We start from the raw sequence: 114,866 nt of genomic DNA on the forward strand, positions 1-114,866 counted from the left end.
CTATAAATAGTACTGAATATATCCAGATTCAAGTCATGTCATAGATATTAATGTATGATATGCAGCTTATAAATGTTTGGGCTGCCTGCAGAGATGAGCATCTCCCTGTGGTTTGTGTGCTTTGACACTTTCAAGAACCTGGCTTTCTGATCACTGATTACATCAGTGATCTGATTACATCAGTGATTACATCACTGATTACATCAGTTGATCAATGTTTATTGTTAGTCTTTCAACCCAGTGTTAATAGGGTTGAAATTGAATCCATAAAGAAAGAACGGGTAGAGCCAAAAAACACCTTTGGTTACACGCTTGTCCATAAGTGACAGTGGCTTCCTTCTCAGGCTCCTCAGAAGCTGGTGTGCCCTCTGACTCTCACCTCCCTGCACTCCTCCATCTCATCCTATATGCAAGTCTGACTGAGTGAAATCCAGAATTTAAAAAACTCTACATCACTCAGCCCTCTGCTTCCTGAAGTGTGGACACAGGTTGAAAATGTGGGAGTCTTGCTGTCCACTACAAAGGACACTGAATCAAACATTTGTTTAAGGTTTAGTGGGATAGGTTTACTGTACATTTCTGAAATCCTACTAAGTTTAAAATAAGAATTGCCAAGAATATTGAATGAAAAAAAATTGACTTTTAGCAACAGAAACATAATATCTACAAATGTATCTATTTAGATTGTAAGGCCAACAAGGGACAATTGTTGAAAATTAGCAGTAGCTATAAACCTATGTGCGGTACATCAGTTTCATGTCTTGCACTTGAACTATGTTAAACTGCACTGTCCCTTTTAAATAAATAAATTCAAATGATCAAATTAAAAAAAAAATCACTTAAGCTCCCTTGTTGCTATAACATGTGAAATGGCCATCATTTTGAAAAGCAAGCATGTTGCCTGTGTTACGGATTCAAATATTGGGAATGGATACAAGAGGAAAACCAAAAATAACCACACTGGTCCGGCCGGGTCAAGTCAAACGATGATTTAATGAACACACGCGTGGGAGATGGACACCATACAGCAGACAGCATCAGATCTCAAAATGGTGGAGCCTTGATCAAACTCTTATAGCCTCTAATGGCCCCCACCTAATCATAAAAGCCTAAACATTCACATTCTTTCTCACACAGCGCCTAAGCTACGACCTTGGCTCCCTGTTTATCTGCTCCTGGTGAGGTGGGGCAGTATGCTCTGTTCTCTTCTAATCAGACAAATAAGGCGATGACTTTCTGTGAACAATATTTCTTATAACTCAGCAGTATAATGCATCATAAAACAATATCATTCATTCACAATAAATCAACAGTCTAATGTAATGCAAATCAGTTTACCAAATGTAATAGTTATCACCTTCTTCTAGTTCAGGAGCATAATGCAAACTGAAACTACATAATAATTCACAATCTTTAATTAGGGGTCTAACATGGCATAAAATAATATCATAATCCCACAATTCCCCCTGATGAGCTCTTTAGACTTAAAGAGCTCACTTACACCCTGCAATCCAATGTTGCCGGGTTCATTTCTCCTTACTCCTGAGGCCCTTTGTCCCCCTGTTGGGTGAACCATATGTGACATGACCTCTGTGTTTACGCAGTTCAGATGCAAGAAAAACTTTTATTACAACAACAACAGTAGGTACAGATGATACTCCCATCACTCCCCAGTTCTCCCACAGCTTTATTTCGGTGCTACCTTATACCCTCCAAACGTACTCAGACTAGAACCTCTGTCCGAGGAGCTTTTAACCTTTATTTTATTGCTGTAGGCACCAGTGTCTTCCAGTCGGGTGATCCTCTGCTCTCGTTTCCTTCAACCTCAGGGGTTAGACAACCCTTCAGTCGTTGCACAGATCAGGGGATTATTCTGCCCCGATTTCAAACAATGATCTGTGTATTCTGGGATCACAGCTGTGTTCCCCAGGAAAAGGAACAGAAAGGTGTTCTCCTTATGACCAACAGCCTCTCGAACGTCGTTGGTGTGGTGTTCCTGGATTTCCGTCAACCCCTTCGTGGTTATCGCTGTGTTTATTTGATCCATCCTTTTTAGGTGACTAACTGGAGCCCAAAATGCCATGACACTTGAACCCAGTTGATGTTTCAGCAGTCACCGTGTCTGTCTCTGCTGCCAAGGATCCTCGTATATCTGTGACCTCGTCTGGTGTCTGTTCCTTTCTCTGTAAGAGACAGAAAACCAAAACACCTCTCTTCCTAGCTCTAACAATCTAATGTTGCTGTCTACTGATCTTTTGGTGATTCAGAATTGGTTTAGAACATTCAGAATGTCCCAAGGACTTATCCTAATTTAGTGTATGTGTGTGTAAGCGTGTTTGCATTTAGCCTGCTGCACTCAAGGCATTTCCTACACTTTATCAGTCTGGACTATCGCCGAACGAAGCTTATGACCTTCAAAAGACCGAGTGCCAACTCATTATAAGCACATTTGCAAGATATATATAAAAATGATTAAAACCACTCATTCTAATAAAAGACATAAAAAACAAATTAGCCATTTCTAATTCTAACATGTGTCCATTCAATTAAGCTAGAAAATTTAAAAAAAAGGTTAGTGACCTCATATCTTAGAAAGTATCAGACTTTCTCCTATCCAATGTCGTTGCTCCAGTCTTGTTATCCTGTGTTAGGGAATGAAATCAATTTAATTGTCATGTTAGATCTGTTCAACTCCTGGCTCCGCCCAGAGCCTGCGTCTTCACAATTGTCTACAAACAAAACCTGTATTATTATGAACTTCACTTCAACATGAACTTGTTGACTACTTTTGACACCTGTAGATAGAAGATTAACATGGGGTTATAACAATCACTGTAATACAAATGTTAATATGTCAATAGCTTCAATAAATGTTCAATGCAATGTTTGTTATATGATTCTAATGTAACAATAATGCTGATGCTAAAATAACAGTAAAACACACCCTTTTTATCCCTTACTGACCACAGCAGGGGCATCTATGTTTTAATTCAGCCATGAAGCTCACCTGATTCATCACTGAGCCCCACCGGCACTGGCATCTGACAGGGTGGTGCTGCATATTCTTCCTTTAATGTCACTATTTTCAATCTGTTAATTAGAGTGCTTAAACATGAAGTAGACTACATCCACTACAAGTCAATACAACTGTGAATGTGGCCAATTATCAATCTATTACCAATCAATAACAAAAAATAGCTTTTATTTTATGCATGCTTTTAGTCAACCACTCACCCACAGGATCTCCAATCCCAGAAAATTCCTTCTCCTCATTTAATAAGTCTGTCCTCCTTCCATGCCCTGGTAACTGGTCCATCCAGAGCTGTATCATTATGAAATATACATACAACAAGCCAAACCACACCTTGGTCACACCAACCCTTTTCCGCCCTGAAGATGTCCAACGCCATCTTAGTCTGGACTGTCAAAGGTGATTTTAACGCTGATTGTTCCGACAATCCATTTATAACATTTCCTGGTCAGATTAGCCAATCTCTGCACACTGGAATAAACATACTCAACATGATCAACATTTTTCCTGCGTGTTTTTCATCATCTTATTGATTCCAGCGCTCCATCCTTATGTGATTTGCTACATTATGTTTATCTAGAACTCCACTCTGTCTCTAAATGTGTGTAGAATTTTTCATGTTTGGGGTCAAATCTTAAGAATTTGACCATACGTGAAATTAATGGTGTTATTGTAACATGGTAGACCAGTGTGCCTGTGTTAATTCAGCTCCATATTATTGTGTGAAGTTGCACTGGGTTGGGAGTGGTTTTTTGTGTGTGTGTCACATTTTTGGTGAGCCAATGGCTGGAATGGGGTTGGACTAATTAGAGGCAGGTGTACTTGATTGCACTGATACACTGGTCTACTTATAGCCCACACTACAAACACTGCTGTGTCATTTTGTCTCTCTGTGCATGTATGTAATGTGATAATCTGATATGTTTGGGATGGATGGGTTTTGCGCTATGAATTTTATACTGAAGGTGTCATTTTGTCTCTCTGTGCAGGCCAGGGCCTATTATATGCCACAGCCTAAAGGCAGCATAGTTGCACAGGTTGGAGTGATCACTGGCTATATGCTTGCAGGGTGGTGGGTCTCCAAGGACAACTTCTACCCCTGTTAAAGGCAACATGTGGAGTTTGCTTGGCATGTGGCCAGAGCCAGCTATGCCGTGTGGCATAGCTGGCTCTGGCCTTGGGACTGTGTGTTTTTATTTGATTCATGAATGGGACACTGGACTGTTTTATCTTTTATCTCTTGATATTTTTTGTCACTAAATTATCTTTTAGAATTTTATTGACTGTCATCGTTTTGCCCACGACTGAGACGGTTGGTCAGACCTAAAATCTTTCTTTGGGTGTGTTACATTATCACCCCCATCGGGGCTTACCTTTCCCACTTCTGATGATATTCCTCCCTATTCTTTGCAAGTACCCCGTTTTGGTGGCGAGAAACTGTTGGTGTGGTCAAGTGGGCGCTGTAAAAACAAAAGCTCAGGACAGAACAGCTATCAGTCATGTACTTCATACAAAATTAGCATATATTCAATTTCATATTGATCCTCTGAGTGTAATGGTACATTTTAATTTGAATTTATCAAAGCTAAACACAATAATTTTTCTTTATTTTGCTCTTGTTCTTGTGCAGCACCACATCTCAGCACATGCCCCTGTCGGTTCTATGTTACTTTTCTAAATTATTGACTATTTCAATGGAGAACCTAAATGACTTTGACCAACGTTTGTCATTACATATCTCTATTTTGAATGTGACAAGTCTATCATTCCCCTGTTATTCCTATAGGTATCAATAGAGTTTTTTCTTGCTTTTTCTATCAAAATTGATTGACTTTTTACAGTGGCCCGCTATGGTTAATAATAACATGTTCAGTCATGAGTGAAATCAAAGCTTCTCTTCACTTTAGCATTTAACATTCCCAACAATATAATGTGCTGCATTAATCGAAACACAGCTAATAAAACCCAATTTTCTTGATGGAAACATCAGTAGCTCAAAATTAGCAACCAAAGGGTTAAGTCTGCAGTTCACACTCATGTGAAGCTACAGCCTCCCCCCCTAGTCTCTGTCCTCCTACTCCTGCAAAAACAAAACAAAGCGAGACAAAACATCCACCCTTCTTTTACAGGCTGGGTGAATTGTTTGTAGACATGTACTAATCCTAAAGTCGGTACCGTTTTTGTCTCAGTATCAAGTCAGTTAAAACTTTTAGTCGTCAGTCCATCACAGTCCAGTCACATGCATACATTCACACACATTCATACCAGATATTGCTGATAATGGAGTCTCACGCGCAACCTAATCAAGCCTCCATCACCAGCAAGATGACGTCATCATTTTAAAGGAAAACAGTTCCTTGTTTTTTTTTTTTGGACTGGATTGACTCGCTGCAATCCTTTTAGGTTCAGGACTTCTCATGTGATCAATGTCCCATATAAGTGAATTTCTCCAGAGCCCATTATAATCATGGAGAAAAATACTTTGCAACTGTTTTCAGTAAGAATGTTTATAGCGCTTTAAAGTTCAATCTCTCAGGCCTGGATTAAAGAGCTGATTTGTTAAATCAGGAACTCACAAAATACCAAAATATCACCACCGGTGGATCACTCCTCTCAGATGTTCTTATTTCAGTGCACTGTAACAAAAGCAAAGACAAACGTAACCAATAAAATACTCATATAATAACAAATACTGGGGCCCGTTGGAAACATGTCCAAGCATAAAACCATCTTTCTCTCTCTTAGAGAAAGAAAACAATCCAAACCTCACTGATAAAATCAACCTAGTGTTAAGCAAAACCCAAAATCAACCAAAACTTCACCAGAAAGTTTTCCTCCGTCCCAGGACAATATTGTGTTGGCATACAGGTACCGTAACTTCTTTTGCACTGACAAAAAACATGTTGGACTTATTTGATTCAATAGTGGACACTAGTTGCACACAAATGTTTTGCTTTGGTAAAAACTTAAACAACTGAGTTAAATCAACACAACCTTTTCATATTCAGTTAACCTGTGCATTTTGAGTTCATATTACACGATTAAGACATGTTCAGATGGAGTAAGTTGAGCTCCTGGAATATTTTAATCCTTCACAATTCTGTCATTTTATTTCAACACTATTCAATAACTTTTATCCAAATTCTACTTGGTCCCTTAAATACTACATGTTGTCTTCATATTGCCTACGGTTCAACAAAGTCTAAATTCTGATTACCATAAAAATTGAATGGGTCTACAACAACTACCATCCTCCTATCTTTATCCTAATTGCATGAGGGCTGGGAAATACCTCTAAAGTGATAGGTTACGAGGCAGGGTGCACCCCGAACCGGTCACCAGTCTATCACCTAGAAACAAACAACCATTTACACTTACATTCACGGATAATTTAGAATCATCAATTAACCTAGCTCTAATAGCTTCATGACTTTTCACTGTGGCAGGAAACCAGAATACCCAGAGAGAAACCACTGCAAACTAGCCAGACTGTGGACTTGCACCAAGGACCTTCTTACTGTGGAGCAACAGCACTCACCAGCATGCCAACAATGTAGGAAATACAGGGAAGCTATGATTTCCTGTTGAATTTTGTACAGATCTTTAAAGTCTGAGGCAATTGTGTTAAATACACGTGGGATGCTTACGTAAATCCAAGGGCTGGCCCCCTTTTCTTCTTTTCTTTTCTTTTATTTATTTTTTTTTTTTTCAGTGTGTTCCTCCTTCAATTAAATCTCAATCACAAAAATGTGGCGCTCCGAAATAAGGCTCACACCGTTAATTCATAATTTTCACTCTGTACCACTGTTCCTTATCAGGCTGTGCGAAGCACAGTAAACAATTCAGTCGAGGCCTTGAGCCATAAACAGACATCACTCACAGACATTGTTTTCATAACCAAACTGCTCTAGACCCTGTCCCCTAAATCTGCACAAATGCCCTCTGGGTGACATGAAATGCATTTAACCAATTAACAATCAATGGCTTCTTGTTGTTGTAACAGATTCTGTATTTGGACATTTGTGTGCAGCATTTTGCGTATCAGCATAGCATTTGTTAGTAAAGCATTCTTCATTGCAGCAGCGTGTGTGTATCAGTCTTCATTGCACAAACATGTGTATGTGTGTATGTGTGTGTGTGTGGAACACTTCTCAGTGAATTGAATCAGCATTTCAATTTGTGTGCGTGTGTGTGTCATTTCTCAGTCAATCAACGAGTGCACATGTGTTCATATGTGTGTGAGTCAGTGTATGTAAATGTGTGTGTTTGTGTGTGTGTTTGTGTTCATCACTTTCCTGTTCTGGTGTTCTGGGTAAACCACGGCCTGAAGCGCGCTCTGGGGTCCTGCCCTCCCCCTTTTCAGTCCGTTTGGGTCCATTGGTGCTGCTGCCCAAAGTTCTCTCCATACTGGTTCTGGCCCCAATTGAGGCAGTCCTTTTCTCCAGTGTCCTGCATCTTCTCCTTGTCCAGCTCCTCCTTAACTTGACCCTTTTTGCTTCTGTAGGTCCTTCAGGGTTTGCTCCTGCTGTTGGAGCTTCTCGTCAGGTTTGACAACCTCCTGCTCCAGCAAGCTCCGGCCTGATTTTAAGTCCTGTATCTGGGACTCCAAGCCTGACTGATGGGTTCGATTAGCAGCCAGCTCCTCCTGAGCCATGCTCAGTTTCTGCTCTGATGTCTTGAGCTCTCACTGAGGGCAGAAACCTCAGAGTCTTTTCCGTACACGTCAGATTGAAGTTTATTGATGTTTTCCTTGCTTTGCTCCACGGCCTTCTGCAGCTCTGCTGTTCGGCTCTTCTCAGAGGTCAGCTCCTGACCGAGCCCTGACACCTGTGCCTTCAGCTTATGTTCTTCTGCTGCTTTTGTCCAATCTGAGGTGCCTTCTGACCTCAGTTACTCCTCGTGTCTCTGGCACGCCCTTTTTGCTGCCCGATCATCCGTGTTGCTCCGTCACTGTCCTGCACAGTTTTAATGCAGAGTTGTTAAGGTCAGCATTCTTTTGCTCGGCCTCACTTTTCATCCGGGCTTAATAGGCGTCTCGTCACAGCTCTGTCAGCTGAAGCTGTCTGGAAATCTCCCCCGTGTAGTGAAACGGGCCTTGGATTTAACGTTCTCCGTCTCCGCTGCATGAGATCTCTTTCCTGCAGCACTGTTGACATTCTCAGGCTGTTGTTGTGAGTCCAGCTGCTGTAGCATTTGGTCAGGGTCACATCAAAGATGGTAGAAGGGAGAGCCAAGATGGTAGAGGGGAGAGCAGGAGTCCAGGTCAGCCTCGGCTTTCCGGGCCGACAAAGCAGCCTGTAATTAAGCATAAAGAGAAAAAACAAAAACAAAACAAAAACAGACGAACAGGAAAATGATGTTGTTTGAAAATAATGTTGTTTTGGCTATGTTATTAAGAGAGGGGCCAGGCCCTGTGTCAGCCTTCTCCCCCCCTTTTTTTTGTTTTTTCTCACTATATAATCAACTCATAACCCACCAAGTTGACAGGACAACACAAGTACACGTTAAAATTCTTAAGATCATGTTTAATAATTCAAAAAAGGAATTTTATTTCATTCAGTAATCACTTGTATTAATCAATCAGAGGAAAACATGTCACAATTTGACTCTTTTAACCACTAAATTTGTTGTTTCATCACTGGTTTGTGATTTACCAGTGTCTGTCTTTTTGAAGTCAAGTTGTTGTCCTGCAACCCAGAGAGTTTAATTGTTAGTAGTGGATAGACTTTATCATTTAACATCAGGTGTATGTTAAGTTTCGCTGCTTTAAACTTGCTGGAAAATCTTCACATGTTCATGAATGTAAGCTGTTTCTTCATTGCGTGTGTGTGCGTTTGTGGGTTATTTTAACTTTTTCTCCAACAAGGCATTTCTCTAATTGTGTATGTTTTTAATTTTGTTTCCCAAATTTTGATTTCCCACCTTAAATAACAGCATTCCATGTCTTCAGCCAGGAATTAGAGCTTGCTTGTGAGATTCAGGGACACATGGTGCCAAAAACAATTCAGTGAAAAACTTGCCTGAACATTTCCAGTGATGGTAACCGATAACTGGAGGAGAAGATGTCCTTTTAGCTTCTTTTTCGGGTGGGGACAAAGTAAGAGGTCAAGCTGTAAAATTTTGAGCCAGAGCTTGGCATGTGTGTCGTCCCAATTTTATTAATCTATCCTTTTGCTGCTGTACTCAGGTTTCCAAGTTGAGAGAAATCCACCTGTATTAAGAGACTAAAACATTCATTTACTATTTTTCTTAAAACATCCATTTGGTTCATCTGCCTAGATTTTACTCTCTCTCTTGGTGCATAGTTCACACAGTCAGGCAGTTGCCTTTTATGGGCATGCAAGTTTCCGGTCACTTACCCCCAGCAGCTGCGAAGCCGTCTCTCCCATATCAAAACTCAGCCAAACATTAAACATTCACCGTAGTCATTCAAAACTTTATTTGTAATATTATAATCAGCAAAATCAGCGTTTTAATTACAGGCATGTTTCATTGTTTGCAAATCATAATTATAAAACTCAATAACACGCTAAACAGGAAGTCCTCTGTGGGCTTCACAGCAGCCACCTCATTTGCATGTTCACACAAAATAGCTCGCAGCGCTGCAGCGCGCTATCGTCACACACAGCCTCGTTTCACACTCAACTCTCTATTATATTACAAAGACGTCTTATATTTACAATCACTCTCAGGCCTGAAAGTTTTAGCGCCTACACAATTTTGACAAATTTAAGATAACGGGTCCAACCGAAGAAAGTCCAACTTTTTTGTAATCAATTAACCAGTATCAGCCTCTAACTGAGATGAGATGAGATGAGATGAGATAGCCTTTATTTGTCAGTTGCAGGTCTTTTGCCCACAACCGAGATGACAGACCTTGCCGACCGTACATACAATACACAAACATCACATTGGGGAGACAGGTCAGGCTAGGTAGCGAGGAAAAAAACATCGAAATGTGTAACACAGAAGGATAATACAGGAATGCACAGATATCAACACACCATAGCACAATAAACACAGACAAGCAACATGGGAAAGAGTTCCAGTATGTACATCTGATCTGGGACCGCTGCAATCTTTCGACTGCGCCTCCAACTGACCCAATGTCCACATCAGAGGGGAGGTAAGCGTTGGAGGTGGCGTTGGATCCGGGGTAGGGAGGGTGATGCGTCGGTGAGTGCTTATCAGTATCAGTATATGTATGTGTGTGCGTTTCCATAGTTCAGCTGAGACAGTGTCCTTCGCCCTGCCAGGCTAAGTAAACAGTCTTCCAGCCAACCCAGGTGGCCTTGCATGGAATGGGAAGGAACAGACTCAACACAGTCGTTATCAGGGTGTTTTGTTCAGCTCCGGCCTTGTAGCTGGCGCCGAGAGGGTATCCACATGAAGTGATGTTATTTTTTACTTTAGTGCGAACAGCTCATATGAATTTCAAAGCAGTTCTACAGTCCAACACTGGTCTCTTAATCTCCCGTTGGAGAGCCGCGAGCTTCGCCATACTTGCGTTCTGTGATGTTGTCATTTCTTGTGCTCAAGGAGCCGATTTCAGAGAACTCACGGCAGTGTGCCTCCCCGAGATGTCATCCAATTTTGCGCCCAGAGATGTTATTCCGGGCTAGCCCTTCCGAGATGTATCCAGTCTGCAGTCAGAGATCTTATTCTGAGTATTCACAGCAGCCGTAGCCTCTCCAAGATCTTATCCGTGCTGACTCAATGAGCCCATTTTGAGAAACTCACGCCTCTCCCATTGTTCCAATCCCAGCGGGCAGCCTTGTGGGGGTTTGAACAGCCGGTTCCGCTTTCTTAATTCTTCGATAAGTCAGGGCCAAGCCAGCTCCGATCCGCCAGAACCCTGTTACCATGGTTCCAAATAGGTAGATATCTTCAGCACTCAGGCTCACCCAAGCCCAAACTTCTCGTTGAAAGGGGTGTCAATTGCATTCAGAGACCAGTTGATTCAATCCATAATTCCTCTTTTAGGTTTTAGAGAACAGACTGTGAGAGAATGTTCCAGGGAAAATACAAAAAAACCACGAGACTAGACAAGGACATAAGCAGGGAAGATAAGGGAGAGGAGAAAAAGTGCGTCCGCCTCCTCCGAGAGCCAAAGAAAAGCACTGTATCTGGCCTCATCTCTAAAGTCCCTAACTCAATTTAAAGTGTCCAAAAAAGCGCAGATAAGGAGCCTCTAACTCCTAGCTTGTTCCAGGATGCCCTGTACCCCACAGTCAAGCCAACTGAACTAACCCTGTTCGCCGACAGGTCAAGGTCGCGCGTCCGCGGCCAGGAGGGAGCGTAACCTCCGGGCTATGCGCCTCTTAGTGGCCTCTAACCACCGTTCTAACAAAATTTATAATACTTTTAAACAACAGACAACACCCAAAAAACAAGAGTATGACTGAGGCAGATGCAACGTTATGGACAATGGAGCCTCTAACTCTCAACATGGCCAACACAGATGCAATCTTTTAAACCAATGGAGCCTCTAACTCACAAACTGACCAATTCCCTATCAAACTACCTGAGCCTCTAACTCAGTATTATTTTCTTTACCTGAGCCTCTAACTCAGTATTATTTTCCTTTATCTTGAGCCTCTAACTCAGTATTATTTTCCTTTATCTTGAGCCTCTAACTCAGTATTGTAACTTATAAGCTTATTTCAAGTTTCAAAACTCATGAGATTTTTCATCAAAATCAAAACAGGCCTTCACCAGTAATTTCAGTGAGTAGACTTTTAATTTATACAGACCAATTTGGCACAGTTTGGATTTACATTCAACAGGTTGTGCCTCACCTTTAAATGTGCCGGCTTGCCCACTCACGTCAGACCACTGGCTCGTGCCTGCCCGTTCAACCACCTCGGACCGTCCAAACCTCCAAAACTTCCATCCCAATACCACAGGACGAGCCCCCAAAACTGTTACGGATTCAAATATTGGGAATGGATACAAGAGGAAAACCAAAATAACAACACTGGTCCGGCCGGGTCAAGTCAAACGATGATTTAATGAACACACGCGTGGGAGATGGACACCATACACAGACAGCATCAGATCTCAAAATGGTGGAGCCTTGATCAAACTCTTATAGCCTCTAGTGGCCCCCACCTAATCATCAGGGCCTAAACATTCTTTCTCACACAGCGCCTAAGCTACGACCTTGGCTCCCTGTTTATCTGCTCCTGATGAAATGGGGCAGTATGCTCTGTTCTCTTCTAATCAGACAAATGAGACGATGACTTTCTGCAAACAGTATTTCTTATAACTCAGCAGTATAATGCATCATAAAACAATATCATTCATTCACAATAAATCAGCAGTCTAATATAATGCAAATCAGTTTACCAAATGTAATAGTTCTCACCTTCTTCTAATTCAAGAGCATAATACAAACTAAAACTACATAATAATTCACAATCTTTAATTAGGGGTCTAACATGGCATAAAATAATATTATAATCCAACACGTCCTACCCGGACACCGGCCGTCGAAGGATCCTACCGATCCTTCTGAGCATTCTTCCCCTGAATTTGGACACAGCCATTGTCAGGTCATCTGTTAATCTCTCCACAGTAGTCATAGTCTTCCATAGTTGTCATAGGTTTCACAGTTTGGTTATAGTTTTTTCACAGTTTATTCATAGTTTTATGTTGCTAATGTTATCGGCCGCAATGAAGGCTTGCTTTTTGTTAAAACCTGCAACTCCTCTGTCAGCATCTGCTTTTGGGTCCTGTTCCAAAAACACACGGCACACACGGCCGTGACATAGCGGCTTCTGGGTCCAAACTCCTCTTCAGTTCTCAAAGTCAAACTAACCCTGCAGCGTCACTGAGAGTTACAAACTGTCTAAATTGTTTCATCTTTCATAAAATGATCGATGTAGCTGCTCTACCAGGTGTAACAATTAAGTTTAACACTAAGGCATCCATGAAAACAGGAATTATGACGTTTAACAGGCTTAAGTTAGCACAGTATTAGTTTCCATTTAAACATAATATACCATGTTCTGACTGAGGGATTTCTGAAAAATGAAAATGTAAAGCTCTGCTATCACTTCAGACATAAATGAAAACAGAAAACTAAACAGTAGTGACGTTTGTAGGATTACTGAATGTCCTTTGGCCATTAATTCAAAAAAACAGAACTTCTAAACACACGAAAATATTCCCGCTACATTTATGTTCCATTTAAAGTAATCAGACACTAAACCTGAAAATGAAGTCAATCACACATGAATCCAAAGGTTACAAAAATTAAAATGACTCAAAGCAAGATGCACCTTCGGGTCTTATTCTCCTCATGTGGGAATATTAACATAATTTTACATTTAGTTTTAAAGTAGTTTAATAAGAATAAAGCATGTATAAGTCAGCTTAAACTGTTTTGACTGACTTAGAATTGACTCCATGTAACTTTAAAATTTAGAAAAATAAAAGATTTAGAATGATAAAAACGGACAGAAAATATTGCAAGAAATATGGTATGAAACCCTGAATTAATCATCTATTCTTAATTATGGAGTAAGGTGTGCTGCGGTGATTTAGATGGTGATTTGTGGTGATTCTGTTGCACCCAGGTGGCAGCACAAATTTCTTCCTCAGGGTGAAGCTCATTTCAGGCCTCACAGACTCATGTTAAAATGCCCAACACTACAAAAACACTATACTGCAAACTATATATAGTTTTCATAGTTTTAACAATATTAATATCCTGTTCATATCCTGTACATAGCTTCTACACTCACTACAGCCTGTACATACTTATAGTTATATCATATTCATAATATACCTTCACACCGTGTACATTGTAAAATACCTATAATAGATCAATATTCTGTAATATATCTATATTATTGCTAAAGCACTTTCTGGATGGATGCACACTGCATTTCGTTGCCTTGTACTTGTGACATGTGCAATGATAATAAAGTTGAATTCTATTCTATTCTATTCTATTCTAAAAGAATAAACATGTTTACAGCTTTAGGGATTTATAGCCAGTTTAATTTCCCATTGAAAGGCCAGCTGTGAGACAGTCACTGTATACTTGAATAAAAAAGGGCTGAGGAATTTGGAATAATTAAACACCAAAACCAAAATTTAGAATTAAACTATAAAGAAAAACAACACCAGTCATTCCTTTTAAAAAATATATAATTTTTTATAAATGTCTATTATTATATTTCTTTTTGTTTTGAGTCATTAAGTATACAAGTTCATTTGTTGTATATCATACACAGGACCTAACAAAATATCACACGTTTCTACAAATAAAGGGTTGAAAACAATATATACGACAGTGAAATTTTCCTTTTTATTTATTGAATTCATGTCCCAAAAGAAAGTAATTTGCTTATAATAATTGTCACCATATTTCTACTACTCTTATGTAATTTCTTTTGAAATTGTACTTAACATATATCTGTAATTAGTCATAACAAGTTGTGGGTTGGATGCTTGAAAGTCTGAAACCAGAGCATATAGAAGGTGAAGGAGTCTGGTTCCCACTCAGGTGATGTAGACTACTCTGAAAAGTACTACTACTCTGATTTTATTAGACCAGCAGCACCAAAAGTATGATGTCTCCCCAACTTTAAATATAGGACACAGGCACTTCTGCCTATATGTAAACACCAATAAAAACACAATAATATACATTTTAGTAATCACCTCAGTGCCCAAATTCAATGACATGTACACATTAAATGGCATTATTAATCAGTTTTTAAATGTGGAGGAACGGTTTGTAAAACAAATGACCACCACTTAATCATAATTCAGTAGCGTATAATTATGTGGCAGAAAAAAAGACGACCCAGGGTCCCTGACCAGTTATGAATTATATTATTATTGTATGTATATTTGGTATTGCTGTCCTTCTCCCTGTTTGCGGGTGTGTGTGTGTGTGTATATGTGTTTTGGCGAGCGCCGGTTTGCGGGCGCCTTCAGGCCTAGTGGGTGTGGCCCTGCTGGCGGACTGGCCACACCCGAAGCCACACACCTGCTGATCAGGCCTCGTCGGGGGAGCTACTTAGGAGAGTCTTGGAGCTCCCCCACGACGCGGGATCATTGCGTGAGACTCCACGTTAGTCACCCAGTTGAGCTTGGTTAGTGTGTGTGTGTGTGTGTGTGTGTGTGTGTGTGTGTGTGTGTGTGTGTGTGTGTGTGTGTGCGCGCCCGCGGTTGTATGTGTCCTGACGGCTGCTTCTATTGTGTTCCCAGGAGAGGTGTGGAGTGCCAGACAGCAGCAGCACGGGGAGTGCTGAGACACTGGAGCGGAGAGCACAAACACTGGGAGAAGACACGACACGGGAGTCTGGGGAAAGCACGGGGATTTATTGTTGTTTAGTTCCATACACTGTAAATAAATGCACTGTTTAGACACAGAGCACCGCGCCTGGGTCCTCCTTCCCTACACCTCCACGGTCTGCCAGCCAGACTGTGACAAACAATTTCAGAAGCTAGATTTTATAACCACATTTTATATACTATGATATTTTATTTGATTCTTGAGATGAGATCAAAATAGAAATTCATTCATACATACACACTGTAAACCAGGCTCATCAAGTCTATGTGAATCTGGGACTTATTTTTGGTCACAGGCGGGTGACAGGTTTGAGGACGAGCTTCTTGGTGAGAGTGTATCTGGGCTCTGGCATTTGTTTGTATTTGTGGATGAAAAACTCTCTTTTGCTGACCTCCCTGTTCAGTTCAGTTCAGTTCAGTTCATTTTTATTTCAAACATTTCAAACATGATCCTTCACAATCATTACAATATATTATTCCATTATTTGTTTGAAAAGGAGTAGGTAGAAGTATTCACTTATTTGTCCCTACCCCCTCAAGTTTTACCTCTCATTCATAAATTTTCTTAAATTAAAACAAACAACATATGAAACAAAAGTAAAGCAAAACAAAACAAAACATACATAAATCAAAAACAAAAAATTAGCAATCCCCACCAGGGTATAGTTTCTTTCATATGAAAAAAAACAGAAGGTTTATATTTGCAGATGCACAAATTATGGAAAAACAAACAACCAAAACAAAACAAAACAAAACAAAACAAAACAAAAAAAAAAAAAACCCAAAAAAGAACCACAACACCATTACCAGCAACATTACCGTCCTGGGTTAACCCCGTTTTCTTCATTGTTATACTTATTTAAAATCAGGTTTTTATATTTTACTTTAAACTGTTCACACGTGTCAGGACAGTGAGGATATCATCCATCTCCTGACTGCAAGGAAAACATCAGAAACTCACTAAAAAAAGACAACTTGAATTTTTGGAATATTTGAAACATTGACCTTTCTGATGTTTTACATAAGCACATCTTACATCACCAAAAGCAGACCTACATATTACTGTTTTCTTCCAAAGTAGCATTGTATCCTATTTCTCTCACCTTTCTGCTGATCTTGTCAGCTGCTTGCACAGCTCCTGGGTGTAGATACATCCTGTGACTCTGTTTTGAAACGTCACGAAATCCTCCACGGTGGCCATGCCGATCAGAAAGTCTGCTTCTGAAGGCACTGTCTCAAACTCTCTCCCCGGGTCTGCATTTCCTTCCAAGAAGAATTGTGTCTCCCTCCCATCCTCTTCAGGCCCCAAGCTGAAGGGACAGTATCCAGAATTTGCTTCTTCTTTTTTCAAAGCGGTCTTAAACAATAATCATTGGCTGCTTCTTCAATCATTTTTAGTTCAATTCTTTTATCTGATCTGAGGATGTTTTTCCTTTATCTTTAGGCACTTTCTAAAAACACATTTCTTCAAATTTATCGGATGCAAACTGTCAGTCCCTATAAAGATAGTGGACAGAAAACTATCTACAGCAGGTGAACAGTACATGAAATCCATGTCCCTAATAAATATGAAGAAAATCTAGCACCTGAGAGATCTGGCCCTTCAGTTTATCCAGCTACTGCTCACTTAAGTCTCATCAGACAAGGTCTTCGTGGAAGGGTGGCTGTCAACAAGCCATTCTTAAAAGGAAACGGGAAGAATGGGTTGAGGCATGCCAGATAACACAAGACCTGCAATGAAATCAGTCCAGCTCTTATGCAGTGACGGATCCAAATGTAAAACTTTTGGTGTGTGATTCTTATATAATGTTTTTTTCTTCTTTGAGGGCTCAAAGTGCTTTATGCAACCTGTCTCATTCACCTGTGGTTGTCACTGTGTACAGAGGTCAAGAGAGAGGTACAACACTGGTCTATATGATGTAATGCTGTCTGGTTTGAAGCAGCATTTTAACCAGTACCTTATATAACCTATTACACCTCGGCAGCTCCTTTACCTGTAATGTTTATGTTTGGCAGTTGCTCAAATATTAAGAAGTGGTGTAAGAGTGTAAGATTTGATTTTATGATTCTTAGGTGAAAAACACTTTTCTAGAGTTTGGAAAACACCAAATAAAAAATTCCTATTTATATTTAAGAAATGACAAAAATGTACCATTTCATTTGCCACTGTGGATAATTTTTATTCAGTTCATAATTACAAAAATCACATTTATCAAACCAAACACACACACAGTGTAAACTGTAATGTGAATCCGGGAATTGTGTAGACATGCAGTGTTGTATTTGGTCACAGTCGGGTCATACAAATTTGAGGACGAGCTTCTTGGTGAGAGTGTAGTTGGGCTGTGGCATTTGTTTGTGGGATAAATACTCTCCTTTGCTGACCTCCCTGTTCACACGTGTCAGGACAGTGAGGATATCATCCATCTCCTGTCTGGAAGGAACACACGTGAAACAAAAAGGATACATCTTGGATCATTTTAACAAAACACGCAGCTCATGCCAACACCATGTTTGAAAGCACCAAAAGCAGGAAGACAGAAATGTACAGAGATTTGATGCATTTGATTTGTCTTCCCTGATGACTTTTGAGCCTCAGAAAATGGGTGTAATTTTAAAACAGTTAAGACTGTGCTTTTTGTAAAACCCCTTGAATGAAAGCACAAGGTCTGATTGTGTGAAAATGTATTGAGGCGCTCTACAGAGGAAAAACTACTACATTTGTGTCTTTGTCCATAATTCTATGGACCGAACTGTATGTAACAGAAATTACATTAAAAAAAAATCTACTTTGTTGGAAACTACTGCACTATGACCTTCCCATATGAGAGTAGTATGGTCTGCCATAAAGAAACTAATCACTTCAACTCACCTTCTTGCTGCTATTGTCAGCTGCTTGCACAGCTCCTGGATGTAGATAGATCCCGTGACTGTGTTTCGAAATGATCCGAAGTCCTGCAATGTGGCCATGCCGATCAGAAAGTCTGCTAGTTCAGGCACTAGCACTGCCTTATCAGGGACTGAGGCGTCTGGTTGCAGTGCTCCTTTGTTTTGGTTCTCGTCCTCTCTGCTGCAGGGATAGTATCCTTTCTGGTATTCATCACCCTGACTTGCTTCAATGAAGAAGAGTTTGGGCTTCCCTGACAAGGTAGGGACTCTTCCACTTGTAAAGGGGAGCATCAGATCTTTCAGAAACACCTTCTCCCCGTCTGTGCCAAAGACACACCCCTTTTCTCCATGCGAAAGCACGCATACCACCTTAAATCAGAGGCATATTGAATAGATGTGGTGTTAAGAACAAAAAATGCAAAAGGACACAAGTAGTAATACAATGGCAAGCTATGTACAGGATATGAACAGGATATTAATATTGTTAAAACTATGAAAACTATATATAGTTTGCAGTATAGTGTTTTTGTAGTGTTGGGCATTTTAACATGAGTCTGTGAGGCCTGAAATGAGCTTTACCCTGAGGAAGAAATTTGTGCTGCCACCTGGGTGCAACAGAATCACCACAAATCACCATCTAAATCACCGCAGCACACCTTACTCCATAATTAAGAATAGATGATTAATTCAGGGTTTCATACCATATTTCTTGCAATATTTTCTGTCCGTTTTTATCATTCTAAATCTTTTATTTTTCTAAATTTTAAAGTTACATGGAGTCAATTCTAAGTCAGTCAAAACAGTTTAAGCTGACTTATACATGCTTTATTCTTATTAAACTACTTTAAAACTAAATGTAAAATTATGTTAATATTCCCACATGAGGAGAATAAGACCCGAAGGTGCATCTTGCTTTGAGTCATTTTAATTTTTGTAACCTTTGGATTCATGTGTGATTGACTTCATTTTCAGGTTTAGTGTCTGATTACTTTAAATGGAACATAAATGTAGCGGGAATATTTTCGTGTGTTTAGAAGTTCTGTTTTTTTGAATTAATGGCCAAAGGACATTCAGTAATCCTACAAACGTCACTACTGTTTAGTTTTCTGTTTTCATTTATGTCTGAAGTGATAGCAGAGCTTTACATTTTCATTTTTCAGAAATCCCTCAGTCAGAACATGGTATATTATGTTTAAATGGAAACTAATACTGTGCTAACTTAAGCCTGTTAAACATCATAATTCCTGTTTTCATGGATGCCTTAGTGTTAAACTTAATTGTTACACCTGGTAGAGCAGCTACATCGATCATTTTATGAAAGATGAAACAATTTAGACAGTTTGTAACTCTCAGTGACGCTGCAGGGTTAGTTTGACTTTGAGAACTGAAGAGGAGTTTGGACCCAGAAGCCGCTATGTCACGGCCGGGTGTGCCGTGTGTTTTTGGAACAGGACCCAAAAGCAGATGCTGACAGAGGAGTTGCAGGTTTTAACAAAAAGCAAGCCTTCATTGCGGCCGATAACATTAGCAACATAAAACTATGAATAAACTGTGAAAAAACTATAACCAAACTGTGAAACCTATGACAACTATGGAAGACTATGACTACTGTGGAGAGATTAACAGATGACCTGACAATGGCTGTGTCCAAATTCAGGGGAAGAATGCTCAGAAGGATCGGTAGGATCCTTCGACGGCCGGTGTCCGGGTAGGACGTGTTGGATTATAATATTATTTTATGCCATGTTAGACCCCTAATTAAAGATTGTGAATTATTATGTAGTTTTAGTTTGTATTATGCTCTTGAATTAGAAGAAGGTGAGAACTATTACATTTGGTAAACTGATTTGCATTATATTAGACTGCTGATTTATTGTGAATGAATGATATTGTTTTATGATGCATTATACTGCTGAGTTATAAGAAATACTGTTTGCAGAAAGTCATCGTCTCATTTGTCTGATTAGAAGAGAACAGAGCATTCTGCCCCATTTCATCAGGAGCAGATAAACAGGGAGCCAAGGTCGTAGCTTAGGCGCTGTGTGAGAAAGAATGTTTAGGCCCTGATGATTAGGTGGGGGCCACTAGAGGCTATAAGAGTTTGATCAAGGCTCCACCATTTTGAGATCTGATGCTGTCTGTGTATGGTGTCCATCTCCCACGCGTGTGTTCATTAAATCATCGTTTGACTTGACCCGGCCGGACCAGTGTTGTTATTTTGGTTTTCCTCTTGTATCCATTCCCAATATTTGAATCCGTAACAGTTTTGGGGGCTCGTCCTGTGGTATTGGGATGGACGTTTTGGAGGTTTGGACGGTCCGAGGTGGTTGAACGGGCAGGCACGAGCCAGTGGTCTGACGTGAGTGGGCAAGCCGGCACATTTAAAGGTGAGGCACAACCTGTTGAATGTAAATCCAAACTGTGCCAAATTGGTCTGTATAAATTAAAAGTCTACTCACTGAAATTACTGGTGAAGGCCTGTTTTGATTTTGATGAAAAATCTCATGAGTTTTGAAACTTGAAATAAGCTTATAAGTTACAATACTGAGTTAGAGGCTCAAGATAAAGGAAAATAATACTGAGTTAGAGGCTCAAGATAAAGGAAAATAATACTGAGTTAGAGGCTCAGGTAAAGAAAATAATACTGAGTTAGAGGCTCAGGTAGTTTGATAGGGAATTGGTCAGTTTGTGAGTTAGAGGCTCCATTGGTTTAAAAGATTGCATCTGTGTTGGCCATGTTGAGAGTTAGAGGCTCCATTGTCCATAACGTTGCATCTGCCTCAGTCATACTCTTGTTTTTTGGGTGTTGTCTGTTGTTTAAAAGTATTATAAATTTTGTTAGAACGGTGGTTAGAGGCCACTAAGAGGCGCATAGCCCGGAGGTTACGCTCCCTCCTGGCCGCGGACGCGCGACCTTGACCTGTCGGCGAACAGGGTTAGTTCAGTTGGCTTGACTGTGGGGTACAGGGCATCCTGGAACAAGCTAGGAGTTAGAGGCTCCTTATCTGCGCTTTTTTGGACACTTTAAATTGAGTTAGGGACTTTAGAGATGAGGCCAGATACAGTGCTTTTCTTTGGCTCTCGGAGGAGGCGGACGCACTTTTTCTCCTCTCCCTTATCTTCCCTGCTTATGTCCTTGTCTAGTCTCGTGGTTTTTTTGTATTTTCCCTGGAACATTCTCTCACAGTCTGTTCTCTAAAACCTAAAAGAGGAATTATGGATTGAATCAACTGGTCTCTGAATGCAATTGACACCCCTTTCAACGAGAAGTTTGGGCTTGGGTGAGCCTGAGTGCTGAAGATATCTACCTATTTGGAACCATGGTAACAGGGTTCTGGCGGATCGGAGCTGGCTTGGCCCTGACTTATCGAAGAATTAAGAAAGCGGAACCGGCTGTTCAAACCCCCACAAGGCTGCCCGCTGGGATTGGAACGATGGGAGAGGCGTGAGTTTCTCAAAATGGGCTCATTGAGTCAGCACGGATAAGATCTTGGAGAGGCTACGGCTGCTGTGAATACTCAGAATAAGATCTCTGACTGCAGACTGGATACATCTCGGAAGGGCTAGCCCGGAATAACATCTCTGGGCGCAAAATTGGATGACATCTCGGGGAGGCACACTGCCGTGAGTTCTCTGAAATCGGCTCCTTGAGCACAAGAAATGACAACATCACAGAACGCAAGTATGGCGAAGCTCGCGGCTCTCCAACGGGAGATTAAGAGACCAGTGTTGGACTGTAGAACTGCTTTGAAATTCATATGAGCTGTTCGCACTAAAGTAAAAAATAACATCACTTCATGTGGATACCCTCTCGGCGCCAGCTACAAGGCCGGAGCTGAACAAAACACCCTGATAACGACTGTGTTTAGTCTGTTCCTTCCCATTCCCTACAAGGCCACCTGGGTTGGCTGGAAGACTGTTTACTTAGCCTGGCAGGGCGAAGGACACTGTCTCAGCTGAACTATGGAAACGCACACACATACATATACTGATACTGATAAGCACTCACCGACGCATCACCCTCCCTACCCCGGATCCAACGCCACCTCCAACGCTTACCTCCCCTCTGATGTGGACATTGGGTCAGTTGGAGGCGCAGTCGAAAGATTGCAGCGGTCCCAGATCAGATGTACATACTGGAACTCTTTCCCATGTTGCTTGTCTGTGTTTATTGTGCTATGGTGTGTTGATATCTGTGCATTCCTGTATTATCCTTCTGTGTTACACATTTCGATGTTTTTTTCCTCGCTACCTAGCCTGACCTGTCTCCCCAATGTGATGTTTGTGTATTGTATGTACGGTCGGCAAGGTCTGTCATCTCGGTTGTGGGCAAAAGACCTGCAACTGACAAATAAGGGAGATAGCCTTTGTCTCATCTCATCTCATCTCAGTTAGAGGCTGATACTGGTTAATTGATTACAAAAAAGTTGGACTTTCTTCGGTTGGACCCGTTATCTTAAATTTGTCAAAATTGTGTAGGCGCTAAAACTTTCAGGCCTGAGAGTGATTGTAAATATAAGACGTCTTTGTAATATAATAGAGAGTTGAGTGTGAAACGAGGCTGTGTGTGACGATAGCGCGCTGCAGCGCTGCGAGCTATTTTGTGTGAACATGCAAATGAGGTGGCTGCTGTGAAGCCCACAGAGGACTTCCTGTTTAGCGTGTTATTGAGTTTTATAATTATGATTTGCAAACAATGAAACATGCCTGTAATTAAAACGCTGATTTTGCTGATTATAATATTACAAATAAAGTTTTGAATGACTACGGTGAATGTTTAATGTTTGGCTGAGTTTTGATATGGGAGAGACGGCTTCGCAGCTGCTGGGGGTAAGTGACCGGAAACTTGCATGCCCATAAAAGGCAACTGCCTGACTGTGTGAACTATGCACCAAGAGAGAGAGTAAAATCTAGGCAGATGAACCAAATGGATGTTTTAAGAAAAATAGTAAATGAATGTTTTAGTCTCTTAATACAGGTGGATTTCTCTCAACTTGGAAACCTGAGTACAGCAGCAAAAGGATAGATTAATAAAATTGGGACGACACACAGGCCAAGCTCTGGCTCAAAATTTTACAGCTTGACCTCTCACTTTGTCCCCACCCGAAAAAGAAGCTAAAAGGACATCTTCTCCTCCAGTTATCGGTTACCATCACTGGAAATGTTCAGGCAAGTTTTTCACTGAATTGTTTTTGGCACCATGTGTCCCTGAATCTCACAAGCAAGCTCTAATTCCTGGCTGAAGACATGGAATGCTGTTATTTAAGGTGGGAAATCAAAATTTGGGAAACAAAATTAAAAACATACACAATTAGAGAAATGCCTTGTTGGAGAAAAAGTTAAAATAACCCACAAACGCACACACACGCAATGAAGAAACAGCTTACATTCATGAACATGTGAAGATTTTCCAGCAAGTTTAAAGCAGCGAAACTTAACATACACCTGATGTTAAATGATAAAGTTTATCCACTACTAACAATTAAACTCTCTGGGTTGCAGGACAACAACTTGACTTCAAAAAGACAGACACTGGTAAATCACAAAACAGTGATGAAACAACAAATTTAGTGGTTAAAAGAGTCAAATTGTGACATGTTTTCCTCTGATTGATTAATACAAGTGATTACTGAATGAAATAAAATTCCTTTTTTGAATTATTAAACATGATCTTAAGAATTTTAACGTGTACTTGTGTTGTCCTGTCAACTTGGTGGGTTATGAGTTGATTATATAGTGAGAAAAAACAAAAAAAAGGGGGGGAGAAGGCTGACACAGGGCCTGGCCCCTCTCTGAATAACACAGCCAAAACAACATCATTTTCCTGTTCGTCTGTTTTTGTTTTTGTTTTTGTTTTTTCTCTTTATGCTTAATTACAGGCTGCTTTGTCGGCCCGGAAAGCCGAGGCTGACCTGGACTCCTGCTCTCCCCTCTACCATCTTGGCTCTCCCTTCTACCATCTTTGATGTGACCCTGACCAAATGCTACAGCAGCTGGACTCACAACAACAGCCTGAGAATGTCAACAGTGCTGCAGGAAAGAGATCTCATGCAGCGGAGACGGAGAACGTTAAATCCAAGGCCCGTTTCACTACACGGGGGAGATTTCCAGACAGCTTCAGCTGACAGAGCTGTGACGAGACGCCTATTAAGCCCGGATGAAAAGTGAGGCCGAGCAAAAGAATGCTGACCTTAACAACTCTGCATTAAAACTGTGCAGGACAGTGACGGACCAACACGGATGATTGGGCAGCAAAAAGGGCGTGCCAGAGACACTTTGAGTAACTGAGGTCAGAAGGCACCTCAGATTGGACAAAAGCAGCAGAAGAACATAAGCTGAAGGCACAGGTGTCAGGGCTCGGTCAGGAGCTGACCTCTGAGAAGAGCCGAACAGCAGAGCTGCAGAAGGCCGTGGAGCAAAGCAAGGAAAACATCAATAAACTTCAATCTGACGTGTACGGAAAAGACTCTGAGGTTTCTGCCCTCAGTGAGAGCTCAAGACATCAGAGCAGAAACTGAGCATGGCTCAGGAGGAGCTGGCTGCTAATCGAACCCATCAGTCAGGCTTGGAGTCCCAGATACAGGACTTAAAATCAGGCCGGAGCTTGCTGGAGCAGGAGGTTGCCAAACCTGACGAGAAGCTCCAACACAGGAGCAAACCCTGAAGGAGCTACAGAAGCAAAAAGGGTCAAGTTAAGGAGGAGCTGGACAAGGAGAAGATGCAGGACACTGGAGAAAAGGACTGCCTCAATTGGGGCCAGAACCAGTATGGAGAGAACTTTGGGCAGCAGCACCAATGGACCCAAACGGACTGAAAAGGGGGAGGGCAGGACCCCAGAGCGCGCTTCAGGCCGTGGTTTACCCAGAACACCAGAACAGGAAAGTGATGAACACAAACACACACACAAACACACACATTTACATACACTGACTCACACACATATGAACACATATGCACTCGTTGATTGACTGAGAAATGACACACACACACGCACACAAATTGAAATGCTGATTCAATTCACTGAGAAGTGTTCCACACACACACACATACACACATACACATGTTTGTGCAATGAAGAGTGATACACACACGCTGCTGCAATGAAGAATGCTTTACTAACAAATGCTATGCTGATACGCAAAATGCTGCACACAAATGTCCAAATACAGAATCTGTTACAACAACAAGAAGCCATTGATTGTTAATTGGTTAAATGCATTTCATGTCACCCAGAGGGCATTTGTGCAGATTTAGGGGACAGGGTCTAGAGCAGTTTGGTTATGAAAACAATGTCTGTGAGTGATGTCTGTTTATGGCTCAAGGCCTCGACTGAATTGTTTACTGTGCTTCGCACAGCCTGATAAGGAGCAGTGGTACAGAGTGAAAATTATGAATTAACGGTGTGAGCCTTATTTCGGAGCGCCACATTTTTGTGATTGAGATTTAATTGAAGGAGGAACACACTGAAAAAAAAATAAAAGAAATAAAAGAAAAGAAAAAAAGAAAAGGGGGCCAGCCCTTGGATTTACGTAAGCATCCCACGTGTATTTAACACAATTGCCTCAGACTTTAAAGATCTGTACAAAATTCAACAGGAAATCATAGCTTCCCTGTATTTCCTACATTGTTGGCATGCTGGTGAGTGCTGTTGCTCCACAGTAAGAAGGTTCTGGGGTGCAAGTCCACAGTCTGGCTAGTTTGCAGTGGTTTCTGTATGGGTATTCTGGTTTCCTGCCACAGTGAAAAGTCATGAAGCTATTAGAGCTAGGTTAATTGATGATTCTAAATTATCCGTGAATGTAAGTGTAAATGATTGTTTGTTTCTAGGTGATAGACTGGTGACCTGTTCGGGGTGCACCCTGCCTCATAACCTATCACTTTAGAGTTATTTCCCAGCCCTCGTGCAATCAGGATAAAGATAGGAGGATGGTAGTTGTTGTAGACCCATTCAATTTTTATGGTAATCAGAATTTAGACTTTGTTGAACCGTAGGCAATATGAAGAGAACATGTAGTATTTAAGGGACCAAGTAGAATTTGGATAAAAGTTATTGAATAGTGTTGAAATAAAATGACAGAATTGTGAAGGATTAAAATATTCCAGGAGCTCAACTTACTCCATCTGAACATGTTTTAATCGTGTAATATGAACTCAAAATGCATAGGTTAACTGAATATGAAAAGGTTGTGTTGATTTAACTCAGTTGTTTAAGTTTCTACCAAAGCAAAACATTTGTGTGCAACTAGTGTCCACTATTGACTGAAATAAGTCCAACATGTTTTTGTCAGTGCAAAAAGAAGTTACGGTACCTGTATGCTTACACAATATTGTCCTGGGAAGGAGGAAAACTTTCTGGTGAAGTTTTGGTTGATTTTGGGTTTTGCTTAACACTAGGTTGATTTTATAAGTGAGGTTTGGATTGTTTTCTTTCTCTAAGAGAGAGAAAGATGGTTTTATGCTTGGACATGTTTCCAACGGGCCCCAGTATTTGTTATTATATGAGTATTTTATTGGTTACGTTTGTCTTTGCTTTTGTTACAGTGCACTGAAATAAGAACATCTGAGAGGAGTGATCCACCGGTGGTGATATTTTGGTATTTTGTGAGTTCCTGATTTAACAAATCAGCTCTTTAATCCAGGCCTGAGAGATTGAACTTTAAAGCGCTATAAAACATGATTACTAGAAACAGTCGCAAAGTATTTTTCTCCATAATTATAATGGGCTCTGGAGAAATTCACTTATATGGGACATTGATCACATGAGAAGTCCTGAACCTAAAAGGATTGCAGCGAGTCAATCCAGTCCAAAAAAAAAAAACAAGGAACTGTTTTCCTTTAAAATGATGACATCATCTTGCTGGTGATGGAGGCTTGATTAGGTTGCGCGTGAGACTCCATTATCAGCAATATCTGGTATGAATGTGTGTGAATGTATGCATGTGACTGGACTGTGATGGACTGACGACTAAAAGTTTTAACTGACTTGATACTGAGACAAAAACGGTACCGACTTTAGGATTAGTACATGTCTACAAACAATTCACCCAGCCTGTAAAAGAAGGGTGGATGTTTTGTCTCGCTTTGTTTTGTTTTTGCAGGAGTAGGAGGACAGAGACTAGGGGGGGAGGCTGTAGCTTCACATGAGTGTGAACTGCAGACTTAACCCTTTGGTTGCTAATTTTGAGCTACTGATGTTTCCATCAAGAAAATTGGGTTTTATTAGCTGTGTTTCGATTAATGCAGCACATTATATTGTTGGGAATGTTAAATGCTAAAGTGAAGAGAAGCTTTGATTTCACTCATGACTGAACATGTTATTATTAACCATAGCGGGCCACTGTAAAAAGTCAATCAATTTTGATAGAAAAAGCAAGAAAAAACTCTATTGATACAGGGGAATGATAGACTGTCACTTTCAAAATAGAGATATGTAATGACAAACGTTGGTCAAAGTCATTTAGGTTCTCCATTGAAATAGTCAATAATTTAGAAAAGTAACATAGAACCGACAGGGGCATGTGCTGAGATGTGGTGCTGCACAAGAACAAGAGCAAAATAAAGAAAAATTATTGTGTTTAGCTTTGATAAATTCAAATTAAAATGTACCATTACACTCAGAGGATCAATATGAAATTGAATATATGCTAATTTTGTATGAAGTACATGACTGATAGCTGTTCTGTCCTGAGCTTTTGTTTTTACAGCGCCCACTTGACCACACCAACAGTTTCTCGCCACCAAAACGGGGTACTTGCAAAGAATAGGGAGGAATATCATCAGAAGTGGGAAAGGTAAGCCCCGATGGGGGTGATAATGTAACACACCCAAAGAAAGATTTTAGGTCTGACCAACCGTCTCAGTCGTGGGCAAAACGATGACAGTCAATAAAATTCTAAAAGATAATTTAGTGACAAAAAATATCAAGAGATAAAAGATAAAACAGTCCAGTGTCCCATTCATGAATCAAATAAAAACACACAGTCCCAAGGCCAGAGCCAGCTATGCCACACGGCCAGTTGCACTCCACATGTTGCCTTTAACAGGGGTAGAAGTTGTCCTTGGAGACCCACCACCCTGCAAGCATATAGCCAGTGATCACTCCAACCTGTGCAACTATGCTGCCTTTAGGCTGTGGCATATAATAGGCCCTGGCCTGCACAGAGAGACAAAATGACACCTTCAGTATAAAATTCATAGCGCAAAACCCATCCATCCCAAACATATCAGATTATCACATTACATACATGCACAGAGAGACAAAATGACACAGCAGTGTTTGTAGTGTGGGCTATAAGTAGACCAGTGTATCAGTGCAATCAAGTACACCTGCCTCTAATTAGTCCAACCCCATTCCAGCCATTGGCTAACCAAAAATGTGACACACACACAAAAAACCACTCCCAACCCAGTGCAACTTCACACAATAATATGGAGCTGAATTAACACAGGCACACTGGTCTACCATGTTACAATAACACCATTAATTTCACGTATGGTCAAATTCTTAAGATTTGACCCCAAACATGAAAAATTCTACACACATTTAGAGACAGAGTGGAGTTCTAGATAAACATAATGTAGCAAATCACATAAGGATGGAGCGCTGGAATCAATAAGATGATGAAAAACACGCAGGAAAAATGTTGATCATGTTGAGTATGTTTATTCCAGTGTGCAGGGATTGGCTAATCTGACCAGGAAATGTTATAAATGGATTGTCGGAACAATCAGCGTTAAAATCACCTTTGACAGTCCAGACTAAGATGGCGTTGGACATCTTCAGGGCGGAAAAGGGTTGGTGTGACCAAGGTGTGGTTTGGCTTGTTGTATGTATATTTCATAATGATACAGCTCTGGATGGACCAGTTACCAGGGCATGGAAGGAGGACAGACTTATTAAATGAGGAGAAGGAATTTTCTGGGATTGGAGATCCTGTGGGTGAGTGGTTGACTAAAAGCATGCATAAAATAAAAGCTATTTTTTGTTATTGATTGGTAATAGATTGATAATTGGCCACATTCACAGTTGTATTGACTTGTAGTGGATGTAGTCTACTTCATGTTTAAGCACTCTAATTAACAGATTGAAAATAGTGACATTAAAGGAAGAATATGCAGCACCACCCTGTCAGATGCCAGTGCCGGTGGGGCTCAGTGATGAATCAGGTGAGCTTCATGGCTGAATTAAAACATAGATGCCCCTGCTGTGGTCAGTAAGGGATAAAAAGGGTGTGTTTTACTGTTATTTTAGCATCAGCATTATTGTTACATTAGAATCATATAACAAACATTGCATTGAACATTTATTGAAGCTATTGACATATTAACATTTGTATTACAGTGATTGTTATAACCCCATGTTAATCTTCTATCTACAGGTGTCAAAAGTAGTCAACAAGTTCATGTTGAAGTGAAGTTCATAATAATACAGGTTTTGTTTGTAGACAATTGTGAAGACGCAGGCTCTGGGCGGAGCCAGGAGTTGAACAGATCTAACATGACAATTAAATTGATTTCATTCCCTAACACAGGATAACAAGACTGGAGCAACGACATTGGATAGGAGAAAGTCTGATACTTTCTAAGATATGAGGTCACTAACCTTTTTTTTTAATTTTCTAGCTTAATTGAATGGACACATGTTAGAATTAGAAATGGCTAATTTGTTTTTTATGTCTTTTATTAGAATGAGTGGTTTTAATCATTTTTATATATATCTTGCAAATGTGCTTATAATGAGTTGGCACTCGGTCTTTTGAAGGTCATAAGCTTCGTTCGGCGATAGTCCGGACTGATAAAGTGTAGGAAATGCCTTGAGTGCAGCAGGCTAAATGCAAACACGCTTACACACACATACACTAAATTAGGATAAGTCCTTGGGACATTCTGAATGTTCTAAACCAATTCTGAATCACCAAAAGATCAGTAGACAGCAACATTAGATTGTTAGAGCTAGGAAGAGAGGTGTTTTGGTTTTCTGTCTCTTACAGAGAAAGGAACAGACACCAGACGAGGTCACAGATATACGAGGATCCTTGGCAGCAGAGACAGACACGGTGACTGCTGAAACATCAACTGGGTTCAAGTGTCATGGCATTTTGGGCTCCAGTTAGTCACCTAAAAAGGATGGATCAAATAAACACAGCGATAACCACGAAGGGGTTGACGGAAATCCAGGAACACCACACCAACGACGTTCGAGAGGCTGTTGGTCATAAGGAGAACACCTTTCTGTTCCTTTTCCTGGGGAACACAGCTGTGATCCCAGAATACACAGATCATTGTTTGAAATCGGGGCAGAATAATCCCCTGATCTGTGCAACGACTGAAGGGTTGTCTAACCCCTGAGGTTGAAGGAAACGAGAGCAGAGGATCACCCGACTGGAAGACACTGGTGCCTACAGCAATAAAATAAAGGTTAAAAGCTCCTCGGACAGAGGTTCTAGTCTGAGTACGTTTGGAGGGTATAAGGTAGCACCGAAATAAAGCTGTGGGAGAACTGGGGAGTGATGGGAGTATCATCTGTACCTACTGTTGTTGTTGTAATAAAAGTTTTTCTTGCATCTGAACTGCGTAAACACAGAGGTCATGTCACATATGGTTCACCCAACAGGGGGACAAAGGGCCTCAGGAGTAAGGAGAAATGAACCCGGCAACATTGGATTGCAGGGTGTAAGTGAGCTCTTTAAGTCTAAAGAGCTCATCAGGGGGAATTGTGGGATTATGATATTATTTTATGCCATGTTAGACCCCTAATTAAAGATTGTGAATTATTATGTAGTTTCAGTTTGCATTATGCTCCTGAACTAGAAGAAGGTGATAATTATTACATTTGGTAAACTGATTTGCATTACATTAGACTGTTGATTTATTGTGAATGAATGATATTGTTTTATGATGCATTATACTGCTGAGTTATAAGAAATATTGTTCACAGAAAGTCATCGTCTCATTTGTCTGATTAGAAGAGAACAGAGCATACTGCCCCACCTCACCAGGAGCAGATAAACAGGGAGCCAAGGTCGTAGCTTAGGCGCTGTGTGAGAAAGAATGTGAATGTTTAGGCTTTTATGATTAGGTGGGGGCCATTAGAGGCTATAAGAGTTTGATCAAGGCTCCACCATTTTGAGATCTGATGCTGTCTGCTGTATGGTGTCCATCTCCCACGCGTGTGTTCATTAAATCATCGTTTGACTTGACCCGGCCGGACCAGTGTGGTTATTTTTGGTTTTCCTCTTGTATCCATTCCCAATATTTGAATCCGTAACACAGGCAACATGCTTGCTTTTCAAAATGATGGCCATTTCACATGTTATAGCAACAAGGGAGCTTAAGTGATTTTTTTTTTAATTTGATCATTTGAATTTATTTATTTAAAAGGGACAGTGCAGTTTAACATAGTTCAAGTGCAAGACATGAAACTGATGTACCGCACATAGGTTTATAGCTACTGCTAATTTTCAACAATTGTCCCTTGTTGGCCTTACAATCTAAATAGATACATTTGTAGATATTATGTTTCTGTTGCTAAAAGTCAATTTTTTTTCATTCAATATTCTTGGCAATTCTTATTTTAAACTTAGTAGGATTTCAGAAATGTACAGTAAACCTATCCCACTAAACCTTAAACAAATGTTTGATTCAGTGTCCTTTGTAGTGGACAGCAAGACTCCCACATTTTCAACCTGTGTCCACACTTCAGGAAGCAGAGGGCTGAGTGATGTAGAGTTTTTTAAATTCTGGATTTCACTCAGTCAGACTTGCATATAGGATGAGATGGAGGAGTGCAGGGAGGTGAGAGTCAGAGGGCACACCAGCTTCTGAGGAGTCTGAGAAGGAAGCCACTGTCACTTATGGACAAGCGTGTAACCAAAGGTGTTTTTTGGCTCTACCCGTTCTTTCTTTATGGATTCAATTTCAACCCTATTAACACTGGGTTGAAAGACTAACAATAAACATTGATCAACTGATGTAATCAGTGATGTAATCACTGATGTAATCAGATCACTGATGTAATCAGTGATCAGAAAGCCAGGTTCTTGAAAGTGTCAAAGCACACAAACCACAGGGAGATGCTCATCTCTGCAGGCAGCCCAAACATTTATAAGCTGCATATCATACATTAATATCTATGACATGACTTGAATCTGGATATATTCAGTACTATTTATAGCGATTTCAATGCGTATAGACAGATTGTTTAAGACTGTTACTTTCCAGCACTGCCCAGATGACTTCAATGTGTGATCAGACGATAGAAGGCCAGTGCAGATGTTTCCTACAGCACTTACGCAATACCTATTAACCATAATAGGCTTCAGCTGTGGTCTCTTTGCTCCAGCACAGACTACTCAAACACTGGGATGTCCTTCTCTGAACTTCACCTTCCTTTTTTAAATCAAGTATTTATCTTCATCTAACAGTTCAGAGATCCACATGAAAAAAAAAACAAAACAAAATGAGGGACAGAAGAAAATAAACAACATTTTTGAAAAAAGGTTTTGCTGGAACATGTTTCTTTCAACCACATATAGTAGCCATGGTAATCTTTCAGGATTTGTGGAGGGAGAAATCAAGTCAAACAGTTCTGAAGCAAACTGATGTATTCTGAGAGAATTAAAAGACATTATAACAAGTTAAATGTAACATTTTTATTGTTACTATCAGGAGAGTGTTGTGAGATTTGTTGTTTGAAGAAAAAAAGTAACCTTTTTGATTGATTAGGTAATGTTACTAGGTTTAAGAATGTAAAGGCTCAGTTTAGGAAAAGCACCCGTGAAGCTTCACTGCAGCACATGTAAAAACCTCCCAACACAAATAACACCAGTTGTGTTCCCAGTCTGAGATTTATTCTTTGATATTAAACTGCTACATGAATAAAATGCAACACCTCAATGCGAGATTCAGATTTAGAAAAATAAAAGATTTAAAATGATGAGAGAAAGATGGAAAATATAAAGGAAACATTTTAAGAAACATAATAAGTAACTCTGAGTTAATCATGCATCCCTAGTTGCACAGTAAGATGTGCTGTATTTCCATGATGACTTCAGGTGCGCTGAGGTGGCAGCACAAGTTTCTTTCTCAGGGTGAATCTCACTTCAGGCATCTGCTTGTCCAACGAGGAGGTCTCGCTACGTGCTACATCATCGTTCACGTAGTGGAGGATGGAGACGATGTCCTCGCCCCTAAGAGCATTTATAGAGATACAAAAACATGTTGATATCACTGTCAGGGTCAGTGTACACATGTGTTTGGTGATTTTAAAACAATTACCTGGGACAGCGCTCCTTCAGCTGCTCACAAAGAGACTGAATGAACCAGCTTCCATTGACTATATGTCTAAATGAAACATGATCTTCAACAGTGGCCATGGCAACCAGAACATCAGCTTCCTCAGGGATGGTCAATGGTGAAGTATTATCATCAGTCTCCATCAACTGCACTCCACGCTGTTTGTTACTTCCTTGGCAGGCCTGGATCAGGAACACTTTGGGCTTACCAGTGAGGACAGACTGGTCACACCCCCTGAACTTTCGGGTAATTTCTTTAATGGGGAAGGGGTCCCTGTCAGTTTCCAAAACAACACCCTTTTTTCTGTGACTCAGAATAGAGCAGATGAAAGCATCACCGTGCTCAAGAACCTGCTGAGGATCAACAAAGCTGCTGCCATCCCACTCTTTAAAGTTGAACTTCTGCAGCTGAGACATGTCTGCCAGGGAAGCAACAAACGTCAGTGCCTGATCCATCTGATCCTTGGTCAGGTCTTTACACATCAGCACTCTGAAGCCCAGCCAGCTGAACACCTCTGCCAAGCTTTCTGCAAAAAATGTAATTAGAGAAAAATATTTAAGCACCAGATACTAACAAGAAAGAATAAAAAATCTGCCCCTGAAACTTACGGGCGTCTTTATCTGATCCTCTTCTTGGTTTACCATCCAAGAAGTTCTTATTGTTTATGATCACGCAGAGGCCGACGGGCCGGCTAATGATTTGATAAACATCCTAAAGAGTGGACACCAAGATTTTATATGTGTTACTACAGGCTGCGTAACCACAGAATTTCATCTACATATCTGTCTCAAGCGATGTCACAAGTGTAGGAGGCTGTTTCTGCATCAGCATCTCACCTTTGACATATTCCCATCTTGTGGCAGAACATCTGAGGGAAGAACAATAAAACTGAGTTAAACAACCAAACACAACAGGAGACACAGCGTTTCTATACAGTGTTACGTGTGTGTTACCGTGCTGACATGAAGACACTTGGACAGGCTTGGATAAAAGGGGGGTGTAAGTCAGTTGTAAACTCGCCAGCTGAGGGAAAGTTTCTTTAATGGCGCCATCGGTTTGCAGGAGGTTCAGGAAGTCTTTGCATCTTTCTTCTCCTTTATTCATGATCGTATCCACGAGCTCAATGACGTGGGTCTCCACGTTTGCGTTGTTGATGCTTTTAAGATTGTTGTACTCCCGCTGAGTGATCAGCTTATTCTTATAAACTTTGTTGAGAATTAGCTCGCGGTTTCTGGACAGAATATCTTGAATGTCTGTTTTATTGCTCCTCATTGCATCTTTGGCCGACATGCTGAATCTGGAAGGAAAGAGTCAGAGGTGATCCTAAACACTGCTGTCTATGAGAAGGAAGTAGTTTACTACAGCTTACTATCGTAACAATAGCTGCACATTATATTACATAAAACGTAATTCTCTTACGGTCAGTTGGAACTTCTGCTGTCCTTGAAAACGAAACCTCGTTCCTTCTCTCAAATAACATCCAGCACGAAACTATCCCGCGTGTCGCTACCCGATCCGTACCGGAAACCCGATCGGTACCCCGCATGCGCGAAAGGTGTCTACTTCCGGTCGTAGCGTTTTACGATAGTTACGGGTCAGAGTATCGGTTAAGATGTTAAGAATAATAAGTATATCTTAAAATGTTTGCAATAATGAAGCATTTCAGTACAATGTAGACAAAAACGAAAAATAAAAAGATAGTTACGGATCGGGACTCCCCGATCCTTACTGCGCATGTGCAAAGTCGGACCGTACAAATCGGGTCTACCCGATCCGTACCGCGCATGTGCAGATGTTTTCTTCTTCTTCTGTTCGTTTAATGGCAGTGTACTCCCCAGTGTACGAGGATACTGCCACCTTCTGACCGAGCGGATGAACCCTATTGTAAACTGAATTGGCGTCATTACAAACGTGCGTTAAATTTGATTCAGTGATAGTCGAGTGTGTTTATGCTTGTCTGTGTGGAGAGGATTGACTGGAATAGTGATGATGATGTCCGCTATCACTGTCAATTGTCAGTAAACACTTCATCTGGCTGATGAATCTTCACGTGACACATTGCTAAGTCTGTATTATTAACTCTGTAATTAGGCGCCATTCTTCTTATTTTACGGCGCTGTTGTTCAATCGGGGACGCTCTCTGTTGAGGAGATAAGCATGAATTTGTTTGTATACGGATTATCCATTGTTTAAATGTCCCGGGGAGTCGAAAAGGAGGCAGAGCTGTTGAGAAATGCTAGGAGCTAACTGGGCGCTAACCGTATCGTTCAAATATATTGAATGTCGCAATGTTGGCAAAGAGAGGAAGTGACGTAAGATTTGCGCATGCGGGGTACCGATCGGGTTTCCGGTACGGATCGGGTAGTGACACCGCGTTCTGAGAACAAACTCGGAAGTGACTCTCAGATCCTTCAATAGGGCTTTGGAGTAGTTGCGGTAAACGGGGAGTCCGGCAAGATGGCCGTCGGGGCAGGCAACTTCTTTTAAGCCGTCGTGCACTAATCCCGGTGGACCTGTTTAGACCTCTACTTTTGAATACCAAGTAGGTTGCTGTTTTTGCCTATAGTTTTTAAGGACTAGATTCACCTCTTGAAACCTATTGAACGGACCCAATCTGCCGTTAAATGGAGAAGAAGATGACGCGGGAAAAAGCAGAAGCTTCAGCTAAGCCAGCGGTAGCTTCCAAGAGCTCTGCACCCACCGGCCACGAATATGCAATGGAGATTTCAACACCGTCAGCCAAAAGAAAAACTCCACCTACGCCCACCAAAGCACCCACACCCCCTAGCCAGGGTACTGTGTCCCAAAGTGTGGAAACCAACAACTCCATAATAGAAGCCATTAACAAGCTAACAAACAAGATCGATGACTTCGGCGTGCAGCTAAGTAACAACATGATAATGGTGGCTAACATTGCCAAGCTGGCTGAAATGAACGCAGCCGATATAAAAGACTGTAAGGCTAAACTGTCTGGTTTGGAAAAAGACATTCCTGCTCTAAACAAAGAAAACGCTGAGCTGAAAGAGAGAATGTTAGAACTAGAACGATACATGCGTCGCTGGAACTTGAAAATCCAGGGCTGGAAAGAAAAAAATGACGAAGATACTCGCAAAGAAGTTATTGACATCTTGGCTAAGATCGCGCCACATTGGGCTTCTTCACTGGGCGACGCTGTGGACACCGTCCATCGTCTAGGGAAAAAAGAAGCGGGTAGACATCGACAAATAATAGTTCAGTTCACCATGAGGCACTACCGAGACGCTTTCTGGAAACTGACTAAGGATTCCCAGGTGTGCAAGGAGCTAGGCGTCTACTTCAAGCAAGATTTCTGCAAACTAGACCGAGAAGCAAGAGCTGCAGTTTGGCCCAAAATGGAGCGAGCCAGAGCTGAAGGGAAGAACGTCTACTACCGAGGGCATGCCGGTTACATCAACGGAGTTCGGGTGTTCCCTGGGTGACTGTCGAACTATTCCAAATAACCAGTCAGCATATTACTCTTTGAGTACAATGCGTTTTGCTAACAATTCTATTTAGGTCACGTTCTTTAACCAATTCTAAGAATGCCAAAAGTTTTAAATAGGCAGGTGTAATACTTATTGTTTATATTACCTATTTGGTACGTTACTGTAAGGATTTTTCATAGAGGTCGTTTGCACTTTGTGAATTCAGTTTTAAGGGATTAAGTGCTCCCAATTTTATAGAGTTCTACTTCTATCTGGGTACTTGAAGTACAGTCAACCTCTTTTTATTTTGCTTTCTCATTTCCCTTTTATGTCATTCCTTAGTTCCAATGTTAACTGTGTGTCTTTAAAGAGACACACAGAGAGCTTAAGAGACAGTGTTAAAAGAAAATCAATATTTTTGTTCTGTAAAAATGTAAAGGCGAACTGTATACTGCTACAAGAAACACACTCTGTGGAGGCAGATGAAAATTTTTGGTCTAGTCAGTGGGGGGAAAGAATAATTCTTTGTCATGGTACTAACAAATCAGCGGGGGTGGCCTTACTATTTAAAAACTTTGGTAATAAAATTGAAACTCATAGAAAAGACAGTCTGGGCCATTGGCTAATTTGTGTACTCAAAGTGGATAATAGCTTTTTGATCTTATGTAATATTTATGGTTACAACAATGTAGCTCAGAACAAACTTTTATTAACTGAGATTACCAGTCACCTAAAAGAACTATCTCACAAATACTCCACAAACAATCTTATATTAGGTGGAGATTTCAATATGGTTTATGACGAATGGCTTGATAGATCACCCTCTAAATTCCATTCCCATCATATAAATTCATTTTTACACAACTTCTGTCTAAATCTTAACCTAATAGATCCTTGGAGATTAGCAAACCCACTTGTTCAGTCCTTTTCGTGGTTCAAGCCTGATGGTTCGGCGAAATCACGTATCGATTTCTGGCTAATCTCAGACAGTTTAATGCAGAATAGTATAGATGTGGGTGTCTCAGCTGCACCTTTAACCGACCACTGTGTGATAAATCTCAGTGTCACTCCTCAACTTAAAAACTCTCATAATAAAGGTTACTGGAAGTTTAACTCATCCCTGCTTACCAATGAAAATTTTAGTAACGAAATACTTCAACAACTAGAACTTATTTCAGCTAATGAAAATATAAGTTCTTACACAGAAAAGTGGGAATTCTTTAAATTTAAAGTACGTCAAATCTCAATTAAACACAGTAAAATAATAGCTCATCAGAACAAGCAAAAAGAAACTGAAGTTATCAGAGAACTTAATCACATCTGCTCGAAACCCTTTTTTAATGATTATGACAAACAGCGTAGAAGTATTCTACAGTCTTCTTTAGACGATATTTATATTAAAAAGGCTAAAGGAGCATATCTGAGATCCCGAGCCAAGTGGATCGAGGATGGCGAAAAAAGTACAGCATATTTCTGTAGATTAGAAAAGATAAGACAAGAAAGAAACGCCATAAATAGTCTACAAATTGATAGTCAGCTATGCACTGACCCTCATTTAATAGCTAAAGAAATCTTTACCTTTTACAGTAATTTGTACTCCTCTTCATACTCTAGACCATTGGCTGAGGCTTTTTTTCAATCTATCAAACACCTGATTCCAAAAATTGATGAAAATTTTAAAAAGACTTGTGAGGGCAAAATTACCATTGAAGAGTTAGATAAAGCCTTAAGTGCTTTACCCAAAGATAAAGCACCAGGTTGTGATGGTTTGACCAGTAACTTTTACAAACATTTTTGGGTTCATATTAGAACCCTTGTGTTTGGAATGCTTACAGAAATAGTAGAAAATGGTTCTCTCACACACACTATGAAACAAGGGGTAATTACACTCATACCAAAACCTGGGAAAGATCCGACTCTTCTTGATAATTTAAGACCAATTACTCTATTAAATAATGATTATAAACTTTTAACACATATTTTTGCAAACAGGTTAAAATCAGGCATAAATCAAATTATTTCTGACACTCAGTCTGGATTTATAAAAGGCCGCTCAATTCATAATAATATCCGCCTTATTTTGGACTTGATTGACTACAACTACCTAATTGAGAACCAAGGTTTTGTTCTATTTTTAGATTTTTACAAAGCCTTTGACATGATAGAGCATGAATTTATGTTTCAAGCCCTTGATTTGTTCGGTTTTGGAGGTAACTTCATTAATGTAATCAAATTACTGTACAGAGATACTAACAGTTCAGTGTGTCTTCCACGTGGCACCTCACAAAGATTTAGGATTTGCAAAGGAATAAAACAAGGATGTCCAATCTCACCATTGCTGTTTATTGCAGCAACAGAAATGCTTTCCATATTGATTAAAAATGCTGAGTTTGGTAAGATGTCTATCCTGGGTAAAGAGCTCTCTATCAGCCAGTTAGCCGATAATACAACTATTTTCCTAAATAACCTGAAAGAAATCCCCAAAATTCTGCAGATTATTGAAACTTTCTCAAAAGCTTCAGGGTTAAATCTAAATTTAAACAAGTGTGAGATCTTACCCTTAAATGATTGTACTATTTCTAACACTTTTAATATTCCTGTTAAATCCACTGTCAAATATTTGGGTATGTATATAACCAGGAATAAGACTGATTTAGATAACCTTAATATTTGGGAGAAAATCCAAATTTGTAGAACTCAGTTAAATAACTGGGCTCAGAGAGACTTATCGATTCTGGGTAGAATTTTTCTCACCAAAATGGAAAGTATCTCCAGGCTAGTATATCCTGCATATGCGGTAGGAGTGCCTAAATAAGCAATCAAATCTATTAACCAGCTAAACTTTGATTTTATTTGGAAACGCAAAACCCACTATATCAGGCAAGGTAATTTAGTCAAACAATTTGGAGATGGAGGTTTGCAAGCTATTGAATTTGACAGCTTAAATGGCACCCTAAAAATAAATTGGCTTAGGTCATTTTTAAGAAGTCAAAATAGTCTTTGGTTTCACATTCCAAGCAAAATATTCTCTGATCTAGGCGGAATTAATCTTTTACTTAGATGTGATTTTGACATAAAAAAACTCCCCATAAAGCTCTCTTCCTTTCACCAGCAAGTTTTATTATACTGGAAATTAATATACAAACATAACTATAGCCCACACAACACTCCCCTATGGAACTGTCGCTACATAAACATTGGAAACAAATCAATCTTTATAAAAAAATGGTACGATAAGGGCATCTGGTCAGTGATGCATTTGTTAAATGATAGAGGTAAAATTTTATTAGAAGATTTCACCACCAATTATAATCTGCAAATAAATAACAAAGAATTTCAAAAAATTACTAAGGCTATCCCTCAAAACATTCTGTGTACAGCATATAATCTTTTTCAAAACCCTGACTATAGATCCCCTGACCTCCCTGAACTCTTGGTAAATGGGCATAACATTACAGCTAACAGTCTGAAAAACTCCCAAATTAGGGAATTATTTACTAATGTTTTTTTCCCTTATAGATGCAATCCAAATTCCATCTCACATCTGTTCTCCGGTGATCAAAAGAAAGAGATCAGAAAAAATTACCTAAAACTTCCCATTCCTCCCAAAGCTAAGGAGGTCCACTACAAAATACTCTCTGGTATTTACCCTTCCAAAGAATTTCTCAGACGTCGCTTTGGTATTGATAATAATTCTTGCTCTTTTTGTGATGGGGATATTGAATCAACAGAACATTTATTTTATGATTGTATATTCTGTAAAGCCCTGTGGAACGATGTGCACTACTGGCTCTTTCCAAAGATTCCAAACTTACTTGAATTTTCTAAAAATGATATTATTTTTGGTTATCTAAGAAAAGAAAAGAAGCTTGACAATGTTTTAAATGTAATAATTATTATGGGGAAATTCTTCATTCACAAATGTCGTTTTCTGAAAACAAAGCCGTCCTTTTTTACTTTTCACAAAGAACTCTGCCTCTTCCTCTCATCTGTTAAATTTATGGACAAAAAACAAGCTCTGGTTCTGAATCATATGATTATTGAACTAGATCTGCTAGAAAACCCCTAAGGTATAATCTCTTTTTTTTCTTTATTTGTTTTTTGTTTTTGTTTTTTTTTTTTGTTGTTGTTTGTTTGTTTTGATTCTGTTTGGGTTTGGTTTTATTTATTTATTTGTTGTTGTTTGTACTTCCTGTTCATTACCTATCTTCTATATGCTGGAATTCAGCCTGTTCTGATAATATTTCATGTTGGAAAATAGAATCTTTGTAGAGATTGCCATAATTGTTGTGCATTTCTGTGCAAATTAAAAAAAAAAAAAAAAAAAAAAAAAAATAGGGCTTTGGAGTTGACGTCACGCCGCAATGCATTATGGGAGCGCAGCGCCATTTTCGGGGTCTACGAATTAAAACAAACACACTGTTGGAACGACGACTACAAGAAAGATGCTTAAAAGCAGCTCAAAAGAGAATGGACTGTATAGAGACCGATTGCGTCCAGAGGCGAAGCGGCGGTACTTGCAGAAAATAGCGTGCATTGGAAATGTGGACCCGTATGAAACACGGCTGTGGAGTAGAAACCCTGAAGACCAACCGCTATTGACGTAGCCTGACATATTTTCGTACCTTGTCTGTGGAGTCAGCGCGTACAAGTCGTCATTCAAACAAAGGTAAGTCAGCTCGAGTACTGCGTGTGAAATGCGTTTGATTTCCCTGCAAACATTCAGATTAGTGCAGCATAAATTCATTCATGAGGGGAAATTACAGTGAGAACATGTGGAGGCTGTTAGAGGGATAACATAGTGAGTTCAGTGCACTGATGTGACATTGTCCTGAAGGATTTAGTTATTCTTTATGGTTAAAGAAATTGCACTAATTTATTCATATTTATTATAAATAATTCTAATTATACATCTTGCTTCCATATTTGTATCTTGTGTCACTAAAAATACATTTTATTTTAGTTTTATACATTGATTAATGACCTGCAGAATCTCCTTATCATATTAAGGGATTCATAATTGTCACTTTATGCTTTCTCCATCTCTAAAGTGATGACATCCTTGCATTACATACTTTAGGTTCATTTTCTGCAGGCAGGTTTCTGACAGAGAACAGGCAGATTAACACTATAACATGCAGCCTTCTATAGATGGACACATAAAGAAATGAAACATGTATGTGCTAACTTTCTAAAAACTTTGTTACATTTATGATAAAGTAGATTAAACACATTTATGTCAGCCTTGGCTCATAGTTCTTGTCTTTAAATGAACTTTGTGTGTGTTTCAGGTCCTGCACTCTCAAAGACTGAATGAACGAGCATTACAGCCATGGGTCACTGTGAGCATCACAGGGAAGGTTGAAGCCGCCCACTGCACCTGTAAGGCCGGAGTCGTGGAGACCTGCACCCACGTCACTGCTCTTCTGTTTAATGTAGAAGCAACAGTGTTGATCTGTGGCACAGGACTGTTACAGATGAGTGTGTGTGTGTGCGTGCGTGTGTGCGTGTGTGTGCACACCCATGTACAATTGTACATTGTAAATCATGATTAAAAGACATAAAAGCTGCATTTTAAGAAAGAAATTTAAGGAGCGCATTGTATTTACCATGATAATTTATTTGGTGAAGGCAGACCTTTTGTATATGTGTAAAATAAACCACATATCTGCCAACCTCCTGTCTCAGGCTCAGGTGTTCCACTCCCATTGCCCCATTCCCACACACTGATATCTGAGGATGGAGGTTAGTTATTTTATGTCACAAAACAAGTGGAATTGTGTAAGGAAAAAAAAAACTTTCCTTTTTGCTAAGGCATATAGGATTCCCATGATGCATTGAGTATTTCTTCCTCAGTTACATTTCTCACTCACTGTGTGTTAATAGACCTCTGCATTGAATCCTACTTGTTATTAACCTCTGTCTCTCTTCCACAGCATGTCTTTTATCCTGTCTTCCTTCCCTCACCCCAACCGGTCGCAGCAGATAGCCGCCCCTCCCTGAGCCTGGTTCTGCCAGAGGTTTCTTCCTGTTAAAAGGGAGTTTTTCGCTTCAAACTGTGGCCAAAGTGCTTGCTCATAGGGGGTCATAGATTGTTGGGTTTTTCTCTGAATGTATCATTGTAGGGTCAACTTTACAATAGAAAGCGCCTTGAGGCGACTAATGTTGTGATTTGGTGCTATATGAATAAAATTGAATTGAATAGAACAAACAGCAGCCCGATATCAGACAGAGCTGTCATTAAACAGAAGCTATGAACACAGCTTTCTTGAGTGGACAATTGAAGAAGTTTGTTTCAAGTTTTAGATTTAGGTTGCTCTTCATATTGTTTTGATGCCACCACAGAAGACTGTGTTGAAAAGCTTTCAGTAATGAACCGTTTTTCAGTACAAGCTTAAATGCTTCAGAAAGCTTCATTTAGCCAGCAGAAACACAAAGTCCATTGAGCCAAAATGGAAGGAAACACATGGGCAGACAAAAAGTACAACACAACAGAAAGCTAGGACAAACCCAGACTTTATATACAGACAGACGGAGCATTAATAGAGAATGAGTCACATCTGGGGAAAAATAAGAAACAGGTGAAAATAATCAGATAACTAAACAGGGGAAGCAAAAACGCACAAGAGACAGACTAGAAAAATAAAACATTATGGCGACTAAATAAGATATGGATGAAACACGGGGAACGTAAAATAAACTTAACCAAGGAACAGAATACAATCAAACTAGAATTATGAACAGAACACAGACTACAGGTAAAAAGGCCTGATGATGTAGACATAATGAAACCAGCCATACTATAAAAATAAAAATTGCATAATTACAACAGACTAAGGGTCAAAGAAAAACCTAAAAATAACAGAAATTGAGCGCAGGAACAAACAAAAACAAAACACACACACACACATATACACACACATATACACACACACACACCAAAAACAAAATCAGTATATATAGTATATAGTATATAGTAACAAAATAAAAATAAAACAAATGCCGTTGTAACTGAACTAACTCCATAAAGGTTTAGTTTCACTAAACTAAAGAAAACAAGAAAACACCTGCAAATATTTTCTAAAATGTAGTGGTTTTTTTTTTGTTTTTAATTTAAAATATTGTACAACAAGACGAAGCTGCAAACGTGAACGCAATTCTTTTTTCTCAACTGAAGCCTTTAATCGAAAAATCAAATAAACAAATTGGCACTCTCTTTTGGCCAGACACGTGACAGCTCTTCTGCTATCATTTTGTTCACATTTAAAATAAAAATGCAGACATAAGTGTACACATTAGTTTTTGAATGCTAGTGAAAAGGGTTTTCTTTTTGTTTGTACTCTCTTGAGAATAATCTTCTCCTCAAAATGCAACATTTGTACTTGCAAAAATTATTTACGTGCGCTTAGAATAGAGGCACAAAAATAACGTCATAGGTTAAAAATGATCTATAAGTCACTTCTAAATGTTAATGTTTGGTTTATTTCGGTGTTTCATTGGTTCCTGACTAAATCGGTTTGGCTTCATAATTGGACCGTTTAATTTAATATTGAAGCCTTACTCTGAGAGCTGTCAATTTTGAATTTCACCCGTCATATCCCCCCGATGTAAAATCTTCTGTTCTTATTTAAACGGCTGACCATGAATTGAATTTAACATTAAAAATATTTTAATACAAGAGGAAACATTTTCACCGGGAGCAAAAATATTATGTTAATAAGTGGACATCCTGAAGATTGTATTTTAAATATTGTTCAGTTCTCTTCCAAACCCCAGCAGCTGTGTGCTGTAAGTTTTGAGTGTCTATTAAAATGAAAATAAAAGCATTCTAACATCTCACCTGTTTGTCTTTATTCAGGCATACATGTGTACTATGTTTATTAATAGAGAGATTAAGCTTGTGTTTCTGTCATGTAGTGGTTTTGCTTAACCGTATGAAGCTTATTAGACATTATGAAACAGATGATATGTAAAAGCGAATTTTGCCAAAGTGCTTAAGATACTTTTTAATTATTTTTTTCTTAAAAAAAATCTACTGCATCATGTGCATTTTTTTCATTTCATGTGTAATTTCAATTGCAAATATTAATCACAGTTACATTAAGAAGGCAACGCAGTTAAAACTCGTGATGTCATCACGTACACTGCGGTCCTCGGGAAGTCAGGACTCCCGTGTCTGGGGAGAGAATCGAGAAACTGGCATTATTTGTTGTATTTCGTCACTGGGAGCCTCCAAACATAAAAACTTGAGCCTAAACAGAAACACGTGAAAGGCAGTCCTGCTCGTGTATTCATCACCAGGAGATATTAAAGACATGAAAGGCAAAATCGTGTGCCGTAGCCAGGGGTTAAAGTGCGCCCGTGTTTTTATTTATTTATTATTGCAATGGTGGCTGATAATGAAGTCGTCAGCAAAGAACAAGTGACTTTTAACGAACGTAGCACATAAAGATCGTTGAATGTAGTACAGCTTACATGTGTGTTTATCAGTTAGCCATCTTAACTATATTCCTGGACAGCATTATTCTTCGACAGTATTCCACAGTGGTGCAGTTTGGTATGTAGCGCAGTGAGTTTTAAGACTCAGTAATGCAGTGCAACGTTGTTATTGTTAAGTGTGATTCATCAATTAGCTGTCAATCACTTGAATTGACCTCATTTAAATCGATAATAAAATATAAATATTATACATATAAGAATCCCCAAATAATAAATTCGAAACCCAATTGGTTAAGAAAGAACAAGCCCCGCCTTCCCCTGCTATTTACGTGCTCCGATGCAGCCTGACTCCATCCTGACTGATTCTTGATGTTCAGCACACACACACACACACACACACACACACAAACACACACACAGACACACACAGAGAGAGGTACTGTTTAAAGTTTAGTGTTAACCTGAGTCACTGATCATTTACAGCAGGGGTGTCAAACTCAAATACACAGTGGGCCAAAATTCAAAACTGGAACAAAGTCGCGGGCTAACATTAATATTTATTGAAAAAAAAAACTTCCTCCAGATATAAGAATGAATCTTTTCTTATGGACTCAAATAAGTTTTGCTGGAAAACTGAATATGGAACAAGCAAAGCTTAATACTAAACAATATATATATTAGCTGTATAATACCAGTAGGCCGGCTCTAATAGTAATTTGGTATGGCTTCGCGGGCCAAATGTAATTAGGCTGCGGGCCAAATTTAGGCTGCGGGCCAGAGTTTGACACCTATGATTTACAGTATTACAGAGTCTGTCAGTCTTTGCATGATATCCACGTTACTGTAAGTTTCCAGCTGACTCTCAGGTGTGCCAGCAGGAAAGAGGCTCAATAAATTTGCATCCTGAGGTTTGTCATGTGGGATTAAATGAGGCAGACTTTGTACAGACAGCAAGGATTGTATTTTACACTGACCCTAGATCAGTGTATCATACAACCTTAAGTGGGCCTTTTTATTTATTTATCATCAGCAAGGAACAAGTGACTTTTAATGAACGCAGCTCATAAACTTTATGGACAGGATCATACTTCTACTTTTTAATGACACCACCCTCTACTGGTGCAGTTTGATATATAACATTACAGGACACAACAATTATTAGTATTACTTGTGGCTGGAATGACTTCGGGTGTCCATAAGTTATGTTTGCGGTACTTCAGCATCTAGCTAGCCCTACCGACGACCAGCGAGCATAAAGGCAGTGAGGTTTTTTTTTTTTGAAGTGTCAGGTAATTTCAAATGCAACATTTCTATCAGCTCAACAAACATCAGCGAACACACAAACTGTCTGTGTGCAGTTTCTTTTCAGTGTTGCTAGCTAAAGGCCCAGCTGCTGTATTTTACAGAGAGAGAACAGTTTTCAAATGAAACAATGAAACAAATACCGTTTACTTTCTACAGGGCACGGGTCGTGTTATGAAGGGACTAAGTAGGGGTAGGTTTTGATTATTGATTTTCCAAATAAAATCGAGTCTAGATTGAATAACACAATATCGATTCATTCACAAAATTTCGATAACCACCAAACAGCTAAAACAGTAAATGAGAGCAGGCACACGGATTCTGCACAAAGACGTGAGATCAGTGAGATGTCGGCTTTCTCACTCGACAGCACGGACACGCCGTTTCTGACGCGTCGGCGCTTCCGCGCGTTGTGTTTACGCCCTTTTGGCTCTAGATTTTAAAGAAGCGGGTTTTGTCTCTCTCCAACCAAAACTGACCGAACCAGCAGCAAAAGAAGATCCACATTTTGCTTCACATAAACATCGTCCCCTCTTACTTTTGCTGTTTTGCTTCCACCACGATTAAATTACACTTCATGTAGCTGTTGTTTATATGTTAATTCATGGTTTTCTTTAGTTTTCGTTCTACTGCAGAATATTTGTTTGTTATCTGCTATAAAATCCCAGGCCAGGAAAATCTCCTTCATGTTTTTCTGTGTTTTATCCTCAGTTACTTTCACACAAAGGCATCTGCTGTGATGCTTAAACCTCTGATGAAGTCTCACAACTGTCAGCTTTCTTTTTATAGATATGAAAATATGGATATGTACTGATAAATGATCAGAATTATAATATTTATGACTTTCTGAGGCAAAATTTCCCCGATTCAAATCGAATCGATTCTAGAAATCAGTGACGATACCTAGCCCTAGGACTAAGGTGCAAGTACCCCTTACATGCATTTTGCAGGCAATTACACAGTAGCACCCGCAGCTAAGGCACAAGTAGCCTGTAATTATGTGTAATTTCTGTAATAAGTCAGTTTTTTGCAGGATTCTATAAAATAATTACACTGTTAGATCCCAAGTACCCTGTGATTACGTGTAATTTCATGTATACGTGTTGTGCCAAAGGTGACTTGAGTTATTTAGTTGATGATATTTTCCTCTAACCCAGGGGTCTCAAACTAGCCACCCGTATATTGACGTGAAAAAAAATATGATGGAGTTTGGCCCTTGAAGTTTTTTTTGTTAGAGAGGATTTGTTTGTTGTTGTGTGCAATGTTAAAACAAGTTCTTTAAAAAGCAAAAAATAATTAAATTATTTAATGAGCCGCCATGTGTGTGGCCAGAACATTTAAGTTTGAGACACCTGCTCTAACCCATTCACAACTGGCCTAGTTATGGGAAATGAAACTGGTTATAAATACCAAGGCTGTAAACACGTTTATTCCTACTATAGTGTTTGACATTTTAACATTCTGTCTGTGAGGACTGAGTTACATTTGCAATTACCAGCCAAAATGGCAAAACAAGGTTTTGTTCAAAAACAAAAATAAACAAATATCTTCAATGAAATCCTCTGATCACACTTTTCTGCTGTCACACAGAGTCACCTTCTGCTCATCCACTTGAATAAGTGCCTTTTGTTCCAGCCTGTTAAGATCATTTAGGAAACAAGCCTGTATTAACTGGTGATAGTTACAGCTTGACTCATGCAGGTGCCTGCTAGGGAAATGATCTACTTCGTGGTAGGTCTGGATGTGTGCTTTATAGAATGGGGACAAACGTGCAGATGGGGACATGCAGCCTGAGGAAATATATCCCCTTTTACATTTGGGTAGGATGGAGAAAACCAGGGTGACTTCTGAGAGGTTATTAGTTATTCTCTCAAATATTATCTTTGAAAAAGGAAAAAAACAACAAAAACAAACAAAAAAATCCTCATAAACTTGATTGTAGGACAGAGTAGTTATACACTACAGGTCCAGCCTGCTTCCTCTTTGATAGGTACTGATGGTGCACAAAACAGCTATATAAGCAAAATATATTTGTTATCAGTAGTATTATTATTTTGTCTGTCACTTAACATTTTAGACAGAGAAGATCTGAATTATTTGGTTAACGGACTGTTATACATTTCATACAGCTACATTTTGAATGGAAATTACAACCATGTCTGAGTTTTCATTATTACGGCATCAACATTTATGTCTAAACAAATTTTTCCCAACAAGTTGTTGTAATACACATTTTAGGCTAAGTAGTCTTCCACAGGGCAAATTATCATTCAGGCACAATCACGTTTCTTGCGAAATGATCGCTTTGTTTCCAGCCATTATTAATTACTGCAGCAAGTACAGTAGCTTACAGAAGAATGAAAGTATTTGCTTTGAGGAGTTGTATATTCTTTTGCAGAACATAATGCAATGAAGCAGGGCCACTGAATCATCTGTGCGCACACTCTCAAGGACACCAAAAGAGGTAACATGCAATAACTATTACATTTAAAATGAAGACTTTGTAAGTTAATAAAACCTGTGTGCTGCTGTTAGTTACAGTTGTGATATTTAAACTGTGTAAATGTCTGTAATGCAGACTCAGCATGTCTGCCAAAGACATTGTGAGGAGAAATAAAACAGCCATCCAAACGATTCTGTCTGGAGACTACAGGCTGATCCTCAACAAAGTTTATGAGAAGAAGCTGATCGCTGAACAGGAGTACAACAACCTTAAAAGTATCGGCGGAAAAGATGTGGAGGGACACGTTGTTGAGCTCGTGGATAAGATCATGAGTAAAGGAGACGATACCTGCGGAGCTTTTCTGAACCTCCTGCAAACTGATGAAAACATTAAAAGTACTTTCCCTCAACTGAATGACACCCTGTTTGTACCTAAGCCTGACCAAGCTTCTTTACTTCAGCAAGGTAATTACACACACAGAGAAATGTTGTGTCTGAGATCATATTCTAGTTGGATGTGTATCTCTGTTTCTCTCTATGTTCTGTCACAAGACGGCTCCAGTCAAATGGAGGTGAGGTCCTACTTCTGGAAAGGCAGAGCAGCTCAAATAAGTTACAACATTTGTGTCAGAGAGATAATGTGCTGTTTAATCAATTTCCTTCACATAATATTGCAAGCTGTATGACATAGGGTCATCTCAAAGACTGTTGCTACATTCATATAGCCTATGGTACTTAGTGTTTGTATCTATCAGTCCATCCAGGCCTGTGCTGGTGGGAGCAGGTCTGTGATACAAAGCTTGTACTCAACTCTAGAAGACGAGCTGGACTCTACTGAGGTGGCAGCACTTTGCTTCCTGTGTCGTGATGTTGTTAGTAGAAGTCATCTGAAAGGGGTCAGTGCTGCATGTTCTATACTGTTATCCTTCCACTTGTTTTACTGACATGTTTATGGATGCGTCACTTGTAGGACTGACAGTATGATAGATTGCTTAGATATGTTCATATTCACTGATAGACTTTCTAATGACCCCCCCCCACCCCCCCCCCCCCCCACCCCCACCCCACCCCACAGATCACTAATATCAAAGACCTGTTCTCAAGCTTAGAGGAAAAAGGTCTCCTGCAGAACAATTGTTTCCTTTCTCAGCTTCTCTCAACAATTGATCGAGTAGACCTCGTCAGGTCCCTGGGCATAGATAGCAAACGATCAAAGGACACAGATGGGAGTCCTGTTCTGTCACAGTACAGGTGAACGCAGTCCCACATTGACTTTAATATGACAGCATGCATATAGTAATAATTAGTACTTAAATGCTATCAGTTTGAATTACAAAATCTTTTGCCTGTTTGGCTTTCTCTCCACATTTTTATTTTTTCTTCTTTTTTCTCCACTGTTAGGGTGATGCTGTACAAAATATGTGATGCTATGAATAACGACAATATCGCAATCATGAAGTTTCTACTGAGATCAAAGCTGCTGAAAAGCACACTGGATCAATGCAAAGTGAGATAACATTTGCACACCTTTCCAGCTATTTAAAAATCAACTCACCATATCTACATCTACAGGATGTAGTCATTAAGAAACAACTGCATCTGGGCTTCAGATTTTAAATCCTGTGGTGATTTTCTTTTTAACAAAACATTTATTTCTCAATAAATGAACATCAGTACATCACAAGAAGAAAAAAAATTGTCACAGAAACACAGGGCTGAAATATAATTGACCATATATAACAAAACACACTCTTTTCTTAAAGCACCACTGAGAAGAAAAATCAGTTAAATTATTTGTCAATGGATACAATGGAAATTCAGTTTTAACCTCCTAAGACCCGAAATCTTTCATGGCATGAATTTTTAATTTCTCTTTGCTATTTGAGCTGATTGGGAACAGATGAATGTAAAAACAAAGAATTTACAGATTTTTATTTTTTTCCTGATTTTTGTTTCTGAGAAAAGTGAGATCCACATATTGGGACATTTTAAATTTAAAAGAACAGTGGCAGTATAATGTCCTCGTGTGGATATCAGGCCCTTGTAGAACTTGTCGACATCTATATTTAACCAGCTAAATGAAAGTTGTATCAACCCTTTTCCCTGCAATATTATTAATCTTATTTTTTCTTCTTTTATATATAGAAAGTTTTGCTTGACCCACCACAAAATTTAACAGCTTCCATCTTACCAGCCTCTTTTTTGTATAGCTGGCGCCAAACAGAAATGCCAATGAAGACAAAGCCTCTCCACATTTTTCAAAGACGTGTTAACATAATGAACAGTGGTTCATTTCTATGTTTCTCTTGATCATAGACTGGATGTAAAAAATAACATATATAAAAACATATATAAAGCTAACTTCTGGATCTGAAATGTGAAAGCATTTAAGAAGTGCTTTAAACATATTATTCTAAGTGCATCCATCCCTAAATCTAAACTAAAAACTGAAGGTCACAGAGAATTTCAGTCTATGATCTGTGCACCCAGCTGACTTGTTCATTACAGAGCTGAAGATTTGTGTTTTTAAACTGGCATTTGAGCAGCATTTTGCTGTGAAGCAGTTGATAGATTTATAGTGTAGCTGCAGAGCCTCTGTGAACTAAAACCATCTTTGCTGTTAATTCCAGACAGCACTGGAGGTGATTGCTCAGATGGAAAAGAAAGATTTAATATCAGACACAAATGTCAGTGTGTTGCATGAAATACTCCAAGAGATTGATCCTGAGCTGGCAATGATTGTAGAGAACTACGTTCAAGGTATGAGAGACATTTTTCATGTTACCAAAGAAAAACATTTAGATGTAAACAGTGTGTTTCTGTGAACATCATCAAATGATTGTACTCGTTACAGGAGTCCCCCAGCAGCAGCAGATGTTACCTCCTCATGTCAGTATTGACAAGTGTATCTGTCTGTGTGTTTCTGAACATTTAATTCTGTGCATCAGTTTGCTGATCACTGTGATGTTTATTCCCACAGAGGTTTTTTGACACAAATGAATCCCATCTTCCTCTGTCTGTAACTGAAACTCAGTGCAGTTGTAAGTAACTCTGTTCAGAAAAATTTGTAATTATTTTTTAGGAATTCCTACAGTCACTCTGGTTTTTATTATTTTGTCATAATAATACTGGGCATGTAAATGTGTTGTTCTTTTGTCTCTAAGGCAGAGGAGAGATTATTTACACTGATGCACGATCACAGCCCACCTCTCTTCCTGATCAGGTAGTTCGTTCAGACTTTTATGCTTTCATTCATTCTTTTGTCGGAACACTAACATTTATATTAATGTAAAAACATAATAATTCACATTTGCTTTGTTTGTGTCCTGTAGTCAGAATACTACACTTTGACTCATAAGTCTCATGGTTTATGTGTGATCATCAATAATGAGATCTTCACTACTGAAACATGTCTATGTCATCGAAGGGGAACTCAGAAGGATGCAGGTAGAGTTCTTACCTTCAAACCATATCATGACCCGATTTATGTATGACTGTTTTAACTAGAAGCACTGAGACCTGCACCAGTTACTGCACATACAGATCAGATATTCTTTGGTTTTGTAATCTACTGCTATACCTTCATTTGTTTGTTTTCTATGTGGCACAGATGCTCTGAACACAGTGTTCACAAGCTTAGGCTTTAAAGTGCTGATACACAACAACCTGACTGCAGCACAAATACGAAATGAATTAAGAATGTACAGCAAGAAGAATTTTGTGAATGATAATGCCTTGGTAAGTAGATTCATACATCTTTGGAATTGTATCCTCAACCACCATTCTATATTCTTAATTTATTTTATAAATCCCTGGATTTGCATGTCCCAGTGATCCCAGAGGCTATGTTGCCAAGGACTTTTTGTAACCTGGTAAGGTTTTGCATGGCAAATTGGCCCTGGGTGAGGGACCAGACAGAGCAATTCAAAAACCCCTGTAAGCAGAATATCCAGGGCACAGTTTCCCAGCATAGGGTTACCGGGATCTACCCAGGAGCCAGGCCAGGCCTTAGTCTATGTGGGCTGGCTGGGACAGCCCGAAAAAGGGACATGGGCCCACCGTCCTGTAGGCCCAACACCCACAGGAGGTGCCATAGGGGTCAGGTGCATTGTGTGCTGGTTGGCAGCCAGGGGCGGAAACCCTGGTGGACAGACCCTTGGCTACCGAGACTAGCGAATAGGATATGGAATATATTGCGTGAAGTCGAGATGTACCGGCTAGATCAGGCTCTGGAACCAGTCTCCTGGAGAGTTGCTGGACTCTGTCTCAGTCTGGTGTAAACCGATCACCACCTGGTGGTGATTCTGACCAGGTGGTGGGAGAGGAGGCTGGATAGACCTGGCAAGCCTAAACATATACTGAGGGTGCACTGGGAACACCTGGCAGAGGCCACGGTCCGGCTGAGTTTCGACCCATCCCAAGGGAGAATGGGGACATTAAGTCCGAATGGACCACCTCCATTGCTGAAGCTGCTGCACTGAGCTGTAGCTTAAAGGTAGTTAGGGCCTGAACCAGATGTTAAGACACTAGAGGTTAAGAGAACCATCAGTCCAAGACTGATGGTTCTCTTAAAGCTGTAGCGCCCAGATTACTTACAGCTACTTCGGTGCAACTGATATAAGATGCGGTAAGCTGAAGACAGCTTCAACCGTCTGTTTGCTGAAAAATAGTAACGCAACCGCACCGCATTTTTTTGTTAGTAATGGTAACGGCGTTGTAACGATAGAAATAGTAATTAGATAGATTACTTATTACTGAAAAAAGTAACGCTGTTAGTAACGCAGTTATTTCCATCACTGGTAATATGCATTTTATATATGGTTAGAAAGTTTCACACAGTTTTTTCATTTTAAATAATCACATTTTTACATGTTTAAATTTACACAAAATTTCAGAAATCTGCACTGTCATCAGTGTTGGGAAGGTTACTTTTAAAATGTGTTCCACTACAGATTACAAAATACATGCCCCAAAATCTATTTTGCAATGTATTTTATTACTCAGTGAGAGTAATGTATTCTGAACACTTTGGATTACTTAATATACTGTCATGCTTTTTACAACTACATGAATGTACTATTGCTGTGTGATTTATTACTATTACTGAAGGTTATTCACCATACAACACGTTCTCACTCCCAAAACGTCGGCATGTTACGCCTCGGGAGTGAGAACGGGCTGCACCATACCAATACCAACTAGATTTTTTAAATCTTAATATAAAATGAGTAACAGTAGGGTGGACATTAGGTAATGTTGCACCTTTTGCAGTGATCTCATATAGAAAGCTACTCCTGTATCAGTAATACATTTTCTTTTTGTCTCCTTTCTGAACCGCACATGATTATTTGCAGCTAGCAGGTTGTTAATGCAGCCTTCATTAATAGTAATAAATCACACAGCAGTAGTACATCAAAGATACTGAATTGGATATAACCCAGGTAGCTACCACAACTTAAACAAGGCAGTTGCAGTAGGCTAATGTTAGTTTTGAAAAAAAGATTTACTTCCAGCTGAGAGCAGCTTGTTTGCTGGCAAACAGTTTGCATTGCATGGTCAGATTTTGCTCATCCCTTTGTTCTTTAAATGTGAAGTGGTGTCCGAATTTCCAAGTAAGAAATGCATTCCTGTCCGTGCACTGCTGGCTCTGGCTCCACTGTGTAAATGACACCATCAGCATTAACAGGACGCTTACATTAGATCAGAGGTCTCAAACTTAAATGAGCTGTGGGCCACTGCTGGCACTGTCATCTCATTGGAGGGCCACTTCAGTGTTCAAGTAGTAAAAAATACACAAATAAACAAAAAAAACACAAAATACTTCTGAAAATGTAGTGTTTTGTTTGTTTGTTTGTTTTTATTTCAAATATTGCATAATAAGACAAAACTGCAAACGTGAACCCAATTTTTTCACAGTCTTAACTGAAGCTTTTTATTGAACTACCAAATAAACAAATTGGTACTCTCTTTTGGCCAAACATGTGGCAGCACTTCTGCTGTCATTTTGCTCGTATTTAACAAAATAAAAATGCAGAAACAAGTGTACACATTAGTTTTTGGTTGCTAGTGAAAATTGTTTTATTTATTTATTTTGTACTCTCTTATACCTCGGCCAGGTCCGCGGCTCCGAACCATAGTAAAGGGACCTCTGGCTAATATGTTGGGTTCCGTGTCGGGCTCATAGCTGGGAACTAGCTTTACTGTCTGGGTCAAATTTGCTAGCGAGAGACAGAGAGAGGCATTGAAAGGCTGATCCAATGGAAATGATTGTTTTGGAGGCGGCAAACACAGTGTGCAGTCGAGTCATGACCTCTTACAACTGGACTCGTCAGGCACTCTGCACTGGCTGCAGTGGTTATTATTATATTTACATGCTTACATCTCCCGTTTCTAGTCGATAGCAACTCATACTTTTTGACTTTCCTTTTTCTCTCTTCCTCGTGCTCACAAACACACATAACACCAGGGGCAGTCCCACACATTCTCCCTGCAACACGAACTACACTGCCCATTAGGCTACATTCTTTAGGGCTATGCCTGTAACACTCTGCTCATATTGCCTTCATATTAAAAAATTTTTTGCATATTAATCTTTAAAAAATATTTCTTCATGTCATTATGCGGGCCGCAAGATTGAGACCCAGGCATTAGAGCCTCTTATTGCACATTGGGTTTCCACCGGCATGGAAAAAAAATAAAGAGGGGATAGCTTACAATATGAAAAAGGAGAAGACCACCGTGTTATCCATCTGTTTTTACAAAGTAACTGTATTCTGATTATTACCTTTTTAAATGGTAACTTTAACGGAAAACAGTTACACTTCTTTTGTATTTTAAATACGTAATGCCGGTACATGTATGCAGTACTCCCCAACACTGACTGTCATGAACAAATTTTTCACCAAAAAATTTAAACCTAATTTTTCATGATTTATTTGGTTAACAGATTACTCGAGTAATCAATGAAATAATCGATAGATTAGTTGATTACAAAAATAATTGATAGCTGCATCCCTAACTCATTGCATACGTCAGGCTAGGGTTGGGTTCAGGGCAACTGTCAGTTGTGAATTAGTTAATTTAGTATCATTTACCAACATTCATATGAGAGGTTGATAAGCAGCCCTGATAGTTCATGTAACATCTGCCTATATACTGCACAATGTCCTTCTTCTTCACTTAATCCTTGCTTTTGGCTTCGTTCACTTCCCCTTCTTCATTTCTAAAGTCAACCTTCAGAGTACCATTTAAATCTACCTAGCTACATTCCCCCCCTGACACCACCTTGCAGTATCCTCTCTCTTTACGATTCTGCATAAGATGTAGTTTGATGTAGTTCACCTTTGTGAACCTTTCTCCACTCTTATAATTCACTTCTACCTTCTTCTTAAAGTATGTGGTCACCACAGCTATTTTTATCCTTTTCACAAAATCCACTACCATGTGTCCTTTTGCATTTTTTGTTCTTAACACCACATCTATTCAATATGCCTCTGATTTAAGGTGGTATGCGTGCTTTCGCATGGAGAAAAGGGGTGTGTCTTTGGCACAGACGGGGAAAAGGTGTTCCTGAAAGATCTGATGCTCCCCTTTACAAGTGGAAGAGTCCCTACCTTGTCAGGGAAGCCCAAACTCTTCTTCATTGAAGCAAGTCAGGGTGAAGGATTACAGAAAGGATACTATCCCTGCAGCTTGGGGCCTGAAGAGGATGGGAGGGAGACACAATTCTTCTTGGAAGGAAATGCAGACCCGGGGAGACAGTTTGAGACAGTGCCTTCAGAAGCAGACTTTCTGATAGGCATGGCCACCGTGGAGGATTTCATGATGTTTTGAAACAGAGTCACAGGATGTATCTACATCCAGGAGCTGTGCAAGCAGCTGACAAGATCAGCAGAAAGGTGAGAGAAATAGTTTAATAGGATACAATGCTACTTTGGAAGAAAACAGTAATATATGACATATTTCACAATTTATTTGTTGATATACAGAAAATATTTTAAGTAAGCCTAATTTTATTTAAACATTTTATATACTATGATGTTTTCTTTGATTCTTGAGACAAATATCTGTAGGTCTGCTTTTGGTGATGTAAGATGTGCTTATGCGAAACATCAGAAAGCAGAGTGTTTCAAATATTCAAAAAATTCAAGTTGTTATTTTTAGTGTATTTCTGACGTTTTCCTTGGAGTCATGAGATGGATGATATCCTCACTGTCCTGACACGTGTGAACAGGGAGGTCAGCAAAGGAGAGTTTTTCAACCACAAACAAATGCCAGAGCCCAGATTCACTCTCACCAAGAAGCTCGTCCTCAAACCTGTCACCCGCCTGTGACCAAAAATAAGTCCCAGATTCACATAGACTTGATGAGCCTGATTTACAGCGTGTATGTATGAATGAATTTCTATTTTAATCTCATCTCAAGAATCTCAAGAATCAATGAAAACATCATAGTATATAAAATGTGGTTATGAAATTTAGCTTCTGAAATTGTTAACACGCTATTTCTCTTTTTTTCTGCCACATAATTATACGCTACTGAATTATGATTAAGTGGTGGTCATTTGTTTTACAAACCGTTCCTCCACATTTAAAAACGGATTAATAATGCCATTTAATGTGTACATGTCATTGAATTGGGCACTGAGGTGATTACTAAAATGTATATTATTGTGTTTTTATTGGTGTTTACATATAGGCAGAAGTGCCTGTGTCCTATATTTAAAGTTGGCGAGACATCATACTTTATGTGCTGCTGGTCTAATAAAATCAGCAATAACTTTTCAGACTTCTTCACCTTCTATATGCTCTGGTTTCAGACTTTCACGCATCCAACCCATAACTTGTTATGACTAATTACAGATATATGTTAAGTACAATTTCAAAGGAAATTACATAAGAGTAGTAAAAATATGGTGACAATTATTATAAACAAATGACTTTCTTTTGGGACATGAGTTCAATAAATAAATAAAAAGGAAAGTTTCACTGTCATATGTATCGTTTTCAACCCTTTATTTGTAGAAACATGGGATATTTTGTTAGGTCCTGTGTATGATACACAACAAATGAACTTCTATACTTAATGACTCAAAACAAAAAGAAATATAATTATAGACAATTATAAATGATTTTTTTTAAAGGAATGAGTGCTGTTGTTTTTCTTTATAGTTTAATTCTAAATTTTGGTTTTGGTGTTTAATTATTCCAAATTCCTCAGCCCTTTTTTATTCAAGTATACAGTGACTGTCTCACAACTGGCCTTGTAATGGGAAATTAAACTGGCTATAAATCCCTAAAGCTGTAAACATGTTTATTCTTATAGAATAGAATAGAATAGAATAGAATAGAATAGAATAGAATTGAATTCTATGGACAGTTGGATGTAGCAGTCTGAATGTTGTAGGGCTGTCTTGGTTGACACGTCTCTGCAATGTTGCGTGGGGATCAGGGGCAGTACCCCTGGACTGGCAGACCGGGGTGGTGGTCCCCACCTTTAAGAAGAGGGACCGGAGGGTGTGTTCCAACTACAGGGGGATCACACTCCTCAGCCTCCCTGGGAAAGTCTATGCCAGGGTGCTGGAGAGGAGAGTTCGTCTGTTAGTCGAACCGATACAGGAGGAACAATGTGGTTTTCGTCCTGGCCGTGGAACACTGGACCAGCTCCTTACCCTCTCGAGGATACTCAATGGCGCATGGGAATTTGCCCAACAAGTCTACATGTGTTTTGTGGACTTGGAGAAGGCATTTGACCGTGTCCCTCGGGGGTCCTGTGGGGGGTGCTCCGGGAGTGTGGGGTGTCTGGCCCATTGCTACGGGCCATTCAGTCCTTATACGATTGTTGCAAGAGCTTGGTCCGCATAGCCGGCAATAAGTCGGACTCGTTCCTGGTATGTGATGGGCTCCGCCAGGTCTGCACTTTGTCAACGATTCTGTTCTTAATTTTTATGATGAACAGAATCGCTCCATTAGAATGGACAGAATTTCTAGGTGTAGCCAAGTGGCGGAAGGCTTTCACTTTGGTGGTCTCAGGATCTCACCTCTGCTTTTCGCAGATGATGTGGTCCTGTTGGCTTCGTCAGTTCATGGCCTCCAGCTCGCCTTGGAACGGTTCGCAGCCGAGTGTGAAGTGATGGGAATGAGAATAAGCACCTCCAAATCTGAGGCCATGGTCCGCAGCCGGAAAAGGGTGGAGGGAGGGTCAGGGATTCAACAAAATCTTTAACCCATTTGACTGTACTTTGTGTTTATGTGAAACCACACTTCTACCGGACCCTGATTCCTTCCTGGACTTGTTCCCCACATCTTTTAGACTCTGTGAATTCTCTGTTGCCCTGTTTAACTTCACACAGGAGTTCATTTTCTTTGGACACTAGCATCTTTCTTGAACATTTGATTTGAACTGGCTAACTGGTGTTTTTCCCCCTTGTTTCCCTGTTTTTTTTTTTTGCTTTTTTGTTTTTTTTTTCATTTTTGTCTTTCTTGCTGTGCTTGGATGTTATAGTTTTTTGTCTGGTGTGATTTTATGTAATCTTGCCCTTAAAGTCTTATGAATAAACATAAAAAAATTGCAAAACCCTTAGCTATGTATCTAATAAAACCTGTGTAACTTTGCTCTGCTTCAGTTCAGCATCAGGTAATGTTCATATGTTAATTCATGGTTTTCTTCAGTTTTTGTTCTACTGCAGAATATTTTCAAGGGGGTTATGTTGCGATGTTGTTATTCAGAGAAGCACCGGCAGAAGTGGGCAGATGTGAAAAGTTTTTCTTACTGGAACTGTGGAAGCAGGCTGGGCTCTGGAGGAATCTCTCTGAAGGCACACCCACACAGCGAGGTCTGAAAGGCGCGGACTCATTTTCATCATTCGCGTGTCACGTTACTGAATGCACGCGCTCTCCTAAAGTGCCCTCTGCTGCTGTCGCACGAGTCTTATACACTTTGCAGAGTTTTGACTCCTTTCACCTGATATAATATGAGCTGCTATTATTTGCTAAAACCGCTTACGTTCCTGTATTGCGCATCTGTGAAACATAAGACGATTCGACCTGCATCATATCGGTCTGCCGTTTAGGCTCTTTGAAACATCACGGCAAAATGTTGAGGAAAAAGAGTTTTTTTAATGGACTGACAATGAGGTGGCGTTGTTGCTGCGATTAACACAGAAGTACAAAGTTGCAAAAGCGAGTGAGAATGAAAGAAAAGCCATCTGGAGCATGTACAGACTGATATTAAACTTTAATAGGGCTGTCAAAATTGAGAGCAAACTAAACAACTGCTGTATAAGGCCCTCCGCTATCTTAATTTAATTGGTCACATGACTGCATCATGTGACTAAAATGGGTCATTGTTTTTGTAAAGGCTCCGGGTTTGCTGTCCACACTGCGACACAAAAACGTTTTCAAATGTATCTGCTTTGGAGAGCGTTTTCAAAAAGCTCTGTTTACCTTCACCAACAACATCATCTGAGTGTGGACGGAAGGCCAAAACAGAGAGAAAAAGATGTGTTTTCAAACGAAAACGAATTAGTGTGGACATGGCAGAGGTGCAGAGGTGCATCTCTGCACCTCCTTTACCTGTAATGTTTCTTTTTGGCAGCTGCTCAAAGGTAAGAGGTGGTGTAAGAGTCAATCGTTCTCTGTGAACATTAAATAATGTTCAGTGGTTCGTATTAAATAATACAAACCACTTAAATGTTTTTTTTTTATTTCATGACAAAAAACCAAACAAACATGTCTTCCCTATTAAAAATGTAATTTAGGTAAATAGAACTATAGGCCAAAGAAAGAATGCATGATTCTGAGGTGAAAAACATTTTTCTATGCAGGAATTGTGTAGACTTGCAATGTTGTATTTGGTCACAGTCAGGTCATATATATTTGAGGACAAGCTTCTTGGTGAGAGTGTATTTGGGCTCTGGCATTGGTTTGTGGGTTGAATACTCTCCTTTGCTGATCTCCCTGTTCACACGTGTCAGGACAGTGAGGATATCGTCCATCTCCTGTCTGCAAGGACAACATGAGAATAAAAAAAAGACACATTTAGGATAGTTTCAAAATTTTAACAAAAGACCCAACTCATGCCAACACCATGTTTGAAAACACCAAAAGCAGGCAGACAGAAATGTACAGAGATTTGATGTATTTGATTTGCCTTCCCTCATTACTTTTGAGTCTCAGAAAATGGTGGAGTTTGTGTGAAGATGAGTACTTTTGGAACTGTTAAACCTGTGCTTTTTGTAAAACTCAAAGCTCAAAGTCTTCACTTCAGTCACATCATGATTGTGTGAAAATTTATTGAGGTGTTCTAAAAAGGGAAAACTACTACATTTTTGTTTTTGTCCAAAATTCTATGGACCGAACTGTATGTGACATTTTAAAAAATCTACTCTGTAGGAAACTACTGCACTACAACCTTCCCATATGACAGTGGTGTGGTCTGCTATAAAGAAACTAATCATTTTAACTCACCTTTCCGCTGCTATTTTCAGCTGTTTGCACAGCTCCTGGATGTAGATAGATCCTGTGAGTGTGTTTCGAAAGGACTTGCACTCCTCTACTGTGGCCATGCCGATCAGAAAGTCTGCTAGCTCAGGCACTGTCTCATCAGGGCTTGAGTCGTCAGCTTGCCATGCTTCTTTTTTTCGGTTCTCGTCCTCTCTGCTGCAGGGACGGTATCCTTTCTGGTATCCATCACCTTGACAGGCTTGAATGAAGAAGAGTTTGGGCTTCCCTGTCAAGGTTGAGGCTCTTTTACTTGTAAAGGGGTCCGTCAGCTCTTTCAGGAGCACCCTTTCCCCATCAGTGCCAAAGACACACTCCTTTTCTCCATGTGAAAGCACGAACACCACCTTAAATCAGAGGTAGATATATGTTTTATTAATTATACTAACACTACTGCTGACATGTTGCTGCTGTTACAATCACAGAGACATGCACTACATGGTAACATTTTTTAGAAATGTGCTGATCTAAGACCTTTTTGAGAAGCCTGATACTGCATATCTGCACAGTAAATGATAAACAATAGCTGAAAAAATGTAAATGTAATACTGATAAGTTATGGTTTTATGGTAAAGTGTCTGTAGGTTACGTTTATGGTAAGAGCCTCAGAGCCTGCTGCTTGTATTATCTTCTCAGATAACTCTTTTTTCAAACTAAATTTCAAAATAAGTGCATATGTATGAAGTACTACAACTCCGAAGATGTGTCTACGCACCAAGGCATCATCACTTGTAAAATTAATCCTGCCAAGATCATTTATTTTCTTCTTCATCTGCTCTGCAGTACAGTTGTTGTGTATCTTCACTTGAAAACCTAAGCGAGTGAACACTGCATTCAGAGCATCTGTATCAGACAGAAAAGAAGCAAAAGAAGGATTATAAGTACATTACATGGTCATGGCATACGTATATATGCATTAATTGTTACAGGGCTCAGGAGCTTCCAGATAAAACAGTCATACATAAATCAGGTCATGTGACTGTTTGAAGTCAAGAACTGTACCTGCATCCTTCTGAGTTCCTTTTCGATCCTTCAGATGTGTTCCTGTGAAGATCTCATTGTTGAAGACCACGCACCAACCACGTGGGTTATGAGTCAGAGTGTAGTAGTCTGACTACAGGACACAAACACAGAAAACAGACTGATGATAAATGTTACTGATGTGACAAAAGAATGAATGAAAGCATGAGAACCTGTGAATGGATTACCTCATTAGGAGGAGGAGTGGGCAGTGGCTCATGGGTATTCTGTGGGAATAAAACACAGCGGTCAGGAAACTGACAAACTGCAACATTAACTGCTCAGAAACACACATTTACAGACACACATATACCTCAATATCCATACTGACATCAGGAGGTAACTTGAACTGCTGCTGTGGATGCCGGGCGCCTGTAATGATCACAATCATTCGATGGTGTTACCAACATATACAATTTCATGCGTACATGTTCTGGTATATGGAAGTGGATCCTGTACTTTGTGTGTAGTTCTCTAAAATAATTGCCAGTTGTTGATCCGGTTTCTGCACTGCTTCATGCAGCAAAGTAACATCTATCTCTGACTCTCAGATCCTCAAATAATGCTAAGAGGCTGCACAAAAGTGCCCTCAGTGACCCAAACTTTAGAAAAACTTCATATGAACTTTTTAATATTTTTAACATTAACTATGCAAGAAACATCTCCTGGATGCACTGGTATGCATCTTCGGCGATGTATCCTGGAGTAATCAGGTGTTTCGGGTCTCGCAAAATCATACATCCTCACCCTGGCGACCAAGTCAGGGGTGATCAGGCCACAACTTGCGTACCAATAGCTATCCACAGATCCGCTCTCTTTATCCACAGCCACCTTGTGGCTCTCTCTGCAGTTTCACTCACAGTCTGGATGGCCCTCTTCTTGGCTGACCCACCCACACCTAGCCGGCCGAGGACTTTGCAGAGTGATTGACCTGCAAAGCCCCTTCATCCCACTTCGATGGGCTCATAGAATGTCTTCCAGCCCCTTTCCCTGCACTAGTTCCTCGTCCTCAGCGCATTTCCTCTCGTTGGCCTTCTTGATCCGCTCTTCCCAGGGCACTGTAAGTTCCAGCATATTCAGTTGTTTTGAGGCCTCCGAAGTGATGATCATGTGTGGCTAGAGGGATGTTTTTAAGATGTGCTGGGGGAACTTTAGCTGTTTACCCCGGTCAGCCTGTAGCTGCCAATCCGAGACTGTGCTGAGGAGGCCAGCTGTTAACTGTGGGCACACCTGGGGTTTCTCTCCAGCCTTAATGAAAGAAATTGCCTTCTCTGGAGTGTGATGGTGCTTGCTCAGGAACTACTCTGAGCACCTGGTTGTGACGCCACAGATACCGACCGTCAGCCAGGGCCTTTCGGTAGCTCCTGAGGAGGTGTTCTAGGGTGCCTCTTCTAGAGCACAGCAGACAGTCTGATGTCTTACTCTTCCCCCACACATGGAGGTTAACTGGGCTTGGCAGGGTGCTGTATACTGCCTGCACAAGGAATTGGACTTTGTGGAAATCTGCCTGCATGATGACTTGGCGCTGCAAGGTACTCTCCCACCTTGTCCACACTCCCTGCTGCCTGAGTCCTACGGCCCTGCTCACTCGCTTCTCCTCATCACCTGCTTGTACCTCTTCCTGGAGTAGCTGGTGTCCTTTCCCGACATCTTGGTGACCTGGGCCTTTGGGAAATAAGACTATAAACATGGCCAGCATATAACGTCTCACTCTGTAACAGTGAATAAGCTCATTGTGGGCCTGTGAATCAATGTCACAGGCCCACAACACTGATTTGTGTCTTTGCACACAAAGACTTCTCCAGATACTGAAAGTATCAACTGCGAAGATGTGGAGGGACACGTTGAGCTTGTGGATAAGATCATGAGAAAAGCAGAAGATACCTGCAGAACTTTCCTCAACCTCCTGCAAACTGATGAAGACATTTAAAGTACTTTCCCTGAACTGAAGAACTTACATATCATTGACACCCTGTTTCTACCTAAGCCTGATTAAGCTTCGTTACTTCAGCATAGTGATTACACACACAGAAATGTTGTGTCTGAGATCATGTTCAGGTTGGATGTGCAACTCTGTTTCTCTCTGATTCCCTTCTATCACAAGACAGCTCCAGTCAAACAGAGGTGAGGTCCTACTTCTAGAAAGGCAGAGCAGTTCAATAAGTTACAACATTTGTGTCAGAGAGATAATATAAAGTTTAATCAGTTTACTTCAGGAGCCCTACTGGTGAAGCACAACAATGGGTTTTGACCTGTAACCAGTGATGGTTAGGTTAGGTTGCATAACTAGCTCCTCAGCTGGAACAAAACTCCATGTTGTGTCTGTTGAAAAATAACAAGAAGAAATGGAGGCAAAGATGTTTGGACCTGTGAGTGTCTGAACGTTCAGCGGTCGAAACCAGTAATTTAATGTGGCACCAAGAAGCAGCTAATTGGAAAGCTGATATATGTATTGCTAATAAAATTCATATGATGTAAATTAGCAACAGACTTGAATTCTTTTTTTTTTACGATTCTGTTTTGAGACTTTTCTGAAGTTATTTGTGGATTTGTGTCTGACTTTTAAACCTGACTTGGAGCAGGGTGCACCAGCTGAACTGTGGTTAAATGTTCAGATGATCAGTAACCATTAATAACTAAATAGTAGCAATTATAACTACGTAGTTCAACACAAATCGCCAATATTCGTCAATTAAAGCTAGCAACACTGAGCTGGTGCAACAACCAGCAGACCTGGTTAGTTGTTTCTTTCTGCATAAAAAAACAAAATGGAAAAAAATCCAAAACAATAACTAAATGAAAATTAATGCACGAGGACAACAACTATGATTAAATGTACTGACACTAAACTAATAAAATTGAGAACAGAATGTTTTGGAGAGACAAGAACTCATCCAGAATTCATTAATTGTGTATAGAGATGGGTGGAGCGATCCAATAAGTCACTCCCCTTTTATGCGCAATTTGATCTGCTGCAGGTAATAAGGGTGGGAAGGGCAAGGAAAGCTTCCGTGCTCCCATAAAAACGTGTTTGCAGACTAAAGCTAAAAGAATTTAGACTTTAGATTAAAACTAACTCAAATGTTGCTGTCAAAAGTAGCGCTGGTCTATACTGTGAAATGTTGGTAAAGAGTAAAGGAAAACAGTAAATCAGCCACGTCTCATAGCAGGAAAGGTAAAAGAGAGCAGAAACTCACTGTCACTGGGACCAGGTTTTGAGAAGTTTCCATCTATAGCATCCTCTGCAAAAATGAAGACACAGTGTTAGAGTCCGATCCCTGTGACGGTGTTTCAGTCGATCACACAGAGAAAAACAGCAATATTAAAACATCACACATGGGTGTAATATTACATTCATTAAAGTACCTGACCTTACAGCCATCACGTATTATTGCTTTAGTTGTACATTTATACAGAGGAATGAAGCAGCCAGCAACTCCATCAGAGCGATCAGGACATTTTATAAGATTATTATTACCAAAAAAAAGTCTAAGTCCAGATTGTATTGTGGGACTGGAGTTAATTTAATTTATTGTATAAATGTGCGAATCTGCCATCAGCCCCGTCAAAACTCGTTATTAGTCGATCGGTCGTTAAGTTTTCGCTCTGTAGCATGCAGTAGCCCAACACTCAGCCCTCATTAAATCCCGACCTCTGTCTGTGTGGGTTTTACTTTATCGATGCAGAATCGCAGTTGATTTGCCGAGTTCTTTCGCTGGCTGATTGCAGCCGATCGCTTCCAGGATCTCGAGAACCACCGTCAGAGCCCCCTCCTCGGTAAAAGTAGACACCAGCACGTCTGTGATCTGCAGACGGCTTTTGTCCTCCACGTGGCTGCGTTTCACCCGCGGCTCTTCTCTGCGGTCCAGAAGCTTGTGCCAGAACCTCTCAAACTCCCCCTTTGACAGGTTCTCCAGAGTGTCTGCCAAAGTGGATGTAATAGTTTTGGCCATTCTTCACCGAGATCCAAGACTGAGCCTCTGCTGTTGCTTTCTGGTGTGTTGCCAGAGAAGTTAACTAATTCCTGTCTGAGCAATTCGAAACTATAGTCAAGAGAAAAAAAAGATACATTCAAATGCTTTCGGAAACAGAAGACCTCTAATGAAAGCAAATGGACACGAGTACTTATTAAAATAGCTCAGTCTGTTTCACGAGTTTTACAGATTATTTCAGTGTAGTGGTTTCACAAGCCCATTTATTTATTTATTTATTTATTTATGTATTTTGTTATTGTCATGTTGCATCGGAGCAAACACAGCATCTCCAATTCTCTCTCGGACACCTTTATCAAAGTTTTATTCTAAACTTACACAGTCTTCTTTAACCGTGCCACCACAAGCCCAAAACATTTCAGCCTTTCTAAAGTAACATAAGGACACTGCGATGTTTGTCAGCATGGAACAAATGAGAGAAGCCCATTAATTGCATGTCCTCAAAAGCTCACTGGATGAGTCACAAGCAGTAAGTAACAAGCACAGTTACAGTTACACAATTCCTCGTTCATCACTCATTTCCAGCCAACTGTTGTGCCCTTAAACAGGGGAAATAGTGAGGAGAGGTGAAAGAACGGCACAGACACGCAGCTCTCACTCTCACTCGTCTGTATTGAGTGAAGGAGGAAGAGCGCGAACCCACCTACTGGAGCCCTGAGGCATTACCAATGGATCGACGCACAATCAACCCAGGCAAAACTTTCACTACATATCTCCCTCTATATTCCCACTGCATATTCTATTCAAAAACAGTCAAAGCAACAAATAAAACATTAATAAAGGCATCACATGAAATGTAAGGAACAGAGATGTACAACTTCAAAACTAATCAAATTTATGATCCACCACATACTCCCCCTCTGAATAGATGTTGTCCTCAACATCCAAATGTTTAACATTTAGCACAAGCGTGGAGTTATGACCATTAACATCACCAAAACCACATACAATAAACCATTGCATACTATAACTGTTTCTTGTACCTTATATGTACTCTACAAGAATAGTTTCACAAGCTGGAACTCTTTTCATACATTCTTTAGTGTGGGTTATTACCCAAAGTCTTTCAGTGTTCTCATACAGTCTGTATGAATTACAGTGTCCATGCAGTTACATTAACACAGTCTGCTGCTGGCTTGTGAACAAACTCCTTTTAGTGCAGCTTGTCAAAGCAGTCACTCTCTCCTTTGACCAATGTCCATGAGAGTGATACAAGTGGCCGTAGCCATGTGGTGTGCTTTGGATGTGTGTGTTAAGCTGCAAGCACAATATGAATCAGTTCAATGTCCAAAAGTCACTTTGAATATGAATTCTGTGTTAAACAGTCCATTTACTTGTGGTTGGTGTGGAGTGTAAGTACATTGTCTCTGTTCAGTAATGTGTTTCGTGTGTGATCACAATGTTTCTTTTCACTCAAGTCCATACAGTTATCAGTGGCAGTATGCCACTGATAACTGTATGGAGTGGAGGAACCTGTTCCTGAACAGGTGCAGGAACAGGTTCCTCCACTGATGGCTCTTCGACATAATTTTCCTCTTGGTCAGGTAGTTGTTCACATTGGTTCAGTTCTTCATGTTCATTCTCTGGCTCAGATGACATGTTTTCCACTGTTTGAAGGTGTTTGGCTGGTTCATCAGTGCTCATAGGATTCAATGTCTGAGGGTAAAGTGCCTCAAATGGCTGCTGAGATGACACTGGATAGTACTCATCATCGTCATCCTCTTCCTCAGCTTGTTCCACTTCCTCACTTGTCTCCACAGCTCTTTTTCTTGTTCGTGGTCGCACTTTAGTTTCAACAGGCAGATGGTCACATGGCAGGAGAAGATTGCGATGCAATATCCTTGATCTCCCTTTTGCTTTCTCAGGTCTGAGTTCATAAACTGGGATATCTCTGCTGACCTGACGAACGACTGTGTGAACCACATCCTCCCAGTGGTTCCTCAGCTTGCCTGGACCTCCTCGAGGTGTCATGTTCCTTATTAAAATACGATCACCTGGCTGTAATACTGAGCTCTTCACCTTGCTATGAGCGTTTTCTCTCGTGATCTCATATGCTTCTTCCATGCCTTGTTTCCATTTTACCATGTAGTCATGTAGTGATTGCCATCTCCTTGTTCTGAGGTCAAGCTGAACAGCATGTCGATTGGCAATCGTGGGGAGCGTCCGTATAACAAGTAAAAAGGGGAAAATCCAGTTACCTCGCTGCGGGTACAATTATAGGCATAAATCAGTTTGTTAAGCGAGTCCTTCCAGTTAGTTTTCTGACTCTCTGAGAGTGTTTTCAGCATCTGGAGTAGTGTCCTATTAAACCGCTCCACTTGTCCATTCCCTTGGGGATGGTAGGGAGTAGTCCTGGACCCAGCAACTCCACAGTAGTTTTTCAGTTGTGCAAACAGATGATTTTCAAATTCAGCACCTTGATCATGATGTATTCGTGCTGGAAAGCCAAATCTTAAAGCATAGTCATTAAAGATTTTGTCTGCAGCCGTTTTACCTGATTTGGAAGTTGTGGCATACACTTGGGCGAAGCGTGTGAAATGGTCAATGACTACAAGGATGTATTCATAACCCCCTTTGCACTTGTCAAGGTGCAGGAAATCAATTGAGACAAGTTCAAATGGTTGAGTGGTGACAATATTAGTCAGTGGTGCTCTGCTCTCATGACACGGCTTCTTCTGTTTTATGCAAACACACCTTCTGGTCACATAATCCTCTACTTCCCGTTGCATATAGGGCCAGTAAAACCGGTCCCGTATCAGTGACAATGTTCTCTCTACACCTTGATGGCCCATTTCATCATGTAGCTCCTTTAGTACAGTACTTTTGTGTATTTCTGGTAGGACCAACTGTTTTCTGTTTGCTGTTTTTCTGTGCAAGATCCCATTCTCATCCATCTCCAATTTGTCCCACTCCCTCAGGAGACATATGACCTGTGGGCTGAGTTGTCTTAGTTCGGAACGTGATGGTTTTTCCTGTGTTAGTTTACACTGAATTACAGGTCCAATAGTAGGATCACTTCTCTGGTCCTGTTTGATCTGGCCTTTTGTCAGAGGGATGATGGAAACATCTGTGGCCATGGCTGAACACCTGACTGAGACACCCATGGACCATGACACATTGGAGTCATCCTGCCTTTCCACTGCCTGTGTGGTTGCTCCAATTGACAGGCCATGACAGGGACTAGAAAGAGAGAGCATATTTCTCCTGTTTTGGCTTCCCTTCATTGGCTTCCTGTTAAATCCAGAATTGAATTCAAAATCCTGCTCCTCACATACAAGGTCTTAAATAATCAGGCCCCATCTTATCTTAATGACCTTGTAGTACCATATCACCCTATTAGAGCACTTCGCTCCCGCTCTGCAGGCCTACTTGTTGTTCCTAGAGTATTTAAAAGTAGAATGGGAGGGAGAGCCTTCAGTTTTCAGGCCCCTCTTCTGTGGAACCAGCTTCCAGTTTGGATTCGGGAGACAGACACTATCTCTACTTTTAAGATTAGGCTTAAAACTTTCCTTTTTGCTAAAGCATATAGTTAGGGCTGGACCAGGTGACCCTGAATCCTCCCTTAGTTATGCTGCAATAGATGTAGGCTGCCGGGGGATTCCCATGATGCATTGAGTTTTTCCTTTCCAGTCACCTTTCTCACTCACTATGTGTTAACAGACCTCTCTGTATTGAATCGTATCTGTTATTAATCTCTGTCTCTCTTCCACAGCATGTCTTTTATCCTGTCTTCCTTCTCTCACCCCAACCGGTCGCAGCAGATGGCCGCCCCTCCCTGAGCCTGGTTCTGCCGGAGGTTTCTTCCTGTTAAAAGGGAGTTTTTCCTTCCCACTGTCGCCAAAGTGCTTGCTCATAGGGGGTCATATGATTGTTGGGCTTTTCTCTGTATCTATGAAGCGCCTTGAGGCGACATTTGTTGTGATTTGGCGCTATATAAATAAAATTGAATTGAATTGAATTGAATTACATCGTATGCCATTTCCTCTGTGCATTCATTCATAAACGTTTCCATGTCTACCGGCATTCTGGAGAGGATGTCTGCGTCCACATTTTCTTTACCAGGGCGATATTTAATTGTGAAGTGAAAATCTGCCAGTTCTGCTACCCATCGACACCCTGTTGCATTCAGTTTGGCAGTGGACAGTACATAGGTAAGTGGATTATTGTCGGTGTACACGGTGAAGAATGGTGCATAATATAGGTAATCACGGAATTTTTCTGTGATAGCCCACTTGAGAGCAAGAAACTCTAACTTGCCTGAATGCAGATGGTAATTCTTCTCAGCTGCAGTTAAAGTGCGGGAACCATAAGCAATCACACGAAGCTTACCATTCTGCTTTTGGTACAACACGGCACCTAATCCCTGGTTTGACGCATCGGTGTGAAGGGTGAATGGCTGTGAAAATTCTGGAAAGCCTAGAACAGGGGGCTGAGTTAGACAGTCTATCAGCTGCTCTAGTGCTAACTGGTGCATGTCGGTCCACTCAATAGGTGTACTCGAAGGAACACTAGACCTGTTTCGCTTTGTTTGCCACTTTAATCTTGTGTTTCGCTGGGTCTCAGCATCTGCAGGTCCCTTGAGCAAGTCATACAGAGGATTTGCAATTCTGGCAAAATCCTTGATGTATTGTCTGTAATAACTTAGTAGGCCCAACATTGCTCTTAGTTCACCAACAGTACCTGGCCGTTTGTTTTTCAAAGCTGTTACAGCAGCAGTGTCTGCGGGGTCTATCCTGCTTCCCTCTGCTGACACAATCCTGCCAAGGTACCTCACTTCTGTCCTAAACAGGTCACACTTCCTTGGTTTGAGTTTGATTCTGTACTCCCTGAGTCGGCGCAGCACTTTCCTGACATCCTCAACATGATCCTCAAACGTTCTGCTAAAGACAAGGACATCATCGAGGTAAGGCACACATATTTCATCTCTTAACCCTTCTAAGCACTCCTCCATGCAGCGTTGAAATGCTGCTGGAGCATTCATCAGTCCAAATGGGATTCTGACCCACTCATACAGGCCCCAGGGGGTCACAAAAGCTGTTAGGTGTTTACTGTCTTTGCCCATGAACCCCTGGTGGTATGCTTTACCCTGGTCCAGTAGAGAAAAGAGAGTGTTGCCACCTAAGTTGTCCATGATGTCTTGTACTCTGGGAATGGGGTGGCGGTCTGGGTGAGTCTTCCTATTCAGCTCTCGGTAGTCAATACACAAGCGCAGTGTACCGTCTTTTTTTCTCACACAGACTACCGGAGAGGAGTAAGATGAGTTTGATTTTTCCACCCACCCCTGAGCTATTAGGTCCTGTAGGTAGTTTTTCATTTCCTGATACAAGGGTTTTGGTACAGAGAGATAAGTCCGTGTGACTGGCTCATTATCTTTCAATGAAATGTTCATTTGCAAGTTTTCAACACAGCCTATGTCATCATCAGATTTAGAGAATGACTCTGATTCTTCTCTTAGCATCTGACTAACAGCTTGTCTCTGGTGGTCATTCAGGTGAGTCAAGTCGATAGGTGGGTCCCAATGTTCACTTTTAGGTGTGTTCTCACCTGAGCTCTTAGTCTGGATGGGACGGACTGATGCAGTAGGGAGGCAGTCAGTTTTGAATACATTAGCAGGATATATTGATGCAACAGACTGCACAGTTCCAATAACAGTCCTACTTGGCAGTATGATGTCATGGCTAGTGGGATTTTGTACACTAATGACAATTTTTGGTGTCATACCAGTCTTTACTAAAACAAGGGTATCACAGAACTCGAGTCCTTCGGGCCACTGTGGGTTCTCATGAGGCTCGAAGATCAGGGTTCTATCTTCTTTGAAAGGTGGGGCTTGCACTCGACACTCGATTTGGATGGAGCTCTGTTTAGGCACTTCAACTCTCTCATTTGTTGTTCTTACACTGTGCTCACATGGCTGTCCCACTGTCACTGCATTAACAAAAGCTCTTGCCCTACTCTTTCTGAGGTGAGGAAAAGCTACTTTTACTGTCTGCATGAGTTTGTCTTTATTCTTATTGTTTGTCTTATCCTGTACTCTGTTTGCAACTAGGTGTGAGATCACATTGAAGCCAATTATGGGGCATGACTGTTGGTTGCCTTTTAACACTAACATGGGTATTAGCAGATCTTCATCATTAGCAGTAAGTCTGAAGCTTACCTCGAGCCAACCAATATATGGTATTTCCGTCCCATTGGCTGCTTCAAGTTGCAGTGGTTCAAGTGGGTCTACTAGTTCTGCTATATCTCTTAGTTGGACATCAGGCAAATGGGTCTGTTTCCAGGTTGCATCTACAGCACAAATTTGTGAACCTGTGTCCCAAAGTGCCTGGATTCTTTGGTTGTGCAGAAAGCACTGAATGAGACATTTCTCTCCTACAAGCTCTTTTACAGTAGGCGTCTTCACTGGATTACTTCTTTTCCTACACTTTGGTTTGCAACTTGACTGTATTTCCTGTTTCTTAATAGATGAACATGTATATGGCTTACAGTACCTTTTGTGCACAGACCAGTGTGTCTCTTGACAGTCTTTTGAGCAATACAATGTTATTTTACAAACAGAACAACATTTTAACTTCATACTCTCTTCTTTTCCCTCACAGTTAGCACAATATTGGGACTTTTCAATGCTGTCGGTTGCCCCATGTCCCGTGGGAGCAACCTCCCTTAGTTTAAAGGGCTCCCTCTATCTGATTTTGTCAGTCTAGGTGCTTTACAACCTGCACGGAAATGCTCACTACTCCCACACCTAAAACAATGCTGGCAATATGCCTCACCTGCCTGCACACATGCAAAACATCTGGGACGGTAACGCGGTGAGGGATAATATCGCTGTGGTGCGAATCTTTGTTGAAACTGTGCTGTCCCATGCACTTGCCCAGGTCCATGTGCTGGGTGGTATTCCTGTGCTGCTGCAGGAGGGTGCTGGTGGTAAAATGGCATGCAGTTTTGTTCAGCCTTAATGGGGAAAGGCTGCTGAGGTGCTGGGGTTGTCTTTTGAATGGTTTCTCTGATTTGGGAAACTTCAGCCCTCAAGTCTTTCAGCAGCACCATGTCAGCATGCATTTCCTTTATTTCTGTTAGAAGATCAGGGGGTAGAGAGGCTGGTTTCTCTTGAGCCGTGCTTCTCTTTCCCACTGGGGAATCATTAGACTGGACAATATTTACAGCTGTTACTCGTGATGGAGCGGCATGTTTCTTTTTGTCCTGTCTTTCCTTTTCATTTGCGACTGCAATATTTACCTTCTCGAGCAACAACTCATCTGAAGTATTTGTTTGCAGGAGGTAAGGTTGCAGGTCACTTTTAATATTGTCATTCTGAAGACCAGTCAGGACAGTATGCATGAAAAGGCTCTGGACTAGTGCTGGATCATACTTTAGACTGGACTCAACTTCCTGAGAAGCAAACAGGATTTTCTGTCTCAAGTCCATTGTCCTGATCAAGAAATTTTGGGGTGTCTCTTTACTACTCTGAACCTCAGAGGTAAGTTGTTTGTATAACTCTGTGGCACCTTTCTCCTGGTAATGAGACCTGAGGATTCTCCTAAGAGCAGGTAATGTGAGGTTTTCTTTTCCTTCAAGATAACTCCTTAGCTGCAAGCCTGGCGTGATAGCACGAATTACAGCATCAGTGATTTCTGATTCTGGGTAGCCCCTATTGATCCCGCTTTCAATTTGTCTGGCCAGACTGGAGAATGTCAGCCTGTCTTTTTGCCCCGGCTCTCCTATTTGGCCTGATATCTTAAATTCTTTGCGCCACATGGAACTGTTTGGTGCTGTTGGAACAATGTTTCTCACTGGGGTGCGAGGACTTAAGGCAGGATTCGTGCTATTCCTCATCAAGTCCTGCATTTCACCCTCTTTTTGTTGTAAGAGCAGTCTTAATGTCTCTATCTCCTCCTGGCTACTTTCCTGGTCCTGAACAGCTGGATCCACTGTTTCATTCACACCTTGTTTTTTATCCATTTGTATGTCACTTATAATGTCCTGGACATTAAGAAGTTCTGACATACCTTCGTCCTCTCGGGTAGCCAGCTCTGTGCGTTCAAGGTGCTTAACTAAATGCGAGACTAGCTGACTGCGCGTTCTATTAATCACAAACTCTTTTCCTGGTCCTGAGATTTGAAGTACATCACATAATTTAGTCAGCTGCTCTAAAGTCAGTTGATACAGTGTTCCTTTAATCTCCAGCTGTAGCTTTTCTAATTCAGACTCCATGTTGTCAGAGGAGTTAGCACAAGCAGTCAGTTGAGAAATGATCAGACTTAGTTGGCTTTTACTGCCCCCTAGTGGCCACCTTTTCACTTCAGGATACAGACACCAACTTAGGTCTAGCGATGTCTCTGCTGCCTTACTATGCTCCCTTCTGATACCTGGGTCGTCTGGGGGGGGATGATCAACGAGAGGATTTCTCTTACAGGTCAGGGATGGTCCTCGAATCAATCATCCCAGCGGTGCCTCCAAATGTTGTGCCCTTAAACAGGGGAAATAGTGAGGAGAGGTGAAAGAACGGCACAGACACGCAGCTCTCACTCTCACTCGTCTGTATTGAGTTTCAGAAGCTAAACAGATAGTAACAAAAAAAACTCTTCACACAATATGGCGGAATAATAGCGAAAACTAGCACACACAGTAACAGAGATTAACTGAAACTTCTCAGCCAAAAACAGTCCGCAATTCACATCTTTCGCTACAATGAACAATGATAACAACGTAATAATCAACAGTAACACACATTTATACAGATTTGTCCATGACAGTTACCTTAAACAGGGGAAATAGTGAGGAGAGGTGAAAGAACGGCACAGACACGCAGCTCTCACTCTCACTCGTCTGTATTGAGTGAAGGAGGAAGCGCGCGAACCCACCTACTGGAGCCCTGAGGCATTACCAATGGATCGACGCACAATCAACCCAGGCAAAACTTTCACTACATATCTCCCTCTATATTCCCACTGCATATTCTATTCAAAAACAGTCAAAGCAACAAATAAAACATTAATAAAGGCACCACATGAAATGTAAGGAACAGAGATGTACAACTTCAAAACTAATCAAATTTATGATCCACCACACAACCACCTCATACATCACATCCGTTTATTACAGTATAACAGCATATTTTCAAGATATGAGTGCTAACAACAACATTTCAGTCTTTTAGAGAAACACAAACAACTTTCATATTTCGGGACTCACAAGTCAGTGACACCACCGCTTAAATCCAAAGGCGATAAACTCACCATGCTCTCTGTTCTCCTTCCTTTTTTGAGCACCATTTGTTTGCTTTTCTTGCTAAACATAATAATTTAAACTGCTGCTGCACCAGCTAACTAGGAACTGCGTACTCTTGTACAAATGAGAGGGAGCAAGGTCCAGATGTATAAGTAATGTATTTCCCAGCATATAAAACATTTCAGAAAAATCAGTGGATTGTGTAATGACTGTAAATTGAAAGTGAAAGCTTATATCCACAAGGAAAATGTAAACTGCATAACAACAAAGTAGAACCATGTCATGAAAAAATAATGTCAGTGTTCCAGAGAACAGGGTACAGTGAAATGTTTTTCTGCTTACTTCCCAAGCAACAAAATGAAGAATCCATTTAATTCATGGACGTGTTTTAATTTAGTGGATGAAAAAATAGTGCAGTTTACAATACACAACAATAACAACACAGTGAAAATAAAAGTGCCACAGGTCCCCAGTAAGGGCCTTATACTATGAGAGACTGCAGGAATTTCTATTTACAACAGTGATGAAAAACAAAGAAAGTAAAATCAAAGTTAGTTAAAACAGTAAAAATAACCTTGAGATTGTGTAAGACAGCTGTGCAAATTGTATTAATAAATGATATGTGCACTATAAATGTAAGAAAAACAGCTGGATGAAACTATAATAGAAAATATGTTTGGGATCTTGTGCCTGACAGGTGTGTTCACAGAGTGAAGGATTATTATACAGATATATTTAAAGAATGGAATGATTTCCTGAAGCGTTCTTTATGGCATCAGTGGGAGAAGGAGAGTGTGGAGTGGAGCGGGAGTGAAGCTTGTCCATGATGGAGAGCAGTTTGTTTGTTTGTTCAGTGACCTTTGACCCTCACTGACTCAAACGCCTCAAAATTCTGATGCTTCTAGCTTTGCAGATTAGTTTATTAATTTATACAATATAATTAAAATTTATTATATTTATTTAACTTAGACTGTAAATTTAATATTACATAACATGTTCTTCATTAAGAACACAAAGTTTCATCAAATATTAATAATATTCTACATTTAAATAGCATAATAGCTTATAAACACTGATGTTTTAACGTTTGAAATCCCTTTGAGCTCCATGTTTCAGTTACTGCGAACAGCTAGGAGAGTAAAAGACAATGTGGTTTTCAAAAGGCATAAAACTTGACACATTTGACTGTTCTGAGCAGGATTAGTTTATTTCCATCTTTTACAGTTTTAAAATAATAAAAAGGGCCCAAAGTAAATGTTTAGGGACCCCACAGTTCCCCACAGCATGCAAACTCTTTTTATAGCAGTTGAATCTCTTTTAATTCTTGTTTTGCAGATTTCTTCCTTCCACGTTCATCTGTTTCTGATTCTTGGTCCATCTTGGGTGTGGCTTTTTTTGGAACAAATTTTCCACAATGTTTAGCTCAGGGGAGTGAGAGAAATAGTTAAACCTTCAGCTTAAAACCTCGGACGTAGCGTATACTCATCCAAAGCAGGGTTAAGGAAAGCTTCCAGTCTGCATGCTTGCTTGAGTGTAAAATTTTATAACAGGTTCGTTCTGAACAGATGGATGATCCAGTTTGGCAACAATAAAAACTGAAAACACTGAGCCATGACTAACTTTACAGGAAAAGGAGAACTGGTTTTACTTGAAATGGCATTTTTATCAATGAAATCTTTTTAGTCTATGAGATCTGAAAGGACAAAATGCATCTAATGAAACAAAAATGGCACTAACAAAAATTACATAACAGTGGAGTCTTATTTTATGAAATTCCTTGGGTTTAAAACTTTAACGAGACAACAGTTATTTGTTTTGAAATAAATCTGTAGTTGGAGCTTGTGAGTACTAGATCTCTCAGTTTACAGAAAAACTTTCACATTGAGATTTCCAGCTGTCGTGAAGTCTTTCACCTGCAAAACATAAAATAAATCATAGCATATAGTTCTTTATATGAACAAACGACAGGAAGATCAACTCTGTCCAGATGAGAATCTAATTTCCTCCACCGGCTTCTGTGACTGAAAAACACAAATGAAACAAAACTTTAACACTTTTTTACTGTAGGGCTGCATTTTAACACAGACCACAAAGTATAAATGCTGGTTGACTTAGGAAAGATTGAAAAATTGAAAATGTTATTGTCCCCTAACTCTAATAACTGGCTGTGCCACCCTTGGCAGCAAGACTGAGAATGAGTTTTTCACATGTCTGCATAGGAATTTTGTCCCACTCTTCTTTGCAGAATTGTTTTAATTCAGCCACCTCTGAGGGTTTTCCAGCATGAACAGCAGGTTTAAAGTATCTCAGTCTGATTTAAGTTCTATTAAAGTTCATGCCACATGCAACAGGTTTTAAAACGTTCATGCATTTTAACTTTTGTCTCGTTAGCCCACAGACGTTTTTCACAAAGGTCTTGGGGATCATTCAGATGATTTTGGTAAATGTTAGACGAGCCTTCAGTCAGCAGTGATTTTCTCCTTGAACTCTCCTGTGAAGGCCATTTTTGCTCATTCTCTTTCTTTTTGTTGAATCATGAGCTCTGACCTTAACTGAGCCAGGTGAGGCCTGCGGTTCTTTAGAAAATGTTTTGGCTTCTTCTTTGACTGTCTGGATGAGTCATTGATGCATTCTTGGAGTAATTTTGGTCAGCTGATCACTCCTGGGTAGGGATGAGTACCGGTACCGGTTCTGACATAAACGGTAGTAACCAGACCGAAAAGCAGCGCACATTTCGGTGCTTTATTTCGGTGCTTTTTTTTTTCTTGAGATGTCATACACTTTGGACTCTAGCCAATCATTTTACCTTTCCAAGGATAGTAGGCGGGCCCAGGTACGTACGTTCTTTTAGAGCAGAGCTACAGATTAAAAATGCCCAAGGCGAAGCGGTCAAAAGTCTGGCTGTACTTCACAACAAATGATGCAAACTCAGCAGCCTGCAACAAGTGCTTTAAGGTGATCGTTATGAAGGAAGGAAGGCTCAGAGTTTAAGTCGTCATCATCATTGGTTCATCCGATTAGAATGAGAATAAGCAGTCACCAATCATTCACAGGGTTCTCCTTTTATTCTCAGAATCAATAAAGGAAAGATACACATGGACTGCCAATGCTGAAAGAACACAGAGATTTAAGTTACTCATTACCTTAAACAATACATGAAATCAAAAACCCAAACAGAATCTAACTTCCACTGCCGCCCTGTGTGGGAGTGAAGAAAGAGTGAGCTAAAAGTGAATGCAGTCCTTAAAAGAGTGAGTGCAGTTAAGGACAAGCACCACACCCAATCAAAGGTGAGAGAACTAAACAAGTTCACCCACCTTTTAGCACATCCCAGCACACCCACTCACTTCACCAGAAGTGAGTGGGTGTGCTGGGATGTGCTAAAAGGTGGGTCTTTACAACAGCCGCCCCCATATTTCTATTAGCATTATGTTGATATGATCAGAATCAGTCTTCATCAGGAAGCGGGGGCAGGGAGATCAGACAGGAGACAGGTCGGATATAGGTTTTATCCTGTGCTAAGACTTCTATGGTTCTGACGCGGTCATCTGGGCTTTTCAGGAGGCGTGTCACTCTTCCTACGGGCCAGAGGGCACGTAGAAGGCGTGAATCCATGATCACTGCGACAGAGTTCAGTGTGAGATCTGGGTTTTCCTTCTGCCATTTGTGTCTTCTTTGGAGGGATGGTAGATAGTCTTTTATGAAGTTCCGCCAGAAGGGATCTGCCAATATTTGTGCATGTCGCCATCGTCTTCGACCTAGGAGATCAGAATCAGAATAGGATAACAAGGGAAGTGACGAATCATGTCGGCCCATAATGAGAAGGTTCGGGGTTATGGGATCAATATCCGCAATGTCTGAAGATACATAGCCTGGGGATTTTGAGTTAAGTTCTTAAGACCTCTTCAGAGACCATTTGTACACCAGTGGTTCTCTTCAGAGCATTCTTCACAGAATGTATTTCCCTCTCCCAGGCTCCACCGAAATGGGGTGCATGCGGGGGATTGAATTTGAAATGGATTCTCTTAGTCATCAGGACCTGCTGTAGAGTCGGAGCAAGGTTGTTAAAAGCGGCCCGTAGTTCCTTATCTCCTCCTTTGAAGTTAGTTCCTTGATCACATATAATTTCCAAGGGTGTTCCCCGTCGAGAAATGAATCGTTGGAGGGCCATGAGGAAGGAGTCGGTATCCATGCTTCTTTAGGAGGTCAAGATGTATACACTAAGTCGTGAGACATTTGAATATTATCCCCCACCTTTTCTCCAATAGACAGCCGGTCTTGACCATGTATGGTCCAAAGCAGTCTATTCCTGTGGAGTAGAAAGGTGGTTTGAATAACCTAAGACGAGCAGCAGGCAAGTCTGACATTTTTGGAACGATGATCTCCATTTCTGCATTTCTACATGCAGCGCAGCTATACTGATGACTGCATACTGCTTCCCTTCCTCTGAGAATCCAAAATTTCCGACGTAGTTAAGCAAAAAGTCTTTCTGAACCAGCATGATGCAGTTTGTCATCATAATGTTGTATGATTAATTTGGTCACTGATGAGCAGGATTGAGTACTATTGGGTGAATGACATTCAACTCCAAGTCTGGGCTTTGCTGTAGTCGGCCTCCTACATGGATAAGTCCAGAATTCCTGCACAACACTGGTGACAAACACAATAGACGGCTGTCGGATGAGAGGGGTTTGTCTGACTGTAAACGGGTTAAATCTTCACGGAAACTGTCCACTTGTGCTTGACGAAGGATTTCTTGTTCTGCTGTTAGATAATCAGCTGCAGAAGGAATTGATTTTTGATTGGGGAATGAACGAGCCGTGAAATCCAATAGCTCTTGATAGGTTCTGAAGCAGGGTGTGTCTGGTATTGACAATACCACAAAAGTAGGATTTGAAAGCATCACCGTGCTCAAGAACCTGCTGAGAATCAACAAAGCTGCTGCCATCCCACTCTTTAAAGTTGAACTTCTGCAGCTGAGACATGTCTGCTAGTAAAGCGACACACGTCAGTGCCTGATCCACCTGATCCTTGGTCAGGTCTTTACACATCAGCACTCTGAAGCCCAGACAGCTGAACACCTCTGCCAAGCTTTCTGCAGAAAATGTAATTAGAGAAAAATATTTAAGCACCAGATATTAACAAAAAAAAATAAATAAAAAATCAGCCCCTAAAATGTACAGGCATCTTTATCTGTTCCTCTTCTTGCTTTACCATCCAAGAAGTTTGATAAACATCCAAAAGCAGGAGTGGGCAACTCCAGGCCTCGAGGGCCGGTTTCCTGCAGGTTTTAGATATCACTCCGGGTTAACACACCTGAATGAAATTATTAGTTCATTACGAGGCCTCTAGAGAATTACAAGACACGTTGTGGAGGTCATTCAGCCATTTGAATCAGCTGTGTTGGATGAAAAACACATCTTAAATCTGCAGGATACTGGCCCTCGAGGCCTGGAATTGCCCATCCCTGTCCTAAAGAGTGGACACCAACACTTTACATGTGTTACTACAGGCTGCGTAACCACAGAATTTCATCTACATATCTGTCTCAAGCGATGTCACGTAGGAGGCTGTTTCTGCATCAGCATCTCACCTTTGACATATTCCCAAATTGTGGCAGAACATCTGAGGGAAGAACAATAAAACTGAGTTAAACAACCAAACACAACAGGAGACACAGCGTTTCTATACAGTGTTACGTGTGTGTTACCGTGCTGACATGAAGACACTTGGACTGGCTCGGATAAAAGGGGGGTACAACTCAGTTGTAAACTTGTCAGCTGAGGGAAAGTTTCTTTAATGGCACCATCGGTTTGCAGGAGGTTCAGGAAGTCTTTACATTTATCTTCTCCTTTATTCATGATCTTATCCACGAGCTCACTGACGTGTGTCTCCACATTTGCGTTGTTGATGCGTTTATGATTCTCGTAGTCCCATTGAGTGATCAGGTTATTCTCATAAACTTGGTTTAGAATAAGCCCGTAGTCTCCGGACAGAATCTCATGAATGGCTGTTTGATTGCTCCTCATTGCATTTTGGGCCGACATGCTGAATCTGCGCTAAAGGAAAGAAAGCTGATCCCAAACACTACTGTCTATGAGAATGAATCAAATCAAATCACTTTTATTGTCACATCCCATGTGGAGGCACACCATATGGTCAGAAGGCCCGGTGGCGGCAGCCTCGCCTCTGTCAGTGCGCCATATTTATATATATATATATATATATTCAGCAAGTTATCAAACCAAAGAAAAATTAATTATGTAAAATGTTATTGTGGTTTAAAATATATATTTTTAAAATAATGTGAATTCATTAATTCATTTGCAACAGACACAAGTAAAAAAGTTATTAATATGGTTACTTAAAAAATAAATCTTAGCTAACCTTGTAATCTTCAGCAATCACAGTCTTTTCATCCAAATCCAGGGTCCCCCGTTTTTGCATAAGGATTTTCAAGTTGTTGTAGTGTTTTGTTACGTTCCTTCCACTACAAGGACTGCAAAACACTATTGCTGCACTATGGACAACATCATCCATGTCTTTTAAGTTATCACAGCATGCAAGGAGCCCAAACACATGCATTCCAAGCCTGTAGTTCTCTGGGATGCTGGGAAAATGAATGAATGAAATCACTGTTAGTAGGACCTTTACATTACAAATCTTGTATTCTTTTTTAATTATTGATATAAATGTTTTTTTACAAAGGTCCTTGGCATTTTTCATGACATGGCTCAAACATCAATGAAGAATGGGAATGTTGAATTGCTGGCCACTCAGTAAGACATAGTACTTCTGCAGCAGATCCTCTAGACTTGTTCTGCAGAATGTCATAGAAATGGATCGGAGGAGTACCAGGGATCCATCACACATGAACATGACAGGCATGTTGTAGGCCCGATTACCAAATGCTCTTACCAGATCAGTCTGAAAGGCTTGCAAGAAGTATCACAGGTCTCTAGGCCAGTGGAGATGGCCTAGATTCAGAATCCAGTGAAAATATCCTCTTACAGTTTTCCTGTAATCTGAGGTCAAAGATGAGAATATGTAGAGTACAGTAGAGTAAATTGTGCAAAGTTTACTATCAATTTTCAGGAAAACCGTACAATAATTTTTGCTGTGGATCACAGGGTGCAGAGTGGGGGTCACCCAGAGTCAGAATCCAGTGAAATATCTGCGTCACCTCTTACAGTTTTCCTGTAATCTGAGGTCAAAGATGAGGATATTAAAATTACAGTAGAGTGAATTGCGTGAAGTTTACGATCAATTTTCTGGAAAACCGTACAGTAATTTTTGCTGTGGATCACAGGGTGCAGAGTGGGGGTCAGCCAGAGTCATAATCCAGTGAGATATCTGCGTCACCTCTTACAGTTTTCCTGTAATCTGAGGTCAAAGATGAGAATATGTAGAGTACAGTAGAGTAAATTGTGCAAAGTTTACTATCAATTTTCAGGAAAACCGTACAATAATTTTTGCTGTGGATCACAGGGTGCAGAGTGGGGGTCACCCAGAGTCAGAATCCAGTGAAATATCTGCGTCACCTCTTACAGTTTTCCTGTAATCTGAGGTCAAAGATGAGGATATTAAAATTACAGCAGAGTAAATTGTGTGAAGTTTACGATCAATTTTCTGGAAAACCGTACAGTAATTTTTGCTGTGGATCACAGGGTGCAGAGTGGGGGTCAGCCAGAGTCATAATCCAGTGAGATATCTGCGTCACCTCTTACAGTTTTCCTGTAATCTGAGGTCAAAGATGAGAATATATAGAGTACAGTACAGTAAATTGTGCAAAGTTTACTATCAATTTTCAGGAAAACCATACAGTAATTTTGGCTGTGGATGACAGGGTGCAGAGTGGGGGTCACCCAGAGTCAGAATCCAGTGAAATATCTGTGTCACCTCTTACAGTTTTCCTGTAATCTGAGCTCAAAATGAGGACATTAAAAGTACAGTAGAGTAAATTGTGTAAATTTTATTGTTAATTTTCTCTGAAGCATACAGTAATTTGGGCTGTGAATCACAGGGGGGAAAGTGGAGATACAATAAAACTGGGAGTGGATTGTGAAGTAAAATAGTGCCAGGACACAAAAGACTGCGTTTCTAAACTGGGCTTCACCTATACCGTAATATGCGTAATAGTAGTGCAACCACATTTTCGGTGCGGCTGGTGGTGCGGCTAGCTTGACTGTGACTTCGTAAGTGAGGGCTCACTTGACCGCAGTGTAGATAAGTGGGCTTAGCCCTGGGGAGAGCCGGTGCTGAGAGTGCGAGGGGAAGAGAGGTGAGGACCCAGTTTCACCCGCTGGGGTCTGTTGACCAGGAAGTCCTTTATCCAAGAGCAGGTGGATGGCGGGAGGTTGGCTAACTTGGTGAGCAAAATGTCTGGTATTATTGTGTTAAAGGCAGAGCTGAAGTCAATGAAGAGCATTCTGACATAGCTCCCCTGTTGTTCCAGGTGGCTCAGTGCTGTGTGGAGTGCGATGGCTATGGTTAATCTGATTCATTCTCATAATGCGAATTGGTGTGGGTCCAGAGTGGGGGTGAGGCAGGTTCTGATGTGCCCCAAAACCAGTTTCTCAAAGCACTTGGTGATGACAGGGGTTAGTGCAATTGGACGGAAGTCATTGAGACTGGTTATGGGTGACTTTTTGAAGATAGGGATGATTATGGCAGATTTCAGGCAGGGTGGAATGACTGCTTGTTCCAGAGACAAGGTTGAAGATGTCAGTGAAGACCTGTGCTAGCTGCTCAGCACATGCTTTGAGGACCTTCCCGGGTACTCCATCGGGGCCTGCCTAGGGTTCCCTGCACAGAGTACACGTCTCACATCCTGTGTCTCAAGCGTGAGTCGGGGATTGCTAGAGGCTGGTGTGGGTTATTGTGGTCGTTGGAGTGGTGTGGCTGAGTGCTGTATTTGAGACTCAAAACGGGCAAAAAAGCTGTTCAGCTCTTCCACTAGCCCCGCGCCTGAGCCCCCAAGTGTCACAGAACATCCTTTGTAGTTGGTAATGGTCTGTATGCCTTGCCACACCTGCAGCCTCGCTTCTGTCAGTCTGCCCCAGGGCAGCTGTGGCTACAACTGTAGCTTGCCTCCACCAGTGTGTGAATGCGAGAGTGAATGAATAGAGGAATTGCCTTGAAAAGTGCTATATATTACTACTACTGCAGCTACTTAGTTTTAGTATTACTCTTATTTCTCTTTCTGGGTCACAAAATAAACTTAACATATTTTCAGGCGAGAATGTAGCTGTGTAAACTTCAAATATCTGAGCCGAAGAGAACGGCAAACTCCCGGCACATCGTTTTCAAACCCCCACGGTCTTTCGCTACTCAGGTTAAACATGAAATACAAGTACTTAATATAAATACTTAACATAAATACTTAAATAACTTAAACATGTTATTGTTTGGCCTTTTTCAGTGTTTTATTTGTTTGTGAGTAAATCGGTTTGGCTGAGATTAAAGTTATTAGCTTAGATTAATCAAGTTTTATTTAATCCATCGGGCGGGTTCCTCCGGGGTTTTCACACAGCTGAATAAACGTCACACAGAAAACTGATTAAACAGACGTGTCAGATGGTCAAGAATTTCCGGCGGGACAATAATAACGGTGCCATTTAACTTATTTTATCCGATATATACCAGTCCCCCCCCCCCCTCCCAACAGCTCTTTTGAATGTCTCCCTAATTCTGAGGTCTCAAGGTTGGCAAGTATGCCTCCGAAGGATTTGGCCCCTGAATTTGGACACGGCTACGATACCGGAGACTGTTTCTTCTTATTTGGGGTTTAATGGAATCGCAACCTTATCGTGGTGGAGGGGTTTGTGTGTCCCAGGGATCCCAGGGGCTATGTTGTCTGGGGGCTTTTGCCCCCTGGTAGGGTCTCCCATGGCAAATTGGTCCTGGGTGAGGGACCAGACAAAGAGCGATTCAGAAGACCCCTATGAAAAAAAACACAGAGGGAACAGTTTACCCTGGCCGGGATAGGGTTACCGGGGCCCCGCCCTGGAGCCAGGCCCGGGGAGGGTGCCCGAGGGCGAGCGTCTGGTGGCCGGGCCTTAGTCCATGGGGCCCGGCCGGGCACAGCCCGAAGAGGAGACATGGGCCCATCCTCCCGCAGGCCCACCACCCGCAGGAGGCGCCATAGGGGTCGGGTGCATTGTGTGCCGGGTGGCGGCCAGGAGCGGAGGCCCTGGCGGACTGACCCCCGGCTGCCAAGACTGGCAATAGGGACATGGAATGTCACCTCTCTGGTGGGGAAGGAGCCTGAGTTAGTGCGTGAGGTTGAGAGGTACCGGCTAGATATAGTCGGGCTCACCTCTACGCACAGCTTGGGCTCTGGAACCAGTCTCCTGGAGAGGGGCTGGACTCTGTCTCAGTCTGGAGTTGCCCCTGGTGAGAGGCGGCGGGCTGGGGTGGGTATTCTAATATCCCCTCGGCTTGCTGCCGGTACGTTGGGGTTTTTCCCGGTGGACGAGAGGGTTTGTTCCCTGCGCCTTAGGGTCGGGGAACGGGTCCTGACTGTCATCTGCGCTTATGCGCCGAGTGGCAGTTTGGAGTACCCAGCCTTCTTAGAGTCCCTGGGGGGGGTGCTGGAAGGTGCTCCACCTGGAGACTCTGTTGTCCTGCTGGGAGACTTCAATGCTCACGTGGGTAACGACAGCGAGACCTGGAGGGGCGTGATTGGGAGGAACGGCCTCCCTGATCTGAACCCGAGCGGTGCTTTGTTATTGGACTTCTGTGCTAATCACAGTTTGGCCATAACGAACACCTTGTTCGAACATAAGAGTGTCCATAAGTGCACGTGGCACCAGGACGCTCTAGGCCGTAGGTCGATGATCGATTTTGTAATCGTATCACCAGACCTGCGACCATATGTTCTGGACACTCGGGTAAAGAGAGGGGCTGAGCTGTCAACTGATCACCACCTGGTGGTGAGTTGGATCAGGTGGCGGGGGAGGACGCTGGACAGACCTGGTGCACCTAAACGCGTAGTGAGGGTGTGCTGGGAACGACTAGCAGAGGCCCCAGTCCGCGAGATCTTCAACGCACACCTCCGGCAGAGCTTCAACAGCATTCCGAGGGAGGCGGGGAACATTGAGTCCGAATGGACCATGTTCAGCGCCTCCATTGCCGAAGCTGCTGCATTGAGCTGCGGCCGCAAGGTGGTTGGTGCCTGCCGTGGTGGTAATCCCCGAACCAAATGGTGGACACCAGAGGTGAAGGGAGCCACCAGGCTGAAGAAGGAGTCCTATCGGGCTTGGTTAGCCTGTGGGACTCCGGAGGCAGCCGACAGGTATCGACAGGCCAAGCGGAATGCGGCTCGGGCAGTGGCTGAAGCAAAAACTCGGGTGTGGGAGGAGTTCGGAGAGGCCATGGAAAAAGACTTTCGGACTGCCTCGAAGAGGTTCTGGCAAACCGTCAGGCGTCTCAGGAGGGGAAAGCGGTGCTCTACCTGCACTGTGTATAGTGCTGGCGGAGCGCTGCTGACGTCGACTGAGAAAATTGTCAGGCGGTGGAAGGAATACTTCGAGGACCTCCTTAATCCCACTGACGCGTCTTCCAAGGAGGAAGCAGAGTCTGGGGATGAGGGGAATGACCCGCCAATTTCTGGGGGCGAGGTCACTGAGGCAGTTAAACAACTCCTTGGTGGCAGAGCCCCTGGTGTTGATGAGGTCCACCCCGAGTTCCTGAAGGCTCTGGACGTTGTAGGGCTGTCCTGGCTGACACGCCTCTGCAATGTTGCGTGGAGATCAGGGGCAGTACCCGTGGATTGGCAGACCGGGGTGGTGGTCCCCATCTTTAAGAAGGGGGACCGGAGGGTGTGTTCCAACTACAGGGGGATCACACTCCTCAGCCTCCCCGGGAAAGTCTATGCCAGGGTGCTGGAAAGGAGAGTTCGTCCGCTAGTCGAACCTCTGATGCAGGAGGAACAATGCGGTTTTCGTCCTGGTCGCGGAACACTGGACCAGCTCTTCATCCTCTCGAGGATACTTGAGGGTGCATGGGAGTTTGCCCAACCAGTCTACATGTGTTTTGTGGACTTGGAGAAGGCATTCGACCGTGTCCCTCGGGGTGTCCTGTGGGAGGTGTTGCGGGAGTATGGGGTATCTGGCCCATTGCTACGGGCCATTCGATCCCTATACAACCGTTGCAAGAGCTTGGTTCGCATTGCCGGCAATAAGTCGGACTCGTTCCCGGTGGGTGATGGGCTCCGCCAGGGCTGCCCTTTGTCACCGGTTCTGTTCATAATTTTTATGGACAGGATTTCTAGGCGCAGCCAAGTGGCGGAGGGCTTTCGCTTTGGTGGCCTCAGGATCTCATCTCTGATTTTTGCGGATGATGTGGTTCTGTTGGCTTCATCGGGTGAGGGCCTCCAGCTCGCACTGGAGCGGTTCGCAGCCGAGTGTGAAGCAGCGGGAATGAGGATCAGCACCTCCAAATCTGAGGCCATGGTTCTCAGCCGGAAAAGGGTGGAGTGCCCACTCCGGGTCGGGGATGAGGTCCTGCCCCAAGTGGAGGAGTTCAAGTATCTCGGGGTCTTGTTCGCGAGTGATGGGAGAAGGGAGCCGGAGATCGACAGACGGATTGGGGCTGCAGCTGCAGTAATGCAGACGCTGCACCGGTCCGTCGTGGTGAAGAGGGAGCTGAGTGTAAAAGCGAAGCTCTCAATTTACCGGTCGATCTACGTCCCTACCCTCACCTATGGCCACGAGCTGTGGGTAGTGACCGAAAGGACGAGATCGCGGATACAAGCGGCGGAAATGAGCTTCCTCCGAAGGGTGGCTGGCATCTCCCTTAGAGATAGGGTGAGAAGTTCGGCCATCCGGGAGGGGCTCAGAGTAGAGCCGCTGCTTCTCCACATCGAAAGGAGCCAGCTGAGGTGGTTTGGGCATCTGGTAAGGATGCCCCCTGGGCGCCTCCTGGGTGAGGTGTTCCAGGCATGTCCCACCGGGAGGAGGCCCCGGGGCAGACCCAGGACACGCTGGAGAGATTATATCTCTCGGCTGGCCTGGGAACGCCTTGGTGTTCCCCCGGATGAGCTGGAGGAGGTGGCTGGGGAGAGGGAGGTCTGGGCCTCTTTGCTTAGGCTGCTGCCCCCGCGACCCGGCCCCGGATAAAGCGGATGAAGATGGATGGATGGATGGATGGCAGCTGGCGTACTTGTACATGCAATGCTGCCATCTTCTGTTTCAGTCCGTTATTGCACTCTTAAATCCTACTGCTTATTCCTGCGTCTTTCGGGATTTTACAAAGCTTCAAACAACGCATCGACTATTAAATTTGTTGTCGACGATTTTGATAGTCAACATAATCGTGACTAGTGGACCAATCGTGGGAGCCCTAGTTAACATACACTGTAAAACTACAACCTATGGGGTCATGTGTATTTTTTGGTATTATTATAAAGAATTGTTTTGATAAAACAATTATATTACGTTGAGAAATTGATACCAATTGTGAGAGTATGCATATTGGTAATTTTGCAAAGATTTATTTGGTTGAAGTAAGTGTGTTATAAGACAGCATAAACAGTGTAGTGTCTGTGTAGAGGATGAAAATCAGCCAAGACAGCTGTGAATACATCTGGTTGTATACTGTTACGAACATCCAATAAGAGCAGCAGGTCAGCTGATTACAGCCTGTACACTAAGAAAATCTACTGGAGCTCTTAACACAAAAATTATTTGGAGTTAGTTGGATTCCCCCCCCCCCCCCAAGGTGAGCTGCTACAACTGATTTTGCGGTTTCCCACCTGCTCAATCCCTCTTTAACCCCTGACCCCCTACAATTAGCAATAGAAAATAGAGATCAATTTTCCTTTTTTCTTGCTTGTGCCCTACTTAAAATTATTCAAGCTGTACCTTTATTAGAATTTAAATTTAGACTGAAATACAATTTGTTCCCACCTACTAAAATTATTTTATTATTACAATAATATAGCACAGGGTTCAGTTAGCGTTGCACAAAAATAGATGGTAGAAATGTTCTTCAAGGAGCTACTTTTTTACTTTGGGTACATTTATGAGTCTGTACTTTTTCACTTTTACTTGAGTAAAGAAGTCAAAACAGGACTAAAACCATCTTTGCTGTTAATTCCAGACAGTGCTGGATGTGTTTGCTGAGATGGAAAAGAAAGATTTAATATCAGACACAAATGTCAGTGTGTTGCATGAAATACTCCAAGAGTTTGATCAAGAGCTGGCATTGATTGTAGAGAACTACATTCAAGGTATGGGACACATTTTTCACTTTACCACACAAAAACATTTAGATGTAAACAGTCTGTTTCTGTGAACATCATCAAATGATTGTACTCGTTACAGGAGTCCCCCAGCAGCAGCAGATGTTACCTCCTCATGTCAGTATTGACAACTTTATTGGTCTCTGTGTGTTTTTTTTGTAACTCTGTGTGTCACTTTGCTGATCACTGTGATGTTTACTCCCACAGTAGACATGATTTGCATGGTATGCAGGGGCCACTGCTAAGAAAAGGAAGGCTGCACAGAGACCCTGTTCCTGTACTCACCATTAAAACCTTTACTGGGAAAAAGTGCAGTTTGGGGATCAAAGCTCCTGATCAACACAGAGGCAGAACTAGTATATGTATGCACGTACACACACACACACACACACTTTATTATTCTTAATCTTTTATTTTATTTTCCTAAATTTTAATCTTACATGGAGTCATTTCTAAGTCAAAAAGGTTTAAGCTGACTCATTTATATTTACATGCTTTATTCTTATTAAACTACTATAAAACTAAATGTAAAATCTTGTTAATGTACGCACTAGGAGAAGAAGACCTGAAGGTCTAATTTGTTTTAACATGTACTATTTTATTTATTTGGTTATGTGTTTTATTCAATCTTATTTTATCTTATTTTACTTTGCTTATGCTATTTGAATATGTACAGCAATTTGTAAACCCTGGTTTTAAGTTAAAGTACTTTATAAATAAAAAGCTGGTATGGTATGGAAGGTGCATCTTGCATTGAGTCATTTTCATTTTTGTAACCTTTGGATTCATGTTTGATTAACTTCATTTTCAGGTTTAGTGTCTGGTTACTTTTAATTGAACATAGTTATTTTTCTAATTAATGGCCAGAGGACATTCAGTAACCCTAAAAACGTTACTGCTGTTTAGTTTTCTGTCTTCATTTACGTGTGAAGTGATAGCAGAGCTGTATGTTTTCATTTTTCAAATCCCCTCAGTCAGAACATGGTATATTATATTTAAATGGAAACTAACTCTGTTCTAACTTCTAACCCTGTTAAACTTCATAATTCCTGTTTTCATAGGAACTTCAGTGTTAAACTTAATTGTTACACCTGGTAGAGCAGCTACATCGATCATTTTATGAAAGATTTTAGACAGTTTGTAACTCTCAGTGATGACGCAAAGGTAGTTTGACATTGAGAACTGAAGAGGAGTTTGGATCCAGAAACAGCTATTGATGTCAGATTTAAAGGGCAGATGGGTTTGGAACTGAATATATAAACCAAGAGAGGTAGAGTTTACTGCACTTTAAACAAATATGAATTATATAAATCAATAGATCTGTTACGCTGGCCTTAAAAAGAGTACCATTACACATTAAGAAGCAGGGGATTCCCTGGGGATTTGGGGCCCTGTGGAAAAAAACCCCCAAGACAAAACAAAAACACTTTAATGGGGACATAAAATGCTATCCTCAAAACCCATCTGTCCAAGATGGCCCACTCTATATAACTTCTCCATGGTCTTAAACTTTATTTTATTAATTCCCGTTTTTATGCCTTTTTTTACCTGTTTTGAAAGGCGCTTTTAAATAAAATGTATTATTATTATTATTAATAAATGTCGGAGAGTCAAATTCCAGGACGCTAATTCAAGCTATATCCTCCTTATTAAACAATGATTACGCTTAAAGTGGTGCGTATTAGGGTAGGAAATACTGAAATCCTACTTTCAATTGTTTTCTTTCATTTGTTTTTTTCTTTTCCTTTTTGAAACCAAAGATCTTTGATTTTATTTTAAAAGAAGTGGATTTTAATTCCTGAATACTGATTTTAATTTGTGCATTTTATTACAGATGACCCTTGGTACAGTGAAAAGAGAAGCCCATTTATTAAGTTTGATTTTGTCATATTTGTTTTTACCTCAATCATTCATAACTCTGGTTTTGCACACTAAAGTTACATGACTTTCTAACTGATACTGCCAAACTAATGCTGGACATCACCAGAAATTACTATTGCAGTCTTACTAAGAGAAAACCTGGTGTTTACAGAATTAAAATGTGTGTATGATTATTTATGCTAACTGAGTTCTTCGTTTTCAATGGCATCCAACATGACCACACACACCTGTCTTTACGCCAAAGGAGGGTAATTGCATTGCAAGGTCCATTTCATTTAATGCTACAGAGGTAGGTGACGTGCAGTTGTTTGAAGCCTTTCAATCTTATTTTCCAACACCTTAGCAGTCAGTTTCTCCTTCTTTCTTTCCATTAACATCAACACATTGCATTAATTGGTGTGCCTCCATTTTTTTTAAACATTACAAAAATTCAAACATTGAACTGCACCTAATATGCCACACAGCTTCATTCTAACATCAACTTAATGACTTTCAATAAACCTTGGCCACACACACTCACACACACTATTAACAGAAGAAATGTATACCCCACTAATCTGCCTATTATAACTAAACTAGCTAACTCAACCTAGTCTTCTGTGCATACTAGCAGTGGGTATTTATGTACCTCCATACCGTCAGCCATGAGGAAGACCATAATGTCTTAAACATGAACTGCAGCGGTACTCCCAAGCCAATGGCTTCAGCCACCTGATGCTAAACTAGAAAGCAAATCAGTACAACCACCGAATGCAGCTATACTGCTGAAACCTAACAGGGGAATAAATAACTCCCGAAAGAAATCTGTTGTGTGAAGCCACAGGCTTAATCTACAGGCTGCATGGACAATGGCAACAGAAAACCATGATCACCAATAAAACTTGATCTATATATAAATAATCCAATAAAACGAACAAACTTTTCTGTTCACAAATTGTTGCAGCTCCTCCAACCACGGCAGGCTAAACTGAGGACACTGACGATGAACAACGATCAACGCATGAAATGCACGTCTGAGCTGTTTGTTCCTTTTATTCCACATTGTACTGTTGAAGACCCACAAACCAGTAATATAAATGCACAGACTGCACAAACAAACATGACTGCAACTCACAAAATACTACACCAATTGTTATGCCAAACTGCAACATCAGACTACGGCATCAACTAGTGCATTAAACTATACATCAAGCTGTGGTCAAAGGAAAGTTTCCCCTCATGCTCACCCTACCTTTCTGCTCATCAAACAGCAGGTGCATCACAGTGCATTTATCATCTAATACAGGGGTGTCAAACTCCAGGCCTCAAGGGCCGGTGTCCTGCAGATTTTAGATATCACCCTGGGTCAACACAACTGAATCAAAAGATTAGTTCATTACCCGGCTTCTGGAGTGGTACAAGACATGTTGAGGAAGCAATTTAGCCATTTGAATCAGCTGTGTTGGATCAAGGACACATCTAAAACCTGTAGGACACCTGCCCTCAAGGCCTGGAGTTTGACACCCCTCATCTAATACACACCCATGAGTCACGCCCCACAACGTGCAGCAATACAGTGCATGCATTTTAACCAGCCCTCTTAATCCAAAAAAGGAAAAGCTCATATATGGCTCCTACACTCCCTTCTTTGAGAAATTTGAGGGTGATGGTCTCCCTGGACTGGTGATGGCACCAGATGATACAGAACTTTAAGCCTGACTCTGGTAGATGAAACAGGGCCGTAAATTTCTTGGGTTCGAGAAGCTCCCACTGCATGCAGGCCTTAACGGGGGGCAAAATGTGGTAGCCATGGGAATGTTGCCTGCAAAAAGGTCACCTATGTAAATTCTGCATGTGTCATGAACTAGTTAAGCCACCAAACTGACTTCAAGCAAACTCTCTTTAAGACTGTTTTTTATGCGGCCAAGATGGGCCCCCTAGGGACTAAAACCCTCCCTGGGGCCTACCCAGACTGAGCCTGGGGCCTTAGCCACCTCTGACCCCCTGACATTTTGAAGTTGGTTCATTCCGTTCAGCCGTCTCAGCCTCCTGTCTTTGGTGAGCTGACCCAGCCTCTCCTTAGCCTTCTACATCTCTACAACGGGAATAACGTGTTTACAGCCTTTGGTGTAGGCACCCTTCGTTGCAGCAGGCAGACATCACAGCACCCCATTCCCATGCCATATGCAGCCCCCCCCCCTTTCCCCCCCAAAAAAACAAGTCCTAAAGATAGTGTATAAAGTGGGTTTTTTAATCTTGTAATACAGACAATAATGCAGGCAAAATGAAAATAAAATCCTTTTCAGCAAATAGATAATTTAACACTTACACTTACAGAACCTAAAGTTTCAGGACAGAGGAAAATGACATCAACAAAAGGCAGTCGCTCTGAAAAACACAGCTGAATTTTAAGTATTCGAACACAAAACAAAAATCTACAATCAAATTATAAAGAAATCCAGAGTTTAGTTCCACTTTTCCAGTGGCAACAGTTCATTGGTCTTGAACGGACAAAATTATATAATTTGATTATAATTCACTTTGTTTTAAACCATTAGATAATTACTATGCCATGCCTCAAATATTTTGTTTTATCTTTTCATGTGACAACACTGAAGAAATGACACACCCTTGACACCATCTGAACCAAATATGTTTATCTTGGTCTCATCAGACCACAGGTAATCCTTAGTCTGCTCGTGTTCAGCAAACTGTTTGCCTGTTTTCTTGTGCATTATCTTTAGAAGAGGCGTCCTTCTGGGACGATATTTGATGCAGTGTGTGGTCTAAGCACTGACCCTCCACGCCTTCAGCCTCTGCAGCAATGCTGGCAGCACTCAGCGATTTTCAAAAGACAACCTCTGGATATGACGCTGAGCATGTGCGTTTAACTTCTTTGGTCGACCATGGCGAGGCTTGTTTTGAGTGGAACCTGTTCTGTTAAACTACTGTATTGTCTTGGCCACCGTGCTGCAGCTCAGTTTCATGGTATGGGCAATATTTTTATAGCCTAGGCCATCTTTATGTAGAGTAAAAATTCTTTTTTTCATATCCTCAGAGAATTCTTTGCCATGATGTGCCACATTAAACTTTCAGTGACCAGTATGAGAGAGTGTGAGAGCAGTAAGACCAAATTAAACACACCTGTTCCCTATTTGCATCTGAAACCTTGCAAAACTAACGAGTCACATGACACCAGGAAGGGAAATGGCTAATTGGGCACAATTTAGACATTTTCACATAGAGGTGTACTCACTTTTGTTGCCATTTGTTTAGGCAATAATGGCTGTTTGTTGAGTTATTTAGAGGGGACAGCAAATTTCCACTGTTATACAAGCTGTACACTGACTACTTTGTGTCACATCTTTAATGTTGTCACATGAAAAGATATAACAAAATATTGACAAAGATTTGAGGGGTGTATTCACTTTTTTTGAGATACTGTATATGTATTATGACAAAATAAAGAAGCACAAACGCTTCCATAAATAAAATTACAGACACACTGCAAACCAGACTGATAATGTCTATGATCGTGTGAATCTGGGACCCTTGCAGTGTTGTACTTGGTCTCACATATTTAAGGATGAGCCTCTTGGTGACAGTGTATCAGGGCCCTGGCATCTAAATACTCTCTTCTGTTGATCTCCCTGTTCACACGTGCCAGTCACGTTATCATCCATCTCCTGGCTGCAAGGGAAACATCACAAACATATGCAACATCATGAACTGTAGGAAACTCTTAGTACAAAGTTTTCCATCAACACCACATTTAAAAAAAACAAACATACAAATTTGCACAGAGATATAATGTTATCATCATTTTCCCTATAAGGGGGACTTTTTTTCTGGAGAGAAATAAGGTGTTTATTGATTTGCTGTGACATTATAATTTTGTCAGTAACAACATGACAGTTATGAATAAAGTATGCATCACAAACTACTCTTAAGATTCCCTGAATTATAGACCTTAGATAGATATTTGTAAACTCAGACATCATTTATTAAAACTATAAAGTTCACTTTGGTAAATGAACTACGGTGTAATTGAAAGGAACAACCAAGTAATTCATTGTACATCAGCATAAATGTTACTGACAACAGAATACATGAAGCAATGAGAGTCTACCTGAAGAAAGGCGGGCTCTGTGTCTGGCTGTCCATCACAGTCTTCACCGCCTGGAAACAGAAAGAACGTTGTGAACTTACACCTCTAATATGAGCATGGTAAAAATAAAAGTTGGACATTTCAGAAAAGAATTACAAACACATATACTAATGTCTCTTCTACTATACCCAAGGAAATCTTGATCTTCTCTTACTTATTTTTGGTTGCCATAAGAGAATCATAAGCTAATCTAGCTCACTTTGGGCCTTCTGGGCTCTTCCCTAAACTCCACCGAGCACCAGTTCTGTTTAGTGGTTTTGTTTTGTTGATTTATCTTAAATAATGATCTTTTATTCAAGTTACATGTCTTGTGTGGACTCCCTCCTTGTCATTTAACTTGAGCCAGTTCATGAACCTGGGAGCATATCCAGAATCTCCAAAACCATCGCTAGTGTTAGAGCTTCAATAATTGCTGATAGCTAACTTACCTTGTGGTTTGAGTGCCACTGCTTTGCTTGAGTGCATCGGCTACTTGAATTACTTTTGGTTAGTTTTGTTTTAGGGTTGGAGGAGAGGAGCATCGATAACCATTTTATATGCCCTGCAAACCTATACACTTTAGTATACATGTCTGATTGTGTTCGCACCCTCACTTTTGAGTTTACATGAGCCATGCATTCCTCAACCAGTTTAGACACAAACATTTGGTGACTCATGGGATCATCATTAAACTGACACACTGCAGACACACACAGTCGTTGTTATCTATGGACCCTTGTAAAGAGTACAAACCCTGAATTTTAAATTCAAATCTACTTGTGTATGGAAGCGGCCCTCGTACCTCGTGGTGTAGTGTTTCACAGTCTTTGCCAGTTTTGCGTCCAGCTTTAGCAGCACATCATACAGCCCATCAACATGTGTGTCTGATATCAACTCTTTCTTTTCCATTTCAGCAAACACATCCATCGCTGTCTGGAATCAACAGAGAAGATGTTTTCAGTTCACAGAGGCTCTGAAACTAGTAATCACTCAAGTGTAATAGAAAGTCATCTGTAATAGTGTGTGTGATAAAGACTGGACATTAGACTGGTGACTGCTCATTCTATGTTCATTAACCCTTTCATGGATAGTGGTCACTACAGTGGACAGCTATTCAAAGGTTGTTTTCTTGTATTTGTGTCAGTGTTGATGGTATACTTGAACATAAACCACAACATTGGACACTGATGTGTCACTCCATACCCTGCTACCCACTGGTCCACCTAAGTGGACATGTAAAAAAACTCTTTGAAGAACATAAAGTAAAGTACATGTTTTTTTCATGCCTAAAGATGAATAAAATACTTAAGAAAAAAATCCTGATTGAGATTGTCATAATTCATGCATGAAAGGGTTTAAGCTTCATGGAGAGGGTTTCATGCCATCATGATGTTGGTGTTTTAAAACCAGGCGTGATGAGTGAGGGGCGGATCTGACGCAGAAACCAGTGGGCTCTGACAGATCAAAACCCCATCAGTCAGAGTGCAGATTCGCCCTTAAGCGTCATAATTTAAAAAGGTGACCTCGTGTTGTCATTAGTACGACTCGAAAATAGTGATTGAGACCATAAACTCATCAGGAAAGTGTTTACTTCAGTCACAGATGACACAAGAGAGTTGGACCGTCATTACAACCCGACTTCTATTTGCTGGACTGATTTCACAGGCGTGAGAGCTAGCTTTACTTTTTAGATACGAGCAAAAACAAGATGTGAAGCTAGGATTTTGTCATTTGTGGATGTGTTGAGTTGAATTTTAAACACTTAAAGGTGTGTGGGTGTGTTCTCACTTTACAGTGATCAAGGTGTCGATTGCCCAGCTTGGACTTCAGTAGAAGCTTCATGCTTGCAAGACCATCTACAGTCATGTCATCATATATTTTGTACAGCATTATTCTAAGAGTCATAGCAAAAGAGTCAAAGAGGGAAAAAATGAGAATGAGAAACAAAGAAAAAAAAAACAGACATCAAATTTTGAATGAGTGTTTCAGTACTGCTGTATTAATAAACTGTACTATTAAAGTGAGACTGTCCTTACCTGAAGTTTGACAGGACACGTCTAGCATCTATTTCCTCTAGATTTCCACTGCCTGCCTCTAAGCGTATGATGAGGTCTTCTCGATGGATAGTGCGGAGCAGCTCCTTGAGGAATGTATTGTTCTCCAGTAGACCCTTTTCACTTAACCTTGAGAACAGCTCTTTGGCCTGCTGGATAGGATAAAGTATTTTATTATTCTTTTTAAAAAGGTTCCCACAAAGGCCAAAGAAACTAGAGTAAATAGCATAACACATGTGGTGCTGACTTTTGCTGTTTTGCTTCCACCACGATAAAATCACACTTCATGCACAGCTCTCTCTCTCTCTGTATAGAACAGTTTCCCATCTAAAAATCTGTTTTCTGCATTATTCGCTTGCTTGTTACGCACAAGTCCACCGTTGTTTACAGCGCTGTTTTTTTTTCCTTTTACTTACTTCCTAAAAGAAAACCTCATTTCTGCCGTTCAATAGGCTACTGAACAAATGTGTCATGGTTGTTAAAGAGTGGACTCAGGCGCGGAGCTCAGAAATAATGACAGTGCATTTATTTACAGTGATGCAAGGTGACAACAGTTCAAATGTGCAACGATGGTGATAGTGCGTCCCTCCGTCCGTGTAAGCCCGTGCGTGGTAGTGAGTGCCCGTCTCTCCTCCAAGTGCTTCCTTTGTGTCCGTAAATCCTCCGTCAATCCCTGGGTGAACACACACACGACAGCAAAATGAGTACGAGGATCAGACAGTACTTCAATAACGTTAGCGACTCGAAAACACTACCAGGCTTAGTGCAATACTCCAGCGCTGTCTGTCGCTCAGCCACACCATTAAGTAGCCCTGCTGAAGATGGTAGTTGATGGGCAGCAGCTGGTGGATTGACTGCAGGTGCGGCAGCTCCGGGCGACAGCACTTCCAGCACACTTGTGTATGTGTGTCTCTCCTATCGCCCTGTCTTCCCCTCAGGCTCCGCTGTGTGTTGGGAGGTAACCTAGCAACAGGCTACCTCCGGGGGTCGGAGGTAGCCTGTTGCTACCTCCGGGTCGGAGGTAGCCTGTTGCTAGGTTACCTCCTAACACACAGCGGAGCCTGAGGGCAAGACAGGGCGATAGGAGAGACACACACACACACACACACACAAATATACACACACACACTGGCAGGTCGACCGGTCAGGGCGCCGTCAGATCCTGACAAAATGTAAACTTTTTAAAATTATGCAAAATGCAAAACGCTTAGCCATGTCTCTAATAAAACCTCTGTAACTTCAGAGGTAATGTTTATATGTTGATTAATGGTTTTCTTTCGTTTTTGATGTACTGCAGAATATTTTTATATATTATATGCATTATACTCAATGCATCATGGGAATATGCCTTAGCAAAAATGAAAGATTTTTTTTCCTTACACAATTCCACTTGTTTTGTGACATAAAAGAACTAACCTCCATCCTCAGATATCAGTGTGTGGGAATGGGGCAATGGGAGTGGAACACCTTAGCCTGAGACAGCAGGTTGGCAGATATGTGGTTTATTTTACACATATACAAAGGGTCTGCCTTCACAAAATAAACTATTATGGTAAATACAATGCGCTCCATAAATTTCGGCGTGCACACACACACAAACACGCACGCACACACACACGGATAAATTTAGTGTGAAATTCACTGTGAGATCTTTACAAAATATGTTATGTTTGTGTAATAATACTGTGCGTTTTTGCACCAGGGTGGGGGATTTGTGGGGAATACTCTCTGCTGCGACAGGGGGTGCTGCAGCACAGCTTCTTCTCAGTGCGACACCAAAGGCTGTAAACCTGTTATTCCTGCTGTCCAGAAGTAGAGGGCGCTATTGTATAGCGTGTAGTCGTTATTGGAGGATCTGAGAGTCACTTCCGAGTTTGTTCTCAGAAGGCGGGATAGTTTCGTGCTGGATGTTATTTGAGAGAAGGAACGAGGTTTCGTTTTCAAGGACAGCAGAAGTTCCAACTGACCGTAAGAAAATTACGTTTTATGTAATATAATGTGCAGCTATTGTTACGATAGTAAGCTGTAGTAAACCACTTCCTTCTCATAGACAGCAGTGTTTAGGATCACCTCTGACTCTTTCCTTTGCGCAGATTCAGCATGTCGGCCCAAAATGCAATAAGGAGCAATAAAACAGCCATTCATGGGATTCTGTCCGGAGACCGCGAGCTAATTCTCAACAAAGTTTATGAGAATAAGCTGATCACTCAGCGGGAGTACAACAATCTTAAAAGCATCAACAACGCAAACGTGGAGACACACGTCAGTGAGCTCGTGGATAAGATCGTGAATAAAGGAGAAGATAAATGCAAAGACTTCCTGAACCTCCTGCAAACCGATGGCGCCATTAAAGAAACTTTCCCTCAGCTGACGAGTTTACAACTGAGTTGTACCCCCCTTTTATCCGAGCCTGTCCAAGTGTCTTCATGTCAGCACGGTAACACACACGTAACACTGTATAGAAACGCTGTGTCTCCTGTTGTGTTTGGTTGTTTAACTCAGTTTTATTGTCCTCAGATGTTCTGCCACAAGATGGGAATATGTCAAAGGTGAGGTGCTGATGCAGAAACAGCCTCCTGCACTTGTGACATCGCTTGAGACAGATATGTAGATGAAATTCTGTGGTTACGCAGCCTGTAGTAACACATGTAAAATCTTGGTGTCCACTCTTTAGGATGTTTATCAAATCATTAGCCGGCCCGTCGGCCTCTGCGTGATCATAAACAATAAGAACTTCTTGGATAGTTCACAGAGAAGAGGAACAGATAAAGACGCCCGTAAGTTTCAGGGGTGTTTTTTTGTTTGTTTGGTTTGTTTTTTGTTAGTTTTACTTTTTGCTTAAATATTTTTCTCTGAATTTTTTGCAGAAAGCTTGGCAGAGGTGTTCAAGTGGCTGGGCTTCAGAGTGCTGATGTGTAAAGACCTGACCAAGGATCAGATGGATCAGGCACTGACGTTTGTTGCTTCCCTGGCAGACATGTCTCAGCTGCAGAAGTTCAACTTTAAAGAGTGGGATGGCAGCAGCTTTGTTGATCCTCAGCAGGTTCTTGAGCACGGTGATGCTTTCATTTGCTCTATTCTGAGTCACGGAAAAAAGGGTAACGTTTTGGGAACTGACAGGAACCCCCTCCTCATTAAAGAAATTACCCGAAAGTTCAGGGGGTGTGACCAGTCTGTCCTCACTGGTAAGCCCAAAGTGTTCCTGATCCAGGCCTGCCAAGGAAGTAACATGCAGCGTGGAGTGCAGATGAACAATATGGAGATTGATGATGATACTTCACCATTGACCATCCCTGAGGAAGCTGATGTTCTGGTTGCCATGGCCACTGTTGAAGATCATGTTTCATTTAGACATAAAGTCAATGGAAGCTGGTTCATTCAGTCTCTTTGTGAGCAGCTGAAGGAGCGCTGTCCCAGGTAATTGTTTTAAAATCACCAAACACATGTGTACACTGTCTGCAATCACCAACATTGGCACAACAACTTTACAGCCATACATCTCCACCATAATGTCACACACACCTGATGGAACGGTCCTCGAACCACCACAGCCAATCAGGACGACATCCGTGGGTTGCAAGGTGGGGGTCTGCAGCACCGCATGATGTAATAGTTGGGGCATCATATTGGTGCTGAGGGTGCAGGCCATAAAGCCACTGTCAAGCATGGCTTTAACAGACACTTTGCCCCCCAGGGTCACATTTTCATAGAACAGCTCATCATGCTGTTTTAGTCTGTGTGTGTTCTGAAGAATGGGTCTCCGGCCTAGCTGGCGCTCCTCACAAACAGTGTGTAATACAGATTCTAAATCATCAAAATCATCATCTTTGGGGGCGATTTCAGGCCTAACACTTGCCCCCTCCACATGTAGGCCATCTAGTTTCCCAGCTGCTGGGTGGCTGATTCAGGCCCCCTCACTCTGACAGACACGGCCCTGGGGCATTGAGCCCGTGTGTGGTCGCCAGCATGGCAGATGAAACACAGCTGATGGGCTCTACAGTGGTGATACGTAGAGTGTTCAGTGTCACCACAAATCATGCAAGGCATAATTTTGTGTGCTTGGTTCCGGGGGACCCTTACATCATCCTTAGCAGGCAGTTTTGCTTGTCGAGGCTGCCCCTCCAGGACTTTCTCTAACAGGGCTATCACATGATCAAGACGATCAGTAGGTGGTTTTGCATGAAGGTCAGTAAGTGATGCTGGGGTAGAGGTTGGTGATGGTGCAATACACTTAATGTTGCCTGTCGCCTGCTGCACATTAGGACTCACCTCCTGTTGCTGAAAACTCAAGGCACTGTCTGCACTAAACTGAGGGGTGCACTTCCGGTCCTTGCCATGCTCCAGCAATTTCTCATGCACATCAGCAACCGTCCACTGCTGCAGGGGCTTGCACTTGAAAATAAGAGACAGTTCTGAGTCTGGGCAGTGACGGATAAACATAGCAGTCAGCTCTTTTGTCAGATATGCAAAGGACTTATTTTGTCTCTTCAGACAGTCTTCTGTCACCTCCATGGCTCTGTTCAACCTGAGCCAGTAATCAAACGGTGTTTCACCTGAGTTGGGTAGTGTTGCATAAAAGTCAGCTAAAGGCATGCTTGAACAGGCAGTGTCACTGAAGTGCTGCTTTAAGATCTCAAAAATGGGCTCTGGGCCCCTCTCAAGACACACAGATGGCTTACTACGTATGCCCACCTTGACTATTTCTCGTGCCCTCCCCAGCAGTTTACTTAGCACATCATCAGCTTGTTCAGCAACAGCTACCCCTCTTTTCTTAAAAAAAGTCATCATCATTTCCTCCCATTCCTGAACACTGCATGTATCACAGCCATCCCCTCGAAAACACACAGGTTCTTTAACATCAGACTTCACAATCACATTCAATAGTGAGGGTTCTGATAACACATTATTGGCAGACCCAACAACACTGTTTCCCACTCCAGAGCCCAACCGAGATTCAAGGCAAGAGGCAATGCTTTCCCCAATAGAAAACCCAATTTGCGTTGCAATCTCTGCATAAAGATTCTCTTTTGTGGGACTGGTTTCTGATCTAGTATTTTGTAGATCATCACAGTTCACATCAATAGGGTTTTCATTTAACTCAGCAAGGACAGGCTTAGGTGTGGATGAAACTGGGGCTGTCAGCAACCTTGATCTGCCTCTGCCAAATGAATGCAGAGGGGAAAAACCAACTGTCCCCCTTCCCCTGCCAAAACTGGGAAAATCTGCCATGGCTCAGCAATGTGTCTCTCCCTTTTTTTTTCTTTTTTTTTTATCTCCAAAAAAAAAACACAGAGCCCCACCCCGATGTCTCTAAAGAACGCAGAAAATGGCGGGACTAAGAAAAGCCAGTCTCCCGCGACTTTTCCACCTTCCAGGAAGTAGACGGCCCCGTTGCGGTCGCAGGATTGCAGGAGCTTGGGTCACGGCACCAGTGTAACCGGTTTCTGCTTCATCCCGCTGCAACAGCTCGGCCCAAACAGACTCCTCGACTCTGCGTTGTGTTGTTTTTTAAAAAGACAAGGAGTCTCTGATCGATCGTTGCCACTTTATTTCCTGAATGGAAACAACGGTTTCGTATCAGTGCAAATGGCTCGCCACACACCGCTCCGCACAGCACACTCTCGTATGGCTACGGCAGACTGGCCGCGATTACTGCAGCAATATTACAATTTTTAATATACAATAAAATAACAGCAACAACAAATGATGTACCTGAATGGAAACAACGGTTTCGTATCAGTGCAAATGGCTCGCCACACACCGCTCCGCACAGCACACTACGGCAGAACATCCCATTAGCATTCCACTTTAGCATACAGTTTTACACAGTAATAAACAAATGAAAAGTACATAAAACTGGTGTTGGACATGTGTCCACTAAGCACTTATTACACTCGGTGCACATCAACTAATCAAACATGTTTTATGTGTCTGTACTACTTAGCTATATCGTGTGCGGAACAATACAACTCACCTCTCGTATGGCTACGGCAGACTGGCAGCGATTACTGCAGCCAGCCTCACCTAACCCGCCACACCGAGAGGGGGGGCGCTGTTTCCCCATTACACTGACATTTGTGGCAAGTGGAATAATACCACATAAACACTGTTACACTTGGTTAAGTTTATTTTACGTTCCCGTGTTTCATCCATATCTTATTTAGTCGCCATTTCCTGTTTTATTTTTCTAGTCTGTCTCTTGTGCGTTTTTGCTTCCCCTGTTTAGTTATGTGATTATTTTCACCTGTTTCTTATTTTTCCCCAGATGTGACTCATTCTCTATTAATGCTCCGTCTGTCTGTATATAAAGTCTCGTTTGTCCTAGCTTTCTGTTGTGTTGTACTTTTTGTCTGCCCATGTGTTTCCTTCCATTTTGGCTCAATGGACTTTGTGTTTCTGCTGGCTAAATGAAGCTTTCGAAAGCATTTAAGCTTATACTGAAAAACGGTTCATTACTGAAAGCTTTTCGACACAGTCTTCTTTGGTGGCATCAAAACAATATGAAGAGCAACCTAAATCTAAAACTTGAAACAAACTTCTTCAATTGCCCACTCAAGAGAGCTGTTTTCATAGCTTCTGTTTAATGACAGCTCTGTCTGATATCGGGCTGCTGTTTGTTCTATTCAATTCAATTTTATTTATATAGCACCAAATCACAACATCAGTCGCCTCAAGGCGCTTTATATTGTAAGGTTGACCCTACAATGATTCAGAGAAAAACCCAACAATCATATGACTAGGGGTGGGTTTTGATAATCGATTTATCGATTAAAATCGATTCTGGCTTGGATAACGTGATATCAATTCATTAAAATCCTGAATCGATTTTTTAATATAAATTAATTTTGCCCGAAACGCCAGAATCTCAGGTTAATCCTCACAAAAGCTAAAACAGTAAATGAGAGCAGGTACACGGATTCTGCACAAAGACGTAAACACAAAGCGCGGACCGCCGACGGATCAGAATCAGTGAGATGTCACTTTTCTCACCCGACAGCACGGACACGGTCAGGGCTGAAAGCCGACAGCTTGCTGATTCTGATGTTTTGGCAGGTCCGCGCTTTATCTTTACGCCCTTTTTGCGCTGATTCTAAAGCTGTTAGTTTTATCTCTCTCCAAACAATATTGACCGAACAAGCAGCAAAAGAAGATCCAAACTAAGCTTCACATAAACATCGTCATGAATTCCCTCTGACTTTTGCTGTTTTGCTTCCACCACGATAAAATCACACTTCATGCACAGCTCTCTCTCTCTCTGTATAGAACAGTTTCCCATCTAAAAATCTGTTTTCTGCATTATTCGCTTGCTTGTTACGCACAAGTCCACCGTTGTTTACAGCGCTGTTTTTTTTTCCTTTTACTTACTTCCTAAAAGAAAACCTCATTTCTGCCGTTCAATAGGCTACTGAACAAATGTGTCATGGTTGTTAAAGAGTGGACTCAGGCGCGGAGCTCAGAAATAATGACAGTGCATTTATTTACAGTGATGCAAGGTGACAACAGTTCAAATGTGCAACGATGGTGATAGTGCGTCCCTCCGTCCGTGTAAGCCCGTGCGTGGTAGTGAGTGCCCGTCTCTCCTCCAAGTGCTTCCTTTGTGTCCGTAAATCCTCCGTCAATCCCTGGGTGAACACACACACGACAGCAAAATGAGTACGAGGATCAGACAGTACTTCAATAACGTTAGCGACTCGAAAACACTACCAGGCTTAGTGCAATACTCCAGCGCTGTCTGTCGCTCAGCCACACCATTAAGTAGCCCTGCTGAAGATGGTAGTTGATGGGCAGCAGCTGGTGGATTGACTGCAGGTGCGGCAGCTCCGGGCGACAGCACTTCCAGCACACTTGTGTATGTGTGTCTCTCCTATCGCCCTGTCTTCCCCTCAGGCTCCGCTGTGTGTTGGGAGGTAACCTAGCAACAGGCTACCTCCGGGGGTCGGAGGTAGCCTGTTGCTACCTCCGGGTCGGAGGTAACCTGTTGCTAGGTTACCTCCTAATAGTGATGGGTCGTTCGCGAACGAAATGGCTCTTAGAGCCGGGTCTTTGAAGTGAACGACGCGAGCCGGCTCCTTATTGGGAGACGTGAGGGTTTTTTTTCTTTCTCTCACCCTCTCTCTCGCCCTTTTTTCCGCTAAACTCCGCATGCGCGGCCTGTACTTTGCGCTGGGCAGAGGGGGGAGGGGCGTTAGTTACACTCGCAGTAGCACAGGAACAGAGCCAGAGAGAAAGAGAGCGAGGGACAACAACGTCACATTAGAAAGGTATAGTAATCATCTGCTATTTTCAGTTGCAGATGATAAAGGATTCAGAAATCATGCAGGCCCATATGACAGAGAATGTGCATCTTCTATTTGTTTTAATATTTAAATTTATATTTAATTGTGTTGTGGTTTGTAATGTTTTGTGTTGTTTCACGTTAAATTTGTTTAAAAGGAAAAAGCTGAAAATTTAAATAGTTAAAAGTTTAAAATGTAAATAGTTGTTTTTTGTATTATATGATTTATTTATTACATGTAGAGTGAATAAATAAAGTATATTTATGGTGGACCTTAGAGACAAAGCACATACAAACTCCAAAACACGTAAAAACTAAGAAGCACGTACAAACTCCAAAACACGTAAAAACTCAGAAACACGTACAAACTCCAAAACACGTAAAAACTCAGAAACACGTACAAACTCCAAAACACGTACAAAAGACAACAGAAGCTTTTGTTACCTAGTGGCTACACAAGCCAGGAAGTATCAACAACCGGATTTGGTGTGTGGTAGTAACAGGTAAATGAACTTTTTTTTTTTTTAATTATTTGAATAAATACGAGTGCTTGTCTATAAATACACAAACAATACACACATGCTTTCAATTGTGTAATTTAAGTGATCTGGGTAGCTCTGTTTTGGAAGTTCAGTAAACGCTAGAAATGTGTTTTGGAGTTTGTACGTGCTTTTTGGAGTTTGTATATGCTTTAGAGTTTGTACGTGCTTTGTCTCTAGGGGCCATATATAAACATATATAAATAAAACCACTTTTTTTACATTAGTAATTCCTTTTCTGCATAATTTTATATTATTGTTAATGATTAAATAATTAAAGCAACAAAACAACCTGAAGAGCCGGTTCGGAGCCGAAAGAGCCGGCTCTTTTTAGTGATCCGAGCCGAAAGAGCCGGATCTCTAAAAAGAGCCGGAAATCCCATCACTACCTCCTAACACACAGCGGAGCCTGAGGGCAAGACAGGGCGATAGGAGAGACACACACACACACACACACACAAATATACACACACACACTGGCAGGTCGACCGGTCAGGGCGCCGTCAGATCCTGACAAAATGTAAACTTTTTAAAATTATGCAAAATGCAAAACGCTTAGCCATGTCTCTAATAAAACCTCTGTAACTTCAGAGGTAATGTTTATATGTTGATTAATGGTTTTCTTTCGTTTTTGATGTACTGCAGAATATTTTTATATATTATATGCATTATACTCAATGCATCATGGGAATATGCCTTAGCAAAAATGAAAGATTTTTTTTCCTTACACAATTCCACTTGTTTTGTGACATAAAAGAACTAACCTCCATCCTCAGATATCAGTGTGTGGGAATGGGGCAATGGGAGTGGAACACCTTAGCCTGAGACAGGAGGTTGGCAGATATGTGGTTTATTTTACACATATACAAAGGGTCTGCCTTCACAAAATAAACTATTATGGTAAATACAATGCGCTCCATAAATTTCGGCGTGCACACACACGCACGCACGCACACACACACGGATAAATTCAGTGTGAAATTCACTGTGAGATCTTTACAAAATATGTTATGTTTGTGTAATAATACTGTGCGTTTTTGCAGCAGGGTGGGGGACTTGTGGGGAATACTCTCTGCTGCGACAGGGGGTGCTGCAGCACAGCTTCTTCTCAGTGCGACACCAAAGGCTGTAAACCTGTTATTCCTGCTGTCCAGAAGTAGAGGGCGCTATTGTATAGCGTGTAGTCGTTATTGGAGGATCTGAGAGTCACTTCCGAGTTTGTTCTCAGAAGGCGGGATAGTTTCGTGCTGGATGTTATTTGAGAGAAGGAACGAGGTTTCGTTTTCAAGGACAGCAGAAGTTCCAACTGACCGTAAGAGAATTACGTTTTATGTAATATGATGTGCAGCTATTATTACGGTAGTAAGCTGTAGTAAACCACTTCCTTCTCATAGACAGCAGTGTTTAGGATCACCTCTGACTCTTTCCTTTGCGCAGATTAAGCATGTCGGCCCAAAATGCAATAAGGAGCAATAAAACAGCCATTCATGAGATTCTGTCCGGAGACCGCGAGCTAATTCTCAACAAAGTTTATGAGAATAAGCTGATCACTCGGCGGGAGTACAACAATCTTAAAAGCATCAACAACGCAAACGTGGAGACACACGTCAGTGAGCTCGTGGATAAGATCACGAATAAAGGAGAAGAAACATGCAAAGACTTCCTGAACCTCCTGCAAACCGATGGCGCCATTAAAGAAACTTTCCCTCAGCTGACGAGTTTACAGCTGAGTTGTACCCCCCTTTTATCCAAGCCTGTCCAAGCGTCTTCATGTCAGCACGGTAACACACACGTAACACTGTATAGAAACGCTGTGTCTCCTGTTGTGTTTGGTTGTTTAACTCAGTTTTATTGTTCTTCCCTCAGATGTTCTGCCACAAGATGGGAATATGTCAAAGGTGAGATGCTGATGCAGAAACAGCCTCCTACACTTGTGACATCGCTTGAGACAGATATGTAGATGAAATTCTGTGGTTATGCAGCCTGTAGTAACACCTAGAGCTGGGTGATATATCGAGTTTTTAAAAAATATCGATATATTTTTATACGAGATATAAGATGTGACAATATCCTTTATATCGATATAGTCTATGTTACGTTATAACTATACTTGTGGAGCCGCAAGTTTGCCTCTCTTTCGTCCACTTTTGTCTTTACGCAACATTACTCGGCCTCGCCCCTCCTTCACTGAACACAACTCCCCCTCCTCCCCCATCGCTTCACCTGCAGGAAGCGACAAGATGGACACGGCAAACCTCCGTTAACGAGTTACTGCGCATCGCCCCGTGCGTGGGGCTGGACGCCGTCAACGCAGTGTTGCCAACTTAGCGACTTTGTCGCTATATTTAGCGGGTTTTCAGACCCCCTTAGCGACTTTTTTTCTAAAAAGCGACTAGCGACAAATCTGGCGACTTTTTCTGGTGTTATTGGAGACTTATTTATGACGACTTTTTGACGTGAAAGGGCGCGTTGCTCTTACTCTCAACAAGCAGCGGTGCTGCCGTGGGCACCTCACCCGTGCTAAAGCGCTCACGGGCGGAGGATAGTCCTCCCCCAGCTGCAGGAGATGTTCACACCTACGCGTCCAAACTGCAAATGAACCGTGCATGAGCGAAGCCGCTGCTCCCGCACTGACTGCAGTTCTTCTTTTACCGTTATGCTGTTTTGTGGATCACAAGGTTTAAAACTACTTATAAACACACACACAAAGTAACTCCACCAGAGTGCCTATTTCGTGTCACTTTTGCCAGTCGAAGCCCGGTTAAAGGAGCAGGGTTGGAATTGTGACATTAAAAAAAAATAATTGCTAAAAGAAATTTAATTTGTAGTTCTAAATAAATTCTAAATGTATTTAGGACGTTTTTTGCTCACTTTATTAGTGATGGGATTTCCGGCTCTTTTTAGAGATCCGGCTCTTTCGGCTCGGATCACTAAAAAGAGCCGGCTCTTTCGGCTCCGAACCGGCTCTTCAGGTTGTTTTGTTGCTTTAATTATTTAATCATTAACAATAATATAAAATTATGCAGAAAAGGAATTACTAATGTAAAAAAAGTGGTTTTATTTATATATGTTTATATATGGCCCCTAGAGACAAAGCACGTACAAACTCTAAAGCATATACAAACTCCAAAAAGCACGTACAAACTCCAAAACACATTTCTAGCGTTTACTGAACTTCCAAAACAGAGCTACCCAGATCACTTAAATTACACAATTGAAAGCATGTGTGTATTGTTTGTGTATTTATAGACAAGCACTCGTATTTATTCAAATAATTAAAAAAAAAAAAAAGTTCATTTACCTGTTACTACCACACACCAAATCCGGTTGTTGATACTTCCTGGCTTGTGTAGCCACTAGGTAACAAAAGCTTCTGTTGTCTTTTGTACGTGTTTTGGAGTTTGTACGTGTTTCTGAGTTTTTACGTGTTTTGGAGTTTGTACGTGTTTCTGAGTTTTTACGTGTTTTGGAGTTTGTACGTGCTTCTTAGTTTTTACGTGTTTTGGAGTTTGTATGTGCTTTGTCTCTAAGGTCCACCATAAATATACTTTATTTATTCACTCTACATGTAATAAATAAATCATATAATACAAAAAACAACTATTTACATTTTAAACTTTTAACTATTTAAATTTTCAGCTTTTTCCTTTTAAACAAATTTAACGTGAAACAACACAAAACATTACAAACCACAACACAATTAAATATAAATTTAAATATTAAAACAAATAGAAGATGCACATTCTCTGTCATATGGGCCTGCATGATTTCTGAATCCTTTATCATCTGCAACTGAAAATAGCAGATGATTACTATACCTTTCTAATGTGACGTTGTTGTCCCTCGCTCTCTTTCTCTCTGGCTCTGTTCCTGTGCTACTGCGAGTGTAACTAACGCCCCTCCCCCCTCTGCCCAGCGCAAAGTACAGGCCGCGCATGCGGAGTTTAGCGGAAAAAAGGGCGAGAGAGAGGGTGAGAGAAAGAAAAAAAAACCTCACGTCTCCCAATAAGGAGCCGGCTCGCGTCGTTCACTTCAAAGAGTCGGCTCTAAGAGCCATTTCGTTCGCGAACGACCCATCACTACACTTTATGTCTCTTCCACAATGTTATTTCTCTTTCCAACAGCGTAGGTTACAATTACATTAACATGACCAATTATGCAAATTAGGTGATGACGTCATTTAGCGACTTCTAGCGACTTTTGGGACAGCTAATAGCGATTTTCCTTACTGAGGAGTTGGCAACACTGCGTCAACGTGTTAGCTAGCTAACCACGCTAACACCATGCAGCCCAGAGGCGCTGCACGGCCTAAAATCCTTTCATTTTCTCAAAAGTTGACAGCGCGCCTTATGTATGAATTCTGGTTGTGCTTGATGGCCGCGAACCGATTTTATGTGGAACACGGCGCTCAGCAATCTGTCAAAAATGTTTTGGTACGACTTTGGTAAGCTACGGAGCAGCACCGCTTGATGGATTGTCAGAGCATTACGGCTACCGAGGAGCCTCGCGGAGTGATACGTACTGTGCTTCAACGTAATATTACCCTACTGTGTATAAGGACCATAAATGGCACCTGTTAAGAGACGTGGTTACGACGAGGATTTCAAACAATGCTGTCAGTCACACAGTAGAAGTTGGGAACAGAGCAGCTGTGAAATCTGTCTTTGTTACTATGCTCTGCGTCTTTTAGTTTACATTTTGACTGCACAATTGTGAGCTTTTTGTTATGCACAAAAACAACATTGTTTTCTTTTATTTATGGAGCATTATTATTTAATAAATGCTCATAATTTATTTTTGAGTAAATTTTATGTACATCTATGCTCTATGTAAATAAATATAGACTCAAGGACAGCTTTTACAACAGGGCAATAGCCCTGATCAATGCAAATAGCTGACCTGATTGGCTACCTCCCTGGACTTTTTTAGGGGGGAGGTAACAATGTTTAAAACAACAATAACAATAATAATATTTATATTTATAACAAGGTGCAATAATAATTAATGTGCAATAATAACAGTGTGCAATAAAAATACACTTATTCTTCTTTTTTTATTACTAAGTCATTATACTGTGTTGTGTTGTTTGTGTTGCGTTGTGATGTGTCATATTGTGTCGTGTTGTGTTATATGTAGTGCCGACGTAGGACAGTTTTCCAATTTCATTGTACTATTGTACTATGTATGACTGTACAATGACAATAAAGAGTTATCTTATCTTAAAAGTGCCTGTGTGACATCTGGGACACAGCTTTGACTAAGAACTCTCTTTTTGTTCTTACTTTATGGCTTAAAAAAAAATATCGAGATATATATCTTATATCGCCGTCCAGGTAAAAAATATCGAGATATGAATTTTGGGTCATATCGCCCAGCCCTAGTAACACATGTAAAATCTTGGTGTCCACTCTTTAGGATGTTTATCAAATCATTAGCCGGCCCGTCGGCCTCTGCGTGATCATAAACAATGAGAACTTCTTGGATGGTTCACAGAGAAGAGGGACAAATAAAGATGCCCGTAAGTTTCAGGGGTGTTTTTTTGTTTGTTTGGTTTGTTTTTTGTTAGTTTTACTTTTTGCTTAAATATTTTTCTCTGAATTTTTTGCAGAAAGCTTGGCAGAGGTGTTCAAGTGGCTGGGCTTCAGAGTGCTGATGTGTAAAGACCTGACCAAGGATCAGATGGATCAGGCACTGACGTGTGTCGCTTTCCTAGCAGACATGTCTCAGCTGCAGAAGTTCAACTTTAAAGAGTGGGATGGCAGCAGCTTTGTTGATCCTCAGCCGGTCCTTGAGCACGGTGATGCTTTCATCTGCTCTATTCTGAGTCACGGAAAAAAGGGTGTTGTTTTGGGAACTGACAGGGACCCCCTCCTCATTAAAGAAATTACCCGAAAGTTCAGGGGGTGTGACCAGTCCGTCCTCACTGGTAAACCCAAAGTGTTCCTGATCCAGGCCTGCCAAGGAAGTAACAAACAGCGTGGAGTGCAGATGAACAATATGGAGATTGATGATGATACTTCACCATTGACCATCCCTGAGGAAGCTGATGTTCTGGTTGCCATGGCCACTGTTGAAGATCATGTTTCATTTAGACATATAGTCAATGGAAGCTGGTTCATTCAGTCTCTTTGTGAGCAGCTGAAGGAGCGCTGTCCCAGGTAATTGTTTTAAAATCACCAAACACATGTGTACACTGACCCTGACAGTGATATCAACATGTTTTTGTATCTCTATAAATGCTCTTAGGGGCGAGGACATCGTCTCCATCCTCCACTACGTGAACGATGATGTAGCACATAGCGAGACCTCGTTGGACAAGCAGATGCCTGAAGTGAGATTCACCCTGAGAAAGAAACTTGTGCTGCCACCTCAGTGCACCTGAAGTCATCATGGAAATACAGCACATCTTACTGTGCAACTAGGGATGCATGATTAACTCAGGATTACTTATTATGTTTCTTAAAATGTTTCCTTTATATTTTCCATCTTTCTCTCATCATTTTAAATCTTTTATTTTTCTAAATCTGAATCTCGCATTGAGGTGTTGCATTTTATTCATGTAGCAGTTTAATATCAAAGAATAAATCTCAGACTGGGAACACAACTGGTGTTATTTGTGTTGGGAGGTTTTTACATGTGCTGCAGTGAAGCTTCACGGGTGCTTTTCCTAAACTGAGCCTTTACATTCTTAAACCTAGTAACATTACCTAATCAATCAAAAAGGTTACTTTTTTTCTTCAAACAACAAATCTCACAACACTCTCCTGCTAGTAACAATAAAAATGTTACATTTAACTTGTTATAATGTCTTTTAATTCTCTCAGAATACATCAGTTTGCTTCAGAACAGTTTGACTTGATTTCTCCCTCCACAAATCCTGAAAGATTACCATGGCTACTATATGTGGTTGAAAGAAACATGTTCCAGCAAAACCTTTTTTCAAAAATGTTGTTTATTTTCTTCTGTCCCTCATTTTGTTTTGTTTGTTTCATGTGGATCTCTGAACTGTTAGATGAAGGGAAATACTTGATTTAAAAAAGGAAGGTGAAGTTCAGAGAAGGACATCCCAGTGTTTGAGTGGTCTGTGCTGGAGCAAAGAGACCACAGCTGAAGCCTATTATGGTTAATAGGTATTGCGTAAGTGCTGTTGGAAACATCTGCACTGGCCTTCTATCGTCTGATCCCCTGATCACACATTGAAGTCTTCTGGGCAGTGCTGGAAAGTAACAGTCTTAAACAATCTGTCTATACGCATTGAAATTGCTATAAATAGTACTGAATATATCCAGATTCAAGTCATGTCATAGATATTAATGTATGATATGCAGCTTATAAATGTTTGGGCTGCCTGCAGAGATGAGCATCTCCCTGTGGTTTGTGTGCTTTGACACTTTCAAGAACCTGGCTTTCTGATCACTGATGTAATCAATGATCCTCCAGTCATGGTGGTTATAGACAGAATTGCCCTGTTTTAATGTTTATTGTTAGTCTTTCAACCCAGTGTTAATAGGGTTGAAATTGAATCCATAAAGAAAGAACGGGTAGAGCCAAAAAACACCTTTGGTTACACGCTTGTCCATAAGTGACAGTGGCTTCCTTCTCAGGCTCCTCAGAAGCTGGTGTGCCCTCTGACTCTCACCTCCCTGCACTCCTCCATCTCATCCTATATGCAAGTCTGACTGAGTGAAATCCAGAATTTAAAAAACTCTACATCACTCAGCCCTCTGCTTCCTGAAGTGTGGACACAGGTTGAAAATGTGGGAGTCTTGCTGTCCACTACAAAGGACACTGAATCAAACATTTGTTTAAGGTTAAGTGGGATAGGTTTACTGTACATTTCTGAAATTCTACTAA

General features: G+C 41.2%; 7 protein-coding genes across 10 annotated transcripts; 3 read left to right on the plus strand and 4 right to left on the minus strand.

The window, feature by feature from the left end:
- Positions 1-15,633: 15,633 nt before the first annotated feature.
- On the minus strand, positions 15,634-16,544 carry LOC148097800 (caspase-8-like). Its single transcript, XM_087832397.1, has 3 exons — positions 16,447-16,544; positions 16,228-16,278; positions 15,634-15,739 (listed from the first exon to the last, which is right to left on the minus strand). The coding sequence occupies exons 1-3, from the start codon at positions 16,542-16,544 to the stop codon at positions 15,634-15,636; spliced, it is 255 nt and encodes an 84-aa protein (XP_087688523.1).
- Positions 16,545-17,497: 953 nt separating this feature from the next.
- On the minus strand, positions 17,498-18,538 carry LOC148097801 (caspase-8-like). Its single transcript, XM_087831547.1, has 2 exons — positions 18,216-18,538; positions 17,498-17,777 (listed from the first exon to the last, which is right to left on the minus strand). The coding sequence occupies exons 1-2, from the start codon at positions 18,521-18,523 to the stop codon at positions 17,642-17,644; spliced, it is 444 nt and encodes a 147-aa protein (XP_087687673.1). The 5' UTR covers positions 18,524-18,538; the 3' UTR covers positions 17,498-17,641.
- Positions 18,539-33,052: 14,514 nt separating this feature from the next.
- On the minus strand, positions 33,053-81,939 carry LOC148097802 (caspase-8-like). 2 transcript variants are annotated; one of them, XM_087831535.1, is made up of 7 exons: positions 81,603-81,939; positions 74,566-74,575; positions 34,480-34,757; positions 34,363-34,379; positions 34,135-34,237; positions 33,509-34,052; positions 33,053-33,420 (listed from the first exon to the last, which is right to left on the minus strand). In XM_087831535.1, the coding sequence occupies exons 1-7, from the start codon at positions 81,937-81,939 to the stop codon at positions 33,282-33,284; spliced, it is 1,428 nt and encodes a 475-aa protein (XP_087687661.1). In that variant the 3' UTR covers positions 33,053-33,281. The 2 variants fall into 2 exon arrangements, with proteins under 2 accessions (XP_087687661.1, XP_087687663.1); XM_087831537.1 differs by lacking the exons at positions 74,566-74,575; positions 81,603-81,939 and adding an exon at positions 34,946-35,054 and having other exon boundaries at positions 34,363-34,394; positions 34,480-34,823.
- LOC148097803 (caspase-8-like) lies at positions 50,133-56,985 on the plus strand. The gene is made up of 10 exons (XM_087831540.1): positions 50,133-50,187; positions 50,220-50,403; positions 50,554-50,659; positions 51,783-51,912; positions 52,007-52,041; positions 52,133-52,193; positions 52,317-52,375; positions 52,485-52,599; positions 52,763-52,890; positions 56,656-56,985. Exons 1-10 carry the CDS (start codon positions 50,133-50,135, stop codon positions 56,983-56,985), a joined length of 1,203 nt encoding a protein of 400 aa, XP_087687666.1.
- LOC102778871 (caspase-8-like) lies at positions 61,019-66,625 on the minus strand. The gene is made up of 8 exons (XM_087831546.1): positions 66,376-66,625; positions 65,870-65,914; positions 62,986-63,044; positions 62,861-62,899; positions 62,655-62,766; positions 62,368-62,495; positions 61,620-61,999; positions 61,019-61,154 (listed from the first exon to the last, which is right to left on the minus strand). Exons 1-8 carry the CDS (start codon positions 66,623-66,625, stop codon positions 61,019-61,021), a joined length of 1,149 nt encoding a protein of 382 aa, XP_087687672.1.
- A 17,906-nt stretch (positions 81,940-99,845) lies between the features above and the next one.
- Positions 99,846-101,628, plus strand: LOC148097804 (caspase-3-like). 2 transcript variants are annotated; one of them, XM_087831543.1, is made up of 5 exons: positions 99,847-100,166; positions 100,292-100,635; positions 100,716-100,747; positions 100,873-100,975; positions 101,066-101,628. In XM_087831543.1, the coding sequence occupies exons 2-5, from the start codon at positions 100,299-100,301 to the stop codon at positions 101,617-101,619; spliced, it is 1,026 nt and encodes a 341-aa protein (XP_087687669.1). In that variant the 5' UTR covers positions 99,847-100,166; positions 100,292-100,298; the 3' UTR covers positions 101,620-101,628. The 2 variants fall into 2 exon arrangements, with proteins under 2 accessions (XP_087687670.1, XP_087687669.1); XM_087831544.1 differs by having other exon boundaries at positions 99,846-100,635.
- A 6,560-nt stretch (positions 101,629-108,188) lies between these two features.
- LOC148097805 (caspase-8-like) lies at positions 108,189-113,623 on the plus strand. 2 transcript variants are annotated; one of them, XM_087831539.1, is made up of 6 exons: positions 108,189-108,324; positions 108,450-108,784; positions 108,879-108,910; positions 112,428-112,530; positions 112,621-113,170; positions 113,259-113,623. In XM_087831539.1, exons 2-6 carry the CDS (start codon positions 108,457-108,459, stop codon positions 113,392-113,394), a joined length of 1,149 nt encoding a protein of 382 aa, XP_087687665.1. In that variant the 5' UTR covers positions 108,189-108,324; positions 108,450-108,456; the 3' UTR covers positions 113,395-113,623. The 2 variants fall into 2 exon arrangements, with proteins under 2 accessions (XP_087687665.1, XP_087687664.1); XM_087831538.1 differs by having other exon boundaries at positions 108,190-108,324; positions 108,450-108,793.
- The last annotated feature ends 1,243 nt before the right edge of the window (positions 113,624-114,866 follow it).

This window comes from Neolamprologus brichardi, chromosome 18 (assembly GCF_056152115.1).
Source record: "Neolamprologus brichardi isolate AB-2024 chromosome 18, ASM5615211v1, whole genome shotgun sequence".
NCBI classification, from domain to species: domain Eukaryota; kingdom Metazoa; phylum Chordata; class Actinopteri; order Cichliformes; family Cichlidae; genus Neolamprologus; species Neolamprologus brichardi.

Bases quoted from the DNA above. Each gene is read 5' to 3' on its own strand.
- LOC148097800 (XM_087832397.1), bottom strand. From the start codon at position 16,544: ATGGCCACCGTGGAGGATTTCGTGACGTTTCAAAACAGAGTCACAGGA. The intron at 16,279-16,446 runs GTGAGAGAAATA...TTTTCCTTGCAG, and splicing joins CTGACAAGATCAGCAGAAAG to TCAGGAGATGGATGATATCC. The intron at 15,740-16,227 runs GTAAAATATAAA...TGAACTGAACAG, and splicing joins ACACGTGTGAACAGTTTAAA to GGAGGTCAGCAAAAGAGAGT.
- LOC148097801 (XM_087831547.1), bottom strand. From the start codon at position 18,523: ATGCTCCCCTTTACAAGTGGAAGAGTCCCTACCTTGTCAGGGAAGCCC. The intron at 17,778-18,215 runs GTGAGTTGAAGT...TGTTCCTTCCAG, and splicing joins CTGACAATAGCAGCAAGAAG to ACAGGAGATGGATGATATCC.
- LOC148097803 (XM_087831540.1), top strand. From the start codon at position 50,133: ATGATAGATTGCTTAGATATGTTCATATTCACTGATAGACTTTCTAAT. The intron at 50,188-50,219 runs CCCCACCCCCCC...ACCCCCACCCCA, and splicing joins TAGACTTTCTAATGACCCCC to CCCCACAGATCACTAATATC. The intron at 52,600-52,762 runs GTAGAGTTCTTA...TATGTGGCACAG, and splicing joins GGGAACTCAGAAGGATGCAG to ATGCTCTGAACACAGTGTTC.
- LOC102778871 (XM_087831546.1), bottom strand. From the start codon at position 66,625: ATGGCCAAAACTATTACATCCACTTTGGCAGACACTCTGGAGAACCTG. The intron at 63,045-65,869 runs GTGAGTTTCTGC...TGATCATTACAG, and splicing joins AAAACCTGGTCCCAGTGACA to GCGCCCGGCATCCACAGCAG. The intron at 61,155-61,619 runs GTGAGTTAAAAT...TTGTCCTTGCAG, and splicing joins CTGAAAATAGCAGCGGAAAG to ACAGGAGATGGACGATATCC.
- LOC148097802 (XM_087831535.1), bottom strand. From the start codon at position 81,939: ATGTCGGCCCAAAATGCAATGAGGAGCAATCAAACAGCCATTCATGAG. The intron at 34,053-34,134 runs GTAAGTTTCAGG...CATTTTTTGCAG, and splicing joins AGGATCAGATAAAGACGCCC to AAAGCTTGGCAGAGGTGTTC. The intron at 33,421-33,508 runs GTAATTGTTTTA...AAATGCTCTTAG, and splicing joins CTGAAGGAGCGCTGTCCCAG to GGGCGAGGACATCGTCTCCA.
- LOC148097804 (XM_087831544.1), top strand. From the start codon at position 100,299: ATGTCGGCCCAAAATGCAATAAGGAGCAATAAAACAGCCATTCATGGG. The intron at 100,636-100,715 runs GTAACACACACG...TATTGTCCTCAG, and splicing joins AGTGTCTTCATGTCAGCACG to ATGTTCTGCCACAAGATGGG. The intron at 100,748-100,872 runs GTGAGGTGCTGA...TCCACTCTTTAG, and splicing joins AAGATGGGAATATGTCAAAG to GATGTTTATCAAATCATTAG.
- LOC148097805 (XM_087831538.1), top strand. From the start codon at position 108,457: ATGTCGGCCCAAAATGCAATAAGGAGCAATAAAACAGCCATTCATGAG. The intron at 108,794-108,878 runs GTAACACACACG...TTCTTCCCTCAG, and splicing joins AGCGTCTTCATGTCAGCACG to ATGTTCTGCCACAAGATGGG. The intron at 108,911-112,427 runs GTGAGATGCTGA...TCCACTCTTTAG, and splicing joins AAGATGGGAATATGTCAAAG to GATGTTTATCAAATCATTAG.